General features: G+C 35.0%; 2 protein-coding genes across 2 annotated transcripts; one reads left to right on the forward strand and one right to left on the reverse strand.

Moving 5' to 3' along the window:
• The first annotated feature begins 27645 nt into the window (after positions 1 to 27645).
• LOC142627734 (uncharacterized) lies at positions 27646 to 80569 on the forward strand. Its single transcript, XM_075801598.1, has 3 exons — positions 27646 to 28254; positions 79977 to 80156; positions 80271 to 80569. The coding sequence occupies exons 1-3, from the start codon at positions 27646 to 27648 to the stop codon at positions 80430 to 80432; spliced, it is 951 nt and encodes a 316-aa protein (XP_075657713.1). The 3' UTR covers positions 80433 to 80569.
• Positions 80570 to 140717: 60148 nt separating this feature from the next.
• On the reverse strand, positions 140718 to 144018 carry LOC142626923 (pentatricopeptide repeat-containing protein At2g13600-like). The gene is made up of 2 exons (XM_075800649.1): positions 143762 to 144018; positions 140718 to 143324 (listed from the first exon to the last, which is right to left on the reverse strand). Exon 2 carries the CDS (start codon positions 143251 to 143253, stop codon positions 141046 to 141048), a length of 2208 nt encoding a protein of 735 aa, XP_075656764.1. The 5' UTR covers positions 143254 to 143324; positions 143762 to 144018; the 3' UTR covers positions 140718 to 141045.
• Positions 144019 to 144179: the final 161 nt, after the last annotated feature.

Below are 144179 nucleotides of genomic sequence, written 5' to 3' on the forward strand. Positions count from 1 at the left end.
CCCCATTTTTAGTTCTCGCCTTAGGCCCCAAAATGTCTAGGACCGGCCATGATTATAGCCTATCAAAAAAAAAAAAAAAAGTGTAGAATTATAGCCTAACCCGACTTTGGTAGATGTCTTATTCTCTTATATTAATTTACTATTTCTTAAAATATGCCTTTGAAAGTAATAATAAATATATGGTTTGAATCAATGACCTATACTATTTTACTCATCCCACCATTACATTACGCTTTATATATATATATATTAAGGAGCTAAATAATAATTAAGGATTAACAAACCAATCTCCTTGCAAAAAAAAAAAAAAATTAAGAAAAAAAATCTAATGACTCAAGTTAATTGGCATTTTTTGATTTTTCGAACAGAAACACATAGGGTTAAAATCCTCATTTCCAATTAAAAATGTTTTTTTTTTTTTAATTTTTATAAAAGGATTAAGAGAATAAAGTTAATGGGCCAGATCGTTTTGAGCTGTGTATTCTCTATTTTCTAATGGTCCAAGTCTATCCACTTTTCCACAAAAGAATAACCTGGGTTAGCAATAATGGGTCTAGGGTCGGCTTTAGGTGCTAATCTGCACAGCCCATGTATATATTGTTCCTAAATGTAATAGCAAAATCAGTGGGCCTCTCGCATCACACTACCATAAGAGTGTAAGACCCAAAAAAAAAAAAAGATGAACCAAAAAGAATCTGGCTATGTCACGACGGCCCACATATCTCTGATGCTGGACCTTCTGAAATCCATGAATATTATAAACCTAAGCCCAACTCTTTTCAATAGAGTTATCATCGCTATGAAATTTTTAGGTTTCGTTTTCACATAATAAAACGCCTCATTTTCGTGTGTTTAGTTGTTAACCTAAAGATGAGACAAAAATATTTTATGTTATTTAATTAACTCATATGAAATATTATCCATATTTCTTTTAATTCCAAACAATTATGTAAGCAAAAATTATATTCATGAAAACATACTCGAGATTAGAAAGCATCAAATGGGAAAACTGACTTCAAATGTCATTTGCGGGGAAAAAATGTCAACAATTAATTAACATGACTTAACATCCTGTATTTGGTGGTCAACAACAATTTTTATAGAGAGGAGTAAAGAGAGAAAAGTAACCATGGGAAATTTTTGGGTAAAGTTTGTGCCGAGTGCCTTTTAGCACTGAACACAATGCGATTTCTAGACACGTGTCAGCATCGTATTTTATCTAATGCAAAAAAAAGCATTGGACAATGGCCATATTTGAACATTTTTACCTCATACTTATAAGAAGGGTTTAGCGTATCTCCAGAATTTTTAAAATGGAATCTCTTTTTATTTTAACGGGAAACTGCTACATCACCCACTAATTAAATAAAATGTGAAAATTAAAATCCACTACCACTTGCTATTGTGTATTTAAAACAAAAGGAGATTTCCAGTTAAAAAAGTACTAGAGGTAACTCAAACCCTTATAAGAGCCATACAAAACATTGCACAATCAACATTGTTGCTTAGTGATTCACCAATTTTAACTTTTTGGTTATTAATTAATTAATACATCAAAAAATGATGAAAAAAAAAAATGAAGAGGTAAAAAATTTAATTATAAAATTGAATTTTATTTGAACCATGTAATTTCAGTATTGAAACTCTTTTTAAATGTAGTGAACTTTGTTTTTTTTTTTTTTTGAGGAAAAAATGTAGTAAACTTAAATTGGACTAATTCATGAATTGAATCAAATGTTCTCTTTAACTAATAAGTGCCGAGCCGGCCCCTATGCAGGCACCTCTCTCTCTCTCTCTCTCTCTCTCTCTCTCTCTCTCTCTCTCTCTCTCTCTCTCTATATATATATATATATATTCCCTTAGAAAAAAGGCCCAATCCCCATTGTAAATGGCACAAAACCTTTTTAAATGATTGAGCAATTTTTTTTTTTTTACTAAGTGATGCGAGAGATACCTTAAATTTTACTATAGGCTCACAAATTGACATGTAACCAATTGTTTATAAAGAAGTAATGCAAACACTCATTAACTAAGTTGTTGAAGTTCATCAATTATAATAATTATCACATTATATTCTGAACATTTTGTAGTATATTTATTATTTTGCCTTTTCATTTCTAACAAGGCTTCCAAAATAGGAGAATAATAGAAATTTAACCCAATTGAAACCCTAAAATGTTTCAAAAACAAAAAATATACAGCAAACATATTCTGACTAATCTCCACCTAACTAATAGTTTGAGACTTTAATTTTTGTAAACTAATCTCCTACAAGCCACACATCAAATAATATCTATCCATGTCTTTCTTAAAAACAAGATATAAAATTAAAATTTTGATTACAACTTTACTCATCATCATATATCCAAGTTAAAGTAAATTTCTTTTTAATTTTCTTTTTGTTAAAATTTATGCTTCAACTATGATATTCAATCCTATTATTCATCTATTTTTGAATTTAACGTTCAAATTAGTCTTAATTCAAAGGCCTCACATAAATTTTTCACCTTGGACCCTAAATTATATTGGGCAAGCCTTTTTCTATTTTCTATGAAACTCCTATCTTAGTCTTCATTTTTCAGCTGAGACTATAAATATGGAGAGAAAAAAAAAAGAAAAAAGGGTAGCCACCTGGTGAATAGTATTTATATATATATATATATATATATATATATATATATATATAACATTTATACCTAATAAGTAGTAAACTGTACACATTGATAATATTACCTAGAAGTACAATAATTTGAATTGAGTCTATTTATATTTTCCAAGTTTAAAAACATGAATTTACGTTTAAACATAATTACACACAACTATAGAATAAACTAAATGATATTTGTCAAAAAATTGAATTACATTTAAAATATAGAGATACTATATGAACCAAATTAACGATAAGAGAGATTTCTCCAACATCACATCGTATACACCCACTATGAAAGTGTGGGCATTAATTAGTTGGAAAATATGACCACTAATTTGATGTCCACCATTAGGGTTTTTTTAGAATTTATCTAAATGTAGGTATAGAGCATATAACATAAGAACATTTTTAATAATCAAGATAAAATAAACTATGACTTTTCTAAATTTATTCACTTAATAAATAGTGAATTGTAATAGTTTAACTACTATTCTAACAACATACTTATACATTCATATAATTTTATTTATTTTTATAAAGATCATCATAATTATACTAGAGGTTTTGACCTTAATCTCTCGACAAAAAATTAATTGATTAAGGACCTAATTTTTTCTTTCTAACATGCATGTCATGTAGGTTAGTGAAACTAGCGATACCTGACCAAATATATCTTGTTTGGCTTGCGAGAAAGAGCCTCTCTCAGAACAAACATTAGGAGCATTTTAAAATAAGAGAAGTTTGCCGTGCATGTAATTCAAAAGGACATTCATATCATTTATTTAATTTTATAAAGGTCACCATAATTATACTAGAGGTTTTGACCTTAATCTCCAGACAAAAATGAATTGATTAAGGACCTAAATTATTTTTTTCTAACATGCATGTCATGTAGGTTAGTGAAACTAGGGATACATGACCAAATATATATTGTTTGGCTTGAGAGAAAAAACCTCCCCCAGAACAAACATTTTAGGAGCATTTTAAAATAAGAGAAGTCTGCCATGCATGTAATTCAAAAGGACATTCATATAATTTATTTAAAATTATACTAGAGGTTTTGACCTTAATCTCCAGACAAAAATGAATTGATTAAGGACCTAAATTATTTTTTTCTAACATGCATGTCATGTAGGTTAGTGAACTAGCGATACATGACCAAATATATTTTGTTTGGCTTGCTTGAGAGAAAAAACCTCCCTCAGAACAAACATTTTGGGAGCATTTTAAAATAAAAGAAGTCTGCCATGCATGTAATCCAAAAGAATTCTCTCTCTCTCTCTCTCTCTCTCTCTCTCTCTCTCTCTCTCTCTCTCTCTCTCTCTTAATACTCACAACACTGTTAACCCTACTGTAAAAGTTAGAGCTCAAGCTTGAACTTGCCCCCCCTGTTCAAGCAACCATGTCTCGCGCTACTACATCTGCTACTACACCTGATAAGTTATTTGCTAAGTCCAAAAAGAAGTCTGCCTTTGATGTGCACAATAAAACTGGGCCTGATTACACCCCTGGTTACTCTGGTGTTAGCCAGTTTGGTTCCAACGGATCTGCTGACCCTTCTGCTGCTGCCCGGTCAGCTGGTCCTGCTACATATGCTACTTACCCGAATGGGCCTGATTACACCACTCAGGGCGTAGCCAGGAATTTTTACAAAAGGGGCCAATTCAAAGTATTGATATAAAAAATATAAATCACAAGTCTAATAAATATGAAATTCTAATTTTGATATATCTTAAACATTAATGAACATACAAAAACTGTTTAGTTCACTATAGATATATACAAAAATATCAACACAAAAATTCATACAAAATTTCACTACAGACATATACAAAAATATCAATACAAAATTTCACACAAAAGTTCACTATAGACATATACAAACCCTCTAGTTATATGAATGTTATTCACACTTAAGAAAAAACAAAATTTCCACTATAATTTAAACAATCAACCCATTTTTAATACAAATTTAATTAATAATAACCCCTCAAAGAAAAATAAAAACAAAAACACAACATAAACCAAACAATTTAACAACATTACAGTATCAATTAAAGAGAAGAAAACTCACCACTAGTTACAGCTTATACTAATATAAACTGTAAACAGGCTTGCTTTCCTTCAATAAAGTCGAAATTGCTGTATCAATCACCTCATGTACATCTTCCAAATTATTCACCACAGCCTACAAGTCTACAACAACAAAATTAATAAAAAAAATCACAACTTTAACCAAATTTTCATATGAAAATCACTTTTTTTTTTTTTTTTTTTTTTTTTTTTTTTTTTTTTTTTTTTTACAGTAAAAACTAAAAAATCCAACTGGGTCTCAATCAAAAATTTTTTTTTTTACCTGATAGCAAGTGATAGTCTGAAAACACAAACACCGATGACTGAACTCACCAGGCCAGGTAGTCATCGAACTCACTAGGATTTTTTTTTTTTCGGGACTTTGAGGACAGAGCAAGAGAGTAGAGGACTGATGCTGAGAGGCTGAGAGCTGAGTTTTGGTTGTATCAATCAACTCATGTAGTCATGTGCATCTTCCAAATTATTCACCACAACCTACAACAACAAAATTAAGCAAAAAAAAAATCACAACTTTAACCAAATTTCCATATGAAAATCACTTTTTTTTCACAGTAAAAACTTAAAAACCCAACTGGGTCTCAATCATTTTTTTTTTTAAATTTTTACTTGATAGCAAGTTGTGTGAAAACACAAACATGAAACATCGAACTCACCACCAGGCCAGGCAGAGGCAGTCACCAAACCCACCAGATTTTTTTTTTCTTTTTTTCGGACTGTGAGTGAGGACAGAGTCACAAAGGATAGAGGACTGGTGCAGTACGCAGAGCTGAGTTTTGGGGCTGGTAGGTAGTGGAGTGGGAGTGTGGGATTGAAAAGTGGAAGTGTGTTAAAGAAGACAAAAAAAAACAAAAAAAAAAAGAATATATGTAAAGTGAATAAGAGGATTCTGTGGGTCATGTGTGGGTTTTTTGAGATGAAAAGAAAGTGTAATTTTGTTGTTAGAGCATCCGCATCAGTGGATGCATAAATGTGTATAAATGTGCAAAATGAAAAAAAACTAATAATTTTACACATTTTGGAGGAAAAAACGCCCACATTAGTGGTGTAAATTCGTGTATAAAATCCATCTTGCTACAGTACCGTGTAAATTTACACAGGCACTGTAGCATGTTTATTTGATTTTTTAATAATTTTTTCTCTCTCTTCTGTGTTGACTCTCACCTCCCTCTCTTTCTCCTCTCTTTCTCATTTTCATCAGACTCATCAGCGCACAGCTCTCCCTTTCTCTCATCTCATCAATCTGGCCTGCTCTAGCTTCCACCGATTGCCGAGGAGCAAGTCGAGTCCGTCGCCTACAAGATCGAGCAAGCCGAGTCGCCGGACGAGTCCGTCGCCTACAACACGAATGGAGTTTTCTGATGAAGAAACCTAAGGCTTTGTTCTGGTTTTCTTTGGGATTCTGGTGTGATTGGAGGCCGGAGGCGTCGATCTTGAGAGAGATGGTGGCTGATGACAGTGGCCGTGTGGGTTGTGTTGGATTTTTTTTTTCTTTGGTTTTCTTTGGATTCCGATGTGATTGGAGGCCGGAGGTGTCGACGGTGGCTGTGCCGGGTTGTGTTGGATTTTTTTGATTGGGTTTTTTTTTTTTTTTTTTTTTTTGTGGTTTTCTTTGGATTCCGGTGTGATTGGAGGCCGGAGGCGTCGACGGTGGCTGTGCCGGGTTGTGTTGGATTTTTTTGATTGGGTTTTTTTTTTTTTTTTTTTTTTTTACTGGTTTTCTTTGGATTCCGGTGTGATTGGAGGCCGGAGACGGTGATGGTGGCTGTGCCGGGTTGTGTTGGGTTTGTGAGAGAGATGAAGGTGGGAAGGAAATAAATATTTTATTTGAGTAAATGTGTATAATAGACTAACTGATGTGAGGATTTTGTAAAAGTGGGTGTGTAAAATAAAAAAAAGTAGGTTTTTTAGTATAAAATAGATGAAAATTTTGCATGAACTGATGCAAATGCTCTTAGTGTTTAAAATTGTACTTGAGTATTTAAATGTAAGTAGGCCAAATTTTTTTTTTTAATATTTGGAGTAGGCCTAAAACTTCAGCTGGGCTTGGGAGAACCATGAATATATATGGGCTATGGGGGCCAAATGTCCAAAATTGGGGGGCCAACTATTTTTTATATAGTCTCATGGATTTTTTTTTTTTTTTTTTTGCAGGGCCCTGGGCCCCCCAAGCCACTACGTGGCTCCGCCCCTCACCACTGCTGCTGGCATGTCTCCTTCTTATGATAATGATGATACTGAAATCTGACTTTGCTCAAGGAAGTGCAGGGATCTAAAGGGTTTTATCTAGTTATATATAATAATGCAAGCCCACCTCAAAAGATATATTCGGTACTGGGGTGCATGGTTGATGTACTGTTTAATTTCGTGTTGTTTTTGTCATTCTTATAATGTCTTGTAGTAAGCGAGTTGCAGGGTGTGATGAAGTGTTATGGTGTTGTTATGTGCTTATGGCTTTTCTAGCTGCGTGTCGTTCTCTAAATAATTTACTATCAAATTATCTTAATGTTGTGTATTACGTGTATCTGTCTTTACTCTTGTTTTAGTTGTCTTTTGCACTCTTTGTTCGTTCTATTAAGGTACCCATTGTACTTTTCATTAGTTCAGTGGCGCACTAGCACTCTCTAAAATAATCTTCAGATAGGTTTGTTTCATTTTTGACAACTGACAGTTTTGGTCAGTTTTAGAGTTTGTGTATTTCGACTTCATCGGATATTTGCAATATAATATTCTTTATATCTTTTAAGTGCATGCAATGCAACATCTTCAAGAAGTAGTAGACTCACTATTTTGTATGGAAGTGAGGTTGTTCTTTATATCTTTGGGCCCCTTTTTCGGTGTGAGTTGGTTCTTGGTTAATATTGTTTAAATTAGGGCTGGCAAATTAAACCCAAACCCATTTGTCCACCCAAACTCACTCACTTTAATTAAACCCAAACGCACTCAATTATTAGTTGGGTTAAATAGACAAACACTCAATTAGACCAAATGATTGTTGGGTTTTAACTAAAAACCCACTGAGACCCATTTAACCCAAAAATCAATATACCAAATTCAACCTAGCCCTTCCCATAAAAAAAAAAAAAAAAAACCGTCAGACGTTTCAATGTTTCAGTTTCATTTTCTTCATTTTCTTCATTTTCTCTGCCTCCAAACACTTCTCTCTCTCTCTCTCTCTCTCTCTCTCTCTCTCTCTCTCTCTCTCTCTCTCTCTCTCTCTCTCTCTCTCTCTCTCTCTCTCTCTCTCTCTCTCTCTCTCTCTCTCTCTCTCTCTCTGTTATTTGCATGTAGATGCTCTTTGAAACTCGTAACTCGTCGACGCGACTCACCACGACTAGGCTGAGTTCGACTCAGGTTGTTCCACCTCATGGCTAATAATTCGTCGGAGGCCACTAATGATGATTTCCTTAAGTGGAATTGATATTGGTGCTACTGGGGCTGGAGATCGATTTGTGTGCTTGGATTGTTGTTTTTTATTTGCTAACCTGTCATGGTTCAATTTGGGTTTAAAGGGTTGGTTAGGTCTTCGTTTTTATGGCTGGGTTTTTCATGATGCTTTCTTGGCTGGGTTTTCATAGTTGGGCTCGATTTTCATGGTTGGAAAACTGATGGATTTTCGTTTGGATACTGAGAAAAAAATGGTGGAAAGAAATTTATATCTGAGTTCTTTTCTTTATTTTTGTGCTTGTTTGTTTCCATGTGCTTAGCTTCATTTGGATTTTTGTTTTGATTTTTGATTTTTTATTCTTTATTTGGAAAGAAAATCTTGATTTTCTTGGGAAAATTTTGAATACCCAGAAAATCAGAAATATTGTAAAAGAAAAATATTTTTAAAGATTTATTTTAGTTTTAGTTAATGACATGGAATAGATAATTACACATGTCACTGTTTAATTGAACCAAAACTAGGCATGACATAACACTTTAAATTTTGTTCATTTTCACTTTAATGGCATTTTGGTAATTTTGATAATTGGGTGAGTTGGGGTTTATCTATAATAATTGGATTGGGTTGGATTTGGGTTAGAAGCAATTAGTTAAATGGGTTTTAATGGGTAAATGAGTTTTATATACCCAACCCAATAATGCCCACCCCAAACCCACCCAAGCCCACCCATTTGACACCCCTAGTTTGAATAATGCTAGAGATACAAATTATTTTACAAAAAAATATATAAACTGCTAATATGGTGAGTGATTATTAGTAAATAAAAAATTGATATTAATGGTGGGTCTAAATGAAAACCAATAAGATGCTGGCCACATCAACACTTTGTAAAAATGTTGTAAAATAATTTATGCTTTCAACAGTACTGTTTTGAGTATAGAGAGACTTACAGGCTGAGCTTTGGAAAAGAAAATAGACCATTGAAAGAATCTCATCAATGGTTGTGAAACATGTAGTAGGTGAATCCGTGAATGAGAAAAAGTAGAGAGATAATCAGATGTGAAAAATTATAGGTTACAAATTATAATTATTGGAAAATAAAGTGAAATACTAAAAATATATAGGATGTGTTGTTATATGAAGTAATTAAATATTTAGCTTTCTTTCATTTCATATTGATAGATTTTTAAAGAGCCTCAAAAATATTTCTTCCATAATTACAATGTAACGGAAAAACATAAATTTTCATCCATAAAAGTGTTGAGGGCTAGAAGAGTGTTATGGCATATACCCTATTCCAAAGCTTATTTGATAAATGTTTTTCTTAGTTTTTGGTAGTATATCCACTAAATATGAGATAAAAAAAAACATTAAATTATTTTACAAAAATAAAAAATGGTTATACGATATTTATTCAAAAAAAGCTGAAAAAAAAATTTTAACTACTCCAAAACTAAAACCTCTTTGCTTTTTGCCAAACACATATTGTATGTTTGTAAAATATAAATGAAACTCTTTATTCTACTTTTAGTTTTTAGGTTTTTATTGTATATTAAAATGCATCATCTGAGGTGCCATGGGCATATTGTTTTGGAAAATTAATTATTGCCACCTTACTCAGTAAAAAATTACTACTTTTCATAGTCAATGTCATGATCGATCATGAATCTTGACCATGCTGGATAGTTCTTTGCCTAAATTAGTGATTGCGTAACCAATGAAATGGCTGATTAATCACCACTATATATGGAGAAAGAATGGACTAGAAGATCTTCTGCCAATGACAGAGAAGTTTGCTAAGTTGAAGCACAGGTTTTTGTAGTAGAGTTACCAGTTTCAGTGTTGGAAGCCAAGGACGAGCATAACCAAAGCTCTGATATTATGTTAAAATTCTCCAAATAGAAAATATTTCTTTCATTACCATTTTAAAACTCTCAAAATAGAAAATATTTCTATGATTGATTGAAAGAATGATAAAAGTACAAATGTAAAATCATAATTACAATTTTCTCTATTATTTATAGTAATTTTATACCCAAGAAATAAAGCTGTAACAAACTCAAATCTAAATGGGGGTAATCTTACATTAACTATTGGTGGGGAGTATATAATTATTCAATTGATAAAATTGTCCATGTTAATAAATATTTTTTTACAAAATTCTTCTAATATATTTTCAAACCCTAGCCCCACTCTCTCAACCCTAGCCCCTCTCTCTCTCTGATCGGAACCCTAGCCACCTAAGAACCAAGACTCGTTCATCGATTCTCTGGTTGAACGAACTAGCCTAAACCCTAGTTGTTCAATTTTACATATCTTCCTTTGATGGCTTGAAATTGCTCTCAAATAAAAGTGTATTTAATTTAGCTCTTAGTTGTTTTGTATTGTCTGGTTGGTGAGAAAGTACAAGAAAGTGAGAACTTTTGTTTATTTTAGGTGGATCAAAGTTGTTTAGAAGGAGATAAAGTAATAGAATTTTTTTTAATTGTTTGTGGATATGAGTTGTAATTATTTGGTTAATGAGATAGTGCAAAAATATTGGTTTTATTTTTTATGGGTCTTGAGTTGTTTGGTGCTGAGAAAGTGAAGGAAAGTGAAATAAAATTATGATATGATTTTTTTATTAAAAATTAATTTAATAAAAGGGAGAGAGAGAGAGAGAGAGAGAGAGAGAGAGAGAGAGAGAGAGAGAGAGAGAGAGAGAGAGAGAGAGTCTAAAATAATAATTGAGATGAGAAAATGGAGAGGGAGAGAGAGATGGAGAGGCAGATGGTAACGGCTATGATAAATGTTGTGACTGCGAGCCGAGTTGTCAAGGAGAGCAAAGACGCTGCAATTACAAAGTCGAGGAGAAGTTATAGCCACATTATCTCTCTTAGTACCATGTTTTAGGAAAAATGAAATTAAACATTATTTTTATGGAATGGGTTAAATGAGTTATGAATTTGAGTAATTAGTGGTGTAAGGCCACAATTTGCATCCCAACCCAACAGTGTGAAGGAAGCAGGCCCAAAAAGTCCAATATAATGAAATTTGTAGAGTGTGGGCTTTAAACCTAGGTTTTATGGATATAGGATAACAAAAATGATGGGCTATATCCACAATTCACATGCAGCAAACTGTTTGTGCCAAGGAAACTCTCCTCGGACATAAGCCGATGACCACTTGTATTGCCTCTTCTTGTTCTAAAGACAAAGTACAATTGTAGGTGATGTGTACAATATATTTTTTCTTTCTTTTTCTCATCCCCACTTAGAATGCCTTTCTTTTCCTTTTATATCATTCTCCTTTTTCCCTCCATCTTCCACGTATGGATTAGATTAGTGACCCAGATACTTGTCCCATCCACCGCCCTCTGAAAATCTTCAAATAATAGCTGTAAGGCTAATTACCACTATTCAGATGTCATTTCCCCATTAATGCGGCCAGAGAGGTAGGTACAGAGTCTTTAATACAGTGGTAACAACTTTTTCTAAGATATTTCTCATTCGTTCTTGCTTTCTATGCCCTGGTGGAACACATCTTCATCCACCAAACCTTCCAAAACTTCCTTCCATATATCATGGCTTATTATATGACCTTCACTTGACTTAGCCGAGGATACGCCCCTCCTCGAACCATTCCCATCAACCTTATTAACAATAGTAGGCCTGTGGGCTTTTAAGTTCGACATAGTTATTCCCATTAAACCCTCATCGGATAGATTAATACTTTCGAATCTAGCCCAAGGCCCAAAAACATATTCTGACCCTTCTACCTCCACAATAACCCCTCAAAAATTCATTCTTTCTCCCATCGGAAGAGAAAAATAAAGTTTTGGCTTAACACCACAACCTTTGCACGCTTATAAAACCGTTACATGTGAGAATGTCATCTCATTTCTTTTCAAATTACTCTTGATACCTCGAAATTCATAACGCCCCCATTAATTGCTCCAAGTAATGCCCTGTCCCCCATGTCGAACCGTTAGATGCACACCCAACGGTTCGGGTTTTTCCTTAAAATTTGGGCAGGATAACCCTCATTCAATGCCGCCTCCCAGACATCAAAACGCTTAGGAAATCGCGACTCAACTCATTACCCCAAAAATCAATCAAATCTCTAAACTTCCTTTTTCTCTCCTTCTCCAAGAAGCTCGTGAAGAATTGTCTACTCATTTTCCTGTAAGTCTTTACTCTTTTAAGTTCCTTTTCTCCTCAGCTATAGTCCTCGGCCATTAACTGTACCCTTTCCCTTTCTAAATTTCCATTTTCATTTCAACCAAATGGGTAGATTCAAGTGTCTAGTAGATATCAATGCCAGTAGAGGGTTTTCGGGCCAAATACCACATCCCTCAAGAAGTGGGTTTAAGATATTGCCCCCCCCCCCCCAGAAGCCATAGTTGACGATAGGAAAGAAAGGGAAGTCGTCATTTCCATAATCGCCTTTTTAGAGGGTGGGATGACACTTCCCATGAAGAATGTAACTAGTGAATACTTACGTAACCATAGATTATGTCCAGACCAGTGTACACCTAACATGTTTAGAATTTTAGGTTGTGTCGATACCCTTAATGAGCAAATGGGTTTAAACCTCACATGACATGATGTCGCCCATATGTATGAGTGTCAAAAACTTAAGGGTGTAGGGTACTATCTCAAGTCTAGGTCTAACATTGTTAGACTTATATTGTGCCTTCCCAAATCTAACAAAAGCATGAAGGAAAACTATTTAATTGCCTCTGGGGAGTGGTACAACGGTCCCCATTGTCCAGTTGAAGAGAGAAATCCAGGTGTGATTCCATAGGATTTAAGTCCCCTAGCCTGGGGTTCATGCTTTCTAACTTTATCATTTAGATCGATTTTGTATTTTATTTTCCTATTTATTTGACATTTATTATTGACCTGACCATATTTGATTCCTCAGACATTCTTGCAGACAAAAAACATGTATCTCCCCGTTTAAGCTTATCTAGCATCGCGAACTTAATAGAGTTTTAAGATCCGAGGTGTTCGTGAGTGAAGACCTACAAGTGAGGGCCGCCCATCTCATCTTGGGATACGAACCATTATCGGCGACTTTCCAAGATATCGACAATGCGTTCATCGTGGGAGACCGGAGAAGTAGAAGGATAGACTTGTCGAAACTAGATTTCCTTGCTCCACACAATTTACCGGACGATCCTTCCATCATCCTATACGTTTGCCTACTAAAAGTAGTCCCTCCTCGGGTGCAACGTGAGACAACAGCCATTCGAGAAGAGCCCACATCTCCTCACTTGTCCCTTGAAGAGGAAATCGATCAGTTCCGACTCGAAGAAGCGAAAAAACCTTCAAAGGACCTAATTGTCAACCTCTCGGACGAGGAAAGCGAATTCGTTGAGGGCTCGGGTATTCAGGATTTCATAGTTGCACAGTTTGATAGCAGTGACGAGGAGGAAGAAGAAGCAATGTCTCAAAAAACAGGCACAAGTTTGAAGGACCTTCTCGGTATGAGGAATAAGCAAGCCGTTACGAAGGGTGCCTCAAGGTCTCAACCTCCTGCCAATCTCCCACCCCCTCCCCCTTTTCCAGGCCCCTCTTCTTCCCACACCTAACCTTAAGAAGAAAAGAGTGAATGAGGTCAGAGAAGAGGAAATGGCCTAGAAGAAGAAGCCAAAAAACAAGAGGGGCCATTTCCTCTTCTTCGAGCTTATTCTATGGGAAGTAGGGATAGCCATGAATTGGTTGAGGTGCGCCAAGCTCAATCCCACTGGTCACCCTCATTGGAATTGGATGGGGTTCCCATTTCCCGCAGCTCTTCTATAAGAGAATTCCAAAAAAGGCATGCTCATACCTGGCTGAAGTCCTAGAACAGCCCCTCCTTCTACCAAAGGACATGGAAGCCTTAGAGAACATGAGGCAACCACAACTCTTTCTTTCCCTAAAAAGGGATTTAGCTCTGGTATATGTTACTCAATTATCTCCACTTCGTTATTTTAATTGTTCACTTTATATAAACTTTTTCATACGTACTTTCCTATTATTCCCATCATAACGTATTTGTTCACCACCTCTTCATAGGCTATTCAAGAGGTGTTTGTGGCCGAAAAATGGGTAGAAGATGCTCGGAACAAGACTGATGACGAGATCAAGGTCAAGATTGAGATTGAACGAGCTCTGGGTCAAGCCGAACAGGAGAAGAAAGAAGCCACTGACAAACTGACAATAGAGGGGCAGTTAAGGAAGAGTGCTGAGGTTGGACTTAAAAAAGCCGAGGCGTAAGCAAAGGAGTAGTGCAAACAGCTTCTTGACAAAGAACAGGAGCTAGCCATTGCCCAAAAAGACATTCTGTACTTAAAGGGTGAGCTAGCTCAGGCCCAAGAAGCAGCCCGTACTATCAATGAGACTGTGGATGTTGCCTCTCTAGCTTCCTACAATAAGGGGGTTGAAGAGACTGAGACTCGGCTGACTAAAGAATTCATTGAGGTGTACAGGGAATGTTGTCAACAGGTATGGGCAGAAGCCTTTAATGTTGCTGGGGTCCTTGCTACCTTAGAATGGAGAAAAGCCGAAACACGTGGATTCCCCCAGCTATCCGTGTGATTGAAGCCCTGCCTCCTCCTCCAACTACCTCTGAGTCAGCGCCTCCTACCTAACCCTCAGTTGTCCAGGGCTTACTTCCACCCATTAAAGCATCTACAGGCTTTGATTAGGCTGCAGCCCAAGGTGAGGAGACTGACAAGGGTCTGAATAAGAAGGCTGACTAGGTTGATCCTCCACTTAGGGCGAAAGACAAAGGAAAACAAATTATGACCTTGTCCGAGATGAAGCCTTCCAATGTTCCTCTTGTTATTAAGGAAGTGGCTCCCAAATCCACAGAGACTGGGCCAAAGGGGGCGGAGGATAAAACCAAAGAAGCTGAGACAAAATCCAAAGAGGACCCTCCACTGAAAGCCAAGACATGATAGCTATTCTTTATTCTAAAATTACTTTTCGTTATTTTGTCTTATGTTTTTTGTTTTTGTTACCTCCCATGTAATCACGTTCATTTATAATGACGAATTCAAGACTTTAATTACTAATTCATTGCAAATTTTACTCACTGTGAATGTTTAACTCTTTATATTAGCACAATTTGTGTACATAGTATAAATGACTTAATGCGTAAATGAACAATGTAGATCTTAATAATACATTGGAATTTTTATCATGCAGCAACAAATAATTAAGCGCGTAGAAATATATATGAACTTAAAACGAGAGAAATATGATTTGTAACCAAATCTTATGTGAAATTAAGACACAAAAGTAAACTATCAATCTCACCAAGGTATACGGTCCAAAAGCTGAGACATGGCAACAGTTCTATTTGATTCTCATAAAAATGAAATGAAGTGTTAATTTCCCCAAAGTAGGTGGTCTAAGGATCAGATGTAACTAAGGTACTGTTTAACAATTAATAAAATATCAATTTCTACAAGGCATGTGGTCCGAGGAGCCAGACATAACCAAGTTTCTGTTTGATACTTAAAAAAATGAATGGAAGTGTTAATTTTCCCAAAGTAGATGGTTCGAGGACCAGACGTAACTAAGGTTCTGTTTAACACTTAATAAAATATCAATTTTCACAAGGTATGTGGTCCGAGGAGCCAGGTATAACCAAGTTTCTATTTGATACTTAGAAAATGAACGGAAGTGTTAATTTTCCCAAAGTAGATGGTCCAAGGACCAGACATAACTAAGATTCTGTTTAACACTTAATAAAATATCGATTTTCACAAGGTATGTGGTCCGAGGAGCCAGACATAACTAAGTTTCTGTTTGATACTTAGAAAAATAAACAGAAGTGTTAATTTCCCCAAAGTAGATGGTCCGAGGACTAGACGTAACTAAGGTTCTATTTAACACTTAACAAAATAACAATTTTCACAAGGTATGTGATCCAAGGAGCCAGACATAACCAAGTTTATGTTTGATACTTAGAAAAATGAACGAAAGTGTTAATTTCCCCAAAGTAGATGGTCTAAGGACCAGACGTAACTAAGATTCTGTTTAACACTTAATAAAATATCAATTTCCACAAGGTATGTGGTCCTAGGAGCCAGGCATAACCAAGTTTCTGTTTAATACTTATAAAACTAACAATCAACACAACACAATGATAACAGAACTAAGATGGCAGAAGTGCCTTTCATTAATAATAGTACCTTCTTAGATTATTTACATTCCAGGGATGTACAACTTTTTCATCTAAATCTGCAAGATAATACGCCCCTATGCCAGCTACTGAAGTGATACGATATGGTCCTTCCCAGTTAGGTCCCAATTTTCCCCATGCTGGGTTCTTGGCAGTTCCCATGACCTTTCTTAGTGCCAAGTCACCAATGGCTAGCGGCCTTAACTTCACATGAGAATCATATCCCTGTTTAAGTTTTTGCTGATAATAAGCTAACTGAACCATAGCATTCTCTCGCCATTCCTCAACTAGGTCTAAACTTCTCTCTAATAAACTGTCATTATTACTTGGGATGAAAGAACTTGTTCTCAGTGTCAGGAACCCAGTTTTCAGAGGGATTACAGCCTCGGCTCCATAAGTCATAAAGAAAGGTGTCTCTCCAGTGGATCTGCGAGGTGTAGTTCGATACGTCTACAAAACATGTGGCAATTCTTCCACCCATCTGCCCTTAGCATCATCCAACCTTTTCTTGAGCCCACTGACTATAACCTTGTTTACTGCCTTGGCCTGCCCATTCCCTTACGAATAAACTGGAGTGGAGTACCTATTCGTGATGCCCAGATCACCACAATACCTTCTGAAGGTCTTACTATCAAATTGCAGGCCATAATCTGAAATAAGAGCATGAGGGATTCCAAACTTGGTGACAATATTTTTCCAGAAAAACTTTTTCGCATCCACGTCTCTAATATTCGAAAATGGCTCCACTTTAACCCATTTAATGAAATAATCTGTTCCAACAAGCATCCACCTCCTATTTCCTGTTGCCTTTGGGAAAGGCCACACAATGTCCAAGCCCCACTGAGCAAAAGGCCATGGACTAGATAGAGGGTTAAGGACACCTCATGGTTGATGAATGTTGGGAGCATACCTCTGACACTGACTATAACCTTATTTACTGCCTTGGCCTACCCATTCCCTTGCGAATAAACTGGAATGGAGTACCTATTCGTGATGCCCAGATCACCACAATACCTTCTGAAGGTCTTACTATCAAATTGCAGGCCATTATCTGAAATAAGAGTATGAGGGATTCCAAACTTGGTGACAATATTTTTCCAGACAAACTTCTTTGCATCCATGTCTCTAATATGCGAAAATGGCTTCGCTTCAACCCATTTAGTGAAACAATCTGTTCCAACAAGTAGCCACCTCCTATTTCCTGTTGCCTTTGGGAAAGGCCACACAATGTCCAAGCCCCACTGAGCAAAAGGCCATGGACTAGATAGAGGGTTAAGGACACCTCATGGTTGATGAATGTTGGGAGCATACCTTTGACACTGACTATAACCTTGTTTACTGCATCGGCCTGCCCATTCCCTTGCGAATAAGCTGGAGTGGAGTACCTATTCGTGATGTCCAGATCACTACAATACCTTTTGAAGGTCTTACTATCAAATTGCAGGCTATTATATGAAATAAGAGTATGAGGGATTCCAAACTTGGTGACAATATTTTTCTAGACAAACTTCTTTGCATCCACATCTCTAATATTCGAAAATGGCTCCACTTCAACCCATTTAGTGAAATAATCTGTTTCAACAAGTAGCCACCTCCTATTCCCTGCTGCCTTTGGGAAAGGCCACACAATGTCCAAGCCCCACTGAGCAAAAGGCCATGGACTAGATAGAGAGTTAAGGACACCTCATGGTTGATGAATGTTGGGAGTATACCTCTGACATTGATCACATTTTCTCAAATAATCCTGTGCTTCTCTCTGCATGTTAGGCCACCAATATCCATAGGTAAGAGCTCTGTGAGCTAAAGACCTTCCCCCTGTGTGACTTCCATAAATCCCTTCATGCAATTCCTCCAAAAGTAATTATGTTGCTTCAGGATGTATACATAGCAAATATGGTCCTGAGAAGGAGCGTTTGTATAGCTTCTTGTCCTCGGATAGCCAAAATCGAGGTGCTTTCTTGCATACTTTATTTGCTTCAGACTTTTCCTTGTGCAAGACGTCATTTTTAAGGAAAGACACTATAGGTACCATCCAACTAGATCCTACCCTTACTTGATGAACCCGTATGGTATCACGATTCGTTCTAGAAGGCTTACACAAGTTTTCAACAAAGATGACCCAGGGTAGGCTTTGTGCCGAGGACGTTGCAAGGGTGGCTAGGGAATCAACATGGGTATTCATACTCCTGGAAACATGCAACAAGGTAAAGGATTCAAATTTTGACTGTAAATACTTGACTTGGGCTAGATATTCTTACATTCTTAGATTTCTAGCTTCTAACTTCCCTTCCACATGGCCGACTACCAATTGTGAATTCGAGAATATCTGCACTATTTTTCCACCCATTTTTTGAACCATATCCATGCCTGTCAAAAGAGCTTCATACTCTGCCTTATTGTTGGTGGCTGAGAACCCCAGTCTTAAGGATTTCTCAAAAACAAATCCTTCAAGCGACACCAGAACTAGCCCCACTCCGGATCCCCTTTGGTTTGCTACTTCATTGACATACACTCGCCAAATTAAAGGTTTTTTGCACGAGATCATGCTAACTGATTTTTCATCCATGGCCAAGCCTTTAACAGTCTCCTCTAATGAGGGCTTAGCAAACTCCACCACCAAATCAGCAAGGACTTGGCCCTTCACGGAAGTACGAGGCATGTACTTGATATCAAAAGCCTCCAATATAGTACACTACTTGGCAATTCTTCCCATGTAGTCAACACTTCGAAGTATGGACTTAAGAGGAAGCTGAGTCAAAACAACTGTATGAGATTGGAAGTAATGGGAAAGCTTATGTGTAGCATATACTATTGTTAGGATTGCTTTTTTCAACGGCAAATAATGCATCTCGGCCTCATGTAAAGATTTGCTCACGTAATAAACTGGTCACTGTATATTATTATCAACCTGTATCAAAACCAAGCTTATGGCATGATTAGCCACAACAATATACACAAATAAAACTTCATCGATCTCTGGCCGAGACATAATGGGCAGTCGCGAAAGGTAATCTTTAAGCTGCCGACCGAGAGATGAATCGATTAAGGGCAATAGTCATACCTGTCAACTTTTGAACCTCTTTTGGATTCCGAGGTGACTGTAGGCTATTAATGGCCTTGACTTGCGCAAGGTTAACATCAATTCCCCGGTGAGTTACCATATAGCCTAGGAATATACCCGATCCTACACCAAAAGAACACTTTGAAGCATTAAGACGCAAATTGTACTTCCTCAGCGTCTGAAAAGTATCATTAAGATCTTTTATATGCATGGAAACCATTTTACTTTTCACCACCATGTCATCCACATAAACTTCAATTGTTTTTCCCAACTGTGACTCAAACATCGTGGTCATCATCCTCTGATAGGTAGCCTCTGCGTTTTTCAAACCAAAAGACATTACTTTATAATGATAATTCCCCATAAGAGTAATGAAGGCCGTCTTCTCTTGATCATCCAAAACCAAAGGTATTTGGTGTTAACCCTGTAATGCATCTAATCATCCGAGGATGCCTAACCATAGCATCCACCAATTGATCTATATGAGGCATTGGAAATGAATCTTTAGGATAAACCTTGTTCAAATATTTGAAGTCCGCACATACTCTCTACTTCCCATTCTTCTTCTTCACTACCACCGTATGAGCCAACCACTCTGGGAAAAACACCTCTTTGAGCACTTCTTCCTTGACTACCTCTGAATGCTCTTTAGAGGAACGCCGAGGTGGTTGTCTCCTCAGAACAGCAGCTGAATTGACGTTCAGGTGATGACAGATGAAATTCGGATCAACCCCAGGGGCTTTGTAAGCGTCCCATGCAAATACATCTACATTCTTTCTCAAAAACATAACCAACTCCATCTTCTCCTGAAGTGGCAGTTGAACTCCCACCTGAAAGAACTTTTCAGGGTCATCATCTTTAAGAACCTTCTCTAACTCCTCACATGTAGCTTCCTCTACTCCCACCTGAAGACATTAATTGCTATGAGTCCACCGTAGCCAAGGTCGAGGACCATAGCCCAGACTGATGCAGAATTGCAGCTAATATACATTGTCTTGCCATAGATTGACTCCCAATAATTTTCTCGATCAGTTCCCTAGATGGGAACTTCACCTTGACATGTAGAATTGAGGAAACAACACCTAGCATGTAGCCAAGGCCTTGCCACAATGGCCGTGTAGGGAGAATAAACGTCTACCACAATGAAATCTACATCTACAACCTCTGGACTTGATTGCACAAGTAACTGAATTTGCCCTTTTGGTATGATAGCCTTTCCCTCGAAGCTTATTAGTGGTGAATAATAAGCTGTAAGATCTTCGAGCCTTAAGTTGAGCTCCCTGAACAAGTCAGGGTACATAATATCGGCACCACTACCCTAGTCAACCATTACCCTTCTCACATCGTAACCCCTTATCCTCAACGTAACTACCAATGCATCGTCATATGGTTGGATAGTCCCAATCTTGTCTCCTTCCGAGAAACCTAAAACAGGTGGAGTATTTCTCTGAAGCCTCTTCGGCCCAGAGTTAGACTCCTCGCAAAAGTTCATGACACAGATATCACCCCGGTAGGACTAGAACCAGTTCTGCCAGGAGTAGAAAAAATAACATTAATTGTTCCCAGAGGAGGCCTTGATGAATTATTCCCAGAGGAGGCCTTGATGAATTATTCCCTTGGCTCATCGAACTTGAATGGTTCCCTTACCCATTGGGATGATACAAAAACTGCTTCAACCTACCCTCCTTGACCAACTGCTCCAAATGATTCCATAGAGTCCTGCAATTTTCTATGGTATGACATACGTCCTGATGATAGTGGCAATGGAGATTTTGATTTCGCTTCGTATCATCCACAACCATCTTGTTGGGCCATTTGAAGTATGGTTCATTTCGGATTTTCTCCAATAGCTAATGTACCGGTTCTCGGAATATAGTGTTAACCACATGTGGAACAATAGGACTGGATTGCCCAGCGAAATTTCTCCTGAGGGATAACCTTCGTCTTCCCCTTACCCTGCTGTTAATCTTCCTCAACCTGTTTGTACTCGTTAATTTGATCCATGAGCTGACGTACGCTCCTTACAAGCTTTTTGGTCAGAGATTTCCTTAAGTCATACTCGGTTGGCAGACCAACCTTAAAAGTATTGATTGCCACCTCGTCCAAGTCACCATCGATCTCATTAAACATCTCCCAATATCTGTCAGGGTATATCTTCTAGGTTTCCACTTCCCTCATGGCCATGGACAATAATAAATCTAGAGGCCAAGAAACTCTACTGCAAGTGATGAAGTGAGACCTAAATGTCCTAATGAGTTCCATGAAGGAATCAATAGAACCCACCTTCAGGCCATTAAACCATCTTATTGTAACAGGTCCCAAGCTAGAAGGGAAGACTTTGCATATCAAAGTTTTTTTTTAGAGTGTACCGCCATTCTTTGATTAAAATGACTCACATGTTTGACAGGATCTATTCGACCGTCATAGATAGTGAAGTTTGGTTGGGTGAAGCGCCGAGGAAGTTTTCCTTTTTCCACCCTGCATGTGAAAGGTGACTTCGAAATTTGGTGCAATGCTCTGCTCATAGCATCGTTTCCCAAGTCCCTAGAGGAAGACTTCTTATCCTTACGACCATGACGGTTATTCCCTTCATACGAGAAAGATTCATTAGGAGGAGTTCTTGACCTGGGCCTATAATTACTACCTTGAGAATCGTCGGAAGAAGGATCAGAAAATGAAGGTGTTCGTCTCCGTCTCGCACAGCGTAACTTCTTTTTCAAATGGTCAATATCCTTTTGCATGGCCTTAGCATCGTCCTGCTGAGGAATCCTGCTTCCACCTCGTGAATGACTCCTAGTGGTGTGCCCTGTATGCACATTACCCTCCCGATCTCTTTCCCACTCAAGATGTTGGAAGTGGTCTTCATGTTGGGACCCCAAAGACTCTGCATGGTGTGCACTCGAGCTTGCCATCACGTTACCCTTCCTCTAACACAAGATTTCCCATAGACGGCGTCAATTGTAAGGCCACAATTTGCACTCGAACCCAATAGTGTGAAGGGAGTAGGCCCAAAAAGTCCAATACAATAAAATTTGTAGAGTGTAGGCTTTAAACCTAGGTTTTATGGATATAGGATAACAAAAATGATGGGCTATACCCACGATTCACATGTAGCAAATTGTTTGTGCCAAGGAAACTCTCCTCGGACGTAAGCCAATGACCACTTTTATTGCCTTTCCTTGTTCCAAAGACAAAGTACAATTATAGGTGATGTATACAATATATTTTTTCTTTCTTTTTCTCATCCCCACTTAGAATGCCTTTCTTTTCCTTTTATATCATTCTTCTTTTTCCCTCCATTTTCCATGTATAGATCAGATTAGTGACCCAGATACTTGTCCCATCCAGCGCCCTCTAGAAGTCTTCAAATAATAGCTGTAAGGTTGATCACCACTGTTTAGATGTCATTTTCCCATTAATGAGGCCAGAGAGGTAGGTGCAGAGTCTTTAATGCGGTGGTAACAACTTTTTTTAAGATATTTCTCATTCGTTCTTGCTCTCTATGCCCTGGTGGAACACATCTTTATCCACCAGATCTTCTAGAACTTCTTTTCATACATCATGACGTATCATATGGCTTTCACTTGACTTAGCCAAGGATACACCCCTCCTCGGACCATTCCCATCAACCTTATTAACAATAGTAGGCCTGTGGACATTTAAGTTCGACATAGTTATTCCCACTAAATCCTCCTCGGACAAATTAATACCTTCGAATCTAGCCCAAGGCCCAAAAACATATTCTGACCCTTTTGCCCTCACAAGTGGTTTTTTTTTTTTTTTTGAATGACCTTTTTGTTGAATATATTTTTTATTTGTTGTTCCTTGGCCTAATCTTCTTGTTGTTGGCAGTAGCTATTTTTACTACTATTTTGGTAAAATTTTAGAGTTGTGCTAGGCACACAACAAACTATCATAATATTTTCACAACAATTAGTCCCTCATAAATCGAAATAAAATATTAAACTACTCATTATAATTAAAAACAAGGTTGTTGTAAAAATTTTGTGAAATTTTGTTGTGTTTATAGAATTTTTCTAATGTTTATTATTGTTATTTGGATTTTTATTTTTGAGAAGCGTTAGGTCTACAATATTTTTATAATATTTTTACAATAAATCATAGGTGGTAATTTATTATTGGTTCTAATTACATTTTCATACCACTGAAATTACATTTTTGCCCATAATAACAACATGGAACAACTTGTCACTTAGAATTTGTTGATAAAATATTATAAATTTAGCATTTCTCTTTATCTTTATTATTTAAGGGGATAATGACTATGTTCGAGGGGTTAAGATTATATTTTTGTCAAACCAAAATTCTTGGAATTCTGTAAGTTAAAGATGTTCAATTTTTAATTTTTTTGTGGGTAGACAAAAACATAAATAATTATGAGTGTACTTTGTTTGTTTGTTTCCTTTTTTTTTTTTGGTAGGTCAAGGTGTTCTTATATATGTAGAGCGGCCCCTGCAAATCTCCCCCCTCACCCACCCCCTAATGTGTTTTTTTTTTTACTTCTCAGAAGATCACAATGAGAAAGTGGTGAACAGTTGTCCATTCCTCTGCATGTAAAAAAAAGGACATCTTCAAAAGTGATGGACATTTGTCAATTCCTCTCATATGGCTATGTGAGAGAGAGAGAGGCTTACGCTGGTCCTTCATTGAAGGAGCACTAGCCTTAACTTTGTAAATTAGGGGAAGATTGTACCATCGAGCAATCACTAGCTGTACCTTCACTAATAAATGGGAAGGCAGTGCCAAAGGTACGGCAGAGGACTAACAATTTCAGCACGTACGTAGTCTCGGGTTGGCCTGGAGACTGACTACTGTGCTTGTCTCTGATGCATACTCACCTCGTAATGAATATAAACATTGAAAAATTTTTAGTATCACAACGTTAGCCACAACTCGCCTATGTGGTGAGTTGTGATTGGTAAAGAGGTGACCCATTATCACATTTCCATCAATCACAACTCGCCACATAGGCGAGTTATGGCCAATATTGTGGCTAAAGGTGTGGCATCTGAAGTGCTCTAAACATTAGGTTGGTCAAATATAGGAAGTATGGACCTCAAAAGCTATATTGGATGATGGATTATCTCCATTCTTTGCTGCCTAGAGTATCTCCAGCAAATTTCTTAAATTTTTGTACTGTTTGAAAAATGAACAGTGATTACTTTTTAACTATCAACTTTTTCAAATACATTTTCCAACAGATTCTCAATCTCATTTAAATATAATTTCTTCATTCATTTTTTATTCTTTTTTTTTATCACCATTTATTCTTCCTATATTCATTCCCAACAATTATATTTTTCATTGAAAAGCGTTATATTTACAATATTTTTTGTAATAGTTTTACAAGAATCACATCAAAATCTTATGTGAAAAGTTGTTACTAGTTCTAATTTAAAACCACCACTGAAATTATTTTTTTACTTACCACTATTAGCTAATAACAATCTATTACTTAAGATTTATTGTGAAAATTGTAGTAGCATTTCTTAATTGCTATTTCTTATTTTTAATATTATTTTTCCCTTCACACCATTTGTCATCCATGTGTTTCTTTTTTTTTTTTTCTTGGTTTTTTCTCTACCATACATGTATCCCACTCCTTTCCTCTATCTACCTTTTTCTTTTTCTAGTTCATTCCCAATATTTCTTCAGCTATCTCTCTCTCTTTTTCTCTAACTATCTCTTTTTTTTTTACTTTTTCCATTTCTACTTGATTCTAGAACACTCTCTCCCTCTATCTCACACAAACAAATTCTCTCTCATACGCACATAGATCATCGGCAGAGAAGTGGAGATTGGCGTTCTACATGTTTTTTTGTTTGTTTGTTTGTTTGTTTTTTTTTTTTGTGTGTGTTCTGGTTTGATTGGTTTTATTTTATTGTTCAGATTTCATTAGGCTTATGAGAAAGATTGTTTTTGTGTTTCAAATCTTTCGATTGAGTTTTGTGTTTTTGTTTTGATTGTGGTATATTACCATTGAGATAGATAGTGAAGAACGAAAGAGAAAAGGAATGAGAGAGAGAATATTTTTTTTATTAAGCAGGGTATTTTTTTAAGATAAAATAATGGTTTGGAGTTGCTACAGTGTTCTCTAGATTAAGAGAATTATTGTAGCAACTTCCAAAAAAAATTGGAAAAGTTTTGGGTTTAGACATGCTTTGGAGCGTGAATAGTGAACTTTTTTTCTCAAAAAAGTAAAGATAGAGCATCTATTGGAGATGCTCTTAGAGCCAACAATTTACACTATATAGACATATTTTGAACCCTATACTCTCCGGATAGAAGTCGGACCTCAACTGGCAACCCATCATGGATTGAACTTTCGTTCCTCTTTGGTCAATCTTTTGTGCCTCATTTAATAGCATAATTGCATAAAAGTTGTAAGCTTTTTGAATGGATCCTTTGGAAAACCACCACTAGTGGTGGTTTTAGGAATTTTTTTTCGAAGGTGTTTATTATGAAACTTAAATTATACAAAATATATCTATAAATTGATTATATATATATATATATATATATATATATATATATATATATATATATATTGTCAGTTGTCACCTTAACAGAAAAAAGAGGAGAAGAGAAGAGACTAGACTACTAGAGAGTAGAAGGCGAGTGCTTAGTGCCATATGTTTAGTTCACAATCAATCTCAAGTCTTGGAAAAGGAGGATGGTTGCGTAAGTTGATGGCTAGGGCAAAATTTAGTCATTTAATTATGAATAAATCATACATAAAGGGTAGTTGTTTTACAGTGGTAGCTTTAGGAATTTTATTTAGAGTGGTCATTAAGAAATTTAAATTATTACAATATTTTTCTTGATACTGTTTTTTTAGGAAAAATGAATTAGAAATTATTTTTATTGAATAGGTTGAATGAACTACAAATTTTACCTTTTTGTTTTATAATAGGTTTCTGTTGAATAATTTTTTCACTTGTTGTTGTTTGGTTTTGTATTGTTTTTATTTTGGTTTATGTTTGTTGCTATTTGGGCTAATATTTATTGTTGTTATTTAACTTTAAAATTATGTTTGGAGGTAGAATTAATTTTGGAGAAATGTATTCATTCAGAAAATTTTTACAATGAAGCTTATACAAAAAACTGTTATTGGAGGGTGAAAAAAATATTATTAGTATTTGACCCAAATTTGAATCAATAATAGCTAACCGCATAAGATTTGTTATAAAATTATTGTGAAAATGTTGTTAATATAGTACTACTATTCTTATTTTTGTTGAACCCAAAATTTTGTAATTTTCAAGTGAAGGTGTTCAAAATTTTCATTAGGGTAGTTACAATAGGTTAGTTTAGCATATAATATTTTTTTGGCAAATGCATATATACAATTTATTTTTGAAAATCAGGACTACCCTAACTTGCATGTAGGAGAACCCCCCCTGCTGTTCTATATGAAAAATTAGAAATAATTAATAAAATAAAGAAAATTTTAAATTTAATAAAACAAAGTTTATAGCATGGGTGGCTAACGTGTTGGATGGCGGAAGGAGAAAGACTAAAAGGTAAACGATGAGAACAAGGGCTGACTTGCATTGTCACTGACTTGGTTCTGCCCCTGATTTTAGTCTTTAAGTCATATCCACGAGCTTTCCCTGTTTCTGTCGTAGGCTTTTGTAATTTTTTGGCCCCCCCGGTTCATCACTTACCAGACCAGGTCGTAGAATTTGACGCGTTTCGGCACTCGGCAGTTAATAAGGAAAAGGTTAACCAACCCTTTAAAGTGTCCATTAAGGATAATTTGTTGTGGGATTCACTTAATTAATAAAAATTAGTATAGATTAATGAAATGACTGAAAATAGTATTGAAATATTAAGTGGAGCTCAAAAAGTAGGTTTTATGGACTCTATACTTATAAAATTAGTAAAAAATCTGATAAAGAAATTGACTTTATTGACATAAAGTTGGGGTTTAATTTGAAATATAAGGTTTGATTTTATAATAGCCTAAAACACATGCTTTAATTGACCTAAAGCACATTCTCAAAAAAAAAAAAAAAATGACAAAGCCTAATAATTGTATATTAAAATTCTTATATAAAATACTAATTTTCTTTTATGTTATAACCTCTTTTCCATGTCTTGTGTGTGTTAATTAAAAAAAAAGTACAGTTTCCATCAAATTCAGACTCTTCTCAAAAAAAAAAAAAAAAAAAAAAAAAAATCCAAAGCCAGATCCACTAACCTCTAAATTTGTCCCCAAAACTCTTTGTGTGTGTGTGTGTGTGTTGTTGCTAAACTCCTGCTTGTTTGAAGAAGATGATGGCGTACAGTCCTTTGGAAATTATAATTGAGTCAGCAACGGACTTGGAGAACGTGAATCATGTCTTCAAAATGAAAGTGTACGCTGTGGTTTCAATTTGCGGCAGCGACAATTCTAATCTAAATCTCACAGAGCAAAGAACACCTGTTGACATAGACGGTCATTCAAACCCGAAATGGAATTTCTTCGCTAAGTTCAACGTCGACATAGTTGCAGCACAGCAGAACCAGCTCACCCTTGTCATCAAGCTCAAGTCGGTCAGAAATATCCACTTATTGAAACCAAATGGCGATGTCGATATCGGTGAAGTCAATGTGCCCATCAAGAATTTTCTGACGGACAGTTTTGGCCACGCAGAAGAAGATGAAGAAAATGTGAATTACCCTGTCAGAACCATGGCTGGGGAGCCCAAAAGAGTACTAAATTTTTCGTACAAGTTGGGGAAGCCAAGTTCTAGGGAGTATCAACATGTTGTTCAACAACCAGGTTATTGTGGATGTTCACACTTTGGGTATGCAGTTCCGCCCCCATATCCAGCGTATGGGCACGCAGCTCCGCCACCATATGGGCAAGCAGCTCCGCTGTATGGACACGCAGCTCCGCAGATGCAGCCTCAGCAGAAGCCTAACAGCATTTTTGCTCAGTTGGGGATAGGGCTCGTAGGTGGAGCGATCAGTGGATTGATAGGTGGGGTTGCCCAGGGGGGAATTGGTGCTCTTTTTTCTGGGTAGATAGCTTGATATCTAATTTGCTGGCTGCCCTTCATAGTAAGTGCAAAAATCTTAGTATCTAAAGGGGTACATGCTACATATGTATCATTTTTTTAAGGATGGAGCTTACGTATATTGGGCTATCCAATTAAGTTCAAACACATTATTGTAATAAATTTAGGGAAATGATTAAAGGAGTTGTGTGTGTAAGTTTGTGGGTAATAAATACTCCCACAAATTTAAACTTACAGTATGCGAGAATAGTGTGAATGCTTTGTAAGGTGTCTACAAAATCAAACACTTTTGAAGCCATGATTGAAAGAATATTTTTATTTTTATTTTGATAAAATTTTAGTACCATTAAAGTTTTGAGCCAATTAGTGTTAATCGATGAAATTCTTCTCCACTTGCTCGTGTGTTAAGATATATTTGGTGAGATTTTTTCTTATTGGTTTTTTTATTTAATAATTAAGAAAATGAGTTCATAGGTGTATTTGCTTTCTTGGCTCGCCTGAACCCTACTAAGTTAATAGCATGGCCCGTCCACACAATTAATGGGGTGTGTCAATACCCGATCTTAAGAAAAATAAATAAATTAAATAAATAAAATGTGAAGAGTTGAAGAGTTTTTTACTACTTAAGCACCTTCACGGATGATATTTTATTTTATTATTGTTGTTGAAATTTGTCTTAGTGTGATAATTATTGTAAACCTATAGTACTTTATGGTTGAACTTTTGTGCTCTTTTACTTCTCATTGGCGGTTTGTTTTTACCTAAAAATTAGGTGTCTTGCTTGTGGAATTTTTCATCTATATTAGGTATTGTGTTTGGCTAATTTATTTCAGAAAAAATATCTAGTTTATTAATTTTGAGAAAAAAGAAGAAGGAGAATAGTCAATCACAATGGTTGTATTCATTGGATCTAATTTTCCAACATAATACTATGCCATTCTTTTTTCTTTTTTTAAGTTTCTCAGTATTCCTCTAGTCTTTAAATAGAGAGAAACCTCTTTGGAACACTATCATCACTAGTTGTGAAAATACATATTAATTGGTAGCAGATTGATACTCTGTTATTTGACTCAAGCTGTGTTATTGTTAGAAGACCTTGGAATTTTATGATTTTCTAATGAAATTTTGTCTAAAATATGATTTTTGGTATGGACTAAAATGAAACTATATGTACTTTTGAAAAATTAATTATATAGACTAACTATGCTTCGGACCCAGACACTAGAGGATATACATTAGCATAGTATTAGTTTCTTCTATAGCCTATCATTGGTCTATCTGTGATTCTGGTGATAGTAATGAGAATATAACATGACCATAATCATAAAAAAAATGAAATTGATCAAGAGTACAAAATCTAATTGAATATAGTTATTGTTTCAACTCCAACGAAATTCTTTGAATTTTGTGAAGGCATTGCAAATTATAATTTTCATGCATCTAGAACTCTCTGAAAATTATAATGTTATTTTTCTTAAAGTATCTGCATTTCGTACGTCAAATCCATTTGAATTGAAGAGAAATTTTTAAGCTTATTAAGTTTCATCTTAGGTAAGCTCATTTATTTTACTTGTAAATATAATTTATCCAGTTAATTAGGACTTGGTTATTTATTAAATTGTTAAACTCACTTCCCCTCCTTTTTCTCCCCCTTTCAGATTCAGATCTTAATTAAGGAATAGCAAGTGTTGGGGCTTTGATTGGGGTGTACACATGAGAGGAGTTCAAGAATATTTTGCAATGAGATTTGGATGTATTTAGTACTGAAGATAACAATTTGGACTCTTTTTGGATTGATGCTTTGGAAACTTTGACAAGCAAATTATCGATGATAATTGGATTTGATTTTACTTACTAACTATTTGACGATAGTTCCGCTCTTTATGTAGACCTTGTACACTTGTTGGGTGAAAACTTTATAAGTGCACAACCGTTGTCACGTGTCTAAGCTATTGGTTTGGTTGGAGTTGGCGTGACAATAAAATGATATTAGAGTAAACCTAATAATTCCATGTAGTTCAAGGGAACTGCAACACAATGTAGGTCATGTTGAGGAAGTCGGGAATTTAGGTGAGAGAGATTATGATACCCCAAATTGAACGAGTTTGATTTGATTGGATTGTTTGAGTGTATGTTGTACGAGCGTATGTTGAGTCCCACATTTGGTTGGTGTTTAATTATTAAGTGGTTCTTGGGATTATAAATGATTACAATAAGCTACAATGGTAACTTTATAAGTGATTATGATCGATGAGCTACAATGGTAACTTAACAGTCCTTTTGGTGATTGATAATTAAGGTTGAAATATTATTGCTCTCTGTTTGGGGAAAAAAAATCATAACTTGATAAATTGATCTCATACATAATTCTTTGGGGACTAAACAGAATCTTTGAATTTGGTAATATAGCTTTTAGTACATGTAAAGAATCTAAATAAGATTTTTGACATAATATGATCCTCAATGGTTCAACAATTGAGCCGAATGCCCAATGCAGAAAACCATCCAATGTGATCCCTCATCACATAGTGTTTGTTTCAATTTTAAGTTACCGCAAAGCTATGCCAATTGCCCATGTATACTCTTTGTTTTTGTGGTTACGTGAGGGACAACGTAGGCCCTAACCATATATAACAGTCATGAAGTCCAGTTTTGTCCCACCACTAATGTGAACCAGTCAATAAATAGCCATGAAACGTGCGTAGGAAATAGACTCAGTCTCTTATCTCCCACAGCCACTTGTTGAGTTTCTCTTTCACTTTCTTGGAAGATCAAAATGAGAAGGCGAAGAAACATTCATCCCTTTCTCTGTTTTTCAATTAGAGTAATACTTGAGAATTACAAAATATATTGTGAAAAAATGTTAGTAATTCAAAACATGGTTTTAAACATTAAATATGGCTTCCTTCAAAATGAAATTAAAAATAATAATATAAATAAATAAATAAATTCTGCCACCGCACACCTCCTCCACAAATCTCAACCATGCCATCCACAAAAATATATAATTAAAGTCTTCCTAGACCTAGAGTCAACCTACCCTTAACTGAGAACTTTCTCACTAGCGATATCAGGAATCTTCCAATGTTATCTAAAGTCTGCATGCGCTTATAAGTGGAAGATGAGTGATGCTGGATAAGCTACCTTAAGATGATTCGCATGGGTCTCAAGGTAATTTTAGTCAAACTTCGTTTAAAATTTTCACTTATACTATTTTACTATCTTAGTTAATGTGTTATCTATACTCTCTAGAAGAGAATTCCTCTTCTTCAACTAAACTTTTTTTAAGACAAAAATACCTTCATCAAGTATCCAATAACTTTTCTTACAAATGTCTTAGAAATCAACACCATAATAGCCTCATGAATAGATAGTAAGTTTTTTTAGAAATAGGGTCAACAACGTCAAATACTAAATTCCAAAACACCCATCACTCTCTTATCAGGTTTTTAATTTTTATTACCCACGATTATCTATTTCTAACTGCATTTTCACCAAATACATCCAATTTTTAAAATTCTTCTACACGTCTACCACTACTAAACAAATACTCTCTCTCTCTCTCTCTCTCTCTCTCTATATATATATATATATATTAAGAATTTTTTTTTAAAAATTTATGTAACTTTTAAGTATATCTAAATTATCCAATTAAAGCTATCTACACTCTACACAATGCAAGACTACAACCACTAAATGGTTCCTAAATTAATGCAAATTTTAGGAATTCAAAATTCCAATATTTCTTATCATGTTCTCTATCATGATCTCTTTAATCCTTATCAGTTATCACTACCAACATTTTTAGATAATTAACTCCATCGAAAACCCACTACTCAGAAAAAAATGGTTACTACTAATTTATTCAACTATCCGCTTTGTTCTATTTCTATTTGAATTCAAATATTTCAACTACGTAAGGTAACTTTAAAAACCCCAAAAAAAAAGAAAAAACTCATTCTTATCGATTATCACAACAATGTGTTGACACCTAGGGTGTCCATGGGTCGAGTCGGCTCGGGTTTGGGCTCAACCCATAACCAACCCGACTCTGTTGGGTTGAAGGACGACGGACCCACTGCTATAGCAAAAAACTACGGGTCGAGTCGAATCGGGCTCAGGTGGACGGTGGTTGGACCTAACTCGACTGAAAGACAAAAAACAAAGATGAAACTTGGTACAAATTTCACAAATCTTAAGAAAAAATCTACAAACCCAAATATCAGTAACCACAAATTCGAAGAACCTAGACAGAAATAGAGAGAAATAATAGCAAATCTGAACTTGCATGAGACTAAAACGAAGAAATAAAGAGTGTTACTAGCAAATCGACGATGATGTGATGAAGGAGATTCGTAGCTCAGCGATGGTGGAGGTTTGAAGATCTAAAGATTCAGATCGGTGATGGTGTGATGAAGGAGAATCGTAGCTCAACGATGGTGGAGGTTCAAAGATCTAAAGATACAATTGGCGATGGTGTTGGCTGTTAAGCGCGAGAGAGATTGAGAGCATGAGACTCTGAGGCGAGACTGAGAGAGTGAGTGGACAAAGAAACTAACGGTGAGTGAGCCGATGATGGTCTGAATTAGAGTGGAGAATCTAAAATGACTAAGAATTGGGTTATATACACGGTCGTGTTAGGTGGATCGGGTTTTGGAAGGGAAGACCTGCCACTTGACCTGCCAGAATCAATTTGGGATGGCAGTAACCCGCTGCTGACCGCCAAGTAGTCGGGTCAGGTAATTGCCGGTTTGGGTTCGTTCGGTTTGGTCAGATAGGTCGGGTTTGCAGTTTTGTTGGACAAGCCTAGTTTACACCCCATTTTGCAAATGGAGGGTAAAAGGGTAATTTTACCTTGAAAACAGACATCTTAATTGTGGTCATTAGATCCTTAATTTCATTTCATCAAAATGATATTGATGTTGTAACAATTAGATCGACTGGTCATAAACCCTAATCAAACCATCAGAATGAAAGTTATCATCAAATCAAATTTTGATGGCCAAGATGCACTATCAAAAATTGAGTCCAACTATATGTGATTATGAAAAATTAATTCAAATTGATTATAATTATAATCAATTTGAGATTAATAACATCTCATAATTTGATTGGTTAAGACTACATTTTACGGTAAGATTGCACACACTTAATTAATTAGATAGTCAAATATTAATTATATAATGAGTAATTTTGTGAAACTATCTTTTTAATTAAGATAAATTTGGAACTAATTAAGTTTGAAATGGAAGTGATTAGAGTCTATTAATGTTAATTGTGCTGAAATTATTTTCTAACAAATGACCTCTTCTTACTATTTTATTGATATCTCTACGAATATTTTGAATTTGTGAATGCCGTTAATATTTCTAGAAACTAGACATCCAGGGCTTCAATTTGAGCATAAGAATGAGACAATTCCGATTCGAATTGAGTAAGATATGATTTTTGTTTTGAATTTGGCTCTGCGGACTGTTATAATAGCTATGGGAAAGCCGAATTTTGCTTGCTCATTACTCCCACCAATCTCTACATTTAATGCATCAGCTTTCCCCAAAGTCTAAAATAGGGTCTAGGATTATGATTCATTTTAATCCTTTGTCAACCCTTATTAAATGACCTTCCATTCATATTTTCTCCACCATTGCTATATGAACCCCCCCTTCTCCTCCATTCCAAAGCACACGAAAAACCTCCTCTCTTCTTCTCTCTTGAGTTCTAGTGAAGTAAAGTAGTCTTGTCATATCTTGATCTTCCTAAAGCTCAAGGTATTGAGTGAGACTCACTCTCCCTCTCATAGTTCTACGTTTCTACTCTACCCTTAGGACATCCATCAAGAGCCTCCTCCTCTATCTTGTGAATCTTGCATGCAAGTATAATCTCTTTCCCTAACTTGTTTTCTATATAATTATTATGAGATTTAGATTAGAGCATGATAGTGTTTATTTAAATTCCTTGAATATGTTTGAATGTTCTTAAATGTTTATATGCATTCTTCACATGTTCTTGGTTGTTCATCACATATTCATGCATAACACTAGCTTTGATATTAAATCCACATGAAAAATATGAAAAACATGTTTGTTTCATAATTCTCTCAAATCTTTGAATCTAGGATATCAATATTCACACACATTCACTAGATTTTATTTTTCAATACAAACGCAAGGATTAATAAATTGAATTAGGGTTTATCACATGCACACACATTAAATTCAAGCAAAACAATGAACATGCAATTGATTGATAACATGTTGGATGTTGTGACATGAATGTTAGCCACCATAGTCTAGTAAACCAGTTTTACCAAGCATGGTGGGTGCCTAACACCTTCCCACCTTGTAACATAGCCTCTTAGCTTAGATTAAGGGTTGATAGATCAATTATTATCCCTGTAATTTTCAATTTCTAGATTTTAACTAAGAATGGTAACGGGTAGGGTTCAGGGCGGGTTTCTTTATACCCAAACCCGCCTCGTGGGTCTGCCCCCAAAACCCAAACCCACCCCATGTAATAAACGGGTTTTTTTAACCACAAACCCGCCCCATAGGGCCCCATGGGCCCCACCTAGTCATGCCACCTTAGGTCCAATCTATGGCCTAATAAAAAAAAATTGTCTAAATCTTTAAGCCGTGTAGAACATCAAAACATGAACATAAACCATCACAAGAACAATGCAAAACAAAGTAAAAAGCACAAAGATCCAGCTCAATAATACAGATCATAGTCTAAGACCATAAATATAGATCAGATATATAATTAAAAAAAAAAATACAACTTAGATCAGAGTCTAAGCCTACCACTATTTCAACCCCTCGAAAACAGAACCACAAAAAACCCAACAAATTAGAGTCTAAGACCATAAATATAGTTCAAAAATTTTATTAGAAAAAAAATATACAAATCAGATCAGAGTCTAAGCCAACCATTATTTCAACCCCTCCAAAATTCCAAAAACTGAACCATGAAAAACCAACAATAATCCTTCCTTTTTCCAATCAAGGTGAGGAGAGAGAGGTAGGGAGGAAGAAGCGGCATCTCCGACGAGGTGGATGAGTGAGCTGCGTGATGAGGGAGATAGGGACCGACGGGACTAATGAGGTTAAGGAGAGACCGATGGCAGCAAGTGAGAGGGAGAATGAGAGTGAGGGAGAGGGAGGGCGGCTGAGAGTGAAGGAGAGGGAGGGTGGCTGAGAGGTGAGGGATTAGGGTTAAGGAAATGAATTGAGAAATGAGAAAGAGTAGTATTTATACCTAGGGTTTTTTTAATTTTTTTTAATATTATATATACGGGTCGAGTTTGGGCCAAGTATGCAAAATACTTGAACCCATTACGGGTGGAGTTTTTATAACACAAATCCACCCACCTTCCGATGTGAATAGGTGGAGTTGTGTTATTTCCTCTCAAAATGGAGGTTTGACTGATTATCCCTTTAGATTAAGAGTTTCACAATGGAGTTGCCACTTATTTAATTATTGGAAAAAAAAAAACCAAAATTGAAAAATTCCTTAGTTTATTGATTTGAGAAGAAATGTACATTGGTGATAGGAAATTACATGACTTTGAACCTAGATACAATCTAAGATAAAGTACATGGCTTTGTTTCATAGTTACAATCTAGAGATTGAAAATTACATGGATAAGAATTGATCTATATATCAACCCTTGATCTAAGTTCGGAGGTTATGTTACAAGGTGGGAAGGTGTTAGGCACCCACCTTTCCCGGTGAAACTGGTCTTCTAGACTATGGTGGCCAACATTCATGTCACATCATCCAACATATTATCAATCAATTGCATCTTTATTGTTTTGCTTGAATTTAATGTGTGTGCAAGTGATAAACCCTATCAATTTATTAATCCTTGCATTTGTATTGAAAAATAAATTCTAGTGAATGTGAGTGAATGGAGATATCCCAAATTTAGAGATTTGAGAGAATTATGAAACAAACACTTTTTTCAATTTTTTTTATGTGGAATTAATATCAAAACTAGTGTTATGCATGAACATGTAATGAACAATCAAAAACATGTGAAGAACGCATATGAACATTTAAAAACATTCAAACATATTCAAGGAATTTAAATAAACATTATCATGCTCTAATCTTAATCTCATCATAATAATATAGAAAAAAAAGTTAGGGAAAAGGATTATACCTGCATGCAAGATCCACGCAATGGAGGAGGAGTCTCTTGATGGATGTCCTAATAGTAGAGTAGAAAAGAAGAACTAGGAGAGGGAGAGTGAGTCTCACTCAATACTTTGAGTCTCAAGAAAACCAAGATATGACACAACTACTTTACTTCACTAGAATTCAAGAGAGGAGAAGAGAGGGGGTTTTTCGTGTGCTTTGGAATGGAAGAAAGGGGGGGTTTATATAGTAGTAGTGAAGAAAATATGAATGGAAGGTCATTTAATGAGGGTTGATAAATGAACAAAAAGAATTAATCGTGAACATAAACCCTATTTTAGACTTTGGGGAAAACGGGTGCATTAAATGTAAAGATTGGTAGGAGTGATGAGTAAGCAAAATTCAATTTTTCTGTAACTACTGTAACAGCCCACAGAGCCAAATTCAAAAAATAATTTCTTACTCAATTCTGATCGAAATTGTCATGTTCTTATGCTCAAATTGAAACCTTAGATGTCTAGCTTCTGGAAAAATTAACCTCATTCATAAATTCAAAATATTCTGAGAGATATCAATGAAATGGTGAGCAGAGGTCCCTTTGATGGACTCAAGTGTTGGGCTTTGACTCATTTGAGAAACAATATAGGCTTCCATGCCAATTAGAGTTCAATCATTGGCTTTTGGGCTTGAGTTTATTCATAACATAAATGGTTCAAACAATTATGATAGGCCCAAGCTTTGGACTTGAGCTTATCATGGTTCAAACAATTGCCAAATACATGCATAATGCAATGCAATTTACTTGACCGAACTAAAGGTAGGTTTTATGGGATTTCACAACATGAGTAGAAGGTAGATTGAAGGTCCCCATAAGCTAGAACGTCGTACCTCCCAACTTGTGACGCCAGGAGCGCCGCGTTGGTCCAAACGGTACGATTTGTCCCTATGAACCATCATGGCATAACTATGATGATCCTTGTTATGGTGGGTGATAAGTTCACCATTGAGTATGTGAGTCTCAGGAAGACCACAAATCTATGGCTAATACTACCAGGCTTTTAGGCTAGCACACAAATAAAATAAATTTGATTCAAGCTAATAATGCATGACATGCAATAGAATGACATATTAGACATATTATATACAAAAATGTAATAAACAAACAATGACATGGTTGGCCACCACAACCTAATTAAAGCTTAGCCCTAAATATCCTCAATGGAGTCCCCATTATGAGAGACTGCGCCCTCAACTTGTTTTTTGTATTAGGCTAAACCCATGTGAATGAGTGGAATCATGTTATTGCCTCTCAAAATAGAGGTTCGACTAATTATATTTTCCCTTTTAGATTAAGGGTCTTACAATGGACTTGCCACTTATTTAATTATTGGACAAAAAATAAGAAAACAAAAACTAAAAAATTCCTCATTTTATTGATTTGAGAAGAAATGTACATTGGTGAAAGGAAATTACATGCCTTTAGACCTAGATACAATCTAAGATAAAGTACATGACTTTGTTTTATAGTTACAATCTAGAGATTGAAAATTATATAGATAAGAATTGATCTATCAACCCTTGATCTAAGTTCGGAGGCTATTTATGATTGATAGAGTAATGCTATAGTTACAAACCATTTTACAATATTTTTACAAATTGTTGATATGGTCAGCTTCTTATTGGTTTTCATCTAGGTCTGTTATTAATATCACTTTTTTATTTACTAATAATCACTCATCATATCAGCAGTTTGTAAAAAAATTTGCAAAAAAGTTTGTATCTTTAGCATTTTTCTTGAAAATATTGGTATGGTGGGTGTGGGTGGGTTCTAGTCTTCAAGATCTAGGGTGATTTTGAAAAGAGAAATTGAAGGTCCCAAATTCTGGCTAAATTTCTCTCATGGAATTCGGAATTCCCTTTATGACACCCAAACAAAAGAATTTTAATTGAAAGAATTTTAAATAGAAATCTGGACCTAAATTCTGCCTACAAATCCTTCATCCAAACGCATCATTATTAATTTTGTGCTCTTTTCCTTTTGAGGTGACTCTCCTCTATTTGTATTTCTTTCTTCTTCTTCTTCTTGTTCTTTTTGTTAGAAAATGGTTCTAATTTTCTCTACTGTTGTGAATATGACAATGGAAACAACTATAAAGTATACTAGAAAAATAGGAAGTTTGAAACTATTAAGCAAGACATGAAAGACTGGCTTCGTACGATGCTCCAAAATGTCCTTGTGCCCTCGCTTTTTATGGTACAGTATAGGAGTATATAGACTTCTTCTTTGTTTAGAATGTGCAACCAAATAACTATGACATTTTCTTGTTTAATAATCTCAATACTTTTGGTTATCTCGTACAGCCTGTGCTTGCTGTTATGTATTTGGTGCAGTACATGCCAACCATTGACTATTGGGTCATGGACAAGGCGTTTTCTATGCCTTTAAATCAATAGATTCTGTATTATATTTTATGATGGGGTTTACTAATGTACATTAATAAACTATTTTAAGAAATCTGTCTATGAAAAAATGAAAAAGTTAAAACTTTTTTTTACAGCTTTTTTAATTCCTCATAAAATATTTCCAAAAGTAGATGACTAATGTGTGCCTACTACGTGGACTATGCTTATAATTTTTGGATACCTTTCAGCATTGTTTACTTTGATTTGATTGAGTAGTTAATAAAAATAACTTGTAGATCGGTGGGAATCGAGTAGAAGCTACTGCACAGAAGGGGAACACTTATTCGTTGAGCTTACTGCTCGGGAAAAAAAGGCAGCGTAGAAAGCTTGTCTACCATCCATTATGTAGTCAACTAATGCAAGCGCTCCTTTAGTTTGTGTAATTCCTGCATCAACACAACTATATATGGACAGGTCCTTTTATGTAAGAACACAAAAAAAATTCCATGTAGGCAAAGATGGTTTGAAAGGTGGTATTTTTTTTTTTTTTTTTTTTTTTTTGTAGGGAATTAACAAGAAATTCCCAACCTGTGAGAAACAAAAATAGAGAAAACGCACGCTAAATAAAAATAATCACATGCACAAGACAGTATTTACGTGGTTCGGCAATTTGCCTACGTCCACGGAGTTGCAGGGATTTCACTATTATCAGGAAAAAATACAAAGTTCGGCTACAATTTTTTTCACTCTCTCAAAAACAACAACAAAAACCCTAATCACCAAAACAACGTTTTTTCTATATCATGTGCATAGGATTCACAATGGGTTACAAAACAGGCCAAAAAGTTTTCCCAGGGGCCTTGTTCCTAGACCCCCAGGAGGCTTGTCCATGAGTGCTACGACTTGGGCCTATCGGCCCAAGCCTACGCTCCATGGACTAAGTCTCTGAAAATCTCCCATTAAAAACCATGCAACATTATTCAGGTCGAGTCAAGTCGTCAACCGGATCAAACACAACTTGGCTTCACAAAACCCAATAAATCTCCCACTTGGAGACTAGTTCAATCACTAACATTAGCCACTATCTTCCGAAGACAATCCCCCATCCCTGTAACTCATCCTCCTGTCCTCAAGTTAGAAGACAACCTGAAGCTGCACATAGCTTCAACTTCTCAATAGTGACACCTTTAGTCAATATGTCTACCAGGTTCTTAGATCCACAAATCTTCTCAAGTATTACCAGCTTATCTTCAATAAGGTACCAAATAAAATGATATTTTGTCTGTATATGCTTCGACTTTGAATGAAAAGCTGAATTTTTAACAAGAAAAATTGCACTCTGACTGTCACTATGTAGAATGCCCATCTCTGACTTCTTACCTAATTCATCTAAGAAGCCATGTAGCCAAATCATCTCCTTTCCAGCTTCAGTTGCTGCAACATACTCAGCTTCTATAGTAGACAAAGTAACAATCTTTTGTAAATTTGAAGCCCAAGATATAGCTTTACCACCCAGAGTAAATACAAATTCAGTAGCACTCTTTCTACTATCAATATCACTAGCAAAATTAGCATCTACATAACCCTACAGTTTCAAACTTGTGCTTATGAAGCAAAGACATGTATCTGATGAACCCTTCAAATATTTCAAAATCCACTTGACTGCCTCCCAATGCTGCTTTCCTGGCCTACTCATGAATCTGCTCACAACTCCCACTGCATGTGCAATGTCTAGCCTTGTACTTACCACAACATACATCAAGCTGCCAATAGCTGAGGCATAGGGCACTTTGCTCATATAGTCCCTTTCTTCTTCTTCTTCTGTCTTTGGTGACTGTTCTTTGCTTAGTTTGAAATAACTACCCAAGGGTGTGCTCACTAGTTTAGCTTCATTCATGTTGAATCTGTTGAGAATTTTCTTCACATACTCTGACTGTGAAAGCTTCAATGTACCATTAGCCTTGTCTCTAATGATTCTCATACCAAGGATTTGCTTTGCAGCTCCCAAAGCCTTCATTGCAAACTGTTTTAACAATTGCTTATTCAGATTATTAATCTCCTCAATGCTAGACCTTGCAATGAGCATATCATCCATATACAATAGTAAAATGATGTAAGAATTGTCAAAAAACCTAACATAGCAACAGTGATCAGCTTCACATCTCTTAAACCCAATTCTATGCATAAAATTGTTAAATTTCTTCTACCACTGTCTAGGAGCGTGTTTTAGGCCATACAAGCTCTCTCTCAGTTTGCAAACTAGATTCTTTTGTCCCTAAACAATGAACCCTTCTAGCTGAATCATGTAAATGTCTTGGCAAAATTTTCAAAACTTGGGATTGTCGAACTGCTTTCCATTGTCCTATATGATGATGTGTGGGACTCTAAACCTACAAACAATGTTCTTCCATACAAAGTTGGTGATTTTAGCCTATATTATCATTGTTACTGGTTCTGCGTCTACCCATTTTGTGAAGTAATTAATTGTGATGATCAGAAATCTGAGTTACTTCTTCCCTAAAGGGAAGGGGCCCATAAAGTCAATCCCCCATTGGGTGAAGGACCATGGTGAGGATATGGGTGTCATTGTCTCTCCTAGTCATGCCTAGACATTTGCGAAACGTTAATACTTATCACATGCTCTGATGAGGTTGTGTGCGTCCTTCTGTAGAGTCGGCCAATATCTTGCTCTAAGTGCCTTTCTTGCTAAAGACCTTGCTCCAGCATGATTTCCACAAATTCCCTCATGTGTCTCGCAGAGCACATTATTTGCTTCTTCTGAGCTGGCATATCTTAAGTATGGAGGTGAATAACCTTTGTACAGTACATCGTCAATAATGACAAAGCAGGCTGCTCTGATCTGTATCTTCCTTGCTTCCATCTTATCATTTGGGAGCCACCCTTCTTTCAAATAACGGACGACGAGAGTCATCCACTTGTCTTGTTCTTTTTTCTTTAGAACCTGCTCACCTTTTGTACTTGGTTGCCCCCTTATCTCTACACATAATTCGAAGGTCGCGTTGTAGTCGTCTAACGAGGCCAATCTTGCAAGGAAGTTAGCTTCTATGTTTTTGGCTTGAGGGATTTGCACAAAGTCTAGGTTGTCAAAGTGCTGCAAGAGTTGTTGGACGATCTTCAGCTACTTCTGCATCCTCTTTTCTTTGGCTTCATAATCTCCCTTCACTTATCCAATTATTAGTTGAAAATCAGCTTGGACGATAAGATTCTTTGCTCAAGAGCTTTTGCTGGACTTAGTCCTGTTAGCAATTCTTCATACTTTGCCTCATTATTCGTTGCTGAGAATTGCAGTCTAACTGCATATTTCAATATTTCTCTTTCTGGAGATATGAGTACTACTCCTGCCCCTCCTACTTTCTTTGTTGTAGACCCATCCGTTTGGACCGTCCATGTTTTCATGGGGAGTTCTTCTTCCTTTTAGGGGTAAGTGAATTCTGTGATGAAGTCTACTAGTACTTGGACTTTGATTGCTGCTCGAGGCTGAATTTCGATGTCAAGTTGGCCCAGTTCAATTGCCCATTGAATGAGTCGTCTTGCTGCGTCTATCTTGTTCATCGTCTTTCTTATTGGTTGATTTGTCATTACAACGATGGAGTGGGCTTGGAAGTAAGGACAGAATTTCCTAGAAGCAACCAACAATGTGAATGCTATCTTATCCATCCTTAGGTAATTTACCTCTGCTCCCTAGAATGCCTGGCTGGTATAATAGATTGGCTTCTATACATTTTCTTATTCTTTAATAAGTGCCGAACTTACCGCGATGTTAGATACTGCTAAGTAAAGGTACATCTTTTCTCCCATCACCGAGGGACTTAGAAATGGTGGCTTTATCAAGTACTCTTTTAATTTTGCAAGGGCTTCTTTGCACTCGTCAGTCCACTAAAAGGCCTATTTCAAGACCTTGAAGAATGGCATGCACTTGTCCATTGCCCTGAAGACGAATCTGTTTAGAGCTGTGACCTTTCTAGTCAAGCTTTAAACCTCTTTCACTATTTTTGGTGATTTGATCTTGATTATTGCTTTTACTTTTTCTGGATTTGCCTTTATGCCTCGTTGGGACACCATGAATCCTAAGAATTTCCCCAAAGCAACAGCAAAAACACACTTTGCAGGGTTTAGTTTCATTTTGTACTTACGTAGTGTGTTGAAGGTTTCTTTCAGACCGTCCAAGTGGTTGGCCTCATCCTTACTCTTCACCAGCATATCGGCTACATGTACTTCCACATTCCTTCCAACTTGGTAAGAGAACATGCGATTTACCAATCTTTGGTACATGGCTCCTGCATTTATCAATCCAAAGGGCATAACTTTGTAGCAGTACAACCCTTAGCTGGTGACGAACAAGGTCTTCTCTTGATCTTCTTCATCCAAGAGGATTTGGTTCTATCCAGAAAATGCGTCCATGAAACTTAAGAGCTTGTGTCTAGCAACTGAGTCTACTTGTTAATCAATCCTTGGAAAAAGGAAGCTATCCTTTGGGCAAGCCTTGTTCAGGTTTGTGAAATCAACGCACATCCTCCATTTACCATTGCTCTTTTTTACCATTATCACGTTTGCTAGCCAATCTGGGTAGAAGACTTCCCTAATGAAACAAGCTTCTAGTAGCTTCTCTACTTCTTCAGTTATTGCTTTGTTGCGCTTTGGCGCAAATATTCTCCGCTTCTACTGTATGGGTTTGCATTCTGGGTTGATGTTAAGACGATGCTGTATGATCTTCCTATCAATTTCAACCATATCCTCGTGTTTCCCAGCAAAAACATCTTGGTTTACTCTCAAGAAGGAAACCATCTTCTCTTTCTCCAGAGTTGGGAGTGCTGATCCTATCTTCAATACCTTTGTCAAATATCCTGGGACGATCGCGACTTCCTGTGGTGTTTCTAACGGTTTGGGGATGGGCTATGGTTCATTGATCACTCATGTGTGGTTCTCCCCAGATGCTAAGGCAACTTGGTAGCATTCTCTTGCCAGAACTTGATCTCCTCTGATTTCTCTTACTCCATGGGCTGTTGCAAATTTCACCTTCAAGTAATATGTTGACGTCGCTACTCTTAGCTTGTTGAGTGCAGGTCTTCCCAAGATAATGTTGTATGTTGAAGGGCAGTCAACTATGAGGAAATCAATTTCCTTGGTGACCTGTGCTGGGTAAGTGCCTGCAATTACGGTTAGAGTGACGATGCCCCTAGGGACGATTCTATCCCTAGTGAAGCTTACCAAAGAGAGGTGAAAGGCCTGGTCCTTCTCTTGTCCAGTTTCATTTGCTGAAACGTAGGTAAATAGATGATATTTGCTGAGCTTTCGTTGTCAATAAGTACTCGGTGGATGTTGAATTCTTCTACTCTAAGAATGGTTACCAGTGGATCGTCATGGGGTTGCCTAATGCCGCAACCATCTCTCTCTAAGAAAACAATATCCGGTTCATCATTCCTTGGCATCTTCACTGGAGGGAGCCATGAATAGACACTATTTATTTCTCTCTCATGGGCTTTTTTTAGGGACTTCAGCGTTCCGCCTGCTGTCAATCCTCCTGTGATCGTCTTTATTTCTCTTGCAGGGGGTTTGCTATCTCCTGCTACTCGATTTTTGTCCTTATCGTCCTTTCTTTAGTATCTGTAGGGCTCCGTTTTCCTGACATACTTCTGTAACTTCCCTTGCTAGATTAAAGTATCCACCTGGTCTTTCAAATGTTTACACTCATTGGTGCGATGCTTGTAGTCATGGTGGAACCCACAGTACTTGTTCTTGTCTCTTTTTTCTACTGGAGTACTGATTGGCTTCGGCCATTGCAAGGAGCGATCGTCCCTTATCTGCATCAGGACTTGCTTAATTGGCATTATAAGAGGAGTAAAGTTAGTGAATTTTGGCTTCTTATCTGGAAGTTCCTTTTTTTTCCTTGTAGGCTACCCAACACTTCATGTCTCTTTCTTCTTATCGTGATTGTTGCTTGTTCCTTCGTCTTTCTTCCTTTTTCCTTTCATTTTTTTTTGCAAGCACCACGTCTTCTTCATTCATGTATTTCTGTGCTTTTCGGAGCAATCCCGCGACTGTTTTTGGAGGGCTTTTGGTGATTAAGAAGAAAAAAATCCCCAGGTAGCAATCCTACCTGGAAAGTTGTTAGGATGACTTGGTCTTCAACTGCATCTACCTGTAGTAGCTCCTTATTGAATCAGGTCACGTACTACCTTAGCGATTCTTCTTCCGCTTGTAGAATGTTGAGAAGATGACCGGTTGGCTTCTTGTGTCTCTGCCCCTTAATGAAATAACGAACAAAACCCTTGCTGAGTTGTTCAAAATTTGCAATAGTTCCAGGGGTATCTTGCTGAACCATACCCTAGCTACTCCTTTCAGTGTCATTGGGAATGCCTTGCATATCACCTCGTCTGGAGTCATCTGCAACAGCATCAGTGTCTTGAATGATTCAATATGATCTAAGGGATCCTTGGAACCATCATATGATTCCAACTGTGGGAGACAAAATTTCTGTGGGAAGGGACAATTCAGTACTTCAGTGGTGAACAGTGAGTCCGTCTTTTGAATCATCCCATCCAAATTCTCCCCGCCTTTATCCTTCATGGCACTTTTTAACTCGTCCATCTTCTTCCTCATGTTGCGAAGCTCATTCTTTATCCTTGAGGAATCTTTTCCATGTTAGGATTAGTGCCCTTAAATCCTATTGTATGACGTCATCTATGATACTATGTACGTTACTATGTATGACATTATCTATGACGTAATGTTTTGATTAATAAAGTTGTTTTATTATAATCTAAAATAATGGTAACATGAATATTGGACATTATCATATAGTCCACGAGATACATAGTATGTGATTTATGTAAAAAGTCACAGAAGATATAAATCACAAGTTCTTTGTAAACTTAAAATTGTAATTTGTAGACGGTGATGAAATTGGGCATTTCATTTGCGAAGATTATAACATATCAACTAAGATGATTTATCTTTATCATGGAAGTGGAGACTTCTAGTTGGTATGTTGATATGTTTTAAGAGTTAAGACATATTGAACTAGATTGCTGTGAGATTTATTATTCTCCTAACAACTGTCAAATGAATAATAAATCTCACAACTTTTATTTTTATAAACTCTTAATCCTAAGAGAATAATGGACTTGATCATGAAGTGTAGGTTGCTTTGATATATCAGGAGTGAGATCTAAAATAACGGTCAAAACCTCAGTATGTTGGGCAACCACATTTAGTGTGGATGGAACATATAGTCTAAAGACAGAATTCATAGTCTCTTAACGAAAATACAAAATATTCCCTTCAGATAAGTTTAATGAGTTTGTTATTCATAATGTTAGGCCTAACTGCTTTAGTAAATAGTTACTAAAGTATATATTTATGAAATTGGATTTCATAAATATATGATGAATAACTTAAAGGATTAAACCAGTTACTTAAAGATTAAGATGTAGTAATTTTCAAAGTGGCAGTCTACATTTATGACTTTGTATTACTACAAATATTTTATGGAGGGATTGCATGTATAATAAAATTTTGAGATATAATCTATAAATAAGGCCTAGAGTGCAACTATATTTATATAGTGGTATTAAAAATATTTAATGGTAACTTTGAACTTATCAAGAGTTGATAGAAAAATTCAATGCCCATTGGAGCTAGTGTCTTTTTGGTCCCACTCCAAGCCACATACTAAAGCCCAGTTGGAAAGGCCCAAAGTGCTAGCCCAATTAGATAATCAGTTATAAGGAGAGAAACATACAGAATTTAAAGGTATGAAAAAGAGAGATTTCGTTGTGAAATGGTGTGTATGTGAGAGTGAGAAACTCTATCATTCTCCCTTGAAAACTGATTGAGAGACCACACTTTTTGGGCATAAAGTGGAATTGGAGTAAAGATTAAAAGTATTCCCAAGTATTCTAATTTTGGTTTTGATTTTCACCACACCAAGGTATGCTCTCTTGTTCTTAAATTCTGAAAGCATAGTACATGTTAACAATTGCAAATGAAATAGATCCATTAATTTTCCGCTGCGTATATTTTGTATACGATACAAGCATGTATTTTTCCATCACTCCAGAGGTCCTATCTTGCCTGTTGGCTTGGGAGTTTGATTCTTCTTGTTAGGACGTATGTGATTGGATGTTTGGAACATATGTCAACATTTTATGTATTGGCTAATCTTTTTACAAAACACACTTTACTTGTATTTGAATAGATCTAGGATGTGTTTAATGGTTCAAGAAAAAAAATTTTAATTTTAAGTGTTAAAGCCATACAAGTCTATCCAAGAATCAAGTGAGAAAGTGCTGGATTTTAAAACTCGATAGTTAGTATCTATCGAGGTTTAAAAGCTGCTGAAGCCCGTGGCTCGACAGCTAGCGTAATAGATGGCTATCTATCGAGGTTTATAAAACTCAGTTTTTTCGGGATTGTTTTACATCCAATCCGTGAGTATGTGTTTGGGCTTTCTTTTCTTACAAACCTAAACATATATAAGGATTATTTTAAGGGTCGTATCACATTGCACAACCAATAGTACAATTGCATAAGAGCATAATTTCTCAAGTGTGACCTGAAAACCTAGTTTGCCATAGTTCTTGAAGAAGTTGCTGTATTTGTACACCGTAGAGTTTTGTGACCAAGCAACTTCGTGGTCTTCATCGGTTGAAGAATAGAAGAACTTTGCAGCTAACATTCTTCTCAAGTTGGTGATCAAGTCGAGTACTAGGATTTACGCATCTATTGGTTAGTCACATACTAAGAACCGAGTAATACAATGAGAGATTGTCACTATAGAACAAGTCCAATTGGGTATTGGGGTAAGCGTTCAACTGTAGGTTGATATAAGGTATTAAGATTCCTTTACTTGTAATCGCTTGTTTTGATAATAGTGGATTCTCGGGAGTGGTGACCTTAAAATCACCCGGTGGAATTTTTGTCATGTAGGTTTTTTCCATTTGTAAACAAATCACTGTGTCATTTAATTTCCATTGCATATTTAGTTATTTGGTGATTTGTTTGTTCTACCACGCTCATTTCATGTAATTGAACCAAATTAATTCACTTGGCTAATTAATTGGTTAATTCATCACAAGGGGTTAATACTTTTTTGGTCTATCAAGTGGTATCAGAGCAGGCACACTCTGATTAGGGTTTAATCTTTGTTGTGAGATCTATTGACCCATGTTTGTCATGGATAGAGAACAGTCTCTTATTGTACCTCTTTTATTTTATGGAACTAACTATGTATACTGGAAAGTACGCATGAGAGCTTTCTTGCAGTCCTTAGATGAGAAGATGTGGCAAGCTGTGGAGATAGGCTGGACCAAGTTAAAGGAAGTGCCAACCGATTGGGATGATGCTAAGATCAAGACAGCTAACTTCAACAGTAGAGCATTGAATGCTTTATTTAGTGTGGTCACAAATAAGGAGTTCAAGAAGATCTCCTCCATTGAAACTGCAAAGGAGGTGTGGACCATTCTTTAGACAACTTGTGAAGGAACCAAGGATGTTAAGGATTCGAAACTTCAGAGGCTCACTACTAGCTTCAAAGAAAAAAGATGAAGGAGGATGAGTCATTTGATGATTTCTATGCCAAGTTCAAGGACATAGTGAACTCAGCTTTCAATCTTAGGGAAACCATTCTCGAACCCAAGATGATGAGAAATGTGCTCAGATCTCTAACCAAGAGATTTCATCACCGCAATTGAGGAGTCAAAGGATATGGACAAGATTCCATTGACATATCTAGTTGGAAATCTATAGACCTATGAGTTGGGTTTGTCTAGGATTGGGAAGTTAAGCGAGAGTAAGAGCATGGCATTCAAGGCCAAGAGCAGTGACACAAATGAGTCTTTCGACAATGAAAATTCTAAAATGAAGTCCTACATTACCCAGTAATTCAAGAAGTTCATCAAAAATGCCAATGCAAAGGGCTTCGACAAGGACCGTAGGCTATCAAGCTCTTCTCAGTCTAAGAGCCAAAACAAAGGGAAGAAGCGTGCTAGAGATGGTGGTCAGTACACTATTCCTTTAGGGCCCAAATGTTTCGGGTGTCAAGGATTTGGTCATATGAAACAAGAGTGCCCCACTTATCTCAAGTCTATTGGGAAAAGCAAGGCATTTGCTGTTACCTTGAGTGACACGGAACCTGAGGATGATTCCAAAAATGAAGATGACGGAATCCAGAATGCCTTCACCGCTATTGTCAATCCTACTGAAAAGATTGTAGAAAATGTGGATGAAGAAGAAAACTTAGTGGAGTCAAAATTTGAGAAGGTGGATGAGCAAGATGACATCTACACGGCCTATGCAAAGTTGTACAAGGTCTCGGAGAAACATGAGAAGCTGTATAGGTTGGTCACCAAGAAGCTCAGTGATGTGGAGCTCGAACGTGAACAACTCTCCACAAAGTTTGATAAAGCAATTCAAACTATTGGAGCATTGAGGTTTGAGAACAATTTCTTGGCTGAGAAGACCAAGAAGCTTGAGGCAGAATTGTTCCAAGTGAGAGCTCAGTTAGAGAGGACCTTAAGTGCAAAGCTTGATGAGATGTTCAGCATGCAAAAATCTGCCTTTGATCGTTCCGGTTTAGGGTATGATTTTTCTTCTCCTAATATTGCTTCTTCTAGTACTACTATTTTTATTTTTCCTGCTAACAATATTGATTCTGAGAATAATGATGCTAAAAATGTGATAGCTAATGAGAACATAGACAAGGATAAATCTATCCTAGGAGCACCCCCTAAGCTTGCTAAGAAAAAAACTAAACATCCTAGGGCTAAGAAGAGTAGTGCTCAAAAATCTAAAGAGAAGAAGCAGCATCTCTGTTATCACTGTGGTGCAGCTGGACATACTCGACCAAATTGCTATAAGTGGTTAGCCACTCCACAGAGCAACAGAATGATTTCATCGGGAAAGCAGAATCAATTTTCATCCTCTCTTGCTTCTCTTGGAATTCTCCTCAAAGCCCTCATGTTCCTTTCGAACTTGAACTGTTTCAATTCTTCCCCCCTACCGCCAGTTCAAGGTTTTGCTCAAAGGAAAGGCTCTCCCAAGGTGTGGAAGGAAAAGGGCCCAAAGTGATTTAGTCACTCACTCTCTCTCTCTCTCTCTCTCTCTCTCTCTCTCTCTCTCTCTCTCTCTCTCTCTCTCTCTCTCTCTCTCTCTCTCTTTTTGTTATGGTTGCATTACTTGTGTGTTTTGTTTTATTTGAGATAGTCTAGTTTTTTATGCATTGCTTTATTTGACATGATTTTGTTTGGTTGTTTTTTAATTTTGTCTTTAATTTTTAATAAAAATAAAAAAATTGAAAAATCAGAAAAATACAAAAACAGTGTGTGTTTGTGTACATTGGTACTTATGTACCTTGAATGGCCAATAAAACAAAATTTTCTAAATTTTGTATCTTTTGTAACTTAGATAAGCATCTCTATGCACAACTAAGCAAATGAATTTTGTGGCTCGTGTTTATGATGAGTAAAATTAAGTTATCTCTTATACTTAACACTCGTATCACTCTTTTTTACGGGAAGAACTAGAAAATCCTAAGAGAAAGGCACAAATAATCATCTCACTACTGTTACCCGCCAATCATGAAATGACATCTGTATGCTTTGGCATAGCAAAAATGCAATGTAAAAAAAAAAAAAAAAAACTTAACATAATTGGGTATTTCTTTTCTCTCTCTTATATGCTCATGCATGATATACTTAATAAAAAGAAAAAGATGCAAAAAAAAAAAAAAAAAAGATCAAAATGCTTTATATATGATTGGAAATATGTATTCTAGGAGATGTGGGAGTTATAGGATGTACCTTGAAGTTGATAATCCCCATTAAACAGTTATGATCGTGTGTGAGTTAAATTGATTTACTCATATCTTAAATCGTCATAACATAGAGACACTTATGCAATCTTGTGATGTTTTCACACAACATGCAACATTCTTTGCTACTTTTGATACATATGCAGGTATAATGTGATTTGGCCATCACAAGGTTTACATGCGCTAATGTATGCTCACTAAACTATCTTAACTTGTTTTTGAAATATAAAATTGGTTAGACTTGTTTGGTGTGTGTACGTGTGTTTTGGGATCTATGTGCTCACATTTTTCTTGTTAAGAGATGTTTTTGAGAGGTTAAAATGTTGTTAAGATCCTTGGTTGAGTAGCATGCTTGATTGCATTTATATCTGTGTTTTTCCCTTCCTTAAAAAACTGTTTTTAAGCAATCTTGATACTCCTCGACAGCTAGGCTATCTATCATGACCCTTCAGCTTTTCTTTATCGCAATCTCGATAGCTAACTTGATCAATCGAGAAACTTTATGTCTCCTCGATAGCTTCTCGATAGCTACATCGATCCATTGAGCTTCTTTGTTGAGAAACCTCTCGTTTGATCCTCAATAGTTGGTTCAACAACTGAAAAGCGCCTTTTTAAAGCTTGATAGTTCTCGATCGATCGAGCTTTGCGAAGATTCTATATAAGGAGCCATCGTGATTTTTGCACTCATTTCCTCGATCTCTCTCGATAGTTTCTCTCTTTTCTCACTCCAAAACTCTTTGAACTCAAACCCCTCACATTCCTCACTTGATCTTCAGCCTAAATGAAGTGTTCTTCATTTGGTATGATTTTTTTTTCACTCATTAATCATGCATTTCACTCTTTTGTGACCTAAGTTTTTAGTTTTGAAAAAATTTTGGGGGATTTTTCAAAATTGAAGAGTTTATGGAAAAATTTTGGGATGGGTTTTGTATAATTGATCTTAAAACATCATGCATTGCATCACATGTGCATTATAACACTGCCTTATGCATACTAGATGTGTGTTTACATTGTGGAACTAATTGTGTGCTGGTAGGTTTGGATTGGGCAGAGCCCATAATGCTTTTACTATTTCATTTCGTATGCTCATGCATTTTTATGCATACGTACCTTATATTCTCTATATTCTCATATATTGATTGTTTTTGGCGCTTTTCTGCGTGTTTCTCTTTCTCTCTTTCTCTCCCTCTTATGTTAGTTGCATCATGGCACCTAAGCGTAAATTTGTTCCTAGGGTAACGCATCCTAACTATCCTGGTTGTGAGCGTCTGAGGACAGTGTCCAAAGACGAACTCTCGTCTCATTTCTGTGAGACACATTCTTTTTGGGGTGATCGTCAGTAGATCCATTGCTCGGCCTTTGCTAAAGGTCCAAGGTTCCTTAACATGGTTATGACTTTTGTTCTCCATCCTCTCTCTCTCACTATAACACTATCACAGAGCCTCTTGCTTGCTTTTTGCTTCCCTTCATTGAGGATCTTACGATAAATTTCCCCTCTCACTTCATACTCTCCCTTATAAATGTCTATAAGGATACGACGACCCGTGATAAGTTCATCTTCCCTTCAGTTTTCACACGGCTTCTTCGTCACTTTTCTATCTCCTATCCTAGGTCTTCCCACTTCACTTTCATGTGTGCCATTGATGCTGCTACCGTTAAGCGGAGTTTTGCACAGCTTCGCTCGAGGCAGACTCAGACCGAGACATTGTGTGCATGGATGCTTGCCTTGACACACCTAGTGATGAGTTGTGTCAGGTGAACACCCATGTAGGTCATATTGCATGATGACAGGTTGTGATGGGTGGTTTCACGGTTGCTTTATCTCCATCTCCACCGGCTTCCGAAGATGAGAGTGACGACGGCTCCAGCAATGATGTTGATAAGGATGTTGATGATGCTGGATCACCTAGTGATGATGAGATGTCTACTTGATGCACTTACCCCTTTGTCATTTGTGACAAAAAGGGAGAGTAGTTTTGAGATAAGAGTAGTCATACTCATAGGGGAAGGGATAGTTTAGGAGATAGGGACAGTGTTATTAAGTGTTCATTTTTTTTAGGGATGTAGTGAGAATTTTGATGTATCTTTTTCTTTTATTTCTATTATAGATAATTTTTTTTTTTGGTACATATTAGCTTTCTTCTTTGCACAAATCCACTTATTTATTTTCATTATCCTACAAAAGACAAATTCACGCATTAAAATTCAATTAAGCATAAAATTGATTATTTAGTATTATTCCAAAATCAACTATAAAATACATGAATTAACTCAAAATAAGTATAATAATTATTTTCTAATAATAATATAAATATGCAAAATTAAGCTATTACCATGACCACTTTTATTACATACATTGTATTCCTTGATATATAAATGAGATGATGTATGTTTTCTTCACCTTTGTCTCAAATGCGTTGTTTCTTTTCTATCTTTATACACATGTTTCTTCTTGTATACAACTTGTCTATATTTCACACTTAATGCCTTGATGAATTTTGTTTAAGTGTTTCAGATAAGATAGGTTGCAAGTCTATCATGCCATAATCTCTCTTTTTGCAAAGTTTTCAAGAGTTCATTGTAGAGTTAGACTTATGTACTTTTGTAAATTATGGGATAGTTATGTTAGACTTCTCTCATAATTGCTGTTTTGTGGTTTTGTCATGAATTGCCAAGGTGGGAGATTGTTAGGGTCATATTTTATTGTAATTGGCTAATCCTTTGACAAAATGCATTTTACTTGTAATTGGGTAGATCTAAGATGGGTTTAGTACTTCAAGAAACATGTTGTTCAAGTCAAGTATTAAAGACATAAAGATTGGTCCAAGAAAAAAGCGAAGAAAGCTATTCATCAAGCCTCGACAGATAGCTCGACAGATGTCTGCTATCGAGACTTTATGTGAATCTCGATAGATAGCTCGATAGCAGCTCGATCTATCGAGAACTATGATTTCAGAATTTTCAGATTTGAAACTCTGCCCAGTTTTGTGTTTTCATGTAGGGTTTCTTTTCTTACAACCCTAGACATATATATGGCTTATTTTAAAGGTCGTCACACATGCATTCAACGACCAAGAGAGTTATTTTTTCTGTATGAAGCTACCGTGTTTGTACGCTATAGGATTTTGTAACCAAGTGCTTTCAGATCATCAAGTTCAATTGGGTATTAGAGCAAAGGTTCAACTGTAGGTTGGTATTTTAGGATAGGCCAGGGTAGTTAGTAAGATTCCTTATACTTGTAACCGCTTGATTGTTACTTAGTGGATTCTTAGGAGCGCTGACCTTAAAATCATGCAGTGAGATTTTTGTCTTGCAAGGTTTTCCCTATTTGTCAACAAATCACAGAGTTAAATTTATTTTTCGCTGCACTTAGTAATTTGGTGATTTGTCGGTGCCTTCACAATTTGCATGGAAATTGAACTTAATAAACCAACTTGGGTAATTAAATAATTAACCAAGGTCAAGCTATATAACCCAACAAAGATATTTTCTTTTTTCTTTTTTTTCTCCTTCTCTCTTTAGTCCCAAAAAAAAAAAAAAAAAAATCTGAGCGGAACCTTTTTCTTTTTCTTTTCCCTTCTCCCATCTGCATCCAAACAAAGCCATCTTTTAATTTTCACTTCAAACATATCTACATAGGTTAGGTATAAAATTTACTTTTTCCTTTTTTCTGATATCATATTCATTGAAGAAGACAAGCAAAATACAACCTCGCATGTCTACAACTAAAAGTCTATAACAGTAACATCAACATTGATAAAAATGACTGACGCTAAGGACATAGAGGACTATTCCGTTTGGTTAGGAGTAGCATGTTGGTATGTCTTGCTTTCCTCCTCCCCCACTGTAACTGCAGATTTCATTAGTCTAATAAAATTATTGCTTTGGCTTCAAAAAAAAAAAAGTATGCTTATGAGTCCATAGCGTTTAGATAGCTTTTTCAGGAAATACCAAACACAAACAATAATTCTGGACTCCACCACTAATTGTATGTGACCTGTTGGGATATGTTTAGCTTTCTTTTATTTCATTTTTGATAGATTTTAAAAAGGGGCTCAATTCCTCTCCTTTTTTTTTTTTCTTTTTTTTTAATGAGAATGTAAAGCAAAAAAAAAAAAAAAAATGGTGACGGGTAGAAGAGTATTATTGCATGTATCCTATATTTGATTGTGGACTTTTGTTGCATACGGTATCATTTTAGAATTGGACTACCTCTAATTAGGCTTCTAATTTGTTATTAAATTTGGTTGGACATTTATCAGGGCTCGTTAGTATGGTGTGGTCATATTAATTATTTGAGCATTCATAGTATGTTGTGGTCATACAATGCAAAATGAAGATGGAAACACAAAATGAATATTGAAAAAATATAATTTGCATATATACTTTTATACAACAATTCTATGTATGTTTCCCACCATTTTTTTTTATGGTATTTATTTATTTATACAAGATATAATTTTACTCTAGCCTAATCTAAGTGTAAATGTGTGTGAAACTCCCTCTTGGAGACTTGAACCTCGGCCCTTACCCCCACACCCCACAAGTTTTTATACTTGTAGAGTGACCACCGCACCAAGGGTGCGCAATGGTTTTTTGAGGGTATGTATGTCTCCCACTTATGTCATCAATATTACATCAAGTAATTTTAATTTTAAAATCAACTATATATGGATGAGAGACATAAAAAAAGCTGTATATATGAGATGTGTGAATAATATTCTCCAAGATATATAAAAAGTTTGTTCTAATGAGTGAGTGGGTCTAGCGCTAATACATTTTTGCCACAACTTTACCACAATTCTAATGTGTCTGATTGTGAGTGGTTACTTATCACTTTCATATGGATCCACAATTTTTTTTACCACTCACACAACTGCCACATTACAGTTGTGAAATAATTTATGGTCATAAATTTTTTTTAATGATTTGCCAAAATAAAAAATTGTACTAATGGCTGTATGTGTGTGTATATATATATATTGAAAAAACAAAGCCATAAAAAGCATCTTCACATCCACATGCTATAAACTTAACCTATAGCCGTGTTTTAAAAATGCGGCTAAAACCACTTATAAATGTGGCTATAAGTCCAGCCAAATAATTTTTTTTTTAAAGATGACCTATAGCCGCATTTTTTAAATGCGGCTATAGGTTAAGTCTAAAACACGGCTATAGATTAGCTATAGTTGCATTTTTTAACTTTAAATGCGGTTATAGGTCTTTAAAAAAATTAAAAAGACCTATAGCCGCGTTTAAAAAAGGCAGCTATAAGCTACGTTTATAAAATATAAAATATTACTATTTATAAAGTATTTATGTAGAGTTACACTAGTTTAGTGGTAAGACACATATGTGATAATATTTTGCCCAGGTTTGAACCCCACAAAAAACATTTTTAATTTTTACTCTCCTTATAACACAAAACTACGTTGTTTTATTAAATATTAAATATTACTATTTATAAAATATTTATGTATAAAATATTTATGTAGAATTACACTAGTTTAGTGGTAAGATACTCATGTTATAATATTTTGCCTAGGTTTGAACCCCACTAAAATTTTTTTAATTTTTACTCTCATTATAACACAAAACTACGTCGTCTTATAATATATTAAATGTTACTATTTAAAATATTCATATAGAATTCCACTAGTTTAGTAGTAAGACACACATGTGATAGTATTTTGCCTAGGTTCGTGTTGGATAAATACATGTTTGTATCACATACAAACTTACGCAGCGGAAAATTAACGGATCTACTTCATTCGCAATTGATAACATGTACTATGAAAATTTCAGAATTTAAGAACAAGAGAGCGTACCTTGAAGCGGTGAATTTCAAAACAAAGATCAGAAGCACTTGGGAACACTTTTAATCTTCACTCCAATTCAACTAATGCCCAAGAAGTGTAGTCTCTCAATCAGTTTCCAAGTGAGAATAATAAAGTGGCTTGTACTTACACATACACACCATTTCACAATAGTGTCTCTCACTTATAAAATTCAGTATGTTTTTCCCTTTGTATCTAACTGATTATCTAATTAGGCGAACCTTTTGGACATTTCCAATTGGGCTTAAGTGTGTGGGTTGGAGTGAGACTAAAAGGGACTAATAGGACACTAGCTCCAATGGGCCTTGGGCTTTTCTGTCAACTCTTGTAAATTATATATTTAACTATATTTAATATCACTATTGTGGGGAGTAAAAATATCTTAATAGGGATATGGGCCATTGGGCCTTGCTAAGGAAGGCCGACCTACTCTTGGGTTTAGGGCTTGTTGATACTCTAGGTCGGCCCATACGCCGAGGATCCGAGGACCGAGCCGAGGATGCTTTTCCCCTCGGACTGACACCAAAGAACCCGGGACTTCATGGTACAGGTTAGGGAATGGCACGGTCAAGACCAATGGTTAAAGGGGGTGAACCCCAGAACGCCCCAGAAGCACCGGTGTTGAAGAAATGTCAAAAATAAAGGCTGCTACTTCCACATTAAAGACCCTGCACCTACCACCCTGGCTGCATTAATGGGGAGGTGACACTTGAACAGTGGAAGGGAAACTTCTAGTTACTGTTCAAAGGCACTAAGAAAAGAAATATCTAGGCTAAGGGAGGAATTGGGGCAACACGTGTATAAAGTATTAAAAAGAGGAGTATTTAAGGAGGGACCTGAAAACAGAAAGAGAGAGAACTTTTTGTAACCTAAAAAGAAAAAAGACAAAGGGTGAGATATAATATAAGAACAGCTCTCGGCTTACGTCCGAGGAGGCCCAGTTACAATATTCCTTGTTGTTTTCAATTACTTGCGATCTTTAGTTTGTCATTTAATCCTTATATACTTCTAACCTGGGTTTCAAGCCCACACTCTACAAATTCTTATTGTTTAAGGCTCATTGGGCCTGAGCCCATAACTGTTCTTGGGTCCAGGTGCAATTGTGCACTTACAATTGGCGCCGTCTGTGGGAAATCTAGTCTAGAGGTAGTAGGGATATTATGGCAGGCTTAGGCTCTCACCATGCAGAGTCACAAGGATCACAACCGGAAGATCATTTCGAACGTCTTGAACATCGTAGGGATCGTGAGGGAAGCGTCCATACAGAATATCCGAGGGCTAGCCATACTCATGGAGGGGGTAGCACTACCCACGATGAGGGCTCTAAATCCATGCGTAAGGAAATCAATCGTTTGAAGAGGAAGTTACGCCGTGCTAAACGTAAGGTTTCCCCGTCCTCATCTAGTTCTTCCTCAGAGAAGGATGGGGGACATGGCTACGGTTCAAGGTCATATTCCCCCACCAGTGCAACATCCTCTAGTGAGGAGAACGACCGGCCAATCCGCGTACGTAAGAAGCTTCGTCCTAGGGGTTTAGGCAACGATACCATGAGTAGGGCGTTGCACCAACTCTCTAAATCTCCGTTTTCACGTAGGATTGAGAGGGAGGCTCCCCAGAGGTTCACCCAGCCCACGTTTACCATCTATAATGGCCGGACTGATCCGGTGGAGCACGTGAGTCACTTCAACCAAAGGATGGCGGCACTCACACAACGAGACTTTGATGTGTAAAGTCTTCCCCTCCGGTTGGGACCTGTGGCTATGAGATGGTTCAACGGTCTCAAGTCGGGGTCTCGTAGGCTCGTTTGGGGAGCTAACTAGGGCATTTGCTTCTCGGTTCATTACTTGTAGCAGAGTCCCTCGGCCACTGGACTCATTGCTATCCATGGTCATGAAGGAAGGGGAGACACTGAAAGCATACTCCGACAGATATTGGGAGATGTTTAATGAAATAGACGGCGACTTTGATGAGGTGGCGCTAAATACCTTTAAGGTAGGCCTCCCTACTGATCACGACCTAAGAAAGTCTTTGACGAAAAAGCCCGTCCGCAGCGTACGTCGCCTTATGGCTCGTATTGATGAATATAAAAGGGTAGAGGAAGACCAAGAACGGGGAAAAGGAAAGGAGAAGGTTATCCCGCAGGAGAGAAGGGATTTCAGGTCGGACAGATATCACAACAACAAGCCGAGGAGGGATTATTTCGGACAATCCGGCTCGGCAGCACCCCAAGCTGTAAATACTGTGTTCCGAGAACCAATACATCAGTTATTAGAAAAAGTTCGTAAAGAGCCCTTCTTTAGATGGCCCGGCAAGATGGCAGGGGACCCTACGAGAAGAAATCAAAACCTTTTTTGTCAATACCATCAGGATGTGGGCCACACTACTGAGAACTGCCGGACTTCGTGGAACCATCTAGAGCAGCTCGTCGAGAGGGAAAGCCGAAGCAAGCATTTGTGTCGGCCACCGGGCGAGTCGGTCAAGTTGGTTCAAACAACCAAAGGAACAGTTCATCTCGGCCAGCATTGGGAAAAATTAATGTTATCTTCGCCGCACCTGGTAGGACCGGCTCAGGTCCCACTAGGGTCATGGCGGTTTCCCTTCCGCAGGCCGAGGATGTGGGTGGTAGGCCGAAGAGATTAAAGAGCACTTTACCTGTCTTGGGTTTCTTCGAGGAGGATAAAATAGGAACTATCCAGCCCCATGACGATGCTCTTGTGGTTACCCTCAGAATAGGGAATTACGACGTGAAGAGGGTGATGATAGATCAGGGCAGCGGTGCAGATATCATGTACCCTGATCTATTTAAGGGGCTAAGGTTGGAGTTGGAAGATTTAACTCCTTATGACTCACCTCTTATTAGCTTTGAAGGGAGAGCCGTTGTGCCAAAAGGACAGATCCGTTTACCCGTTCAATCCGGCACATAAACGGTTGAAGTAGATTTCATTGTGGTTGACGCGTACTCTCCATATACAGCCATCCTAGCCAGGCCATGGCTGCACGCCCTGGGAGCCGTCTCCTCTACCTTGCACGTTAAGGTTAAATTCCCTCGGGGAACATGTTGAGGAAATCCTCGGCAATCGGGTAGTGGCCGGACAATGCATCTCCGCCGCAAGACTTCGTCGGCCGAAGTCGAGTTATCAACCTTGCCCATCCAGAGTCATAGCAATTAACGGCTCGGAGGCACTCGGAGCGATGACAGAAGATGAGGCCGTCTCGCGAGGAGTTAGAGAAGTTTGTAATAGCAGATGATCCGTAGAGGTTCTTCCAAGTTGGCATACTTTTGCCATACCAAGAGAAGATGAAGTTGTTGGAATTTCTCAAGGACAATATAGATGTCTTTGCGTGGGACCCTTATGAGGCTCCGTGCGTAGATCCGAGCTTTATTTGTCATCGTTTAAACGTCAATCCGGCCATCGTTCCGAGGAGGTAGCCACCTCGGCGATCTTCCCGAGAACATTCGAGGCCGTGAAGGAAGAGGTTCTTAAACTCAAAAGGGCGGGGGCTATCAAAGAAGTTTTCTACCCCGAATGGTTGGCTCATACCGTTGTCGTTAAGAAGAAAAACGGCAGTGGAGAGTATGTGTGGACTTTACCGATCCGAACAAGGCCTGTCCTAAAGATTCTTTCCCAATGCCACGGATTGATCAACCGGTAGATGCTACTGTCGGACATCCTCGGATGAGTTTCCCGGACGCCTTTCGTGGTTACCACCAAATTCCCTTGGCGTTAGAGGATCAGAAAAGACCGCTTTCATTACTCCAACGGGAACTATCATTATAAGGTCATGCCATTTGGGTTAAAAAATGCCGGGGCTACTTATCAAAGAATGATGACCCGAATGTTTGAACAAAGAATCGGGGAAAACCATAGAAGTATACGTGGATGATATGGTGGTAAAGAGTAAGACGGTACCTTCGCACATGACAGATTTGGCCAACACCTTCCAAATGCTGAGGAAGTATAAGTTGCGCCTTAACGCCTCCAAGTGTTCTTTTGGCGTGGGATCCGGAAAGTTCTTAGGATATATGATCACTCATAGGGGCATAGAGGTGAACCCGGTGCAGGTTAGGGCTATTCAAAATTTGCAGCCGCCTCGGAACTCCAAAGGAGATTCGTAAATTGACCGAATGATTGCTGCGTTGAACGTATTTATTTCTCGGTCGGTGACCGGTGCCGTCCTTTCTTTCGGTTGTTGAACAAGTGGAAAGGGTTTCAGTGGACCGAGGATTGTGAGTCAGCTTTCCAACAGCTTAAGCAATATCTATCTCGGCCACCCATTTTATCTCGCCCTGAGGTGGACGAGGTTTTATTCGCTTATCTGGCCGTGGCTATTCATGCGGTGAGTCTAGTCCTTATAAGGAATGAAGATGGAGTGCGAGAGGCCGATCTACTATGTTAGTAAGTCCTTGAATGAAGCCGAGGTGCGCTATTTGCCCTTGGAAAAAGCACTTCTGGCCGTAGTCCACGCCACGCGCAAACTTCCTCATTATTTCCAATCTCATACCGTGGTTGTTTTGACCCGGTTGCCGCTCAAGGCCGTGTTGCGTAGTGCCGACTATTCGGCAGAGTGGCAAAATGGGGAACCATTTTGGGAGCCTTTGATGTTAAGTACAAGCCTCGCACCTCGGTGAAAGGTCGTGTCCTCGCTGATTTGGTGGCGAGTTTGCCGAACCATTGTTAGAAGAAACTGCAAAGGGCGCGCACATGGGGGAACTAGCGGTTGGTGTGATCACCGCCGGATCGCCCTCGGCTGGGTCAGTTTAGGTGGATCGGGCTGCTAATCAGAACGGGTCTGGCGGTGGAGGTGTTCTAATGTCCCCTGAAGGAATTGTCTTTGAAAAATCTTTGAGATTGGCTTTCTCGGCTACTAATAATGAGGCCGAGTATGAAGCAGTCTTGGTAGGCATGCGAATGGTACATAAGATGGGTGGCAAGGAAATCCATGTGTTCTCGGACTCTTAATTAGTGGTCGGCCAAGTCATGGGGACCATGGAGGCTAGAGACCCCAGAATGCAAGAATATTTGGCCCAGGTTAAACGTCAGCGAGCTGAATTCGACTCATTTGCCTTAGCTCATGTCTCTAGGAGTGGAAACACTCATGTAGATTCTTTAGCTACATTGGCCACATCCTCGGCTCAAGGTCTACCAAGGGTGATTCTCGTTGAGGATCTGGTAGAACCTTCTCTTATAGCTGCTGACGCACCTCGCATCCATCTAATAAGGCCTGGTCCTAGTTGGATGGAGTCGATCATATCTTTTCTCAAAAATGGCATCCTTCCCGAAGACAAAGTTGAAGCAGAAAAGGTACGTCGAAAGGCGCCGCGTTTCTGGTTGTCCGATGACCAGAAGCTATACAAACGATCCTTTTCGGGACCGTATTTGTTGTGTGTACACCCTGAATCAACAGAATCATTACTGGAGGAATTGCATGAGGGAATTTGTGGAAGCCACACTGGAGGAAGATCCTTAGCCCATAGAGCCACGACTCGGGGTTATTGGTGGCCCAATATGCGAGAGGGAGGCTCGTGACTATGCCGTAAAATGTGATCGAGTGTCGAGGTTCGCCCCTAATATCCACCAACCTGGAGGGGTTCTTAACCCTCTCTCCGGCCCTTGGCCTTTCGCGCAATGGGGCTTGGACATTGTAGGGCCCTTTCCGAGAGCCGCCGGAAACAAAAGATGGTTGCTCGTGGGAACGTACTACTTTACTAAGTGGGTCGAGGCTGAGCCTTTGGCCAATATCCGAGATGTTGATTCCAAGAAATTTATCTGGAAAAATATTGTTACTAGATTCGGTATACCACATACACTCGTCTCGGACAATGGCGTTCAATTTGACAGCAAGGCCTTTAGGCAATACTGTGGTGAGATGGGTATTATAAATAGATACTCTACTCCAGCTTATCCTCGAGGAAATGGGCAGGCCGAGGCCGTTAACAAGGTCATAGTCAACGGGCTTAAGAAGAGGTTAGACGATGCGAAAGGCAGGTGGGTAGAAGAGCTCCCTCATGTCCTGTGGACGTATCGGACCACACCGCGTAGGTCCACTGGAGAAACTCCATTCTCTATGACTTATGGGGCCGAGGCGGTGATACCACTGGAATCCGGTTTTCCTACTCTAAAGACAAGTTCTTTTTGTCCAGAGAAAAACGAGGGACTTCTAGAGAAAGATCTTGATTTACTTGAGGAACGGCGTGAGGCAGCTATGGTCCAATTGGCGTATTATCAGCAGAAGCTAAAACGAGGGTATGATGCCCACGTGAAGCTAAGGCCACTTGCACCTGGTGATCTTGTATTAAGGAAAGTTGTAGGCACTTCTAAGAACCCAGCATGGGGTAAGCTAGGACCTAACTGGGAAGGCCCCTACCGCATTGTTTCAATAGCAGGCATAGGGTCATATAGGCTAGCTGACCTAGATGAACGAGTTGTACCACGTCCATGGAATGTAAATAATCTTAGAAGGTATTATTATTAATCAAATAAGCTTTTGTCAATTAATATTTCAAAGTTATGGCTAGCTCTCACGTTTGAAGTTACAATTCTTAAGAATCAAACAGAAACTTGGTTAAGTGTAGTCCTCGGACCACAAACCTTGTGGAAATTGATGTCTTATCATTTGTTAAACAGCACCTTAGTTATGCCGGGTCTTCGGACCTCCTACTTTGGGAAAATTAACATTTGAAGTTACAATTTTTGAGAATCAAACAGAAACTTGGTTAAGTGTAGTCCTCGGACCACAAACCTTGTGGAAATTGATGTCTTATCATTTGTTAAACAGAACCTTAGTTATGCCGGGTCTTCGGACCTCCTACTTTGGGAAAATTAACATTTGAAGTTACAATTTTTGAGAATCAAACAGAAACTTGGTTAAGTGTAGTCCTCGGACCACAAACCTTGTGGAAATCGATGTCTTATCATTTGTTAAACAGAACCTTAGTTATGCCGGGTCTTCGGACCTCCTACTTTGGGAAAATTAACATTTAAAGTTACAATTTTTGAGAATCAAACAGAAACTTGGTTAAGTGTAGTCCTCGGACCATAAACCTTGTGGAAATTGATGTCTTATCATTTGTTAAACAGAACCTTAGTTATGCCGGGTCTTTGGACCTCCTACTTTGGGAAAATTAACATTTGAAGTTACAATTTTTGAGAATCAAACAGAAACTTGGTTAAGTGTAGTCCTCGGACCACAAACCTTGTGGAAATTGATGTCTTATCATTTGTTAAACAGAACCTTAGTTATGCCGGGTCTTCGGACCTCCTACTTTGGGAAAATTAACATTTAAAGTTACAATTTTTGAGAATCAAACAGAAACTTGGTTAAGTGTAGTCCTCGGACCACAAACCTTGTGGAAATTGATGTCTTATCGTTTGTTAAACAGAACCTTAGTTATGTCGGGTCTTCGGATCTCCTACTTTGGGAAAATTAACATTTGAAGTTATTGTTTTAAAGAATCAAACAGAAACATGGTTAAGTGTAGTCCTCAGACCACAAACCTTGTGGAAATTGATGTCTTATCATTTACAGTTACAATTTTGAAGAATTAAACGAAAGATTGCTTAAGATTTATCTTCGGACTATGGCTTTGATTAAACTTAACTTCTGATTGTGTCTGGATGTTAATACCTTACTGTTTATTAACTTGGATCTTAAGTTTTATATCTCTACGTATTGAGGAAATTTGTGTAAGGAATGGTCCTCAGATCTTACAACCTACTAAAAACAATGTTATGCATTATAAGGGCTTAATTGTTATATGAAGTCCTCTTTCCTTTTTTAATCGAGGTATTATTCAAATGAATTAACCATGTCACCTTGTATTAAATCTTTAATAATATACGCATGATTATGTGAAAGTTATGACTATGCAATCCTTGGAGTTAGATTTTGATGCTCTGAGAAACTTCTGATATGACTTAATGGGAAAACTTTTGTAATAAATACATAAAGAATAAAGAAAAAGCAGACACAATCCAAGTGAAAAGCAAACGAAATTGTTCTTCATTAATCGAGGTGAATATACATTACAATATATAATTGAAAAACAAAAAAAAAAGAATGGAAAAAGAGAAGCCCTAAGCTAAATCCTAAGCTGTTGGAGGAGGATCTTGCTGAGAGGTACTAGTGCCCTTGGTCTTTCTCAACTCTAGCTCAAAAGGAGTCATAACTTGCTTTCCTTTATCCGCTGTCTTTGTAGGAAGGACGTTGGGTTCCACTATCTGGTTCAAGTCCTTCTCTGCATCCACTCCTCCTTCCTTTTCTTTATTGGAACCGAAGGTTCTCGTAGGATCGTGAATTTGCCGTGGGACCATCGGAGGTAGGACAGAAGAGTTGGCTCGTGGGTAGGAGTAGCAGCAGGAGCCTCTTCAATCTCCCGTATTTCTAGGGGAAGCCAAACGTTCTCGGACTTCCTCAAATCCGAAGACTAGGGAACTCCCGCTACGTTTAAAGCTTCCCCCATACTTTTTGACAGCATTCGCGGCATAAAGCCGCGAATTCCTCTCGTCACTGTTCCTCGGTGGTCGCTACCCCTTCGTCAAAACTTGCCTCGCTTGCGCTTGAAGAGAGAGTTGGAAGGAGCCGGCTTCTTCCTTCATCGAGCGCCGCTTGTTTCTTCGCATCCGAGCACTCCCTTTGAGCTTGGGAGAGCTCTTCATTTCTTTCCTTAAGGAGTTTGCGCCGTCCTTCTATCCGGGTCTTCATGGTCTTCAAGTTTGACTCGACCCCATTCTTCTCTCTCCTCGCCCGCTAGCTCCGAGGTCGCCTTCTCGTCCTCGGCAAGGGCCGTACCTAAGGTCTTCTCGCCCACCCTAGTTTCGAGCTCAGCCCTGGCTACTTTCCGAGCGTCTTCAATAAACTTTTCAGCTACAAAGACCTCCTGAATAGCCTGTAAAAAAGCATGATGGAGTTAGGAATAACAAAAACTAATTTACTTATAAATATTGTTAAAAGGAGAAACACTTACCAGTGCTAAGTCTCTTTTTAGAGAGAGGAATAGTTGTGGTTGGCCCATCTTTTCCAAGGTCTCCATGTCCTTGGGTAGCAGAAGAGGGCGTTCTAGGACCTCGGCCAGGTGGTGGGCGTGGCCTTGTTGAACTGCCCTTATACTGGATTGGCAGGAGATAGGAGCGCCGTCCAGCCTTAGATCGAGGGACCAGGTGGCCGGTGCTCGGTGCACTATAGCCTCATCCCTGATTTCCCCAAGTTCAGCTGAACGTGCTCTACCCTTGCACTTGTCCAGCTTCTGCTGCTGGGCCGGTGGGAGTTGTTGGCGTGGTTTCTTGGGGTCTTTAGTGATCGCCCCGTCATTATCCCCCTTTCTCTTCTTCTTGGGATCCTCGGCCGGCGCTTTGGCTCGCCCAGAGGAGGAGGAGGAGGTAAAGCCGGGGGAACTTGGGACGTCCCCGTTTTCTTCTTCTCTCGCAACTTTGGCAGCCCTATTAGTGAGAAGACCCTCCATTCGTCCCATGTCTTCTACGGATTCGTCCTCGGGAAGGGCAGCTACAAACCCCGCGATTCCGCAGGCCTCGGTGGCTTCTTCCTCCTCGTCGGAAAGTACCACGAACCGGTTTCCGCGAGGTCTCTCGGTGTCTTCGAGATGGAATTGGTCTATCTCGTCGTCAAGAGTGTGTGAAGAAGACACCTCCTCTTCTCGGAACGACGCTGTTTGTGAGTGTATGGCGAGGGGGACCGCCGCTATCGGCCGGTTGTACAAAATAGTGTCGTGAGCGTCCGGAGGTCACGGCCGTCCAAAAAATGGGGCCGAGCTACGTTTATCCTCTTTCGTCTTCTGGCCGCCGGCAATAATGGCGTCCTCTATCTCCCGGAAGTCTTTGGAAAGGGGGTGTATCCTAGAATAAGATGAGCAGCCCGGAGTTGTAGGTCCGCACTAACGAATACCTCGGAGCGAAGTACTCGGTTTAGATCGGCAACGTTACGTTGACTCGCACGAGGACGCACGTGCCGCTTATCCGCAAAAAGACGTCAAAACAAACAAACCCGGTCGATTCACACAAATATTTAACGAATTTAAGTAAATACAAATACGCATTTCGTGTGTGTGTTAGGAGAAGTTGTGTTGTGGGGAGATTAATCCTATGGTGTCGCACCCGGATCCCCCCACCGAACCGGGCAATGGAGGCCGTCGTGCCGCTCCCGTACACGATCGTGTAGTCGTCCTTCATGCCTTTGTTTGATTTGGGCGTACAGAGATTAGCCTAACGGTGCTAAACCGAGATTTCATATAATAGCCTACCTTAGAGAGTTTGTGGGACTCATATAGGAACACGACATCGTGCCATGTGAGGTTTAAACTCATCTGCTCGTTTAGAGCATCTACACTACCTAAAACTCTAAAAACATTTGGAAGGCATTGGTCGGGGCACAACCGGTGGTTGCGAAGATACTCCCTCATTACGGGTTTCATTGGTAGGGTCATCCCACCCTCTATGAAGGCTATCATAGGAATGATAACCTCTCCCTCTTTCCTAGAACCAGCCACGGCCGTTGCCGGCAAGATTCTAACCCTACGTCGCCGGGAATATGGTATTTGGCTCTAAAGCCTTCCATCCCAAATGGGCGGTATCAACTAGACACTTGAATCTTCCCATTACAGGGAGACGATAGACTAAACTTTAAAAGGGAGAGTGATTGTATTGGTAGCCGAGGACTGTATCCGAGGAGAAAAGGTCAAGACTAGAGAGAGCAAGAACTTACAAAGTTGAAGGTACGGGTTTCCACGGCTTTCTGCTGGTGAAGAATGATTGTTGTTGTTTTGACGGGATTGATCCCTGATGACTTAAATGAAGGCGCAGGTTCCCGAAGCGTCACGACGTGCGAAAAGGCGGCCTCGAAAATTATGTCTGTCCCGCCTAAAATTTCGTGGAGTGAGGAGAACCGTTGGATGCCCATCTCACCGTTGAGCGTGGGAGACAAAGAGTAACTTACAGTAATAAATGCGCGCGTTTTCGAAAATGAAACCGCCAAGTGTCATCTTCTGGGACGCGAAACGATTTCCACACGTGCCGTCACTTATAAAGTGTGTAGAGCAGGTTCTCGTCGGATCAAAACCCTATTTTTCTCCTCGGATGTTGAAAATTAGAGTTTTGAGGGGCTATTGTGGGGAGTAAAAATATCTTAATAGGGATATGGGCCATTGGGCCTTGCTAAGGAAGGCCGACCTACTCTTGGGTTTAGGGCTTGTTGATACTCTAGGTCGGCCCATACGCCGAGGATCCGAGGACCGAGCCGAGGATGCTTTTCCCCTGATCGACACCAAAGAACCCGGACTTCATGGTACGGGTTAGGGAATGGCACGGTCAAGACCAATGGTTAAAGGGGTGAACCCCGAACGCCCCCGAAGCACCGTGTTGAAGAAATGTCAAAAAGAAAGGCTGCTACTTCCACATTAAAGACCCTGCACCTACCACCCTGGCTGCATTAATGGGGAAGTGACACTTGAACAGTGGAAGGGAAACTTCTAGTTACTGTTCAAAGGCACTAAGAAAAGAAATATCTAGGCTAAGGGAGGAATTGGGGCAACACGTGTATAAAGTATTAAAAAGAGGAGTATTTAAGGAGGGACCTGAAAACAGAAAGAGAGAGAACTTTTTGTAACCTAAAAAGAAAAAAGACAAAGGGTGAGATATAATATAAGAACAGCTCTCGGCTTACGTCCGAGGAGGCCCAGTTACAATATTCCTTGTTGTTTTCAATTACTTGCGATCTTTAGTTTGTCATTTAATCCTCATATACTTCTAACCTGGGTTTCAAGCCCACACTCTACAAATTCTTATTGTTTAAGGCTCATTGGGCCTGAGCCCATAACTGTTCTTGGGTCCAGGTGCAATTGTGCACTTACAACTATATATTTAACTATAATTTAATACAACTATATAAATATAGTTGCACTCTAGGCCTTATTTATAAATTATATTCCAATACTTTATTATACATGCAACCCCTTCATAAAATATTCATAGTAATACAAAATCATGAATATAGACTACCATTTTGCAGATTACTACATCTTAACTCCTTGAGTACCTGGTTTAATCCTTTAATATTATTCATCATATATTTATGAAATCCAATTTCATAAATATATACTTTAGTAACTGCTTATTAAAGTGGTTAGGCCTAACACTCTGAATAACCAAACCCATTAAACTTATCTCAATGGAATATTTTATATATCCGTTAAGAGACTATGAATTTCATCTTGAGAATATATGTTTCATCAACACTAAATGTGGCTGCCCAATATACTGAGGTTTTGATCATTGACTTTAGATCTCACTCCTGATATATCAAAGTAACTTACACCTCATGATCAGGTCCATTATTCTCTCAGGATTAAGAATTCATGTAAATATAAGTCGTGAGATTTATTATTCATTTGACAGTCGTTAGGAGAATAATAAATCTCACTGCGGTCCAGTTCAATATGTCTTAACTCTTAAAACATATCAGCATACCAACTAGAAATCTCCATTTCCATGATCAAGACAAATCATCTTAGTTGATATGTTATAGTCTTCGCAGATGAAATACCTAATTTCATTACTGACTACAAACTAAAATTCTAAGTTTACAAAGAACTTGTGATCTATTTCTTCTGTGACTAAATCACATGGATTACATATTATGCATCTCATGGAATATATGATAATGTCCCAATATTTATGTTACTATTATTTTTAAATAATAATAAAACAGTTTTATTAATCACAACATTAAGTCATATATAATGTCATACATAGCATCATATAATATGATTTAAGGGCATGCATCCTAACAGTTCGAACCCCACCAAATACATTTTAATTTTTACTCTCCTTATAACACAAAACTATGTTGTTTTATACACAAACTTAAAAAGAAAAAAAACCCTAATCTCTACATTAGATACTTCAGCCACCTCACCCTTATTCTTTTCTTTTCTTCCCTCACCTTCAACCTCTTGTTCTCTCACATGGCCTTCACTGCACAGTCCCTCCACTTCTCTGCCCCCACCACTCCTCCATTCTCAAAGCTATTAGGTTTTTCCAATTTTCTCTTTCTCTCAGCTTTTCTAGATTTTTTCACACTAAATTTGTAATTTTTAAATATTTTTGTGTTTATTTCTTTATTTCCATGAATTTTATTATTTTAATGATGTGACAAATACTTCTAAGAGATTTTTTTTTGATACAAGATAGAATTTCTACTCTAACCTAATCTAAGTGTATATTTGTGTGGAGCTCCCTACTGGAGACTTGAACTCCAGCCCTTACCCCCCACACCCCCACAAGCAATTATACTTGTAGAGTGACCACCGCACCAAGGAAGAGCAGTGGTAATACTTCTAGAAGATTTTATTACAATGATATGTTGCTAGCAATTAAAACTAGAAAAACTATTGAACCCAAAAAAAAAAAACAAAATTAAATAAAATTAAAAAAGAGAGAGATAAGTAGGTGCTCATTTAAATCAGCAATCAATCACGGATTGCTACTGAATTAATTTAATAAGATTAATAATTCAATAATTTAAAGTCAAATACAAAATTATGACACTTCATTAAAATATGTGTATCATATGGAAGAAGGTTGGTCCATTGCTTATCACTTGGTTATTCATAGGAATATCAGCTTGCTTTCTTGTTTGTGTCAGTTTTATATATTCTTGTTCACTGCATACATATCAGCTTATCTATAAAAGGCTTCTTTAGATTTTTATAAGAGAGGTATTTTCCGAATGCATTATTTTAGGTGATGAGAGAATAAATAGGAAAACACAAGTGGAATTGGAATCTTATTGGTAATTACTTCTAAAACATGTTTTAATCAAGAGGGATCTAAATTATTATTATTGTGGTGTTGATTATTGTCGCTTAACATTTTATTTAGTAGTGCTATTTGCATGACTCAAAATAATGCTAAAACTAAAATAGCTTGCCGTAAAATTTATTTGTTTATTTATTAAAATTATCTCACTTGCTTAAAATTTACCTTTGGGTTTGCAAATATATCTTACTTGCTTAAAAATTATTCTTAGGTATTCATTGGGTGATGTTACAAATGATGATGCTTGCTACCAAAAAGCCCTGGAAGTTTCAAACGATAAGTCAGCTAGAGCTAAGGTGATTCCATTTTTTGCTATCAACCTTTTTCAAATATGTTTTTTATGTGGACTTTATGTTAATATTATCGAGTTTGTTTGTCAGCAATCTCTTGCTCGTAATGCATACAATAGAGGGGACTATCAGACATGTAAAATCCTTTGGGAAGTTTCCTCTAATGGCTTCTACTATATGATTTTTGTTATTTAGTACTGATGATAATATGTGTACTTCATGGCTGATTTGGTTTTACAAAAATTTCGTTATGATTATAATGTTTCATGGAATCTACGATGGCCTTGAATTCTTTGTATCCATATGGTTGGTTTGCCTTTGGGGCTGCTGGTTTGAAGGTGACTTATGTGATTTGCATTGTGTTAAATTCTCTATTTAAGGGATTTTTCCTTGCATTATATTCTTCAATTTATTTGAAATTTTTGAATCTATTGCTAAATAATTTGTTACAAGCTAGAGATGTTCAGAAGGCTCTGGATGGATTTACTCATGCTGTTCAACTTGATCCTGATAACGGGGAGGCTTGGAACAATATTGCTTGTTTGTATGCACCCTTTGCTATGAGTTATCTGGCAATCTTTCCATCCTGAAATATACTGCCTTTTTTTTTTTTTTTTTTTTTTTTTCAATACAGTGCTAATATCTTTTATCGAATATTTACATAAAATTTCCTACTTCAATCAGACAACCCTTTTTTCTTTTTTGAAAATTATCATTAGATTTTTGATAAGTAGGTTTTTTGAAAATTATAATGGCCTCCCTCCTTGTATGGAATATTACAATGGCCTTTGTTGTCACAACAAAAAGGGTCAATGGTGTCAATAACAGGATTTTTATTTTCTAAAGAAGAAACTATCCTTTTTTTTTTTTTGCCTTCTTTTACTCAAAAGGATAGTATTCTTGCTATTGCATAGTCTAGCTTATAAAACAGGAAGGGGGGTTATTGTAATGTCACAAAACCTCATGAGATTAGAACTTTTACCATTGAGCTCTAATTGTATGTTTAAGGAATTTTAATTTTGTGTCTTTGTGAAGGATATTTTATTTTGGAGAATTATGGATGTAATAAAAGTTTATGAGAAATTTAGACTCAATAGAAATGGATTGTTTTTGTTGGAACCTCCTTTGGGTCAGAAGAATTCATTATCGTTGTGGTTGGGAAGATTTTACTTTATATATAGGTCAGAAAATTTGAGGATTCTAGCGCTCTATGCACTGATTGGGTTTGGGGTGTGACAATAATATCGTGCTTGTGTGAATGCTTATGAAATGTTGTCCATTGTGCCATGGCTTGCATGTTGTCCATCTTAAAGTTTTGTTGTTCAGCTAGTTTTTTATTTGATTCTCCTGATTGTCGTACATATAATATTTCTGGATTGTTGTTATAGTACAAAACACAAATTATAGAAGTGGCATATATACGTATATATCCAATGCATTTGCCATCTGGCCAGGAAAATTAAAAAAAAAAAAAAAAAAACTATAGCTGCGTTTTTAAAACGCGGCTATAGTTGTCCCATATAGCCGCTTTTAATAAACGTGGCTAGAGTATGTCCTATAATTGCGGTTCTAAAAATGCGGCTATAAACCCCTTAGGCCTATAGTTACAGGTTCTAGGCCACGGCTAAAAAAAACACGGCTATAGGCTGAATTGTACTATAGCCACATTTTCAGGAGCTATAGCTGCGTTTTAAAAACGTGGCTATAAGACTTTTTTTTTTTTTTTGTAGTGACATACATACATACATACATACATACATATATATATATATATATATATATATATATTCATGATTTTTTCTTTTTATAATTGTGATGTGCATATGGAACATGTATATTTTTTAGGTGAAAATGCACTTTTGGTCCCTACATTTTGGGTCAATTCCCATTTTGGTCCCAAAATTGATTTCTTTGCTAATGTCATCCCTAAAAAAAGAAAATCGTTTGTAAAATGGTCCTTTTTGTCTGGCTAGAAACGGAGAAATCCTACGTGGCTAACGGAATGCCATGTTTGCTGACGTGGCTATTAAAATATTATTAAAAAAAATTATTTAGCATATTTAAATGCCATGTCAGCATTTTAATTTTTTTTTTAAATAAAGCCATGTCAGAAATTTTATATAAAAAAGAAATTAAATTAAAAAAAAACCTTAAATCTAATTTAATTAAAAAAAACCACTTATTTCTCAAAAAAAAAAACTAGTTGTTATTCGTGTTCTTCCCCATCAAACCCAAGAAGAACTCAAACCCAACAACCAAAGAACAAACACAAACCAACACCTATCATCCCATAGCAAAGGAGCTATTTCAATTTAGGCTTATTCTTATCTCTCCTCTCTCACTTCTTTTCTTTGCTCTCTCTTCTTTCCCTCTGTTCTCTGTTCTCGCCGAGACCCAAACCCACCAACCCAGCACCCAACGTCACAGAGGCTTCTTCTTCTCTCCCTCTTTTCTCTATTCTCGCCAAGACCCAAACCCACCAACCCAGCACCCAATGTTGCAAAGGCTTGTTCTTCTCTCCCTCTTTCTCTGTTCTTTGTTCTCTCTTCGTGGGTCTGCGTGGATTGAAGGAGTTGTGAGCGTGGATCGAATGGTGGATCAAAGCGTGGGTCTGATTGTTCATGGGTCGGAGCGTGGATCGTAGGAGTCGTGGTCCGATTTGGTTGATTTGGTTTGTGGGTTTTTTTTTTCTTCTTTTTTTCTTGCTGTGGATGGTGGTGATTTCTTGAGAAGTGGTGGAGGAAGAAGTGGTGATTTCTTGTTGTGGTTGATTTTTTTTTTTTTCTATTGTTGTGGTTTGGGGTTGTGGCTGGTGGTCGACGGTGGAAGTGGTGGTCAAATTTGTGGGTTTGGCCGTGTAGTGTGCTGTTGGTTTGGGTTTTTGTTTTTGTTTTGGTTGCTGGGTTTGTTTTCTGGGCATGTGGGTTTGAGTTCTTCCTGGGTTTGATGGGGAAGAACACGAAGAACATTGAACACCAAGTTTTTTTTTTTTTTTTTTTTTTGAGAAACAAGTTTTTTTTTAATTAAATTAGATTTAAGGTTTTTTTTTTAATTTAATTTCTTTTTTATATAAATTTTCTGACGTGGCTTTATTTAAAAAAAATTAAAATGCTGACATGGCATTTAAATATGCCAAATAATCTTTTTTTATAATATTTTAATAGTCACGTCAGCGCCACATCAGCAAACAGGGCATTCTGTTAGCCACGTAGGATTTCTCCGTTTCTAGCCTGACGGAAAGGACTATTTTAAAAACGATTTTCTTTTTTTTTAGGATGACATTAGCAAAGAAATCAATTTTTGGACCGAAATGAGAATTAACCCAAAATGTAGGGACCAAAAATGCATTTTCACCTATTTTTTTAAAATATTTTAATTCAAAAAATTATTAATTATTACACCTTTTGTTTTGAGAAACTATTAATTATTACACCTACTATGTTTTTTTTTTTTTTTTTTTTTGACAAAGAACCCAGTAAGGTCCATGTAAAATCAGATTTTTTTTTAAACATACAAAATACATGTGGCTTTATAGTTTTTCATGGTCTTAAACACAAGATCTCATACTCCACCTAGAACTAATAAAGAGAGGAAGCTCATAGAATTATTCGTACACCTTCCTCTCATATGAATTATTCAATTTATAATGGAATCTGCTATTAATGTAGGTAGACAATAATTTTCCTCATTCAATAATATAAGTTGATTTTTTTGGTAACCTGCTATACTCCTTGTTGCTGAAGTACCGATCTGCAAATGGTCTCAACTGGTGATTGATCTCATGTGTAACAGACTCGAAAATTCTCATAATTCCAGAAACCACAACCGAATCAGACTTATTTCCTAGGAGCAGTATAAATTTATCCAATTTCTCATTCATGGCATCTATAAGTAAAACAGGTAATAAGTTGGAAAAAAAAATGTGTTTGATATCTAAATGTTGAGAATAAAGGTGAATTTCTAATTTTCAAATTATATACACTTGGTTCGTACCAGAATTTCTCCATATTTCAATCCAAGGAAAAGATGACAGAAGAGAAAAAAACAAGGTAATCTTTTCATTTGTGGTTGACAGGAGAGGAGAGAAAAAGACGGCAAAAATGAGAGAAACTCATATCATTCACACCCACAATTTGTGTCTGCCCAATTTGAACGGAAATTGAGAGAAAACTTCACAAGTTGATTATTTGTTATTCTCTCTATTTCATTAGGACATGAAAGTAAAATTAATAATTATTTTTCTTTCAATTTCTCTTTTCTTTTGCAAGCTAAACAGAGGAAGATAAATACGTTCAACATTTTATCCTTTCATCTTTAGTCCCAAAAAAATACAACGGACTTGGATTAGTCAAAGGAATAAGTCTATTGCTATAAGTCTTTAATAATGGCTAAAGAAATAGTCATTTTATTAATAAGAAGACTTAATTGGGTCCACTGTCTCGTTACATTAAACCTATCTAAATGATGACAGTTGGAACCAATTCTCACTCTAATTAGAAAAACACAAAAAAGTGGGCACAGTTGTAGCTTTAATTTCAATTTTCAAGCGCATACTAGTTGAATTTCTTCTTTTTTTTTTTTAAATAAACAAAAATACAAAAAGTAAAAGTAAACCGGACCGGACTGGCCGGTTTAACCGGAAACCGAACCTTAATTTGGTCCGATTATTATTAAAAATCGAAAATGAAGGAAAACGCGGTAAAACCGAAAAAACCGCCGGTTAAATGAAAAAACCGAAAACCGGTACGATTAAACCGGTTCTACGCTGCTTTGTCGATTAACGCTTCAGCCACTGTGTTTCTGACAAAAAATTAAAAGAATAAGAGATTTTGTTTCAAATTTAAGAAAACGAGAGATTTTGCCTTCGAAGATACTGTTAACTATAAAGCTGTGAAGCCTAGCTAAGACATTAGATTTACTATGAATACGTTTGGATTCAGCGTTTTCCAGCTGCGTCCACGTTTTTTTTTTTTTTTTTTTTCAACGCGTGTTTGTTACTGTTATTGGCCATAAACAGTGATTTTAGGCCAATGAACAGTAACTTCTGGAATGAACAGTATTTTTTGCCCATTTAAAAATTATTTTGCTACAATGTTTTCAGTTTTCAGCAATAAGTTCTACCCAAACGGACTCTATATATAAGTTGACACAGTTGAGAAAGAACCGAGGAAGCCCAAACCAAAGAGATGCAGGTACAATGTCAATCTGTCCGCTTCAGTTTAAGAGTTTTTGTTGCTGCTCTTGTAGACTTGCTCATGCACTGATGCACATATATTGACGAGAGAGAGAGAGAGAGAGTATTGAAGGCAAAGACCAAAGAGATGAAATATTAGAAAAAAGTAAAAAGAAGAAACTAGTTCAGAGCTGCACTGATGCCCATACATTGACGAGAGAGAGAGAGAGAGAGTACCGAAGCAAAGAGATGGAAAATTAGAAAAAAGGAAAAAGAGAAACTAGTTCAGAGCTTTTAAATAAAGATATGGATGTATGATTTCAAAACATGTGGTAGGAGAAGTTTCAACGTGTAAAGGTAGGTATAGGATATGTGGTGGAAAAGAAATATCAAGTTAAGGATATTGTTACTCAACCGGTGACTTTTTGTTATGTGAAAAATGAAAGAATAATTAAAATAATTTTTGTAGTGGGCTTGACATGAGTTTCAAATTAAGGGATGATATGTACCCAAAATTTTTATAATAAATTATAGGTAATTAATTATTATTGGTTCAAATTTAAACTTAACATTAAAATTATTTTTTTGTCGTAATAATAATAACTAGTAATAGTAAGATTTTATTGTAAAAATATTATGAAAATATTGTGGACATTATTTCTTAATGTTTTACTGTTATTTAATTTATAGTTATAAAATTATTTATTTATTTATGTTTTATAATTATTAATTAATTATTTATGACATCATCGGTTCAACCATCGGTCTAATTATAAAATCGAAAATCACTCTCTATTTCAGTTCTTTGACTGTACCAGTTTTTAAAATCATGAGATACATTTATTTGGCATGTATTATTTTTGCCAACTTATTTCACTATTCAATTCATTTTTACTAATATTCATAGGTCCCATTGTACTTTTTGGTATTATTAATGAATCTTACCGTATTATTTTAGTTAACTTATACCTTTATCTACATTATTTTTAACAAAAAGTTTTCAGTTTCAACAAAATAAGTGAATTCCAAACTCTTATGGCACCTGTTAGACCCACATTTAGCATTGGTTTTTTTTGTTTTAGATAGAAACTATTATACATTTATTTACACATAAATGAAAAAGTGACTGAAACTTTAATTTGACATCACGATTTTTAAAAAATGCTTTATGTAATATATTTGAAAAATATTACATGTACATCTATTTTTTGGGAAAGTAAAAAAATTATGTGCAATCCTAAAATTGTGATTTGTACTCGATGTTCTAAACTATATATAGGCCTAACCCGACTTGGTTGTCTTTTTCTCTTATTAATTTCTTAATTCCTAAAACTGTAATTTAACTCAATAAGTAATTTTGATATTGGGGTTAACAATATATATACCCTGTAGAATTTGACGCTTTTAGTTTCGGCAGATGTTGGTACAATACTAGCTAGGGTCATCATTAATGGTGTTTTATAAACTTTGTACAGAATTATGAAGGAAAAACGTTATCCAGTTGATCAGAAGCTAAGCCGGTTATCCTTCAGCGGACCTTTTTGATCGTTTGCAAGATTTCATTGGTAGAAAATAAATTAACTTTAAAGTCTTGCTTCAACACTAGAACCATTAATTTTTCTTAACTATTTTTGGGTTTTACTTTTTTGGGTTGAAAGTGCAAAATTGTTTACTTTTTTTTTTTTTTTTGGCATCTGAGATTCTGAATGAATTCTGGGAAACATTCAGATATCAAATTTACCACAAAAAACTTCATTGTTCATATAAACTACAGAGAAGTTTCTGATACACCAAAATCCATAGACTTAATGTCTAGGAAGTTGATATCCTAAATATTTAGACTCAGAATCAAGTTCGATGAAGTGATGAACCTTCTTTGTTCGTGTCACGAAATATCTCAAAAGAAAATATTCTTAATATTACAGGTAACTTACATTTTAATCCTATTTTTTTCTTCGAAAGTTTCAAATTAAAAACTAAATTTAAGTCCTATAGTTCCACAAGTTCAAGTCCTATAAACTACAGAGAAGTTTCATATAAACTACAGAGAAACTACAGAGAAGTTTCTTGACGTATTTTTTTCTTCGAAAGTTACAATAACACTAAATTCAAGTCCTATAGTTCCACAAGTTTCAAATAAATCGTATCAATATATTTGCAGTCTATTAAATATTTTTTCACACTTCTTTTACACACACTCTTATAAATAATATATACAATTGCTTAAGCTAATATACACATTTTAATATGTAAAAAGGTGATGTCCACACAGGGTGACCTAGGCCTAAAGGCCCTACTAGAGAAAGGCCCTAAATGTAAGGCAACAAGGTTTAAATTTTTTTTTTTTTTTAGTTGAGATATTTTCCTCCACATTTTAGAAAGCTAAAAAACTTGAGTAACTTTGGAAATATGTAATACAAATTGTTTTAAGAGTAATAAAAATTTAAATACTTAAGTTTTACAAATAGATTACAAGAAGTACTATAAAACAAACATGAAAATGCTAGAGATACTATAATTGTTTTTTAGAGAGAGAGTTTCATCATAAGACATTTACTCTTGCTGATTGTCATTTACAATAAACCAAGATACCAATTGATTTTTGATGTAAACGATAATAGAACTCTAAATCTATTATTCAACGATAAGAGATTTTACCAATTAAATTAATTAGAAGCCACTGATACTATAAATTTACTACATAACATTTACAAATTGATGTAACAATAAATATGATTAATAGACTTCAATACTCTAATAAATGCATTTTTCAATCACATTTTATAATTGGTGATACGTCTTATTGTAAGTCTCAAGTTGTAAAATTTGTAATATTTAGCTCTAGCAACATTCAAATACTCTTGTAATTTTTTTTTTCTTGAGAATCAACTAATGTAATATCTTCTTCAAGTGCAACCAATCATATTTATTATCACATCATGTGTAAACTTTTTTTGTAATATAATTTGTTATAACTTTAGCATTGAGGAAAAAAAATGGATTAATAGAAATCTAATTCAATCACCATAAATTGAATTAGTCATTTTTAAAAGTAAGAATAATGGTCAAGACCTTATGGCCCAATTGACATATTCTCATGCATGAAATACTTGGGGGTTTAGGGGGAAGAGTTTGAGCAGTAGAATTGATAGCATATTAATGTATATATGTTTTGTCAATTGTGTGTTTAAAATGTGAAAAATTGATGCGAAGTAAATTGTGTGAGAGGTTGATTACCCTATATTTAAATCTTAAACTTTGATTTGGAGGTTTGAGTGAAGGGTTTAATTATGCGAATTTATAAATTTATGGTTCCATTTAAAACCAGGGAAATTAAAAAATTCAATTTGTAATAATTATAAACTTTAGGGTTTAGTTTGAATATAAGGTTTGATTTTTAAATGACGTAAAGCACACGCTTTAATTGACCTTAAGCGATCATCGTCTCTTTAGACCAAGCTTAAGGGTCCGTTTAGATGTAACTGAAACTGAAAACTGAAAAACACTGTAGCAAAATAATTTTTTAATATGTGAATAGTACTGTGGGACCTATTTTTAATGAAAAAGTTGTTAAAAAATAAAATTTGTGAGTCCGTAAACAGTGATACGCATTGTTCACAAGAAAAGTCAAATTTTTTGGCTCAAAAAAAAAAAAAAAAAAGGAAATGCAAAACGTGCTTCCCAAACGCACACTAATACTATGGGTCTGTTTGGATAGAACTTATTGCTGAAAACTGAAAACACTGTAGCAAAATAATTTTTAAATGTGTAAAAAATTACTGTTTACTCTTTTCTTACTGTTTATATGCCTTAGTGCACTGTTCATGTCCCATGAACAGTGCACTAAGCGCTGGTCTTTAAAAAAAAAAATGCGAAATGCTTTAGACGCAGACGCAGACGTGTATCCAAACCCTCTCTATATATTTTTACTTTCCAAAGCCAGAGGGACTAACCTCTAAATTTTGTCCTTCCTAAAAAAAAAAAAAAAAAAAAAAAACCCTCTAAATTTGTCTTCAAAACTCCTACTTGTTTGCAGAAGATGGTGGCACATGATGTTCAACAACCAGGTTATTGTGGATATTCACATTCTGGGTATGCAGTTCCGCCTCCATATCCAGCGTATTGGCACGCAGCTCCGCCAACATATCTAGCGTATGGGCACGCAGCTCAGCCACCATATCCATCGTATGGGCACGCGGCTCAGCCAACATATCCACTGTATGGGCACGCGGCTCAGCCATCATATCCAGCGTATGGGAACGCAGCTCAGCCACCATATGGGCAAGCAGTTACGCCAACATTTTTATCGTATGCGCACACAGTTCAGTCACCATATCCAACGTATGGGTACACAGCTCAGCCATCATATCCACCGTATGTGCACGCAGGGCCCGCAGCTCAGCCACCATATGGGCAAGCAGCTTGGCCGTATGGGCACGCAGCTCCGCAGATGCAGCCTCAGCAGAAGCCTAACAGCATTTTTTCTCAGTTGGGGATAGGGGCCGCAGTTGGATTTATAAGTGGGGCTGCCCAGGCGGGAATTGGTGCTCTTTTTTCTGGCTAAACAGCTTGAAATCTAATTTCCTGGCTGCCCTTCATGTAGTAAGTGTGAAAATCTTTGTATCTAAAGGGCTACATGCTACATATGTATCATTTTTTAAGCACGAGTAAACATAAATGCTTTGTAAGGTATCTACAAAATCAAACACTTTTCAACCCATGATTGAAATGATATTTTTATTTTGATAAAATTTTAGCACGAGTAAGTTTTGCGCTAATTAGGGTTAATCGATGAAATTCTTCTCCACTTGCTCGTGTGTTAAGATATATTTGATGAGATTTTTTATTATTAGTTTTTTTATTTAATAATTAAGAAAATGAGCTCATAGGTGTATTTACTTTCTTGACCCACTTGAACCTTACTCAATGAATTTTTCATCTATATTAGTTAATGTGTTTGACTGATTTATTTTAGAAAAAAAAATTCCAGTTCATTAATTTTGAGAAAAAAGAAGAAAAATAATTTTTTTTAAGAATAGTTATCAGTATTCTAATCCAAATATTGGGAATAAAACTCCCAATCATGGGCATAATAGTTATCAATATCCTGATCCGGATATTAGAATATTAAGATCCTAATATCCTATATCTCTAAAATGTCTAGAATCTCACTAAGATTTCTACTAAAGTGAAATCTACGTGGAATACCAATTTGGATCTTAAGATCCCAATCCCATAACAATACTAAAGATTTTATACTATAAAGGAAAATTCAATTTTTTTTTGCTTATTTCAAGCCTCCAAATGAAGTCCAAAGACCTCAAACTAATAAAAAAAAAGTAATAAACAAGTTAGGTCAGTGACCTTAATCTAAATTGATAATATATATATATATATATATATATATATATATATATATATATATATATATATATATATATATAACGTGTCAGTTGTCATCTAAATAGAATAAAGACGAGAAGAGAGGAGACTAAACTACTAGAGGGTAGAAGGCAAGTACTTAGTACCATATATTTAGTTCACAGCCGATCCCAAGTCCTAGAAAAGGAGGAGGGTTGCGTAAGTTCACGGCTAAGGTAAAATTAGTCATTTTATTAGGAATAAACTATATATAAATGGTGGTTGTTGTATAGCGGTGGCTCTAAGAATTTTATTTACGGTGATCAATAAGAAATTTAAATTATCACAATATTTTTCTTGGTACCGTTTTTTAAGGAAAGATGAATTAAAAATTATTTTTATTGAATAAGTTGAACGAACTATAAATTTTATCTTTTTGTTTTATAATAGGTTTTTTGTTTAATAATTTTTTCACTTGCTATTGTTTGGTCTTGTATTGTTTTTGTTTGGTTTGTGTTTGTTGTTATTTGGGCTAATATTTTTTGTTGTTATTTAAGCTTAAAAAAAAGGATTAAGAATTATGTTTGGGGGTAATATTTTGGAGTAATGTTACGTTTACAATATTTTTAAAATAAATCGTATGCAAAAAGCTGTTATTAGTGGGTAAAAAAATAATATTAGTATTTGCCCCAAATTATAATCAATAACGGCTTACCACATAAAATTTGTTGTGAAATTATTATGAAAATATTATGAACGTAATAGCACTGCTCTTATTTTTATTGAACCCAAATTTTTGTAATTATCAAGTCAAGATGTTCAGAATTTTCATTAGAGTAGCTAAAATAAATTAATTTAGCATATAATATCTTTTTAGCAAGGGTATATATACATTTTTTTGAAAATCAGAACTACCCTGGCTTGCGTTCAGAAGGACCCCATTGCTGCTATATATGAAAAATTAGAAATAATTAAAAAAAAATAAAGAAAATTTTATATTTAATGAAACAAAGTTTAGCATGGCTGGCTAACGTGTTGGATGGTGGAAGCTAGGAGAAAGACTAAAAGGTAAACGGTGAGAACAAGGGCTGACTTTCACTGTTAATGACTTGGTTCTGCCCCTGATTTTAGTCTTCAAGTCATATCCACAAGCTTTCCCTGTTTCTGTCGTAGGTTTTTGTAATTTTTTGGTCCCCCCTATTCATCACTCACCAGGCCAGGTTGTAGAATTTGACGCGTTTCCACAGTTGGAGGGACCAGTGAATTGGTAAGTGGCGCTGCCCGGGGGGAATTGGTGCTCTTTTTTTCTGGCTAAATAGCTTGAAATCTAATTTCCTAGCTGCCCTTCATATAGTAAGTGCAAAAATCTTAGTATCTAAAGGGGTACATGCTACATATGCATCATTTTTAAAGGATGGAGCTTATGTATATTGGGCTATCAATTAAGTTCAAACACATTATTGTAGTAAATTCAGGGAAATGATTAAAGGAGTTGCGTGTGTAAGTTTGTGTGTAATAAATACTCCCACAAATTTAAATTTATGGTAAGCATAAATAGTGTACAGAATAATGCTAGAGACACAAGTTATTTTATAAATTTTTTTTATAAACTGCTGATGTGATGAGTGATTGTTGGTAGATGAAAAAATGAATTTAATGATGAGCATAGATGAAAACTAATAAGAGGTTGGTCACATCAACATTTTGTAAAAATGTTATAAAATAATTTGTAGTTATAACATTACTCATAGTGTAAATGCTTTATAAGGTGTCTACAAAATCAATCATTCTTTCAAGCCATGATTGAATGGATATTTTATTTTTATTTTGATAAAATTTTAGTACGATTAAAGTTTTGAGCTAATTAGTGTTAATTGATGAAATTCTTCTCCACTTGCTAGTGTGTTAATATGGATATATTTTGTGAGATTTTTTTCTTATTGGTTTTTTTATTATTTAATAATTAAGAAAATGACAAAACAGGCGGGTCGGGTCGAGTTTCGGTCAGGTCAATCGGGTTGCGGGTTAGGTCGGGTTGACCCGTATTTTTCACATGGATTTTTTTTTTTATATCAATAAAACAACATGTATTTGTCATTTGGAAAGTTATGCAACAAATTATTTGATGTAAAATGTATTATTTTGACTTCATCACTTATATCAAGAATGAATTCAATTAAACTTATTAATACTTATTCAATAATTTTAAAATTATACAAATCCTAACATTGTTATCTAAAACAAAATAACACAAACATAAGTAAAACAAATACACATGTTTTATTTCTACACAATATTAACATTCCAAAATATAAAACAAAATTGCAAATGACTTATTGAATAACTCATTTGATAAAGAATAAAAACATATAAGAAATTTACAATCTTAAAAATTAATTTTATAATCTATTATCAATTGTGGTTGGCACTTTATTTCAATTTGAGATATACATTAAAATTTGATTATTTACTTATTTATACATAGTTTCTTTTATGAATATCATATCATTGTTAAGCAACACACACTCTAGGAAATATCATAATTTATTTTGAAAAGCCATTTATTTTGGACATAAATTGTTAAAAAAATAAGTTTAAGCATTCATAATTTATGCTAATTTGATACTTTGGCTTCACTATTTTTACACTTGTAAATGTTTCTCACTCATGTCTACAATTTTAAATCTATATTTTTAACTCTACTGTAACCATATTATCTTGGCATGTACTTTGTTATTTGATATCTAAAGATCTTTACTCATTATAAAATGCTCAACCTCTTATCTTTCAATTAATTTTCATATGTAAATATATCAATTGTTACCTTAAAGCTCACAATAAATAATTAAACTACTATTGTCTTAACTTTACTCTTTTTTTTTTTACCAAAAAAAAAGTTTTAAAAAAGTGATTCAGGTTCGGTTCGGTTCGGGTCAGGTCGAGCCAGACCGAGTTGATCCGCAAAAACTCGAAAAACTCGAGTTGGGTCATGGGTCAACCCATTTTTATTTCGGGTCAAAAAATCGGGTTCAAGTCGAATATTTTTCGGGTCAGGTCGGGTCGAGTCAAAAAATTTTGACCCATTTTGCCATGTCTAATAAATAGCATGGCCTGTCCACACAATTAATGGGATTTGTCAATACCGAATCTTAAGAAAGATAAATAAATAAAAGGTGAAGAGTTGAAGAGCTTTTTACCACTAAAACACCTTGATGGATGATATTTTATTTTATTATTATTGTTGAAAATTGTCCTAGTGTGATGAACCTTTGTTGTGATATAAGAATAATATGTATTATTTTTTTAGCCTCTAATATTTGTTAAAGATAATTATTGTAAACCTAGTACTTAAAGGTTGAACTTTTGTGCTCTTTTACTTCTCATTGGCGGTTTTTTTTTTTTTTTTACCTAGAAATTAGGTATATTGCTTGTGGAATTTTTCATCTATATTAGTTATTGTGTTTGACTAATTTATTTCAGAAAACATTTCCCGTTCATTAATTTTGAGAAAAAAAGAAGAAGAATAGTCAATTACAATGGTTTTATTCATTGGATCTAATTTTCCAACATAATACTATGCCATTCTTTTTTCTATTCTTTTTTTCTTTTTTTAAGTTTCTCAGTATTCCTCTAGTCTTTAAATAGAGAAACCTCTTTGGAACACCATCATCACTAGTTGTGAAAACACATATTAATTGGTAGATTGATACTCTTTTATTTGACTCAAGCTGTGTTATTCTTAGAAGGCCTAGGAATTTCATGATTTTTGGTTTTTTTTTTTGTTAAAATACCCTTAAAGTTTGGGAATTTTTGGATTTACACCCTAAACCTTCGGAATTAGATTTTACACTTTGAAGTTATACTATGTTCTATCAATAGCCTCTTCGTTATTTTTTTTATTGACGTGTCTATGAAATGTCACATAATATTATAAAGTGTACTAATTGATCCAATTGAAATGTGACGTGGATTTATCTATTCCATGTCAGATAAAAAAGCCTAAATATTTTAAATAATTAAAATAAAAAACTTTTTTTTGGAAATAGTCAAAATAAGAACTAAAACCAAAAAATTAAATAATTCAATTTTTTTTTTTAAATTTTAAAAACATTTTCTAGGGACCCAAATAAGCAAAAAATTTCTCACAATTAGTTTCTAGGGACCCAAACAAATTGGCACAGACTCAAGGAATAATATGTTGGGCATGTTGCTAATAGTAGGAAAAATAAACAGATGTGAAGCATAAGTTTGAGTTTGAGAGTGGGAGAGTTGGTTGAGGATTTGGATCGACCAGTTGGAGGTGGGTCAGAGCTTTCTTCTTTTTTGTATTGTTTTTTATACTGCTTAGCTTCTTTGTAAGCTTTTAGTTTGTGTGTGTATTAACTGGGAGGTTCCCTTGTTCTGGACCCTGCTGTGCTCTGTCATTTGGGATCATTCCCTTAGTGCTTTGTTTTCTTGTTAAGAAAATCTTAAGCTACTTGTAAAAATGTTGTGAGTTTTTATTATGCTTATGAACTTTTTAAATTTAATATGAGTTCTACAATCACAACAAAATCTCATGACGTTTTCATAGCATGGTAGTGCTTTTGTGTCATTCCATATTTTTTGTATCATTCCATTCAAATGTAATTTAATTGAGTAGATTTAAAATGAAACTGTTACGGATTTTCTTCCAAATAAATAGATTATTATTTTTTTTTAACAAACAAATTACCCCCTTGTGTTCCATAAAAAAAATACCGCCATATGGTTTTACCCAATAACAATTTAGTCTCACAAGTTCTTTAAATTGTCACATTTTGACCTCTAAATTTAGTAGCACTTTAGACGGAGCCTAGCAACTTTATTTTATCTAAATTTAAAAAGTGAAATGTAACACTTGAAAGTTTTGAACTAAATTGTAATTTTTCTATAAATTATATGGAGCAGTCAAAGGGGCTATCCATATGCAAATAGAGCTATCTGTGTTAGCAGATTTTTTTTCTTTTAGATATTTTTTTTTAATTCACTTTTTATATGGCCTTTTCTCAATTAAACAAATACACCAGTTCTCTTTTTAAAATAATGGGAATTCGGTTAGATTTTTTTTTTTTTTGACAATTTAATAGTTCCAATGAATGTGAGAGATTTAAACTTTAAATATCCCAGTTGAAAGCACTAAAAATTGACTATTGAGCTATAAAGCTCGTAATTGCAAAATGAAATTTGGAAGAACATTTTAAGGGGATATGTCGGACTTATTTGGTATCCTTGAAGTGTTAAATAAATAAAAAATTTATAGACTGCCAACATTATTATTCTTAATTTGCAAGGGTAGTCTTTATGACAGCCCAAGTGGACAAGACTATCTCGAAGTTAGACAAGGCAGCTGCTACCGTTTGTGTCCGATGGAAAATTCTCCATCTAACATGGATGGAAGGATGTACCCTTAATTTTTTTTCATTTCTTCTTTTTCTTTTAATAGAAAACTCATAAGATAGCTTCATTTAACTTAAATCACACTGAGATACATCTTGAGAGATTTCAATAATCAACTCCAAGAAAACTTGGGGATTCCTCAACCCATGTTACAAAGTCTTCTATTAATTTCGCATGATGGGCAAGGATGCTCGATGTGTGTTATTTTCAAGAAAGTCAATACCGTATCAGAGGCTGTACCAGTTTGACCAACGGTACGATATATTTCAGATACCAGTCAATACCAGTGTAGTGTTTCGGGTTTACAGTTATTTTATATATTTAATATTTATACACACACAAAACCTCTATTTACCATAAAACATTACTTCAAAAATCTCTGTTTACTATAAAACATTATTTCAACTGTTCATTGCATACAAAAAAAATAAACACAATATAAAAAATAGGAAACTTATTTGTTCATTGTATACAAAAAAAAAACAAATAATACAAATAATTAAGTTAGAAATCTATTTTTACAATACAACTAAAGCCACTACTTACGGTTCTCCCATCCTCTACATTCACTTCCTTATTTTTTTTATGTTCAAGTAAGGAACAGACTTAATCTCCCAGTGTCAAAACACAGAGCACTGTTTGCCCAAAAAAAAAAAAAAAAACACAGAGCACCAACAGGTTTAGTCTGGGATTTTAGCATCAATTTAAGCCAAAGGGTCCTCAAAATCCAATATAAAGACTTTATAATATAAAAAAATGCATACGTGCAAATGTACAGCAAGCTTTATACTATAGAATATAACCATCTTCAATTGAATTGACAAAATAAGTAATTTTGCTATAAATTTCATTGAAAAAGAGCTTTACCACTTTTGAGAACAAGCCTTCTTAGTTGAATCTTCTGTATCCTAGTGAGCTTCTGAGAATAGTGAAGTTGATACCATACCTGTACCGGCTAGTATGTAATGTACCGGTACGTATACCGGTATCAAAACAATAACGTTTCGTACTGGTTTAAATACCAACTATACCGACCAATTTCGGGCAATACCGGTCGGTACCAGACGAACCGGCCGGTACAGAAAAAAACTTTTTTTTTGTAATTTTTGTAAGGGCATAATGGTAACTTATTTACATTAACTTATTAGTATTATTTGTTTTCTTAGTATGCAATGACCAATTAAGCTTTCTATTTTTTATATTGTGTTTTTTTTTTCTTTTAATTGATGCTAAAGTCTAAAACTTATGAATAATTTGTTCTGAATTGAAGTAATGTTTTATGATAAATTTTTATATTTATTATAATATTAGTGAAATATTATATGCTTATAAACATGGTTCTAAAGATTTTGTGTATGTGTGTGTGTGTATGTGTGTGTGTGTGTGTATATATATATATATATATATATATATATATATATAAAATAGTGGTAAATCCGAAACGATACATCGGTATTGACCGATATCCGAAATATATCGTACCGCTGGCCAAACCAGTACAACCTCTGGTACGATATTGATTTCCTTGGAAAGAAGAGAATGGCAGGCTTAGGGTGAAGAGAAGAGGATGATAGTGTTGGATTGTGTGGCCAAATAGCCCACAATATGGATGTTGAACTGTGTGGTTAAATAACCCATAATGTGTATCTGTATAACTCTCAAAAGAAATTATCTTACACAATATTATATATGAGATAATTATTATTAATAAAATTGTTTGAAAAAAATGGAATTGCATGTTTTGGCCTTCATTGGTTGTGTGTGGTTTGATATGGTCAAATATGTAGTTGAGATTTCTCAAAGATAATAAGTTGTGAGTAAGGGTAGTGGGGTGGATAAGAGATGTGATTTTAACGTTTAAATAAATATTAGAGATTTTAATGTTTATGTCCTAATTTGTAGGAACTGAAATGAACGTTGACAAACTTTTGTGGGTCTTAAATATCCCACTTGAGATCTCTAAATAAGATAACCACACAAAAAATTTTGCAGAGTGAAAAAACTCATTGCAACCCAAACACTATTTCACTCTTATCTCTCCATTTAAATATATGTTTCGGATATTTACTGTTTTAGTGTTTTACTTGGATAAGAGTTCTATTTCAATTTTGCTTCAGATAGGTTAGCTTAGGATCCTATTTAAGAGTATGTTTAATTATTTATAGATAGGATAGATGGGAGAGTGGAAGCAATTTTGATTTCTAATGAAATTTCTCATGGGTTTTTCTATTTTTCAAAACAACTTCATTTTATTTATTTATTTATTTCTAGGAACATATGTACATTATTTGGAAAGTAAGTGTATATTAAAATCATGTTGTTGAAACTTCCTAAGAAAATCAGAGAAAGAATCAAGTTGAAATTGTCAATTGAAACTCGAAACAATTGACCATACAACCTTCCTCGTAGTTCTTTTAAACCACAAGACGAGAATATATATATATATATATATATATAGACTAAAAATATTTTTTTATATTTCATTTATTTCATTTTCATTTGTTTGGTTGATAGGAGAAAAGAGAAAAAAAAACATATAAGAATAAGAGAAATTAAAATCACTCCACAGCCACAAATGTTGATCTTTTGTTACTCCAAAAAATATTTTTATGCTCATGAGTTTTTGTTATTCTCTCTACTTCATTAGTACGTGAAAGTTAAAAACAAAAAAAAACAAAACAAAAAAAATACGTGAAAGTTATAAAAAATAAATAAATTAAAAATAAATTAAAAAAAAAATTATTACAGTATTTTTCTTTTCATTTCTTTTTTCTTTGCAAATTAAACAAAAGGGAAGATAAATTTTTTCTTTTTTCTTTTTTTTCTCCTTTTCCCTTTAGTCCCAAAAAAATTTTGGGGAACGCTTTTCTTTTTCTTTTCTCTTCTCCCATCTGCATCCAAACAAAGACATCTTTTAATTTTCACTTCAAACTTATCTTAGGTATGGAATTTGATTCTAAGGAAAAAGTTAGGTATGATTTTTTTTTTTTTTTTTTTTTTTTTTTTCTGATTTCATATTCATTGAAGAAGACAAGCAAAATACAGCCACACATGTCTACAGCTAAAAGTCTATAACAGTAACATCAACATTAATAAAAATGACTGAGCTAAGGAGATAGCAGACTATTCCGTTTGGTCAGGAGAAGCGCGTCGGTGTGTCCTGCTTTCCTCCTCTCCCATTGTAACTGCAGAGTTCATTAGTCTAATAAAACCGTCGCTTTGGCTTCAAAAACAGGGAAAAAAAAAAGTATGCTTATGAGTCCCTAGCGTTTAGCTGGCTTTTTCAGGAAATACCAAACACAAACAATGATTCTGTTCTTCACCACTTGTGACCTGTTGGGATATATTTCAGGAAATACCAAACACAAAAAATGATTCTGGACTTACCACTTGTGACCTGTTGGGATATATTTAGCTTTCTTTTATCTCAGTTGGATAGATTTTAAAAGAGGTTCAATTCCTTTCTCTATTTTATTTTTTATTTTTCATGAGAATGTAAAGCAAAAAAATAAAGAAAAACTATTTCTCCCACAATTACGGTGACGTGTAGAACTTAGAAGAGTATTATATCATGTATACTATAATTGACTGTGGACTTTTGTTGCACACTGTATAATTTTCGAATTGGACTTCCTTTTTCTTTTCTTTTTTTTTTTTTTTTTTTTTTTGAGAAACACATGCACATATCTTTAAGGGAAGGGAGATGAAATAAGGGAATATACTTATACGCCAACACCAAAATTGCATGCGGCAGTTAGTGACATCAAAATTGGATGGTCGTGACCGAGTTATTTATATATATATATTAGGGCTCGTTAATATGTTAGGGTTTTTTTTTTTTTTTTTGAAGTCTATGTTAGGGTCATATTAGTTATTGAGCATTCATATATCTTGTTTTTATTGGATTTGTGCTCAATCTAACATTGAAGTAGATTGTAGGGTTTTAACTTTTAAGTTTGACCCATGATTGGTAGATGATCATTACAAATCATACTGTTAGATAAAACTATAGCTTATCTCATTAATTAAGGGAACAAACTAAGAGAACTAACTGGCCAAAACGTGTGGGTTGTAGAAGGTAAACCTAACAAACGGTGGATTGGGTTTAAATTTGACCCTTACGATTTTGAGTCAGAAACAAGTTGTCTTATACGGGTTGTAAAAATTATGATTCATACTTGGCCCATTTAGAGTTGGATCAACATGATATGACTCAAATTTTTTCATATGCAAATATCAATAATAAAAAGGAAAATGAAAGTAGATAATATTTTCTTCATCTTCTTTTCAATACAAATATATAAATGAATGAGTAAACAAAACAATAAAAGTTCTCAATATTCTTAAATTAGCATACCATCTCACACATGGGCCCACTACAATGTGCAATTTATAAAAATTTCAATACTAATTTGAAAATGGTATGAAATTGTTGTAAACTTTTGGTGTATCTCTAGAATGACTTTAAAACAAAACACTCAAAAGTAAAAATTAAATAATACGCAAATTCCTAAATTTATATAGACCAAGGTTCACTAAATTGAATCCTTCATGATTTGACAGTGCTGAAAGAATCTATGAGAGAAAAGAACTTAGGAAAGAAGAAGAAGTGAACGTGTGAAACATGTTTACACAAAGTTAAAAATCCAAAACAAACAAAAAACGAAATCCCTCTATAGAAAAGGGTCAAATTGTGAAACCCGTCACTACTCACTATAACAAAATGTATTTTTAGCGACAAAAATTAGTGAGGAAATATTTTTCGTTACTAAAAATACAAATTTAGCGACGAAATATGGATTTCTTCGCTAATAATGAAAAAAATTATAACATTTAGCGACAAAAAGTAATTTTTGTCACTATTGATGATCTAAAATATGAGAGCCAAAGGGGAAAATTGTGGCGGGAACTTAATTAATCTATAGTGACGAAATATTTCGTCGCTAAAAGTCGAAATTTTTAGTGACGAAAGATTTCATCACTGTAGGTGTTGCTGTGAATAGTATTAGCGATGAAAATCATAATTCGTCACTAAAAGTATGCTATAGAGACGAAATCTGAATTTCATCGCTAAAAATATTCACACAAAATAGGTTTTTCATTTCATAGTTTTAGCGACGAAATCATAATTCTTCACTAAAAATATGATATAGCGACGAAATCTGAATTTCGTCACTAAAAATATTCAGGTTTTCCATTTCATAGTTTTAGCGACGAAATTATAATTCGTCACTAAAAGTATGCTATAGTGACGAAATCTGAATTTCATCACTAAAAATATTCACACAAAATAGGTTTTTCATTTCATAGTTTTAGCGACGAAATCATAATTCGTCACTAAAAGTATACTATAGCGACAAAATCTGAATTTCATTGCTAAAAATCGTAACAAAATCCGGCTGAAAGTATGTTATAGTGACGAAATTATATTCGTCGCTAAAAATCGTAACAAAATCTGGCTAAAAATATGTTATAGTGATGAAATTATATTCATTACTAAAGAGTATAGCTTAAATTTTAGCAAAAAAATTTTCCTTTCCCACATAAAATTTCATTTCTCCCACCCACTCCCTTAAAAAAATTTCAGCCCCCCTCTCTCATTATCACTCACTCCCTAACACAAACTCAAATACAAACACAAATACACACATCCCTCTATCTCTCTCTCTACCAAGTCTCTCCTCCCTCTTGGTCTCTTGGTTAACTTCTACTAGATTTTTAGTCATCAAATTATTATCCATGGTTTGACTTCTCCTAACATGAATCTAAGGAAAAATCTCCATGACCCACCTTCTAATATCTTTGGGTTTCTATCCTATATTGTTAGGATTGCTCTTTATATTGTGGGTTTTGTTTTAGAAGTAGTTTGTTGTGTTTGTTGGTATATTTAAAATCTTATTGGAGGTTTTTAATTTAATGGAGTGAAATGGATTTTGTTGTTTGGCAACTATGTGAGTTGGGTTTTTTAAGAAATCATTTGGCTTAATTTTAGAAAAAGGGTTTCCTTGCATTTGAAATGGCTTTGGCATATGTGGTTGTGATTGTGGTATTAACTATAAATTTGTGCAAATAATATGAGCATGTGTCTTTTGCTTACCAAATATTTGATAAATTGTCTATATGAGTTATGAGATTGAATTTCTTAACTTGTGTTGTGATGATTGTTATATGAAGTTATGGGTTGTAATCCTAGTTTTTTATATATACTAACACATGTAGCTTTAAGGTTTAATCAAGTTATGGGTTGTAATCCTAGTTTTCTTGACTTGTGTTGTGATGATTGTTATATTTGTTGATTACTTTTTTTTTTCAATACTTGAAGCATTTGGAGGTCTTGGTAGAGTGGAGGTGTGAGTATATGATAATTTGATGGTTTGAGTGCTATGAACCTATTTTAAAACAAATAGGTAATGAAGTGTTAACCATGAAAGTTTAAGTGCTTTGAGGTTTTGCTTTTTGCACATAAAGTGTTTGATATATTACCTCAATGAGTTATGAAGATGACTTTAATTGTTTGTTGTTAATTATTTAATTTGAAGTTGGACGATGTGATAAATAAATATATATATATATATATATATATATATATATATATATATATATATATAAAGTTTGTGAAATCTGAAATTTTGTTTAAATTATTTTGCTCTAGAGGTGAGTATGTGATACTTTGATGGTTTGGGTGCTATAAACTTGTTTTAAAACAAATTTATAATGAAGTATTAACCATGAAAGTTTAAGTGCCCTGTAGTGTCTCTTCTTTTTCTTGGCCTTTTGGTTTCTTGCAATGGAATATTCGGCTATCAAGCTGCCCTACAAAACTTTTTCCTTCTCCCAACATGATTCCAAGGTAATTTTCCTTGATTATTTGTCTCTATGATTTATGAGTTTTGGTTTCTTGATTTGTTGTTGTGGTATTTGTTTATATGAGATAAAGGGTTTCATTCCATGTTTTTAATATAATTAACATGTAGTTCTAATGTGAATAAAGTATCAAAGCATTTGGACTAGTTTTAAAACTATAGCAATTTTCTTTTGGGAACCTAAATTTGTCAAGGGGAAATCTGAGTCAGCTGCAATACGTGATTTTTAATAAATTATAGAAAACTTATTTTCTGCTGAATTTTTTATGGTACAAACTACACATATAAGAGCTTATCCATATTTAATTTCAAGTTAATTAAATAACTTTTCATGGCCAAATGATTTTTACAAAAGGGCTGACTTTTTATGTAGTGAATTTGTCAAGGGGAAATTTGAGTCAGCTCCAATATGTGATTTTTAATCAATTATAAAAAAATTATTTTGTAGATTTCTTATTGGTGGCTTTTAGGGGATTTACTTTTGGCATTACTTGAAGACATATGAGGATATCTTCCGTTATTTCTAATTATATTATGCTACACTTTATGTATTGTTATAAAACATCTTGAGTTATTGTATGTGTTGCAAACAATTATTGTATGGAATGAGTTTGAATTGGATACTTATTTTATTTTTTTTACTTGTAGAATGTATAGATCTTTTTTTATAAATGTGTTATTGAAATAAATGTGTTATTCAAATTTGAGGTTTTAATAATGTAATAACAGATTACAGGTTAATATCAAAGCTATGAAAAAAATAAAAATAGAAAATAAGTTTTAGCGACGAATTTTTTCGTCACAAATATAGCAACAAAAAATTGTTTTAGTGACGAAATATTTTGTCGCTAAATGTAGCAAAATTTTGTAAGAAATGGTTTTAGTGACGAAAATTTTCGTCGCTATATGTGCCTAGATTTTCTTAAAAATAGTTTTAGTGACGAATTTTTTCTTCATTATATGTACTTAAAAATAGTTTTAGTAACAAAATTATTCGTCACTAAATATGATTTAATAAACTAAAGTGTTTTTAGTGACGAAATATTTTCGTTATTGAATAGTATTTTTAGCGAGGAAAACATTTAGCGACGAAACATTTTCGTTACTAAAAGCTTTTTCTTTTTAAAACAAATCGGACTTTTAGTGACAAAATTTTTTGTCACTAGGACTTTTAGCGACGGGGTTTCAGCGACGAAATGAGTTTCATCACTAAAAGTCTAATTTCGTCGCTAAAGGTTCTTGGTGACGAAAAATTGGACTCCAACTTTTCATGGGTTGATCTGACCCGTCATTTCTATGGGTTAACCTACTTTTCATGGGTTCGAAAAACTCTAACTATACCCATTTATTTATTAATAAGTCTCCAACTCCTAATTTCTTATTCAACAATATATATATATATATATATATATATATATATATATATATATATATATATATATATATATATATATATATATATATAGCATAAGCCTTTTCCTGCAATTAAGGGCGTGTTGCCATGTAGGAAAAAAGGTCCCTTAAAATGCTGCCACGTATATAGCTTTCAAGTTAAACCAGCCGCACGTTGCACAGTTTGGCCATTTAAAATTCTGCCACGCTTGCAATTAAAAAAGGATAAATTATATTGTTTCATTAGGTTAACACACCATTTGATAGCATCTCAGTATTAAAGGAAAAATAACTGGTTAAAATACAGTTTAAAGGCTTCAATACTCCAAAAAAAAAAAAAACGCAGGATACAGAGAAGAAACTATGTTCATAATCCGTCAATCGGTAGACTAAAGCATCGTAATTGCAAGCTCATGCATAGTGAAATAAAAATATATGGGCATCAACACCGTTAGGCTATCTATTTGTCACCATCAGATCGTTGAATCGGCTCCGGTACATTTTTCTCTATTTTTTAAGATTTGGATATGAAATATTACTTTATATTGAGTTTTTTTGTTGGATAGGTTTAGATTTGATTTTGGATTTGATTCCTTTTTGTTTTGGGTTTTTGGGTTCTCCTTGAAAATGTTTGTTTTCTCAATTTTCTGATATTAACTTTTTTTTCCCCCCTATTTTGGATTACAAAAATCACTAAAAATATTGATCTTAATTTTGTACTTCCGTTTCTAATCTTAACAAAATAAAAAATTGGAAGGGTTGTGACTTTAAAACATCAAGCGTTTCAATTTCATTCTCTAAATGTTATTTCATTTTTTTTTTTCCCTTTTCTTCCTTCTTTCTTTTATTTTCAATCCTTATATGATGATTGCTGTTGAAAGGTAGAGACAGAGTTATGTTCTATTTTTTATTTTTGAAATTTAGGCATTAATTATGATTTACATGTGGGTATTATGGTTCAGTCGGTTATGATTTAGGTTTTTTGGTTAGGAATAGTTTTGTTTTGGGTATTTTGGATGAGAATAGAATTTGCATATTTGGGTTTTTTTGATTTTATATTTCACCTTCTAATTCAGAGAAAGATGAAGTTTTGCTCTCCACACATCATGCATAATCAGTTATGAATGTATTTTAGCATCATTTATTATTATGTTTGTGAGTTTTGTTTTGTTTATTTGCAAAATCTGTTTATTATTAAAAAAATTTGCTTATGTTATTTTCAGTCTATTCTATTTAGTTATTAAATTAATTTACCAAGAATTTTATTTCATATAATTTAATATTTTATACCTAATTTGTAAACCTAATTTATCATATTTGCCTTCTGTTTTGAAGATATTGGGAGTGTCACCCTTGATTTTAATAGTCAAATCCGAAATATTTTATACCTAATTTGTAAACCTAATTTATCATATTTTCTTTTTGTTTTGAAGATATTGGGAGTGTCACCCTTGATTTTAATAGTCAGATCTGAAAGCTTAATTCTGACCCCGTAATTCTATTGAAATTACAGATTTGTTGAGATCTTTGTCAATTACAACACTTGGGTAATTTCCAAGAAGAGTTGTTGGAACAAACTGATAGGTTAGGATGGTCTAATTTCCCTTCTACTAATCTCATACTTCGAATTAGATTTTGTCCATTTAGTGTATGTGTTTGAATTGGCTCTAATTTGCATGTTTTAGCAAGCTTTTTTCTTTACAAATTGATTTTATTAGCCAAATGTGAAGTTTAGAGTGAAGATTTTATTAAACTCTATGTTACTGCATATTAAGGAATTATTTACCAGAGTTTTTGGTCTTGATATTTATATTCAAGCTAATGAGGACAATGTAATCGTTACTACCATGTAAGCTTCTTGAGCATCAATAACTATATAATATAAACTCTGTTTTGAATTCTATAAAAATACTATATAGAAATAATATTTTTTATTATTTTTAATGTTCTTTATATTAACTTTGACTAAGAATATTAATGAAAAGGTTAGGCAATGGAGTTATTCTTAGAAAGAGGATGTAAATCAGCAGTTTATCTATATATTTAGTTATTTGATTCCATGAAATTTCAAGTTAAATAAGTCACAAGTGAAAGGAAAAGATTTGAAAATATATCATAAATTTAAGAATCAAAGAAGACAAGAAATAGAGAAAATATACTTTTGCTTGGAAGAATTTCATCTTCACAATTAAAATTAGAGTAGCAAATTTTTGAATATGACATTTTTTTTTCTTCTAAATTTGGGGATGAGATATGACTTTTCTTTGGTTATTTTAGTTGTATTAGTTTTGATTTACATGTTTGAGTTAGAATTGTTTTTGTTGTGGGTTTTTGGTTCTCTCTCAAAATGTTTGTCTTTCTACAATAAACCTTCTCAATTTTATACATCTGCTTTTGTTATATGTTTATAGATTATAGAAATTACAAAAACAAATTGATTTTAGTCTTGGCTTTACATTGTAAAGAAATAGAGTCTAAATAAAATTTCTCTCAAATTTAACAAATAGATTGTTTCACTCCAATATATATTGTTTGCTTTAATGGGCGAACAACTCTTGCACTCAAATTTTGTTTGGTTTGGGAATTAAATAAGAAAGTTGATTGAAATCACTAACAGATACATAGCTTGCATAATATGAATTAAATTTGGTTGATTTGTAGTTGGATTAGTATTGATTAACGTGCTTCGTTAATTTTGTAGATACATATGCCGATTTTGGCTGTATGAATGTTTTGTATACTTTAGTCGATTTTTTTCTTCTAAAAAAAATGATTGGATTCAATTAGTTTTTATTCTAAGTTCAATTGACCTGTAAAATTGTTATGATTTCATTAACTTTTACCCACCTTTTCCCAGTAGCCAAATAGATTGTTAGAGTTCTTTTTATTTTATTTTTTAAAATTTTAGGCTATGCTTTGTAATAAATTTGGCTTATTTGTGTTTGTGTGATCTTACAATTCAGTCTAGCTTAGTGACAACATTGTGTTGGGTTTTGAGAGATTTTAGTTTGTAATAGTGAGGGTTCAGTAATTGTTAATTTCAATTTCAAGCCATTATTGTGTATTTGATTTGTGGTCTCTAGCATTTTAGTTTTTCAGTGTTGGTGGTTAAGCTTATGATTCATAAAACATTTCATGCACTGGAATTGTTGATTTTTGAGTTTTTATATATGGTTTATGGTCTCCATTATTTCCCCCTACCTGTGTTTGTGAGTTTTAGTGTTTTGATTTTTAAGGTACTAATTCTAAATAAGTTGGTTTCCTATCAAAATGATTGGATATGAAGTTTTATGTTTTTTTCCTCATAAATTAGTTCATTAATATAATGCTTAATTTCATTTTTATTGTCCAAGTATATATATGCCCAATTTTGTGAATTCAGTATGCTACTATAATATGAATGGCCTTCATTATAACCACCATGTTCCATTTTATTGACCACTTATATTCTAGATGAAGTAGAAATATTAAATTGTTAAACTTGAGTTCGGTTTACTCAGCTTTCAAATGTTTTTATTTTTTACTGTTCATTTATTTAAGAGAAATGATATGTCCACAACATTTTCATAACATTTTTACAACAAATCCTAAGTGGCAGGATGTTACTGGTTGTTATTGTTGGGGCAAAAAAGTAATCTTAGTGTTAGGTTCAAATTTGAACCAATAACAACTAACCACTTATGATTTGTTGTAAAAATATTGTAAAAATGTTGTGGACATAGCACCTCTCTTTATTTAAACCTGCCATGTTTCAAGTGTATTTAAATATTATTAAAAAAAATTATTTCTAATAAATGTAAATAAGAAAGTTCCCGCACATAGTGCGAGTTAAAAGTTAGTTTTATTAATTAAGCTAACTAGAATTCACAATAAGATTAGTTTGGCTCATATGTTATATATTACACTTTTGGGCTTAATCAATTTAAACATATATGTTATAAACACGTGTTAATTTAATTTATTTAATTACTATTGTTAAAAATTATTACATAATTGATGATTAAATTGGTCCTTAATTTTTATATATACAAAAAATTTATTTCTCAAAAAATGTGTGTGTGTGTGTGTGTATATATATATATATGTGTGTGTGTGTGTGTGTGTGTGTGTGTGTGTGTGTGTGTGTGCAAAAAAAAATTAATCATTAGTTGAATATGTTCCAAATTTATTATGTATATATGATATGAAAAATAAAAAATTATTCACCATAGTATTTATGTTTTTTTTTTTTGTGTGGAAAACATAGTATTCATGTTTTTACAACTTTGTCCATGTCTAATTTTACCAGATCTTTAAATAAGAAAAATAAAAACCAGATTTAGTGAAAGATATTACATAACCTAGAAAACGTGTAGGCTTGAAAATAGGCTTTTTTAGTTTCTTATTTTTATTTTTTGAGAAGATGGGAATAGGCTTGTAGTTACCACCACCACTTCTTTCGAATAGGGTCAAATAGATGATGTTGGATTTTTATGTACCATGGAGAAAATATATTTGTAATTTTTGAAGGAGGAATAAATACAAACGAAAGCCTACCATGGAGAAAATATATTTGTAATTTGTGAACATTTTATATCTCAAATGAAAAGTACTAGAAAATTTGATCCAATTTCTCCAATGGCGGCTCTAGAAATTTATTTCAGAAGGATCATTAAGAAACTTAAAGTAAGTAAAATTTAATATAAAAAAGAACTTAAATATATCGAGCTATTGATAAGAAATAAAAAAATATATATACAGATACATAAATTGAAATTTTACAATTTCTTTCTACGAGTTTTCATATTTTGAAATTGTTACATGATAGTTCATTATCGATTGTCATTATCTATTTTTAGTATGGATAGGTGTGACTATTTTATTTTGTTAAATTTGTATAGCAATTTTATTTTTATGCATTTTTCATTGTTTTTATAAATAAAAAAATGTTTTGAACTAATTGAGAAAGCTTAACTCATTGTATTAACACATCCATTCATGCATAAATAATGTACCAAGTATCTTTTTTTTTTTTTTTTTTTTTGATAAAAAGATCATAACTTTATTGAGAAGAAGATAAACACATTATCATAAGCCAACACGGACTCAACCATAATAAGATTTTTCTCTATCTAAGTTACATAACTAATAAAAAGCTTGAACATTCCTAACTTTACTATTTTTTTTTTCTTAAATCACTAACTTTATAACTAAAAGTTTTGGGATGCACTGATGTGTGTTTTTGTTTGGTTTTAGGTTGGGCTGATCTGTGATCAGAGACCTATGTGCCGTGTTAAGACATATGTTATTTAGAATTGGCTAATCCTTTAACAAAACACACTTTACTTGTAATTGGATAGATCTAGGATGTATTTAATACTTCAAGAAATATGTTGTTTAAGTCAAGTATTAAAACCATGAAGATTAGACCAAAAAAAAACTGAAGAAGGTTTGTTTATTAAAGCTAGACAGATTCTCGACAGATAATATTTATCGAGATTTAATGAGTCTTAACAGCTGTCGATAGATAATATCTATCGAGGTCTCGTTAGCTGTATCTATCTAGAATTACGAAATTTAGATTTCCAAATCTGATTTTCGGCTCATGCTAACATGTATGTGTAGGGTTTCTTTTCTCACAACCCTAGACATATATAAGGCTTATTTTAAAGGCAATCATATAAGAGAATATAAGAAGAATACATGCAAAAAGTGACCAAGTGCCTTTTCTCTCTTTACGAAGTTACTGCATCGCTTACGCCTTAGGGTTTTGTAACCAAGTATTTCTTGATCTTCATTGTTGATGAAGTGAATAACTTTACAGCCAACATCTTTTTCAAGTTGGTGGAGTTAGTCATGTACTAAGATCCGTGCATCATTGGTTAGTCACGTACTAGGATTCGGGCAAAATGGTGGCGTTCATATATTAGAGAATTCAGAGGTTCTGAAGTGGTAGAAGATTTCTACAATAAGTTCATTTACGAGGATTATAGAGTTTATGGACAAAAGTTTTGTACTAGATCTGAAACTTCTCTTTATTATAATAGATTGTTTTTCGGGAAAGTTTCCCCCCAGGTTTTTTACTGTAAAACTAGTTTGTTTCATTGATTTTCTTGAGTCATCATATTTTGTCTTATTTAATTTTTCGTTGTGCATGATTTTGGCATGATATTGATATTTGTTTGTTTTAACAAGTTTTATATATAATAAATCTAATTAACAACTTGAGTTTAAAACTTGTTAATTTTATTAACTGGGGTATAAATTTCTCAACATGCCACCGCCCATGAATTTCTCATTTATTGCCTCTTCCACCTGCAGCATGAAAAGGGCTCGAAAATTCCCTGTAATCTAGAAATCATATGCGCAATATCAAAGTCATTTCTTGAGAGCTGTCCATTACGATCCAATTTCACATCCATTGCCCTTAACTCATCCTCAACCCGCTGAAGATTGAAAAACAAACGCTCCAGTGGCATTTTATCCAGCAGACTACGAAGAAGATCAATCAATTTCCTCATCTTCTTGGAGTACTTGTTTTGTAGTAGTTCCATTGACCATCCTTCGAGCACTTGGCAACAAAATCCTCAGCTTCCTTTAACTTACCTTTAAACTTCTCTAGCTCACGCTTCAGATGATAGTCTCGGCCTTGGACCAACTGATCAATCTCTTCAATCATTGATTTCACGGATCCAATCGCGTCTTTAAGTTGTGTGAGGAAGGATTTGAAATTGAAAATTGTACCTACCATTTTACGCACACCATCATATACTTGACGGTGTAGATCCACAGTAATTGACAGTAAATAGGGATGGCCATGGGTAGGGTATGGGTATACCCGATCCATACCCTACCCGAAAATTTTACCCATGGATACCCGAATATCAATATCCATTAGTATCCATACCCGAATCTTACCCGAATTATTATCCATGGATATCCATACCCTACCCGAAACCTTTTTTTTTTTTTTTAATAATATCCATACCCGAAACTTACCCGAATCTTACCCGAATTATTTTAACTTAAAAACTAACCAATAGCTTTATCTTAAAAAAGAAAAAACTAATCAATAAAAAATTATCAATCTTCCAGCGATCAATGTTGGGGTCATCGTCCCATGGCTTCGGCTTGTCGTGCTTCCCCTTGTGCTTCATCTTTGGCTGCTGTGAAATGTCGCCATTGTTCTCATGCTCCATCGCCCAATTCATCTTTTCTTATCTGGACAACTATAATTTTGCATTTATAATGAAATTATATATAAAATTAACTGCAAGTTCCATCCACTAATTCTCTTGACAAAACCAATCAAGCCACTTGAAGAAAATATATATATATATATATATATATATATATATATATATATATATATATATATATATTATGAAGTGCTTCCAAATAAACATAAGCCTACACTGCCCAAAAACAAGAGCAGACTTTATATTTACCCTTTCAACTGGGATTCAATAGTTATTGCAGAAACCATAGAAAGCTTACATAAGAAATTACATTGAGTAGCATCTAGCTAAAACGATGCAAACAAACCCCTCCAATACACAATCAAATCCAATAAAACTAAAACCAAGGAAGATATAGCTTAGATTAGGTCCATTTGAGCTGCTTTGTAAATTTTGCTTAGCTTCCAATAGTATGTTCACATGCTATAAAGGTCACTATTCTTATCATACCCACATGTAATGGAAAGTTTCTCTTTTTTTCCCCTTGGAGATGAATCAATGATCATATAAATTTAAAGAGGAAGAGAAAGTATGCTACAGATATCTGTAGCCTTGCCTCAACCATTGAAACTCAAAAAAGTATGATCTGAAACAATGATGCTAATTTAAGCCACACATGATTGGAATTAATATGGCTATATATACAAAGCATAAACATCCCATCTCACATGACCCTGGTTGAGATACTTGAGTACAATATCAGACAACTTAATTTTCTTCATTTGCCAAACAGAGAGCTTAGACATCTCTAAATTAAAAATCAGTTTTTTGAGTCTTGCATTGCAATTCAACCAAAAAATAGGTAGCAAATGTCATTTTATTAAAATCTTAAAACCCCTTATCTCAACAAGCACATAAATTTATTTCATTGCTAGTAGAAAGTTCAGTGGTACAGGTGCAACCATCAGCACATTCAAAAAAGGCCTTGCCTGCTTTAGGCCCTTCAATATAGGAGATGACACAACTCTTCACCACACTTGCAGAATGCATCTCCACTAAAGTTCTCCAGCTTTTGATTCACGTTCGAGTCCCCATCTACTGTCCCATCTCTGCTATCAAGAAATAAAGCATCAGAATTCATCTTGTGTAGGATTCACCTATATGCATATCTTGATCCAATTATTATGTATTTGCCTGCTTCTTTACTGCAAAAGTCACTGCTTTCCTCTGCAATTCAGGCTATATTTGTTTCACCTGAAACGTTTTCTGCATTTTGTTTTTGGTGTTAAAGCAAAAACGCAAATAAAAACAAAAACCTGGTAGCAAAAAAAGGTGCTGCGTTCCTTTACAGTGCATGTCTAAATCCAAAATTTGAAATCCAAGACTCATTGACTCATGACTCAATTTAAAAACTGTTTTAACCTTAAGATATATTGTAAGCTTTAGAAGCATAAAGGCCAAACCAGAGTACCGCTAAAGTCTTCGACTCTAAACATTAACAGTATGTAAAACCCCAACAGTAACAACAATAATAATAATAATACTAAAAAACACAAGAATTCAACACAACAGACTTAAAATCCTACACTTATTTCCCACCCACATCTTCAATTTTATTTTCCTCCTGTTTTCTCAGCAACCATACACAAAAAAAAAAACGTATAATTGTTCATTAAATACTCCTAAAATCTAACAAAGACCCAGAAAAATATTTGTGCAAAATAATAAATAAAAGGAAGAAATTGGGCTTGCCTGAAATACGGTTCAACAACGACTTGCTGAACTGATTTTGGTCGCCGATTTCAGCTCCGAGAAGCTGAACACTCGCAGATCAATGCCCATGCAAATAATACGAATTCTCCAGAAACACCTTGTCCATCCACCGATCCTTCTTTGAAAGCAACAAGTAAATCAATGCGGACTGATCATCGGCCTCCCCTTCAAATTTGCCGTCAAAATCTTGTTGGCTCAGAAACTGAACACGGGCTCAGGGACTCGTTGGCTCAGAACAGAGAGAGAGAGAGAGAGTGACGGTGAGGAGAAGAGAGGCAGAGAAAGTGTTTGAGTGTGAGTGAGACTGTTAGAGAGGTTTAGGGTTTTTTTTTTTTTTTTAAATACGGGTCGGGTATGGATAATATCCATACCCTACCCGAATAATTCGGGTAATATCCATACCCTACCCGATGAAGCTCTACCCATTAAGGACCGGGTATTACCCGAAATATTTGAATCGGGTAGGGTTGGATATCCATTACCCAATGGGTATGGCCATCCCTAACAGTAAAGACAAAAGATCCATTAGCAAGTTTTTTTTGCAACAAAACCACAAAGATCCACAAGAGCACTGGTGAGTGGTAAGTGCATGAGGCATGTCCAAAGGGCAGTGGCAGCGTTCAGGGATATGGTTAAAGGTGTTGTTGCTAGATTGAGGTTGGATTTTTTTTTTTTTTTTTTTTAAATAGAAAGAAACACTTTATAATTTTTTTTTTTTTTTTATAGAACGAAACACTTGGTTGGATTTTTTTTTTTTTTTTTTAAATAGAAAGAAACACTTTATAATTTTATTTTATTTTTTTTATAGAACGAAACACTTAGTCAAGCTATCTGTCGAGACCTCGATAGATACTATCTGTCGAGACCTCGATAGATACTATCTGTCGAGAAGCTGTCGAGGACCTTGATAAATACTATCTGTCAAGAACCTCGATAGATACTATCTGTTGAGCAACTGTCGAGGTTTAACGAATTAACATTTCTTCACTTGTTTTTTGGATAGATTTGCATGGCTTCAATACTAGACTTAAATAACATGTTTCTTGAAGCCTTAAACCATTTTAAATTTACCCAATTACAAGTAAAGTGTATTTTGTTAAAGGATTAGTCAATTCTAATTAACATATGTTCATAACAAATTCCACATATATCCTAACATAAATAAGTGAAGTAAATTGGGTCATTTCTGTCTTATAGTCTGATTTCTTAAGTTGGGCCATAATCAAACAAACAGCATCAAGCCGCTAAGATTAACTGCACCTTTGTGTAGATCAGTTCTTACTACACCCTATAGGTATGGTGCAAAAAATCTCTCCAAAACCGACCGCACCGAACTGTGTACACCCCTCATGTGTGTAATAAACACAAAACCACAAAGCTAGTCTCTACAATAGCTAGCTACACCTTATGGCTAACCCTTACAGGCCTTTAGAAGTTGTGATTGAGTCTGCCCTGGGGTTGGAAAATGTAAATCATTTCACAAGAATGAAACCTTAAGCGGTGGTTTACATGTGGGACATAAAAAATAACCTCCGTTCTTCCAAGGAAATAACCTCCGTCGGACGCGGGTGCGGCGGGCCGCCACACCCGTGCTTCATAGTTCAAACCCCACATGGAACTCTAAGGTTAAGTTCAACATTGACATAGCCATGGCCCAAGAGAACCCCTTTGCGCTGGTTGTTAAACTCAGGTCGTGCTGGAGAACTCATGGCGCAAGGGACAAAGATATCGGTGAAGTCCGTGTGCTCATCAAAGAACTACTGGAAGGTGCTGCAGGAAATGAAAGACGTATGAGTAGAGTGTTGACACTTTTTCAGATGGGAGTAGTGGAACGGAGCAAGGGCAAGGAGAACTAACATTTTCTTATAAGTTCAAGGAACCAACTGCTGATAATCCTACACTGCTGAATATTGCGAAGAAGAAGAGAATAAAACAGGTTATCAAAAAAGTGACAAAATTATTGGGCACGGTAGCGCTGAGTGGGCTGATTTCGGGACTGACAGGTGGGTTTGTCGATGGAGCATTGTAGTCAACGCAAACCCACCTCAAAATCTATGTGGGGCAGTGGATTATCCATTCTCGTGGTTTCTGTTGCTTAATGTCTTCTGACGTTCTGTGTGACTCCCTAGCTATTTGGTCTTAATTTCCTAGAATGTCAAGCTGTTTATGGTGTTGTTATGTATCTTAATGTTCTATTACGTGTATGAGTAATTCTTTGTTTCCTTTTGGGGAAGAGTTTAGTCTTTCAATTTCTCACTATTTACTCATTCTATTAAGGTACCTTTGTACGTAGTTTCATTCAGTTTAGTTGCACCGATAATCTCTAAACTTAACTTCTAATATTTTGCTCAGTTTGTGTTCTTTAGTTTCGGGCTCAATTCTTTTGGATTTGGAACCATATTCCCTTCTCTTTCATGTGCATGCAAGTATGCAACTTCCTCAAGAATTATTAGATACATTGTTTTAAATGGAAGTGCTTTTTATCATTTCGCTATGAATTTTGGCCCATTTTCAGCATAGAATTGCTTATTTTATGAAACTTATTCACACAGTTTTCATTATAAGATATAACTTTAATCATTAAGTTCTTTTTTCAAAAAAAAAATTTCCTTTTAGAATTCTGGAAAGAGTTGTCTTGTAGAATTCTTACAACCATTAAGTTCCGTATTAAGCTTAGAGACAGAGATTTGGATATATATATATATATATATATATATATATATATATATATATATATATATATAGAGAGAGAGAGACAGAGAGACAGAGAGACAGAGAGAGAGAGAGACCATTTGTGGAATTTAGCTATAGAAAGGTGGAATGGGGAAAGATAGAAGGGAATTCGTTAGGTCAGAAGCAATGTTTCCCTCTCATTAGAGGAGGTAGGCTCACACGTGGTCCATCTTGAAACTCATCTCTCATGTGATAGAGGATCATGTGTAAGGCCCACTTCTCATGTGAGAGAGAAGAAATATTTCTTTCAAAGTACTTCATAAATTTTCAAGATAAAAACTGAAGAATGAGTGGCAAACATGCGTTATTAATTGATTAGCTTTTTTTTTTTTTTTTAATACTTTTTTTCGTTCTTTATTTTGATTGATTTTTAAAGAGCCTCGAAAGGGGTAAGGCTAGAAGTAGAGTATTATTATGTTGCTATGATTCAGTAAAACGAAAGACTCTTTTGGTTATGTGTATAAATTATGAGAAAACATTTCGTCCGATCTTGGCGTAAATCCCACACTTTACACCCACTAATAATAACAAGCCACGTCAGCATTTCACTGAACAATGAAATAAATCTGTCACACACAATCACTCTTCGTAAAACCCAATTTCACAAAACTCCAAAAGCCCAGCTTCCACACATAACTGAGAACCAATTCCTTCAACCTCTAACCACAAGAGACACCACCAGAATGTAGAAAAACATACAGAGAAAACTTTGTAAGATTGGTTTGGTGGTTTCTTTTTGTAAGATTTGTTGGTGTGGATTTGATTTATTGTCGAGATGGATGATTCAAGAGAAACCCATGTTTAATCACTCATTTTTCTTCATAATTATTTGTTGTTTTGCCTATATGCCGACTTAAGAGAGTAAAAGAGGGGTGTGCGAAGTGGAAGATGTGAAAGGAAAAAGAGAAATTTAGGATCTTTAGATCTGTTGAGTTTTAGTTGTCTTCAGAAGGAAATTTTTGGGTCTCATCCATTGGATCTGTGGGTCACTGTTGCTGGAATAAGGGGAGGAAAGCGGAGTAATGACAGTTATTGGTGGTCCATACGGTTGAAGGAATTTTTTTTGGGTCTCCTCTCAATCAGGCACCTACGAAGTTGTATCAGTTTCATTGTTTGGTCTGTGGGTCACCGTTGCCAAAATAAGGGGGAAATCGAAGCAGCAGTGCGGTGGCCATTATTGGTGGTCTGTGGAAGGGAGTATGGATGAGGTGTTAATAGCAGGATTTAAATGAGTAGTCAATAGGTGTGGCCAGTTGTATTAACGTTTTAGTAAAATGCTGTTGTGGAGCTCTTTTATTGGAGGGCGTAAACCTCATGCTTTATTTTTTAAAAAAGTTAAAAGCTAAATTATTTGTAAAAAAGATGAAACAAAAAAAGTAAAAGGTTGAATTTTTTTCCAACAATTCCCAAAGGCACGCTCAATACGGCATGGCATTCAGGGCGGCTCTACGTACAATTCAGGTGGTTATAAGGCCATCTGACTAAAAAAAAAAAAAAAAAAAGACAATTTTTAATTATAAATTTAAAAAATTTATGATTTTTTTATCTTTAAAAAAACTTTGTGACCACTCGAAATTTTTTTTAGGCCAAATATAATTAAATTTTGGACAAAATTTAGCAACAAGCATGGTTGTAAATTGAGATTATAACTCTATTCAATATATTTTTTTATTGAATGTGAATTTTAATAAATCTACCATTTAATTACATTTTCTTCTTAAATCCTTCATATACTTGCACCATTTCAAGAAGATAAAAGATCAATAGCTACGTTATCAATCAATATTTAAATTTCAAGTTTTTGTAGTCTAAAATTATACATAAAAAATAATTTTATGGATTGAATGGCAAATAACATATGATTAGTATGAAATTTTAACGTGTTCTAAAAATATAGAAAACATGCAATTTATTGATTAGATTTTCAAAATATGTAACAATATTAATTAATTTAGCGAGAGTGACTACAACAAAGTTTGTAACCAATTTTTATTCTTAAACTTTAATCCCCTTGACAATATATTAAGCCCTTACAAATAAAAATAAAAGTCCAAGAAAAATTTTATTTAATTAAACTTTTGAAGAGATGTAACTTGTAACATTAATAATGAGACTATCATGTAACGATTTCAAAATACAAAAATTTGTAGAAAAAAATTGTAAGATTTTATGTATTTGCATATGTGTGTGTGTGTGTGTGTGTGTGTGTGTGTGTGTGTTTTGTCAATGTATGAAATTCTATTTTTATTAGATTTTGTATAATTTAAGTTTCTTAAGGACCACCCTCAAAAAAATTATTGGAACTGCTACTGATGGCATTTCAGGTTGTTTTTGGGTTCTCTTAATTGAATATTTAATATTTTTTTAGGAAAATAATTGAATACTTTAATCATTAAGGGTCCGTCCATTTGGGTGGAAAATAGGGAGGATGAAAAATAGAGGAAAGAAAATAGGGTGGAAAATACTGTTTTCCATTGTTCGTTTGGGGAAGGAAAATAAGAAGGCGAGAAAACTGGGGAGAAAGTTTTCTCTCTGGGCCCACATTATTTTTTTCCTTCTAAATCGGAAGGAAAATCTAGAGAGAAAAGTGTTATAGTAGCACTTTTACAAAAATAACCTCTTCTCACCTAATTTTTTTTTCAACGTTCTCTTCTCTCTCTCTCTCTCTCTCTCTCTCTCTTTCTCTCTCAATCGTGACCTGAAAATGTTCTCGTCTTTTTTTTTTAAACGTTACCTGAACTTCAACGTTCTTTTTTTTTTTTTTTTTTCACGTTACCTGAACGTTCTCTTCTCTCTCTTTTTTTTTTTTTTTTTCCAACGTGACCTGAACGTTCTTTTTTTTTTTCAACGTGACCTAATCTAATTTTTACATTATAATAATAAAAATAATAATATAAATTTATATATAGGATGTGATAAATTTTATATTATGTAATGAGTACAAATAAATCTATTTCTTACATATTATGTAACAAGGGTATAATAGTCAATTTATATAAATTACATTTTCCATTCTTTCATTTTGCTCTCCAACCGAACAAAAGAGTTTTCCACCCTCCCACTTTTCCACCCCTCCAACCGAACACACAAGAGGGAAAACTAAATATTTTCCATCCTCCCACTTTTCCATCATCTCATAATTTTCCATCCTCCCATTTTTTCACTCCTCCAACAAAATGGACCCTAAGTTCTTCTTACAACTCTTTTCTTTTCTTTTAGAATTTTGGAAACAGTTATCTTGTAATTTAGTTAGGTTCTAGAATACCTCATAGGGTAGGTACATATTTTGGGGGAAGCGAGAGACATGATTTTTTTTGTCTATGGACCATAAGCTTTTGTCTTCTCTGGCTGTGCAAATGTGCATTGCATAGACTAATGGCGTGGTTGTTAGCTTATTCAGCTTTAATTAGGAAGAGCGCTCCCCATCCTCACATGAGGAGTGTGCCCTCTTAGAGTATTTAATAAATTTCAGTTTCCAGTTTAAAGACTAGGATTTGGAAAAGAAAATAGATCATTGTTGGAATTTAGCTATCAATGCTTGTGAAAAAGGTACGAAAAGCTGAAGTAGAGAAAAATATATAGCAAGGAAGTTATTGGAAGCATTGCTCCACGTGCGCATGGGGCTCATCTCTCATGTGGGAGGAATATTGCTCCCGAATATCCAATAAATTTTCAAGATGAAAAGTGAAAAGAGTCAAAGAGAGTGGGTGAAAATGTCCAAATACTACCATTCTGCAAAATTTGTAGCAATTTAGCACTGTTCCAGAATTACTTAGCAATGTACCACTTTTTAGGTACTCAAGTTCACTAAACTCGAGTTCTAAATGGTACTCGAGTTTAGTGAACTCGAGTTCCTAGTTTCTATTCCACCGTGGCGCTGCTGAGTTGGCATTTGGGCATTAAAAAATGCCACCTAATACTCAAGTGTAAGAAGCTCGAGTACTGTGTTTGTGTGTACCCGAGTTTCTATAACTCGAGTATGGCTCAAGTATAATAAGCAAAATAAGTAAAATCATCTAGATTCATACTCGAGTTTCATGGACTCGAGTATTGTGTTAGCAATACTCAAGTCCTCTAAATTCAAGAATGGCTTGGTTATAATAAGCAAAATAAGTGAAATCATCCAAATTCATACTCGAGTTTCATGGACTTGAGTACTGTGTAGCAGTACCCAAGTCCTTTAAACTCGAGTTTTGTCTTTAGATGCCTCTTGATACTGCATAATGGCTTCCACCTATACACCTTTTAGTGTTGTCATGTACAATGGAAACTATCATGCTTATCATTTTTTTTCTGCATGTATAAAGTATACATACCCATGAGTATAGACTTTCACCATTCTATGATAAAATATTTTGTCCTTTAGGGCTTTCATTGGAAATAAGCTCGAGTACCATAGCTATCTCTTTTATTATTATGCACATTTGTCATACCACTTCATGGCAACATATATCCAAATCCCAAAATGAAGTAAAAAAAAAAAAAAATTAAACTATGGAACATTTGCACAAAGACCACACTTTGTATTTCGAAAGATAGATACAATAAGATTCTTCATGATAGACTAAGGTTCTTCACCCATATTGTTGTTCACTGAGGCAAAACACACCAACAAGACAAACATGAAAATTAACCATGACAAAACCAGCTTATATATTCTCTCACACTCTCTCTAACCTTCTTAAGTTTCTCCCTAGCTTCAACATAAAGCTCATGAAAAAATCTTTCCCTCTAAATTTTACTGATGCATAGGTCTATTCTGGACTTGTGTCAAAATGCTTTTATCTTATTCTCCATATCTGACCCTAGCCCTTTCTCAATATCTACAATGAAAAGTATTTGTTTCAATATAACCTAAATTAGGCTTAGTTTGAACCAAAGAGATCACACATAACTAAAACTGAACTTCTTCACAAGCAAAGAAATCACTATAATAGAAGTAGTAAATAGAAGTAGTAAACTGAACTTCTTGCTGTCAGTAATAAATTCCATCCTCAATGCCAAATTCTGTTGAACCAATCACAGAAATAGATTATGCCAGTGGATAAACATACAAATCAAATAGTCTCATAGCAATTTTAAAGATCTAAAAACATTACCAAAGAGCCTCCTTAAAACTCATTAAGCACATATTTGTTGAGTAATATAGCTTGTAAATGGAAAGAAAAAAGCATCCATAAGGTAGCCTAAAGTAAAAGGAAGTTTCAGTTTTCAAGACATACTGATGACCAACAAATAAATTGATGAACATAAAGTGAGAAACAATGAAAACCATACTTACAAGAAAGCAAGCTAAGGGATTCTGGCCAAAAACACTGGAAAAGGCCTAGACAAGCTATTGTTTTTCAACCTCCTAGTCACATAACAAGACAAAAATAAACAGTACTAACTAAGATCATATAATTGATTACATAAAAAATCACAAAACATAAACTATACACAGTATATGTATAGTAGGGTACTTGAAGATGATCATGTTAACAGAGGCCAAGTCAAAGTTGACACCCTTAATGGTAGGGTACTAGAAGATGATCATGCTAAGGAGAGTGCCTTCACAATCGTAAAATATGCAATCAAAGAAAACTTCTAAGATCCAATAGGTTAAAAGTGGAAAATTGAAATCATGGCCAACCCACAAATGACCCTTCAGAGAAAGAAAAAAAAATGAAAAACATTACATTACACATAGGGCAATTACACATTACATTACATTAACCAATTAGTATGCAATTTTTGCAACAAACCAAATGGCAATGCTAATGACTTTTTGTATGCATCCTGTAGGGAAAGTAGCTTATAGTATAAATGTCATATTTGGTCCTTAAAATTATCCAATTTTTCTCAAGTTTTAAAAATACATAATCGAATGGCATATAGCATGCATTTTGATCTAATGGCATATATCATGCGTTTTGTTTCAAGTTGCATTTAGAAGGATGCCACAATTCAAACTTAGCATACCTAGTCTGTAAGACCACCACTCGTCGGTACCTCGTTCCGCTTAGGGCATGTTCTTCGGTTATGCCCCTTTTGGTTACACAACCCGCATTGCACCTTCCTCCCCCCCCCCTCCTTCCATGGTGTGGTTCTCGGCCGTTTCCCACCCTCGTTCATCTCATTCCTGATTCGTGTTAAGACAATGCGACCTTTCTCTTGAATCAATCGGGGGTTGGGGACGACCTTTCTAGTTTCTTTAGGATCTAGTCATGATAGTCTATCTTTCAACGCAGGGAAAATGGGAGCATAGCTTCGGAACAATGTGTTCACGCTATAGCATGGATCAATGTACTATTCTGCATTGTGTTGATACCTAATACAAACTGCAATGACATGTGAACATGATATCTTGTGCAGTTTCCATTTCTGACATGTGCAAGTTCTTTGTAGCAGATTAACTCCATGTGTGTGATCCTCATGTCCAGCAGTCTTTGAATTATACGGTGTATCTACTTCACATGGTTGTTATTGCGCACTCAATCTCGTCACCCTGTGATGCTCCTTTGCCTTATTTCTCATGAAGACATCCAAGGCATATTTACACCATTTTACCCCGAATTCAACTGCGCTATACTTTTATTGCAACGATCATTAAAGTAAGCATTCAGTTTGAACCATGTGTATTTCACCATTGCGGTAATGGGCAGGCTGTGAGCACCTTTTAGAACACCATTGTATTACTTGGAGACGTTTGTAGTCATCGCCCCATAATGGTAACCCTCGTCAAAGGTTAGAGCCCATTTGTCTCTGGGCATATCCTTCAGATATTGGTGCGCATCCCGATTAACATTCTCAATTAATTTGAAGGTGGCATTGAACTTTCGCTCCTGGGTAGCACTTGTTGCCCTTCATACTAGATTTTTAAAATTTTCATTATTCCATCTAGTGTTGATGTTACTACATAGATGACGAAGACAGTAACAATGTATTGTCATAGGAGGTTATAAAAAGTCTTAATTAGTGTCTTTGAAGACAGCTTGTATCCCAGGAGTGTCTGTCAGATTTGATGCACAGCTTGCTTTGGTTGGTAACATACCTTTTTATACAAGCCAAGAACCAACCCAAGTCTTTGTGCTCTCGCTCTCGACAATGGCGAAGGCTAGTGGATAAATTTTATTATTAGCATCTGTTGCCATTGCAATCATCAGTTTCCCTTTATATTTTCCATAGAGGTGGGTTGTATCAATGTTAATCATAGGCCTATAGTGCTTGAACCCAACAATACATGGATGAAACACTCAAAATACGGACTTGAATGTACAGGTTCCCAATTCATAATTATCGTCCACTAGTAACTTAGACTTTGTACCCAAATTTGTATCCTTAAGTCTTGCCAAAAAACACGGCAACTCTAAATAAGACTACTTAAAATCCCCGTATATAGCTGCAACGGCCTTTTGTTTGGCCTTCCATATCTTATATGTGAACCATAATGATTATGTTAGGAACGAATACAAGCTAAACAATTATAGTTGAAGAGAACAAATCAAGACTTGTAAGGCTATAAGATGAAGATAAAATTTATTTCTCTTTATTCCTTTTTCTTTTTCTTTTTTTCAATTTCATTTTTCATAATATAAGGTATTCATGGGTTTTGGGAAAAAAGATCATGCTTATACTTCCATAAAGACTGATGTCTCTACATTGTATTGAAAAAAGAATTCAAGTTAAAGAATACCTTGTAGTGAGATACTTCATGTTTTAAGTTTGCCAAAGCAACATGGCGTAAGTTCTTTGTCTTATACACAGGGTCTTCTCGTATATAGCGCTCAAGTACGTATGCTAGGAATGCCGAATAAATCATTCGACCATCATGAGCATTTTGAATTTTGTCGCACGTGTGGGGGCCCTTGCATTTTGCGATCTTCCAAACGTTGTCTCCCTTGCAACAGATCACATGAACTGACCATGGACAGGAATCATCCTCGCAACTTACCATAAGCCTCACTGAGTCTAAATACTCAATTTTGAAGCTAAAATTCTCTCGCACTGCGTACCAGGTCAATGCATGTCGTACTGCCAATTTAGTCGCGAATACCATATCTTTAATAGGCTGCTATCCAGGCATCCAACTTGATATTTCTGCTTGCATAACCGGTGATGGATCAAACATATTGTCCCAAGTATTTTTGGTGAACCATTCTGGCGTAGGATCGGACATGTGTCTCTGTTCTCTTCTACAACCACATCTTTAATATGATCAACATCCTCATATTCACCCATGGTATCTAGGAGCTCCTCGAAGTCATCCCTAGTAACATCAATATGGGTTGCATCATCACCAAGTCCGTGATCATCTTCATTTTTGGATGTGCCCCCATGCACATCATCATGAGATAAATGTTCTCCTTCATGCATTCCTTGGGGCCCTTCCTCCTCCTCAATTGAGTTCACATGCGAAAATGTCTACCACAGTTCACTGCCATACTCATCTCCTGTGTTTTCTACACACCCTTGATAAGACTGTAACGGTATTGAGTCGATGTGCTCATCTACAATTTCATTCAAAACAGTACATTATGAACCCTCTCCAACCTCTACTATGGCGGACTCAATAGTGACATAGAGATTCGAAGCAATAAATCCCTTCACCACGATTTGTTCAACAACTTCCCACATCATCTTCACTTCGACGCCATCCAATAACTGTAGTGAATTGTAGAAAACCTGGGAGTCTACAACCCGTTAAGGTGCTCGATACCCAAAGGAAATGTTATGCCTAGAGTGGTCTAACCCCATCGCCTTTAATATTCTTCATTGCAATGGCATAAGGCCTATCCCACGCTTCACCTTAACACATTTATGCTTCTGGTTCAAGCCTTAGTATGACAAACCATGCAATTCATGATAATACATCTCTCCATCGTAGTATACATAGAAAGAGTGAAAATCCATCACTAACCTATTCAAAGAATATTGTAGTTGTCATAATCTATAACCACTTAAATAAATTTGACGTATGATAAAAACAATTTATATTCAAACTCAACCAAAAGCCTCTTTCTGTATAGACATATATGCTTATCTTTTTTCAAAGTTTTCCTATGAACATAATAAAATTTTATAATATTTTCACAAACTGAAATGTCGAACCACGGTAAGTTAAAATAAAATAAAATTACATTAGAACTCGCCACTACACACAACAATTTCTGTTTGAAAGTTTCTGTTTGTATAGTAGTTCCCAAGGGGCTTTATGGTGCAGATTAGGTGTAGGTAACCAATTTATGAGGCGGACAGTGGTACAGATTGCATAAGACCAGTAGGTAAGGAGAAGTTAGGATTGAGAAAAAATGGGTAGAGAGCACTTTATGATGTGTCTAGCTATGTTTACTCTCAGGCAGCGAATTCTGCTAATAAGGTGTGTCTAGACAAGAAAGCTGATGAGTAATACCCTCAGTAAGGCAAAAATCATTTAAAGCTTTAGACACAAATTCACCTCCATAATCGGTTCTAAGAAATTTAATTTTATGACCATGAAAGGGTTTGAAGAAAAATAGTAATGGTGGACTCAAAAGCAAAATTGAGAAAATGAAATTGTATTATTGCATTGTAAATAATACACAGTAAGATCCACTATTTAGAGAGCTAACCCTTAGATACATTCAAGAAAATTTGGCAGTAAAACTAACTTCTAATCCCCATATCTAACGTTGGGAATCTCGCCTGAAAGCTTGCTAACTGAAATTAGTTACCCGTGTACCAACAGCCAAACTGCAACTTAATCCACGGAGAGAAATGAGACCTCTTGGGTATTTTCCCGAAGAAGATAACAGAGTTTGTCATGAAGTTTGGAACAACACAGAACAACAATGTTTTTCTTATTTGAAGCCTGCCATGTGCAAAACACGCCACACGTCTACTTATTTAATTAAATTTTACCATTATGACTTTTCCTATTTCAACAACCTAAATTTTTTTTTTTATTTATTTAAAAAAACCAACACTTCTCCCCCAGCACCAACACTACCCCCACTACAAACCTTCGCCAGCACCGGCCACTGATGCCATCAATATCACCAGTCACGGCCATCCACCGTCACCTAGATTAATTCTTTGTTATTGGCACATGTCTTGTTTGGAGCTAATTTGTCATTGCAAAAGATGAGTTTTATCAAGGAGAAGCAAGAGAGAGGTAGGTTTAATTGATGCATATTGAAGAAGTTCCAAAATTAGCACACCTTGAATATCACTCAAAAGGGAATTCGGCGATTGTTCTGCTATGAATATGACAAAGATGGGTTTTTATTAATATTAAGCAAAAGAAAGATGCCCATTATTGATATACTCCTAGCATAATATCACTCAAAAGGGTATTCAGAGGTCTCTCTTTTGCTTAATAAAATCCCAGCTTTACTATATTCATAGCAGAACAATCGCCGAATACCCTTTTTGAGTGATATTCAAGGTATGCCAATTTTGGAACTTTCTTCAATATGAATCAATTAGACCTCCCTCTCTCTTGCTTCTCCTTGATAGAATTCATCTTCTGCAATGACAAATTAGCTCTAAATGAGGCATATGGCAAAAACAAAGAATTAATCTAGGTGATGGTGGTTGGTCGTGACCAGCAATATTGATGGCATCGGTAGCCAGCGCTGGCAAAGGTTGATGGTGGGGGAGAGGTGTTGGGTTTTGGGATTTTTTTTTTTTTGAGAAGGTTGGTTTTATTTTAGGTTGTTGAAATAAGAAAAATCATAATGGTAAATTTAATTAAATAGGTGGACAAATAGTATGTTTTTATTTTATTTTTATTATTATTTTTTGAGAATGAATAGTATGTTTTTATTGGTGGAACGTATAGTGAAGTAGAAAAATGTGGCAAAAGATTTGAACTTCCTACTTTCCATGACGAAACTAATTTGTAAATTCAAATTCAGAAAGTGTAATTATTTATCTGTAACTTCCATATATAAATGTAATACAAACAACTTTGGTACGGTTGAAAGCCAAAGCTATTCAATAATTGTCACCAAAATTTATGTGATTGACTAAACTTGCAAAAATTATGCAAAAATGAAGCAATACCTCCAAAGTGGTCTCAAGTGAGAACTTATCTCTTGGGCAAGGGAGTCGAAAAAACTTCATTCTCTTTCATCTGCTCCAGCTTATCGAACTTCCACACAATTCTATCCTTTTTCTCATTCATTTCCACACAATTTCTAATTCCTTCATAATTTTGGAGTAGCGGTCCTTCTTGGAGAAGTTGTACCAAGCAACCTTTCGAGCTCTTACCAACAAGTGACTTTGCTTCCATTAACGCTTCTTTAAGCCTCCTCACCTCATTCTCCACAACACTTAATTTCTCGGCCTTGGTTTAAACTTATTATTCTTTTCAATCGTTGAATCTACATATTCAATCATGGCCTTCAGTACTTTCCAGGCGGATTTGAATTTGGAATCTATATCTGGCGTACGAGACGAAGTAATGCATTAATTGCTTCCATAGTAAATCTGAATGAAGAAGTATCCATTGGCATGTATCGTGTGAAATAAGAGAATGGAAGGCTTAGGGTGAAGAGAAGAGGATGACAGGTTAACTCAGGATCCTATTGAGGAGTATATTTAATTATTTATAGATAGCATAGATGGGAGAGTGGAAGCAATTTTGATTTTTAATGAAATTTCACATGGGTTTTCCTTTTTTTCAAAACAACTTTTTTTTTTTTTCCCTACGAACATAGGGACCGTACATTAATTGGAAAGTAAGTGTATATTAAAGTCATGTTGTCGAAACTTCCTAGAAAATCAAAGAAAGAACCACGTTGAAATCGTCAATTGAAACTCGAAACAATTGATTATACAACCTTCCTGGTAGTCCTTTTTGAAAGCTCAAAATTGTGTGAAAACACAAGAATTGTTTAGACTCCCAAAATAAAATTACGGCTCGATTGATTTTACTCTAACTTAAACTAAGTGCGGAATACAGTAAATGCGAGCGGATAAACAATATAACTACTCTAAGCCATATTTATCAAATCACAGCAATAAAATGAAAGCTAAAAGAGTAGGGAAGAGAATGCAAACACAAAATAACACGTCGATGTATTATCGAAGAGCAAACCGAAGTACTCGGCGAAAAACCTCCCCGCTGCCCTCCAAGTGGTAAATTGATCCACTAAAGAATAAGTTAGAGTACACAAATAACAAAAGACCCTCCAAGCTTAGTCTACCCTATGTACTCGAGCCCTCCAAGCTCCTGCTACCAACTGACTTCACCAAGTCTTGTCTTCTCTAACTCTCTGGATCGCGCAATTCAACTCGATTGCATCCACCAAACAAATGGCTTCTTCCAATGCTTTCCAGCAGCACCAAAACCTCACTTTACACTCAGAATGGGTATGATAAGTGTTTGGGTTATCAACTTCTCAAGGATTTGGAAATGGAGAAGTAGGAGTTAAGGAAATCCACAATGGATTGTGTAGAGAATTGTGGGTATGATAATTTCTCACTCTCAAGGGTAATGGCTAGGGTTTTCTCTTTGAAAGCATTCCTCTCAATATGTGGGTAATAATAATATATATAATGTGGGTGAGGATGTAGTGGAGCAAATATGACAAAATAGCAAAACCAAATGTTTCGCAGGTATCTCATGGGAAGGCCTTACCCGTGAGACACTCGCGAAAACCAGTTGTCACCATTTGTCATGACTCTTCGTATTCCAGTCATGTGTTGAGCACATGCTTCACTTCGCAGGAAGACTGCTAGCGAGCTACCCACGAAAACTTCTTTGGTCTTCAATTTGCCTTAAGTCTTCACACTCTCTCTCACACACAACCCTTACAAAGAAATCCCACATAATGTACATGATACATAAGATTGAACAAAATTACAATTAAATTTGGCACAAAATTAAAGCCAACACAAATTAGTCATAAATCACAACTCTACACTTTTAAACCATGAGGCAAGAATATTGACTAAAATGATTCTTCTATAAATATATCATTTTCATTTGTTTGGTTGATAGGAGAAAAGAGAAAAAACATATAAGAATAAGAGAAATTAAAATCACTCCATAGGCCACAAATGTTGATCTTTTGTTACTCCAAAAAATATTTTTATGCTCATGAGTTTTTGTTATTCTCTTAAAGTTTTTTTTTAAATAATTTTTTTTTCATTTCTTTTTCCTTTGCAAACTAAACAAAAGGGAAGATAAATATTCTTTTTTTTTTTCTCCTTTCCTCTTTAGTCCCAAAAAAAATTGAGGGGAACATTTTTCTTTTTCTTTTCGCTTCTCCCCATCTGCATCCAAACAAAGCCATCTTTTGATTTTCACTTCAAACATATCTACATAGGTTAGGCATGGAATTTTTTTTTTCCTTTTTTCTGATATCATATTCATTGAACAAGCAAAATACAACCACAAATGCCTACAGATAAAAGTCTATAACAGTAACATCAACATTGATAAAAATGACTGACGCTAAGGAGATAGAGGACTATTCTGTTTGGTCAGGAGTAGCGTGTCGGTATGTCCTACTTTCGTCCTCCCCCAGTGTAACTTCAGATTTCATTAGTCTAATAAAACTATCGCTTTGGCTTCAAAAAAGAAAAAAGTATGCTTATGAGTCCCTAGCGTTTAGCTGGCTTTTTCAGGAAATACCAAACGCAAACAATAATTCTGGACTTCACCACTAATTGAATGTGACCTGTTGGGATATGTTTAGCTTTCATTTAATTTTGATTCATATTTTTTCACATGCAAAATACAGTAATAAAAAAGGAAAATCAAAGTACATAATACTAATAATGTCTTCATCTTCTCTTCAATACAATTAAATGAACAACTGTTGAGGGCTTGGGAATCGTCGTGCAGTTTAGGAGCTTGCTGACATTGTGCAAGCACAAGATCCCTTGATTGTGTTTTTGTCAGAAAAATGGTCAACTACAGAGCATATGAGATGGATTAGAGACAATTAATTTTGATGGTTGTTTCACTATGTTGTCTGATGGGAGGGGTGGTGGTTTGGCTCTCCTTTGGCGAGCAAGAGCGAATGTTTGGGTGGATAGTTTTTCAAAATACCATATTAACTCTATTATTAATGGTGGTATGGAAAGTGCATGGAGACTAACTGGATTCTATGGCGAACCAGATATAGGTAAACGTGATAAGGAGTGGCATAAGTTACTTATGTTGAGTTCGAAGCCTAAATTGTCATGGTGTTGCTTTGGAGATTTTAATGAATTATTAGAAGTAAAGGATAAAATGGGAGGGGTCTCTAGGGCTTATACTTTGATGCAAAACTTCTGGGATATTTTGGATCATTGTGGTTTTGTAGATCTTGGTTTCATAGGGCCGAAGTACACATGGCATGGGCGGTGAAGGGGGGAGTTGATTTGGGAAAGATTGGAGAGGGGAGTGGCAAATTATGAGTGGTTAGCTAGATTCCCTACTGGTAGGGTGTAGCATCTACATTGCTTCACTTCAGATCATAGACCGATCCTTTTGTCCCTTGATGCTAATGGCGTAAAGATAAAATGGAGACGAAGACCTTTTCATTTTGAGGTTATGTGGATTTTGGACTTGGAGTGTAGAGAAGTAATTTCTAGGGCATAGGATTGTGCTCCTGATGGTACACCTATGTTCAAAGTAGCTACTAAAATAAAGAGATGTAAAAAGAGTCTAAAGGCCTGGAATCGAGATCACTTCGGTAATTTGTAGAAAACTATAAAGCAAGTGAAAGGTAGGTTGTGGGAAGCAGAGGCAGTTTCAGCTAGGGGTGGGGATTCTGAGGAGGTGGCTCGGTTGAAATCTGATTTAAATGGGCTTTATGACAAGGAAGAGAAGATGTGGCAACAACGATCTCGAATTCAATGGTTGAAGCATGGTGATCAAAATACAAAATTCTTCCATGGGTCATCCACTCAAAGAAAGAGGAGGAATTTCATTAGGGGGCTACAAGATGAGCAGGGGGTTTGGCAAGAAGAGGAGGTGGTTTTGGCATTACTAAATAATTTCTATACTCAACACTTCTCCTCCTTAAACCCTCAGGAAGTGAATCGGGTTTTGGAGGGTGTTTGGGTAGTGGTAAGCACTAAGATGAAGGATGACTTAGTTCATCCTTATACTAGTGAGGAGGTGGGGGTAGCAATTACGGAGATGGTCCCACTCAAAGCACTAGGCTCGAATGGTATGCCCCCTTTATCAAACTTATTGGACTAATGTGGGCATGGATATTACTCAAGCTGTTTTGTCTAGTTTGAATTTGGGTTCTATTCTTAGATCTATAATTCATACTTATATTGCTTCGATTCCTAATATCCAAAATCCGGAAAGGGTGACGAAATTTAGACCCATCAGCCTTTGCAATGTTATTTACAAAATCATTAGCAAAGTGATTGCAAATTGTCTTAAGCCTTGATTGACTCTATTATCTCAGAAACTTAGAGTGCTTTTATTACTGACAGATTAATTACTGATAATATTTTGATAACTTTTGAGTCTTTACACCATATGAAGACTAATTGCACAGGCAAGACTGGTTCTATGGCCCTGAAAATAGATATGAGCAAAGCTTATGATAGAGTGGAGTGGGTGTTTCTTGAGAAGATCCTAGTTAAATTGGGTTTTCCAGATTCATGGGTGGCCTTGATTATGGAATGTATCACTATAGTGACATATTCTATCCTTGTGAATGGTGAGCCTAAGGGCATGATTACTCCTTCAAGGGGCCTCAAACAAGGGGATTCTCTCTCTCCTTATTTGTTCCTATTTTGTGCAGAAGGGTTGAATACTTTGCTTAATAATGCAGATGGTAGGGGGAGATAAGGGGTTTTTAACTTTGTAGGAATGGCCCAAAATTAACCCACTTATTTTTTTGTAGATGATTGTCAACTTTTTTGTAGGTCTACCTTGGAGGAGTGCAGTAAGATTCAGGAGTTGTTAGCATGGTATGAGGTAGCCTCGAGTCAAATGATCAATAAGTAGAAAATGGATGAGCAAATTCTTTTTTTTAGTAAGAATACGGATGAGCAAACCAAGGAAGCAATCAAGGGGGCTTTAAATGTTTCAGCTATATAGCATTATGAGAAATATTTGAGGCTTCCTTCTTTTGTTGGTAGGAACAAGACGGCTTGCTTTACTCAAATTAAAGAAAGGATTTGGGGGTGGATGTAAGGATGGAAGGAAAAGCTTCTATCACAAGCAGGTAAAGAAATTATGATCAAAGCGGTGGTCCAAGCTATTCTAGCCTACTCTATGAGTGTGTTTAAGCTTCCAGTTGGCTTGTGCAAAGATATTGAGGCAATGGTCCGCAAGTTTTGGTGGGGTAATAGTGATTCCAAGAAGATTCATTGGATTAATTGGAGTTCGTTGTTTTCATCCAAATCCATTGGAGGTATGGGATTCCGAGATTTTCAAAAGTTTAATAATGCTTTGTTGGCTAAACAAGCTTGGCGTCTCCTTAATAATCAGGATACTCTCCTTTATAGAGTTTTTCATGCAAAATATTTTCCGAATGGCAGTATTCTTGAAGCTCAGGTTCATTCGAAATGCTCCTATGCATGGAGGAGTATCTTGCAAGCTAGGAAAGTGATTGAGGAAGAGGCTATTTGGAGGTTGGAGATGGTCTGAAAATTAAAGTTTGGGAGCATCGTTGGCTGCCGGATCCTAATCATAGCAAGATTATTTCTCCTCGACCTGATTTGGGGGTCGAATGGGTAAGCGATCTGTTCTATACCAATACTAGGATTTGGGACCCCGGTAAGATTAATAGATGTTTTTTGCCATGGGAAGGTGAGCTAGTTGGCCGAATCCAGGTGGATGAAGCATGGAGTGAAGACAAGTTGATCTGGCCTCTTATAGTGGATGAAGAATACAGTGTGCGAAGTGCTTATCGCTTGTTGGTGGCAAATGATAGTCGGGATTTGGCTAGTTCTTCCTCTACAGATGTTTCAAATATGTTGTTATGCAATGAAGCATGGAGTCAATTTTGCATTGCTTGTGGTTATGTGATGAGGCTCGGTCTGTCTGGAGGTCTGATCCTGGGTTTCTGTTTTTGTTCAGGAACCAGTGTCGGTCTTTTCTTGAGCTAGTGGAAGTTTTTTTCAAGGAAGGATCTAGCTACAGGATAGCTCTGTTTGCCACGATTGCCTGGGGTCTGTGGTAGTGGCGTAATCGTATGAGGGTGCATCAGTCCTCTTGGCACTTGCATGAGATTGGTGATCACGGTAAAGACTTAGTTAGGGAGTTCTTTGATGCTCATAAACCAGTTTCGCCATTGCCACGAAGTAGTCGACGTGTTCGCTGGGTTCCTCCTCTGTTGGGCTGTTATAAGGCTAACGTGGATGTTGCCATGTTTGAGGCTTTGGATTGCACTGGAATTGGGGTCGTCATTCAGGATCATGAAGGGTGTATCATTGCTGCCCTTAGTCAACGTGTTCGCTTGACTCAATCTGTGGAGATGGTAGAGGCCTTGATGGCGAAGAGAGCATTGGTTTTTGCTAAGGGATTGAGTCTATCCAATGTGCTTGTTGAGGGCGATTGTCTTCAGGTTGTGCAAGCTTTAGCTAGTTCGGGTCGTTGCAATACTTTATTTGGTCAAGTGATTGAAGACTCTAGAAGGCTTGGAGAGTCTTTGCGGCATTGTCAATTCTTGCATGTTTCCCGAGATGGCAATAGTTTGGCTCATGCCTTAGTTAGGAGAGTAGTTTCAGCTACAGATATTGATGTATGGGTGGAAGAACTACCTAGTGATTTGGATGTTGTATTCTATTTTGAATTTCCTTTATATTAATAAAATAACTTAACTTTTTATCAAAAAAAATGAACAAATAAACAAAAACAATAAAACTTCACAATATTCCTAAATTAGCATATCACCTCACAAAAATTACTAGGCTTGTGGAGGCTAGGTTGACACCAAATCCTATATGTGCATATCCTGAACCACTTGCTCTCATTCAATGGACACACCTACTCTCTTTCATAGGCTTGCCTTTTGAACACTCTTTTGAGGACATTAACTAATCATTGTAAGCATAATTTAGGTTTTTCACCACTATACAAAATGAAGATGGAAACACAAAATGAATATTAAAAAATATAATTTGCATAAATACTTTTATACACCAATTCTATCTATGTCACCCACCATTTTTTTTTATGGTATGCATGTCTCCCACCTATGTCATCAGTATTACATCAAGTAATTTTAATTTTAAAATCAACTATATATATGGATGAGAGGCATATACAAAAGCTGTATATAAGAGATCTGTGAATTATATTCTCTAAGATATATAAAAAGTTTGTTCTAGTGATTGAGTGGTTCTAGGGCTAATACATTTTTGCCACAATTTATCACAATTCTAACGTGTCAAATTGTGAGTAATTGTCTATCACTTTCATATGAATTCACAATTTTTTCCTCTACCACTCTCACACTACCACATTATAGTTGGAAATAATTTGTGGTCATAAATTTTTTCCTAATTTTGCCCCAAAAAAAAATTGTACTAATGGCTGCATATATATTGAAAAAAAAAAGACATATAAAACATCTTCACATCCCTTTTCAATAATGTCACGAGTATTTTATACATACATACATACATATATATATTCATGATTTTTTCTTTTTATAATTGTGATGTGCATATGGAATATGTGTATTTTTAAAAAATATTTTAATTTTACAAATTATTAATTATTACACTTTTTTTTTTAGAAACTATTGATTATTACACCTACTATTTTTTTTTTTTTTTTTGACAAAGAACCGGCCAATAAGGTACATGTACAATAAGATTATTTTTTTTTTTGAGAAGTACATGTACAATAAGATAGTTCTTCCAAAACATACAAAATATGTGGCTTTATACTTTTTCATGGTCTTAAACACAAGATCTCATTCTCCACCTAGAACTGATAAAGGGAGGAAGCTCATAGAATTGTTCGTACACCCTCCTGATCTCATATGAATGGTTCAATTTATAATGAAATCTACTAGTAATGTAGGTAGACAATAATTTCCTCATTCATTCATATAAGTTGAATGACTTTTTTGGTAACCTGCTATACTCCTTTTTGCCGAAATATCAATCCGCAAATGGTCTCAACTGGTGATTGATCTCATGTGTAACAGACTCAAAAATTCTCATAATTCGAGAAACCACAACCGAATCATGACATATTTACCAGGAGCAGTATAAATTTATCCAATTTCTCATTCATGGCATCTATATGTAAAACAGGTAAAAAGTTGAAGAAAAAAAAGTGTTTGATATCTAAATGTTGAGAATAAAGGTGAATTTCTAATTTTCAATTTTTATACACTTGGTTCATACAAGAATTTCTCCATATATATCTCAATCCAAGAAAGAGAAGACAGAAGAGAAAAGAAAAAAAAAAATCTTTTCATTTGTGGTTGATAGGAGAGGAGAGAGAAAGAAGGTAAAAATGAGAGAAACTCAAATCACTCATGTCCACAATTTGTGTCCGCCCAATTTGAATGGAAATTGAGAGAAAACTTCACAAGCTGATTTTTGTTACCCCAAAAATTATTTTTATGCCCAAGAATTTTTGTTATTCTCTCTATTTCATTAGGACATGAAAGTAAAAATAATTATTATTTTTCTTTCAACTTCTCTTTCCTTTTGCAAACTAAACAAAGGAAGATAAATACGTTCACTATTTTCTCCTTTCCTCTTTAGTCCCAAAGAAATACAACGGACTTGGATTAGTCAAAGGATTAAGTCTATTGCTATAAATCTTTGATAGTGCCTAAAGAAATAGTCATTTTATTACTCAAAAGACTTGATTGGGTCCAATGTCTTGTTACACTAAAGCAGGGACGAGCCTAGGATTTCAAGTTAGAGGGAGCCGAAGTATAAGAAGAAGAAAAAATTCCAAATAGGCATCCATACAATATTAACAAAATATAAATACAGAAAATCATTATTTCTTAATACATTAAAATACAATCATCTACCAAAAAAGACAAAAAATAAAATAAAAAAATAATGTTTTTTTAAAGACTAGGCTAGCTAGGATTTTTTTTTTTTTTTTAATTTAGAACATTCACAGTAGTGGTACTAAAAAATTTAGTTTATAGCACCTCAAAAACTTAATTTATCTATGTTTCCACCTCACTTTACAATACACCCACCATCAAATGTTCTTATGCTCTATTTTTTTTTTCCACTTCATTTAAAATATTATAAATAACTCATTAAAATAATAAAGGAAGAGAGGGAATTGAGTTTTTTAATTGAAGTTAGAAAGAAAATCTTAATATAATATTGTATTTTATTTTTAATAACTTGCTACAGTCAATTGGTATTTATACCAGTTTATTGTAGCTGCAAAAAATTTAGCTTTAGCTTTTTCGTTAACACATGGTTTTTTGGTTCTTTGATGATAAAATATTTTTTGGGTTGAATAGTTGCTTTTTGGGTTGAATAGTTGCTAGTTGGAGGGGGGCCTAAGGTTTTAGAATGGAGGCAACTAGAAAAATAATGTATATAATTTGTAAAAAAAAATAAAAAATTATGGACCTAGGAGGGGCCCGGGCCCCCACATGGGTCTGTCCTTGCACTGAACCTAACTAGATGATGACACATGTTCAATTGTTGGACATGTTTCATCATCTCGATAAATCCAATGCAACTAAACATTAGAACCAATTGTCACTCTAGTTAGGAATACACCACTACAAGGTGGTAAAAGATTCCCAAAAGTGGGCAAAAAAAAAAAAAAAACCTGAGGCACATATGGAGAGTCAAATTTTTTCATAAAACCGTTTACAAAGCTCAATACCTCTTCAAACATTCAAAACAGTTTCTAGAAAATTCTGCAGAAAAATCATGTTTTATGACTTTCGATCAGTCGAAAGTTCATTTCAACCGATTGAATGCTCCTTTCGATCAATTGAACAGGAATCGAATAGCGATTGATTCATCCAGAGGCTCTAGGATTATTTTTTTACCATTTCGATCGATCGAGCCAAAACTTCAATCAATCGAGCCAAGCTTCGACCGATTGAGAATACTGAATTTCAAATTTTCATTTAGAAAATTCTAGAAATTGAATTTTCACTTTAACAGCTTTATTAAACAATACTCTCCAAACTCAAGTATCATTATTACAACCTATCTATGGATAGGTATATAGGTCAACTAGCTATTAAATTTCTTTCATTTGACATATTGTGTTTCATCATATAATATGATTCTAATGGTTTGATAATTTGGGTCCAATCTCCAATGTAACAAAGTATCCAATGCATTGACAAGTTCTAAATCCAAAATATATTAAATTTAAGTTGTATTAATAATTTTTTTTTGACAAATTGTATTAATAAATTGAAGTTAGGTTTGAGCTTAAGTCAAAATCTTTTTCTTTTTTAAAAAAAAAAAGATGAGACTTTGACCTACTCAAAGATAATGGTAGGACCGGCTCAATAGGTTATGCAGTTGATGCAATGGCCTAAGGCCTCCAAATAAAAGAAGGCCTCCACTTGTTAAAAAAAAAATTATATATATAATATATTTATCTATATATTTTAATTAAAAAAATTTAAGTACTTTTACTGATCAATAAAATGCATTAAAAAGACCCATTACAGCCTATGCAACCTATGCAATGTGTCTGTGCAACTGTGCAGTGCGCACTGCACAGCAACACAGGCTGCACAGTTGCGCACTGCACAATTGCACTCTGCACACTGCGCAGGTTGAATAGGCTGAACAACCCACAATCATAAGGACAACATGTTTTCTTATTTTATCAATTATTATAAATTATCATATCAATTAATAATTTAATGTATATTATATCAACTCATTTGTACTATAGTGACACTAATTTATTGAACCATGTAATAAATAAATTTTTACTTGAGCAAGTTTAGACTTTAAAGTGATCACGACTTTAGAAAAATTGTAATAACTAAGTTCTATTATTCTATACTTTCAATTTTATTTTTAGTTAAATTATCATTTTTAATTATAAATTGTTCCAAAATTCAAAATTAAAATTAATAAAATCTTATTTAAGGTCTACTATGTCACAAGAAAAATTAAGTGGATTAGCTATGTTATCAATTGAAAAAGAAATGTTAGAGAAACTTAAATACAAAAACTTAATTAGCAATTTTGCTTTTCAAAAAGCAAGAAAAATAGATTTTAAATAAAAAATTTAATATATATTATATTATTTGATTAATATTTAAATATAAAAAATCCCCTTAAAATTTTCGCCAAAAACCTCAAAAGTTGTTGAGCCGGCTTGGATAATGGTTATGATATGTCATTTGGCTCTACGGACATCAATTTATTGTCATTTAAAAAATAGACGTTGATTTGTGTCCACTTTAGAAGCAAATTAAAAGAGTGTATATATATATATATATATATATATATATATATATATATATATATATATATATATATATAGATAATGATTTCCTTAATTAGAAAATAAGATATTAGTATTAATAGTTTTTTTTTTTTTTTTTTACTGAATAGATAGAAGTATATTAATCAAGGTGAAGAACGTGTAGTTAATACGAAATAAGGCTGCCAAAGTCCTCTCATAATCTCAACTTTGCAATGTGCTCTTGTAAAACCCCCCACCCCCACGCCCCAGTGGACTCTTTCCAGTTTATCTCTTTACCAAAGAGTTCATACATGCGCTTATAAATGAATGACAAGTTGAGAATCTTGTTCAGCAAAAATACAAAAAGAATGACAAGTTGAGAAAGCTAAGTGTACACTGTTTATACATAATTATACGTTACAATAAAACTAGTTGTTTTAAATCAAGTCAAAGATTCTCTTGCAAATTGAAGTTTGTGTGTACTACATGTACACTAAGGTGTGTCGTGTGTGTAATAAACACAAATATAATATATATATAAGAAATTAATGTGTATTTTTGGAGTACGTCTTTATAGTACTTCGAGAGTACCTAATAATTTTTCAATATATATACTCGTTTGTATTGAACTTAACCATATGGATTATCCATTCTCTCTGTACCGGTTTCTGTTGTTTAATATTTTTCTTGATACCATTTTTTTTAGAAAAAATAATTTAAAAATTATTTTTATTGAATAGGTTGAACGAATTACAAGTTTTATCTTTTGTCTTATAATAGGTTTTTTGTTGAATAATTTTTTCACTTGTTTTTGTTTGGTCTTGTATTGTTTTTTTTTTTTTATGTTTGTTTTTATTTGGGCTAATATTTATTGTTGTTATTTAAGCTTAATTAATTAAAAAATGGATTAAGAATTATGTTTGAGGCTAGAATTAATTTTGGAGTAATGTTACTTCCACAACATTTTTACAATAAATCTTATGCAAAACGTTGTTATTGGTAGGTAAAAAAATAATATTATTATTTGGCCCAAACTAGATTCAATAATAGCTTATCACATAAGATTTGTTATGAAATTATTATGAAAATGTTATGAATATAGTAATACCACTATTATTTTTGTTGAACTCAAAATTTTATAATTCTCAAGTCAAGGTATTCAAAATTTTCATTAGGGTAATTATAATAGATTAGTTGAGCATATAATATTTTTTTGGCAAGTATATATATACATTTTGAAAATCAGGATTACCTTAGAAATAATTAAAATAAATAAAGAAAAAAGTTAAATTTAATAAAACAAAGTTTAGCATGGGTGGCTAACGTGTTGGATGGTGGAAGGAGAATAATAAAACGTAAACGGAGAACAAGGGCTGACAAGTCACTGTTAATGACTTGGTTCTGCCCCTGATTTTATGTGGCGTTTGGTACGGGGAATCCACATTACTCCTGGCATCTAGATTCCCAGGAATGTGATTTCTAGGAATCACATTCCTAGGAATGTAGCTATTCCTATGTTTGGTTTCATTGGGAGATTCCTAGGAATGTGAGATGATAATGTTTGGTGTATTCCCAGGAATCTTAAATGAATTATTTGTTTTTCCCATTTTGTCCTTAGATTTGAATGTGAAGTACCAAGCCCATTAAAAAAAAATCTTCCCTTAAATAAATAATGAAAAAATATATATAAACTATTAATTAGTCCTTTAAAAAAATATCTTACTCTAAATAGATAGATAAAAAACATTATATAAACTATCAATTAGCAACACATTCATTAAAACTGTGATCTAACATTTCAAAATGACAAGAATAATACAAAAATAACTATTAGCAGAGTTATTTATCCTGTTTATGTTGTTTTGGCGGGAAAAGATAAAGACAAGAGAGAAGATATTGATAATTTGTTTTATAGTTTATCTTAATTGCTTAAATGATAAGGAAAAAGGGTTAAAATTGTCAATTTATAAAAAATACAATTTCTTTTAAGTTTGGGAATCTGGATTCCCACCTGTTTTAAAGGGAATCCACATTCCTACTGAGAGGGGTTTAAGAATTCCCCTGGCATCTGATTCCCTAGCGTAATTTGCAACCAAACATGGGAATCTTTAAACATTCCTGGGAATCCTAAAACATTACCCCATACCAAACGCCACCTTAGTGTTCAAGTCATATCCACAAGCTTTCCCTGTTTCTGTCGTAGGTTTTTGTAATTTTTTGGTCCCCCCTATTTATCACATACCATGTCGTAGAATTTGACACGTTTAGGCCCCGGTTAATAAGAGCATCGTAAGGTATCCGTTAAGATGATGCTTTATCCTGGAGTTCATTTAATAAAATATTAATAAAAATTAATGAAAGGACTGAAAATAGTATAGAAATGATAAATAAAACTAAAATAATTGACTTTATTAACTCTACACTCTATAAAATTGGTCAAAAATTTGACAAAAAGTTAACTTTATTGATATAAAGTTGTTTCCCAACACTGCAATGAAATTATGGTTCCATTTAAAACCAAAGAAATTATAAAATTTATATTTGTAATAATTATAAACTTCAGGGTTTAGTTTGAAATATAAGGTTTGATTTTTAAAAGACGTGAAGCACACGCTTTAATTGTCCGGGCCACCCCCGCCCCCCAAAGGACTCTTTCCAGTTTATCTCTTTACCAATGAGTGCATACATGCGCTTATAAATGAATGACAAGTTGAGAATCTTGTTCAGCAAAAAGAAAATGACAAGTTGAAACAGCTAAGTGTACACTGTATATACATAACTATATGTTACAATAAAACTAGTTTTAAATCAAGTCAAAGATTCTCTTGCAAATTGCAGTTTGTGTGTACATGTACACTAAGGTGTGTCGTGTGTAAAAAACACAAACGAGTATATATATATATATATATTAGTGCATACATATTCACTCACCCAAGCCAGTCTCTCCAATAGCTAGCCACACCATATGGCTAACTCTTTCACGCCTTTAGAAGTTGTGATTGAGTCTGCCCTGGGGTTGGAAAATGTAAATCATGTCACAAGAATGAAGCCTTACGCCGTGGTTTACATGTGGGACATAAAAAATAACCTCCGTTCTTCCAAGGAAAAATCATCGGCTGACGCAGAAGGTGGTTCAAATCCTACCTGGAACTTTAAGGTTAAGTTCAACATTGACATAGCCATGGCCCAAGAGAACTCCTTTGCGCTGGTTGTTAAACTCAGGTCGTGCCGGAGAACTCACGGTGTAAGGGACAAAAATATCGGTGAAGTCCGTGTGCTCATCACAGAACTGCTGGAAGGTGCTGCAGGAAATGAAAGACGTATGAGTAGAAGTGTTGACACTTGTTCGGATGAGAGTAATGGGACGGAGCAAGGACAAGGGAAACTAACATTTTCTTATAAGTTCGAGGACCCAACTGCTGATAATCCTACATTGCTGAATATTACGAAGAAGAGGAGCCGAAGACAGGTTATCAGAAAACTGGCAAAATTATTGGGCCCGGCAGCGCTAAGTGGGCTGGTTTCGGGACTGGCAGATGGGTTAGTCAGTTGAGCATCCTAGTCAATGCAAAGCCCACCTCAAAATCTATGTTGGACAGTGGATTATCCATTCTCTCTGTACCGGTTTCTGTTGTTTAATGTCTTCTAACGTTCTGTGTGACTCCCTATCTGGTCTTTCAATTCCTAGCTAGAATGTCAAGCTGTTTATGGTATTGTTAGTAATTCTTTGTTTCCTTTTGGGGAAGAGTGGTCTTTTTCTCGCTATTTACTCATTCTATTAAGGTACATTTGTACTTAGTTTCATTTATTTTAGTTGTACCAATAATCTCTAAACTTTTTTATTTTTATTTTTATAAGAGATAATCTCTAAACTTAACTTCAAATCTGCTGCTCAGATTGTGTTCTTTAGTAAGGGGGGAGCTACACGGTTGTGTGAATATTTTTATGCTATATAGAAATATATAATATTTTAAAAATTAGCCCCCAAAAATAGGACTTGACCCCCAAGTATTTGAGTTAGTCCAATAATTTTTTTTAAAAAGATGGTCCAATTGGTCATAGTAGTAATAGAGGATGTATCGTTTGTCAAATTCATTTTTTGTTGTAAAATGTATTCTCGTATCTTTTAAAGTTTTGGATCATTTATGTCTGAACACTTCATTAGTGCAATTGAAAATTTTTTACTTGCCATGATAAACAATTTGGTAACTTATTTTGAAAATGAAAATTTTAAGAATTTCACTATAGAATATGGTAAAAGAAGAATTTAACTCTATAAAACATTTAATTTTAAGGATTTCACTATGAAAAATACTAAATTTTATGTGTGTGTGTGTGTATTGTAAACACCGCATTTTGTATCTCTTGCAACTCGAACCCCCGTTCTCCAATAATGTTAGAACTTTAATGCCCAAGATTAGTTTAAAGTCCAATCAAATGAAAATTGACTTGAGAAAAGTGTTTATGAAAAATATAACTTATTTTTGGAAAATAAAACTATTTTTGGAAAAGAAAAGCCACGGAAACCCTAGGATGTGCATACGCATACACGCATATGCGTACACATACTCAAGCTCTACATACGCACACTTTCTGCATGCATACACATACATGGGCATGTGTATGCATGCTAAGATTTCAGAAACTATGAAAGGCAAGTTTTTTGCATTTAAATTCAGTTTGGAACAAATCTCATACCTTCTAGGAGTGGCCCCAAACCCTTATTTTATGGATTTTAGTTGTAAAACACATAAAAATTCACTAGAAAATAGTATATTAAAGAGGAAGTTTTTCACAAAAGGTCCTCAAATCAAATGGGACTCTATTATTTATTTATTTTGGATAAAAAGAGGATGGTAGAATCAAGATCCTATTCATTAGTATTTATGGTAGTAGATAGATTTTAATGAAATTTCTTTGTTTTTTGTTTTTGTTTTTTTATAATTTGATTTATTTTTTATTATTAGGTCACGTCTTTGAAATTTTGGAGTTTTTGAATTTTACTCTCTTAGGGTGTGTTTGTTTGGAGGTGAAATGGAGTGGATGGAAAACTTTGAAGAGAAAATGGGAAGAAAAACTTTTTTGAAATGTATTTGGTTGAATTGGAGAGAAAGGAAAATAAATGGTGGGGCCCGAGTTTTTTCTTCCCATGCCCACCAAAATATTTTCTCCTCAAAATGGGGAGAAAAATGGGTGGGGATGCCTCTTTTCTATATTTACAAAATTTTACGCCTTGAAATTATATGTCATTTGTATTGTTTTTAGCTGATGTATTTATTAAATATCAAATCAAATTGTCGTGTGTGTAAAATTAGTCCAAATAAAAAATGTCATGTTAATCAAACGCACACAAATGTCTTCATTTCTTGGAAAGTAGGTATATGTTAAAATCATGTAGCAACTTCTGTGAAAATGAGGGGGAAAACTACTTTAAAATAGAGTAAACTTGTAGAATTATCTACTCCCATACAGGGGCAGCTCCAAGACCAGCCCTGGGGAACCCCCCCCCCCCCCCCCCCCCCCCCCCAATCTGGACCAAAAAGAAAAATTATATATAATTAAAAAAAAATTATTATTTTGACCCTCACAATAAAAATTTGAACACACTGGCTTTAAATTTTTTGCTAAGCCCAATTGAAATAAGCTTGAACATGATCCTTAGTTTTTATGTTTTTTTTCTTCTCTATATCTGATTTGTATTTATGTTTTACTAGTTTTTCTCTATGTCCGATCAAGTATTTTGATAAGTGCTCTATATATTTCCAAGTCAAAGAAATCTTATACCACGTACTCCAATTCCAAGAGAATGACCACGTGTATATTTAAAAAACCATACACTATACTTCAAAAGCAAAAATTTATTATTGGAGTATTAATTGTTTCTCTTAGTTTCATACTTAGTCCCAGCCCTACTCCTAAGTGTGTAGTTCTTATTTATTCTATATTTTTTTATATTCAATTGATATAACTTATAAATATAATAAGTTATTATTAATTTGATAAAAATGTATGATTAGTTATTGAATTCTATTTGTTTATGTATTCAATGATTGTTGTCTTAACAATCAATACTTCAAATTAAATTAAATTTGCACAAAGCATAACAGAACAAAAGAACCTCAAATAAAATTGCAAAAGAAGAATAAATATCAGCACAACGTTCAATCTTATGCTAATTATATCCCAAAGATATCATAAAAAACAATCACATGTAAATATTTTTAGTTCCGTTAATTTACAGTGAAGTCCCAAAACCAAAACAATCTTTATGCAATTTCTGTAATCTTTAAGTATATAACAAAAAATATTTATATTAAATTACGAAGACTTATAGTACATCAAATTGGGAAGAGAAAAGTTTTAAGAGAGAACCCCCAAATTCTCAAAAATGAAACTGAATCTACCAAAATACCTAAATCCATACCAACCCAAGCAAAATAACCAGAACTAAATCATATTTCATACACACAGAAAACCAAATCTAAGATAGATAATTGATATTAAAAACCATTCTAATCCAAATTCCTTACTCAAAACCTGAAATCAATCCAATTTAACCAAAATACCCAGACCTAAATCATATTTAACCCCAAATTTAAAGAACCAAAAAATACTAGTGGAGGGTACAAGGTCTGATGGAGGCAAAGGTGTGACTGACTTCTCAAATTTTTTCTTTCTCCACTTTCTATGCCTAACAGGATCTCTCTCTCTCTCTCTGTTTGGATGGGTTTAATGTTTAATTTTTTAAGCAGCTAGCTTTCTTTTTATATCGAGAGGCTATTAAACGGTGTTGCAGTACTGTTGAAACAATATAATTTATCGTTTTTTAATTGTAAACGTGGCAGATTTTTAGATAAGCTTTTTTCTTACCTAACAATACAAACTTAATTGTAGGATAAAACTTCTGCTATTATATATAGTATTAGACTAGCATTTAACCTGCGCAATGCACGAGAACATTTTACATATTTAAAATACCACCAGTTTGACATAACAATACAATAAAATACATTAAAATTCATCCGGGTAATGTAGTACATCCATTCATTTGTTCTACTTGTAATACGCTTTTTTACACTACTGACCATACATGAATAAGCGAATGGGTGAAAATATTAAAGCATATAAACATGTTCCCATTTTTTTCTAAAGTTCCAAAAGCTTCTAATAATATGTAAGGCACTCTACATGATGTACAACAGTTAATATTTTTATTCAAGGCTTTCTTAATGCCAATGACTTCAACAAAAAAAAAAAAAAAAAATTGACAATTGTGCGATATAGAGTCAGGTTCAATAACAATGTCAAAAGTCCAAAATTCCCCATAGTAGAAATTAAGTCTAAGAACTCATTAACCAAAAAACAATTTAGTGAGCTTAGCCATATTCTAGCCCTAATAAACTGTAAATGCTAGCTTTGTTCCACTTGGATGAATTGAGTTTTCACCATCCACCTACAAAAACTATAGTACGTATAGAAATCCCCTCAAATGTAGTACATCTTGAACATGTCAACTACAAAGGTATACACAATAGGAACAAACTGGTAACTATGGTGTGCTCTATGGGTGATTGTTGTCCAAGTAGAGGCAATAGCATAATGAAGACCTGTTTAATTGTAACCTTTGAAAAGATAGAAACGAAAACAACCTTTTGAGCCCCATGTTCCAAAAAAAATTTCTTTAGTAGAAGTGCACTTCTATTTATAATCCATTCAAACTATTATAAGATCTTTTATAGCCTTAGCACTAAGCAACAGAATCACTTACTCTTGCTAAGGAAATCCAAATTGGGATGTAGACGCCCAAGATTGATGTTCTAATCTTAAATAGATAAATAAATAAAAAATGCATTGAACAGAGTTAACAAATGCAATCTTTAATACACAAACAACATCTAAATTAAATCTTTGAAAACCATAAAAGAACAAAAGAACCTAAAACAAAATTGGAAAAGAAAAAAAATACATATTTTTTCTCTTCCAAGTTACACTTTGCTCAGTCTTTTGTAGTCTGAATTCTAAGAATGCATCTTACAATTCTAGCCACCAAATTTCCACTATGGAAGTTTCAAGTGTGTAATGGTCATAAGCACTATAGTGTTAGGCATATTTTTACTAATAATTAAAAGCATATAATTCTTGTAATTCAAACAGTTTTATTTTTTGATAAGTTGTAATTCAAATAGTTAATTCTTTAGATAGACTATTATTTCTGCTTTAATTTTATAGTTTTTTTTTCCTATTTATAGGCAAAAAGAAACTTCTGAGTGTATGAACCATTCAACATAGTTCTCCAAATTCACCTGAGACACTGTATACACACCATGTCCTCTATTCCTTAATTTTTCTTTTTGACCCTTTTCCATAATAATAAAAAAATTTAAAACCCATGGCAAAAAGAAAAAAAATCCGTTACTGAACAACAACATTAAAACAAAATCGCAGGTTGTACACAACAGCTTATTTTATGACATGAAGAGATTATAAATCAGGCTTCAATCCGAAATATGTGGGATCCATTTGTATTTATAAAAATTTGGAACTGGATTAACAGATTATCATTAATTCTACGTACATAAATTGTTAGATGGGTTAGTCGTATTGTTAAGTTTTTGTAAATACTTTTTTTTGGAGGCTTTTGTTGCTATTCTTCTTGAAGGTGCAGGAGCAATTATGTTTTTTTCAATAAAAGTTTCTCACAGAATTCTAAAAAATGAAAAAAAAAATTAACTCTAGCATTAAAAAACCCAAACAAAGGTCTTTTTTTTTTTTTTACCTTGACAGGTTCAACATTCGACCTGAGGTTAATCTTCTGTGTTAGTCCTATATTCCTGAAATCATTCAAAATGTTAAAAGCCAAACAAAGAATATAAATTGAAAAGACAAAGCTTTGATTCAAAAACCCAAAACACAAATCTAACCAAAAAACCTAAAACCCAACCAAAATACCCAAAACTAAGTCATAAATCTTAGTTATACTCAAATCAAAGGAAAACATTCTAGCTTTGAGACAGAAACCCAAAAACCTAAATCAAAACCAACCCAACCAAAATACCCAAAACTAACTCATATTCTTAGTTCAAAACAAATTCGAAGGGAAAAAATAATTAAAAATAAATAAATAAATAAAATAAAAGCAGCGAAAAAAACATGCTAACCTTTAGAATATACTATTGCGAGATGAAATGGGGCAGAGAACGAATAGAGCAAATGGCAGTTAGAATGAATATTGAAAAGATCGAGGGAAGGGTTTTTCTTTTGCTGATTTGTGTTGAACGAATAGGTTTAACATTTGATTTTTTAGAGTTTTAAGACTCATACTGTACAACCTTTCGCGTTTTAACTTTTAAAGTGGCAGAATTTTAATTGGGCTTTTTTCTTACATTGAAGAACAACTTTAATTTTAAGATTCAACTTTCTTTCAGCCTTTGCTTTAATATATAGTATATAATATATTCATAGTTTCAAATTTTTAATAGTATATTTTACAGTTATTTGCATTGTCATATTCACAAAAGTAAGAGAAAATTAAAGTCTTAGAATATTTCATATCTCTAAACCATATTCTAAGTTTCTATCAAAAAGAATTTAAAAATTAATTTATTAATTAATTAAAAATAAAAACGCCACAAGCAGAGGAGAGTCACCTAAAAAGGAAAAGAGAACAAAGTTAATAAAAGATGTATTTTTAAATATAAAAATAAAAAGGGGCTTAAACAAATCAAAAATATAAAAAAGTGTGAAAAGAAGATGAATAGAGAAATGACACCTTGTAAAAAGTACTCCAGCTCAAAAATTGATGGAGACTGGGAGCTTTCATCTTTTTTTTTTTTTATAAGTAAGAAGAAAATATTATTGAAAAAGGAATAGTAAGAAAAATACATAGATCTAGTACATGGTAGTGAATAAAGGGTAAAAAGTAACAAGTAGCCACTAAGCTATTCTAAGAGATAAAAGAAAATCCATAAGTATAGAACAATATGAGAGACCCTAACTCCGAAAGCAATCAAAGAGGGTCCGTTAGTATAAATCTAACAACTAAACCAAAGATTTTCCACTATCCTCAAAAGAACACAAATTATGTTCAGTCCAAATAGTCCACATTAAACATCCTGGAACCAAATTCCAAACATCAGAATTATGCTTCTCAAGCCAATGATACTAAGAAAATAATAAGCCGCAACTAAACCTGGCATGACCCAATCGATCCAAACAACCGAAGCATATACATCTACAAAGAATGAGCTACTGAACAAAAAATTAGCAAGTGATACATAGATTCCTCATTACAACAACACATACAACAACAATTCACCAAAAGGCGACCACGAAACATAAGATTATCTAAAGTTAGAATCTAACTATGAGCTGCAGTCCACATAAAAAATGTCACCATTTTAGGAACCTTAACTTTCTAAATGCCCTTCCAAGGGAAAGTAGAAAGAGTTGCATTTCGAATCTTATGATAAAAAAAACGAATGTCAAACTTTCCACTTTCATTGAGACGCCAACAAAGACGGTCACACCCTTCACCTCTAGGAATCTAAGTTTGGAAGATGAATAGAAGAATGGCACCTTGAGAAGCCTTGATCCACACCCTCGCATTCTAAATACTGTGCAAGAATACTTGGAATAAAACTCAGAACTAAGGACCATGTTTCCCTTACAAAAGAACTCGTGTCATTCTCTGCTAATGTGCATGAGAGATGGTTTTCCAACATGGATCAGGTACAATTAGTTTTGTTTCTCGGGGTGCTTCTACTGGGCACAATGTTGGGCCAGCAACCATTTCAGATTCAAGATATACAGACCAATATAAAATTTCACGAGTTCAAACTACTCGTGAGCCCAATCGAGCACCCCACAAGCCGATCTTGAGGCTCAAATCAAGCTCAAGCTGAGACTGAGCTCTGGTCGTTCCTCATTGAGGCAAGCCAAGCCAAAGCCACTTGGCTTGTTTACATCCCTAGACTTGCAGTCATCATTCATTGGTATGGAAGATGAAAGGCTGTAGTAAAGAAGGAACATCAAACCAGACAAGGGCGTCTGAGAGAATCTACGTTCAATTATCAATTTTCTACAAGAGATCGAGGTCCGACTAACATGAACAGGATGCTCAATAGGGTAGGGCAGGGATGCCAGATTCTAGTCTGGACCTTCGACATGGATATGCCCTGAAGCCTAAATTTCCAAATCCCAAATATATGCAGTCCCTAATGGTAATAGTCACCCTCACTGAAGTTGCATTTGAAAATTCTATTATTTCTTCCATTCTAGAAACCTTTTTTTTTTCTTTCCTGATAAGTACTTCCATTCAAGAGACATATATATTACAAGCCCAAAGAAAACACCCATTTGGTTTTGCTAAACCCAGAACATCTATGGTGCAACATTCCAACACTAAGTTGGTTGGTGTGAATTTTCTAGCTACTGGCATCAAAGACTAGAGGTATCATGTATTTTCTATTGATTGTTAATTATTCCTAAAGACAACCTTCGATTCCAAACAAGGAAAAAAAACATAAACTGAAGCACATAGATTTAAAGAACACTTCTTTATTTACTACAGTTGGTTTTGGACATAAAGAATACAAGAATAAAATCCTCTTGATTGTTCTTCAATTCTACCTACAAGTTCCAATCCAGATTTTTCTCCCTTTTCAATCATGTTTCTTCTCCTTTAAAAAAAAAATGAATAAATAAATAAAATAATAATAATAATAATAATAATAAAAACTACAGCAAAAACAGAAAATTTTGTTACTCTTTTTCTTTAGATTTCAGCAAGAACATAATCTTTCCCTTCTCTTTTAATGGCATAATTCTTCTCTATTTGAGAGCAGTATCTGTTGGAGAGATATGTATGACAAGAAACTATCACATAGAGAGAGAATGACATATGCATAGGAGAGAAGCAAAAATGAAAAGATAGAAAACAATGGAGACAGAATCAATCCACTAGTCTGTATATACCGTAATCTATAAAAGGCCCACCTTACCCTCTGTAGTTTTCTAGGACTGGATTGTGCAAGTAGTGCTACTCCCATGAAATGGTTAAACCGGTTGCTTCCATAAGAAAGCACGGAAAAATCACAGAAAGGGCCCACACTTCCTCTTGTTTATGAGATAGGAGAATGAATCACACAACTAACATGACCTTTATCAATAAGGGCATTTTGCTTTAAAGAAGTCAGCCTCCACTATTGATTTAAAACCAAAATATAAATCATATTGAACAAGGGAATTTGTATTTGACGTTAAATGCTCCAAAGTTGCATAAATGGCATTACAATGAGGATGGGTTCTATCTTCTACAGAGAACACATGAACGTTGCTTTCCAACTCAATCCAACTACACCCAGGAGCCTTTTTTATGCCTAAGCTCCTTAATCTCTTCCTCACATTCATCTTCTCTCCCCATTTGCCCAATATTGAATGCATGTTAGACAGAATAACATGAGCAGATACTGCCTTAGGATCCAAATTGAAGATCTTCTCAGCCACTCTCCCAATCAACTCCATTTTTGTCCAGAACCAACAGGCACTAAGTAAAGCTCCCCAGACAACCCCATCTGCTTCAATAGGCATTGCTTTTATGAACTCCTCAGCTTCTTGTAGATAGCCTGAACGGCCAAGAAGATCCACCACACATGCATAGTGTTCCAAAGTTGGTGTTACTCCATAACTTTTTTGCATTAAATGGAAAAATTTCATCCCTTCATCGACTAGACCAGCACGACCACAAGCAGACAGAATCCCCACAAAGGTAGCTCCATTGGGAACAACTCCTTGCTTTAACATTTCCTCAAAGAGTAAAATTGCTTTGGAGCCAAGCCCATGATGTGCATATCCATTGATAAGAGCAGACCACGCTGCCACATTGGGGGAAGAGATGCTACTAAATGATTTTTGTGCATTGGAGATGCTCCCACATTTGGAGTACATATCTACAAGAGATGTTCCAACATAAGCATTTGATTCAAATGGCGTTTTGATCACATGGGCGTGAAGTAATTCTCCTAGCTGAAGAGATCCAAGGCATGTACAGGCATGAAAAAGAGCAGAAAAAGTTGATCTAGTATGGTCTATTGATAATCTGTGCATAGTCATGTATAGTTTGAAAGCCTCTTCATGTCGATGATTTTGAATGTAACCTGACATCATTGAATTCCATGTCACTGGGTTTCTTTCCCCTTTTGTTTCTTCAAACAGCTTCAAAGCTTTATCAATTTCTCCATTCCTGGAATACACAGAAATCATGGTATTAAAAGAAATTATAGTTCTTTCCGCCATTCTATTAAACAGTTTCTCAGATTTCTCGACTTGGCCACTCATTGCATAACCTTTAATCATCATATTATATGATACTGGATTCTTTTCAACTAGCCTACCAAAAATAAACTCAGCATCTACAATCCTACCCATAAATATGAGCCCTCCAATAAGTGAATTTGAAGCATTTAAACCTGGGTTTCCCATCCAATCATAAACTCTCTTGGCCTCATCAATAGCTTCACAATCACAATAGAATTCAATTAATGCACTAACAATCAAGTGATCAAATTCAAACCCATATTTTATCAAAAGCCCATGAGCAATCATCCCTTCTCTTAGGCTTCCTAGTCTTCCACAAGCCCTTATAACACAATCCAAAGTAAACTCATTAGGCTTCACCTCACCACTTCCCCTCATCCTCCTAAACAACTCTAAAGCCCATTCACACCCATCCTCCCTCCTTGCATACCCAGAAATCAACGTAGTCCACACCACAACATCCCTGGATGGCATCTTATTAAACACATCCAAAGCCTCACTCATCAAGTTACATTGCACATACCCCACAAGCATCAAACTCCACAACAACTCATTTTTACCGTGCAACTCATCAAACACCCGCTTTGCTCCTTCAATATCAATACAACTTGCGTAAAGGTACAACAATGCACTACCCACAAGCTCAAATCTCTCAAACCCAGATTTCAAAACTAGACAATGTAGCTCTTCTCCCTCACAAACTGACCGGGACCGCGCACATATACTTAAAGTAGTCGAAAAAGTGGTCTCATTGAGCTTTATATTACTACTGTGCATAATTGAAGTTAGTTTCAGAGCTTCATAGTATTGCCACCATTTGGAGTAACCTGATATCATGGTGTTCCATGAGACAACAGTTCGTCTAGGCATTTCGTCGAACAGGTTCCGAGCAAAGTCGAGCTGGCCATTTTTGGAGTACTTAGTTATAGAAATGTTGGTAGAAACTATGTAGTTGTGAGGGGCTTGTGGAGATTGACAAAGGGTTGTGAAGAACTTGAAACTCTTCCTCGAGACACTCCGCTTCCAGGTTCCTAGAAATGAATGCTTCAGCAACATTAAGTGTGCTTATCACCTTGTTGGCGTATGCATCAGCGAAAGAAACAGATTGCTCAAACGCACAATTTTTCCTGTTTGAAAGAAGTCCAAGAAAATCATTTACTAAAACGTGCTATTTTCATTCTTCACTTCTCTAATAGGAAGCACGGACATGAAAAATATTAGTTATAGCATTATGAGTTAGCAATGTGGGCAAGTCCCAATTTTGTTTTGTTCAATTTGTGTAACATTTTTATTATATTATGTATCTTTATCTCCATAATTTTTGTCTCTTTTTTTTTTTTTTTTTAAACTCTGTCACTCACCCTCAGCCCCAAACAAACTATTACCCAATAGGCCAATAAGTATAACTATATTCACATCTCAATGTCTCAATCACTCAGCAGTTGCAAAAACAAATAACAGTCTCGGATTCACAAACATTATAAACGTATGGAGTGGAGAGAGAAAACTCATATCAAAATCAATGTAAGGTTACGAAGATGAAGGAGAGAGAAAAAAAAAATACTTGAAATAGGCAGATTGGGATTCGGGATGGAGGTTGGAGGCTGCAGCAGCCGGTATATGAAGTGGGGCAGGCGGATCAAGCGACCGGCGGCGACTGGAGGCGTGCTTGATGCGTGGGTCAGTGGCGGCGGTGTGAGTCTTGCATGGATGACCGGCGGAGTGGCTGACGGCTGTGGCAGCGCAGCAAGCCTGCGAGTCTCTCTTCTCTAGTCCATCTCCAGTCTCTGTCTCTCGGTCTCTCTCGACTTTCTCTTTTTTTTTTTTTCTGAATTTGGTTTGTAACGTTAATGGTTAATGGGTTTTAATTTTTTTTGGGTTGGGCTGGGCTGGGCTGTGGGTTAATATCTTAGGAGAGGGGGACCCAACTATAAAAAACCCAAAGTATATCTAATAAATTTTTTTTTTGGTCTTGGGGCAGG

The sequence above is a fragment of the Castanea sativa genome, chromosome 3, assembly GCF_040712315.1.
Source record: "Castanea sativa cultivar Marrone di Chiusa Pesio chromosome 3, ASM4071231v1".
Classification (NCBI taxonomy): domain Eukaryota; kingdom Viridiplantae; phylum Streptophyta; class Magnoliopsida; order Fagales; family Fagaceae; genus Castanea; species Castanea sativa.

Coding starts and splice junctions, on each gene's coding strand:
- LOC142627734 (XM_075801598.1), top strand. CDS start 27,646: ATGATGGCGTACAGTCCTTTGGAAATTATAATTGAGTCAGCAACGGAC. Junction 28,255..79,976: donor ATGGACACGCAGCTCCGCAG/ATGCAGCCTCAG, acceptor GCAGTTCCGCCT/CCATATCCAGCGTATTGGCA. Junction 80,157..80,270: donor AGCCACCATATGGGCAAGCA/GTTACGCCAACA, acceptor CCCGCAGCTCAG/CCACCATATGGGCAAGCAGC.
- LOC142626923 (XM_075800649.1), bottom strand. CDS start 143,253: ATGTTGCTGAAGCATTCATTTCTAGGAACCTGGAAGCGGAGTGTCTCG.